The following is a 144,179-nucleotide window of genomic DNA, read 5'->3' on the forward strand; positions in this document are numbered from 1 at the left end:
ATGAAGAGAGAATGTGGAGGGGTCAGCAGAGCGGGGTCGATGACGTCGGCCAGAGCTGGACGACACGCGAGGAGAATTCAAAAGGAGGAGGCGGAATGGCATAACAAGTTGGGTGAATGCGCATGTGCCAGTCCAAACAGGGGGAAGAATATCAAGTAATTTTAATGTACTGCACATCCACCAAATATCAGCACGCGGAGTGGACTGTGTCAACAGGAAAAGTGATAATGTAGAATTAAATGAGGTGGAGTTAACCTGGAAAGTCTGGGAACAGAAGGAAGAAGGGATATGACCAACATTAGTACCTCGGAAGGGGGAACTATAATTACTAGAGAAGCAGGTATAATTGCCTTCATGAGACTGGAACATCGGGGGAGTCATTTGAGGAGTGGGGGGGGGGGGGGAAGAAGAGAGAAAGTGTAATGCAGTTACAGTCTTTTGGTGTGGATGGAGAGGTAAAAAGGGCAAGGAGACAAGGAAGACCAACAGGGTCAGAAATATTAGAAAGAGGGAAAGGGACAGTAGCCAAATGTGGCCTGGCCGTAGCACAGGCGTAGCAATCAGATTCATTTACTTACTTAGCCAAATATAATACCCACTGCAACCAACGATTCTGATCGCCATAGCCAGTTTCAATTGAAAAAGTGGATGAGAGGGTGGAAATATTCATAATCTTAACAGAAGAAAAGTCTGGACCAGAAGTTGGGGTGACAGGTGTGTGTGCAGGAGAATGAGAGGTGTTAGTAACAGGGTTGTCAATCTTAATTAGAAATCTCCCTAAAGGGTCTGTTCCAGATACATATGCCCCTAATATATAGGTTCCTGAGTCATGTAATGAGGGGTTCTTCAAAGTGAAAATCAAGGGGTTACAATGGTTGTCAACACATTCATGAGAAGCATGTCCTTTTATGATAGAAAATCTATTTTTCAAACTGTATTTTTGGGCCTCAAAAGGTTGAGAACCCCAGTCCTCAGTTCCAGTGTTAGCAAAAACCCATTGCCAGGTGTCGCAGTTACCCCCCTAATAATACTTCGAAACAGTCATACACACGTATTTGTCAGATCAGGTCCACTGGGCTTGTCGACCAGTCCCACAGTTGATAATAGAGCAGAAATCAACCTGCACTGATGTGGTGATTCCTAACGGGAAAGTCAAGGTGACCAGGGCAGTAGACAAGGGAAAAGAAAGCATAGTAGCACAGCAATCAAGGGTGCCATCTCTTGCAATGTGAGGCGTGAATCCAGGCGGGCAATCCTTCCATTTTCACTGCATGTGGTGTGGATAGAAGAACTAGGAACGGTCCTCTCCACCTCGGCTGATGCCAATGTTTCCTCCGAGTGTCACGGACGAGGATCCAAGTGCCTAAGGGAATCGGCGTGTCTTTAGATGGAAGATTAGTCCTTCAGGCCTGGTTAACCTGCTCGTGGACTTCTTTCAGAGAAGCTCGGAGACCTGTAAGACAAGAGAGAAGATCATTGTCCACAGTATGCAGGTTAACATTTCGCATAACCATGCCCACAGGCATGGGTGTCCGGTCAGAATTTCAAACGGCGACAGTCCTAATTGCCGGTGTGTTCTTGCCCTCAATCTCATTAAGGCCAGAGGCAAAGTGTCTGGCCAGGATAAATTTGTCTGCTCACAGATTTTTTTGCTAATTTAGATTTTAGGGTGCCATTATCAGTTTGCAATTTCTGTGGTATGCCCCACCTAGGAATAATTTCTTTGATTAAAGCTTTGGCTACAGTTTTAGCATCAGCGTGTTTAGAAGGAAAAAGTTCTACCCATCAGGAGAACACATCAACAATTACTAGACAATAACGGTAACCTTTAGACGGAGTTAGTTCAATGAAATCCATTTGGAGGTGTTCAAACGGACCCATTGGATTAGGTGTAACGGCAGGACTTACCTGGACTTACCTGGGTGCCCTTTTCTTACATTAGACTTTTGACATAATGCACAGCATCTGCAGAACTGCTCTGCATATGTAGAAAAGCCTGCAGCTTCCCAGTGTTTTTCAACATCCTGAATCATGGCGTCCCTTCCAGCATGGTCTAAGTCATGAGCGATTTTTGCCATACCTGGGAAAGAAGCCTTTGGGAGGAAAGGTCTGTTAGTTTGCCTATGGGTCCAGACTCCATCAGAGAGGGACCCTTCTTTGGACCATTTTTTTTTTCTCTGTCCGTGGCTGCACTCTGTAAAGAAACAAGTTGATTATCAGGGTCCTGGTTATTTCTCTGTTGGAATAAAGAAATTGGTGTGTTATTATATGCAGCCTGTTTAGCAAAGTGATCAGCTAATTCGTTTCCTTTGCTGACAGGATCTTGTTTTCCTATGTGAGCTTGACATTTAACAATCGCTAACTTTGATGGTTTAGTTATAGCTTCTAAGAGGGATTCAATCAGTTTTTGGTGTTGGATCAGTTTGCCAGCGCTGGTCTTAAATCCTCTTAATTTCCATAAGGCTCCATGATCATGGCAGACTCCAAAAGCATATCTGGAATCCGTATAAATTGTTATAATTTTCCCTTCGGACAACTGACATGCTCGGGTGATAGCTATCAATTCAGCTGCCTGCGCGCTTAAATTTGATGAAATTCGGTTTGCTTCCAGCAGGTGGCCACCTTTCACTACTGCATAGCTGGTCAAGGGTGTTCCATTTTCCAATCGCAAAGAACATCCGTCCACAAAAATTAATTCTCCATTATCTAACGGTGTTTCGTGTAGGTCTGGTCTAGGCTTTACAACTTTAGCTATTCCATCATGACAGTCATGTGGCTCTCCGTCTTCTTCAGTTGGAAGAAGAGTGGCTGGATTTAAGGTAGAGCATCTTTCAACAGTGACATTGGACAAAGTATAGAGTACATTTTGATAGTGTATTGCTCTTGCAGTTGTAAGATGTGAGGTTTTAGCCTGTACTAAAATAGAATGAACGGCGTGAGGTACCTTTACTGTTAGGGGGCTCATGAGCACTTTGTTTGTCTGTATGTGGTTGCGTTAAAACTGCATTCATTAATCCCCCCTTTTTCGTCCACGAACACAGTGAATGGACAAGAATATAGTCAGTGAGAGTAATGCATTTTTATTATTATTTATTTATTTATTTATTTTTTTAATCACATAGAGCCTTGTCAGCCTGCTATATCACTGCATGCAGCCAGATCGCAGTGTTAGCTAGATTTTGTAAAGGCTGTGCTCCTCCTGAAAAACTTACAAGCAAACAACTTCTCAGGCCACAAGCTGGTACTACTTTTAAATTAGGAATTCATCTCACCGTGGTGCCATACATGCTAGCCTCCAGATCATGGAAAAGTCCGAGGCGGAAAAGGGTCAGCGACAACAAGGAAACACTAATTTCCGTGGCGACCCAAATGCCAACTGCAAACAAAAATAATCCATTTCGGGAAACACACAGCACAACTCCACAACAAGAAAACATTCCCACCAAAAGCTATGCAGCCACAGAGAAATATGCTGACTTAACCTGTTGTTTTGTGACCGGTCTTGGAAGGTTTTGAATGATGGTTAAACGGCCGCTAGAGAGAGCTCTTGTATCGCATGAAATGTCATGACCTAAATGTTTAACTGCAGTTTTTTCTTTTTTCTCTTTTCTGTTTTTTTTTTTTTGACACTTTTTTTTATGGCCATTTTCACCTAGAAAGAATAGCAATTTTTCTGGGTGTCATGTGCACTTGTTATTTATTTATTTTTCTTTTCTTTTTTTTTTTCTTATCTATATACTGTATCAATTTATTATCTTTTTTCGGCCAAAACCATAAACACAAGGGGCTTCAGTATATCCCTGAGGCATGACGGTCCAGGTCCATCGGCGGTTTTGAAAGGTAAAAGCAAACCAGGATTGAGAATCAGGGTGCACGGGAAATGGAAAAGAAAGCGTTAGCAAGGTCAATAACAGAGAAGTACCGGGTGGATGGGGGTATCGTGGAAAGAATAGTGGATGGATTAGGAACAATAGGTGTTCTAGGAAAAAAACCGCAGAGTTAACTTGTCATAGGACTGGAACAAAACGCCAGGACCCGTCAGCCTTTTTTACAGGAAAAAATGGGGGAGTTGACTGGAGAGTATGTAATTGGAATAATCGCTCGTCGCCTCACGAGATCAGAATGTACGGCGGCGATGCCAGCCTCTGCCTCTGGAGACAGAGGATCCTGGACACGGTACAGGCGGAAGGAAGATTTTGAGAAAATCACCAGTGGCTCAGTGTGCTATCCTTCCATAATCAATTTTTCCCTTGGGACCACAGTGCTAAGGAAACATGGGGAACCGAATCTCCTAAATAGAAAACGCTTTGTGAATATGTGAGGTGCACTGAAGCAACTGCTTTAGTAGACAACAAAAATACATGGAATGTGCAAAGTTTCAGGGCATGTGCTGGAGGAAAGAAAAGATTCTAACCAAGGTGTGTCCACTTCAGTAGGGAAATACTGGGCAGTACAAGGCAGGGTGTCCAGGACTTGTAAGTGAGGAAAATAGGCATTAGGGGAAAGAATGAAGGGCTTTCAAGAGGAAGGTGTGCGGGGAGATGTTCAGGGTCCCGGCTGTAAAAGAGGGCTTTGGGTGTGAAGTGTGGCACAGGAGCTTAGGAATGGAGCAGCAAAAATCCTTTGTCAGGTAAACAAAATTGAGACTGACAATTAAAGTCATAAGATCCCATCCCAGCAGTTTCACAGGGCACAAGTGATTTAACAGAAACGAGTCAATAATGAAACTGTTAATGCTGAGCTGTAATTGCACAGGAACCTCCTTCAGCGCATGGCTCCTGTGTCCATTTCAAAGGCAGTTTCTTTGCCATTAAAGTCAATAAAAGATCAGTTTCAGCATGACGAGTAAGCAAAGGAAACTGGAAAAAGTGGCTGGGGTCCCTGATAATTCTTAGGACCAAGGAATGTCATTAGGCTCAGGGAGAGGGGGTGACGGAGGCGCTTGTGTGGGCAGTTGCGTCTGAAATGTTCAAGTTCACCGCAGCAGCGGCAGGCATATGACGCTGGCGTCTGCTCCGAAGGGTTAGGCATCTGAGCAAAAGGATTATTAGGGTTTGATAAATGGAACCCGCGTCCTCTTCCGTGCCCTCGCCCTCGACCTCCAAAGAATTTTCCGCGTCCTCTCCCCCTAGCCAGGTCAGTTCTTCCAGTATAGTAATTTATTTGTGCAGCCAAAAGTTTGGTCTGTGTCTCTGACTCTTTTAATTTAGTCTGTCTGTCAGCATGCTCTGCATGACGCTTATCTTCCTCGAACGTTGCGGTCTTCCAGCCTTTTTGCAGGACGTGCAGACTTTGCTTTGAATGTCACTTCTCAGTCCCGAGATGAAAGGAGGCACTGCAGCATGAGTTCTATCGTTTATATTGTCTAGCCCAGAGTGATTAGCCATCAGATCTTGCAATCGGTGAGCCGGCTGAAATTAGTGACCAGTTTGTGCCCTTTTTTATATTTTTTCTGCCAGGGCTCCTTTCAAAGGCTCTCACTGGGCGAGGAAAGGACCTTCATTCCAACGCCAAGGGACACTGTTATGATCACCGTGATTTACAGTTGCCCATGCGGTGCTCAGCTGTCGACAGAGCACCTGTGTCCACTGTGCAGCATTTGTTTCATACATGTTATCCAGCTGCTGTAACGGCTCCACAAATTGCAGTCCACCGACTGCTCGTGCGCTGGGAGACAGATGACTCTTTTAATTTCTGCCATTACAATCCAGTAGCACCTTGTGAATGATCTGAATTATCTTCCTCAGGGTCAATATGTGAGGATGGGTCATAATGATATTGTTCATCGTAAAAACCTGCTCCAGACGGTTCGTCTGTTAACAGGGGTGTTGTTGGAGAAGAGGGTGCAGGAGGTGGAAGCGGGGGAGTTTTGGTAAGGAAGGGGTGGACAGATTACGGGGTATAGGGGGTCTTTCTTTTCGGTCTGCTTTCTGTTACTTTCAGGCTTGAGCGCTGTCTCTATCTTCATTTTCTGCAACGCTAGCAATAATTCTTCCTTGTCTTTTTTGTGTTTTGACTTCAGCAGCCAGCAGGTTGTTACGCCTCTGCTTATTCCACTTCTTACATGCCTTTTTAAATCCAACCCAGTCTGCTTCTCTATTAACTGTTTAGGGGACCCGCCTATCAATCCCGATGGTGTACTAGGAGCCTGGTGATTCTCTGAAAATAATCCTTCTAACATTAGGTTTTGAGGACCCTGGGGGACCTGTTTGACTGGCGTGCCATTATAATTTCCCATAGTAAGCGGCAGGCCTTCAACAGAGAGCAACTCAATCCCCGATTATTTCTCGTCCCACTTGTCGTCCCCGGAATCAACCAGTCGACAAGTGGAAAATCAACCTCCCCTCTTCTAAATTTCACACGTACTCTAACTGCCCCTTTCACCCCTATTCCTCTTAATATAGGAACGTGCCACTCGGTCCTTTCTACTCGAATTCTTAAGGGATGACTTACTAGCATTCACACTGTGCCGTCACTCTCTATGAATCCCTAAAACCCTTCTAGGTCGATACGGTATGATTCTCTATTCTTTCAGCATGCTTTTATTTTTTATTCTCTTTTATTATTATTTTCTTTTTTCTTTTCCCCGTATACTTCTATTTCTTCCAGCACACCAGTCAAACCAACGGGAATCCCCCGAATCTACTCACCGCGACTCCTTCTGCCTGCCTGGAAAAATCCCATCCAGTTGCTTTTCGTTTCGGTCAGGAGGAGGTCAGCGACTCCCCACGCAGGAAAACGCCCGAGGTTGGCCAGTCCTAACTTTTACCGGAGCTGGTCCTCGATCCGCGGAAATCGGTCCACTTGGATGAACCCGCCCAGGGAGTCGTCTACCCGTCTCCTGTCCCACGTTCGGGTGCCAAAAACTGTGGACGATAAAGGCACACTGGAAAGCAGACAGATAATATTTTCTCAATTCACTTTATTTATTCATTCGGAGTCGCAGTAAGTAGAGATTCAAAAGAGTATAACTTATTGCCGCAAAGCTCAATTGAACCCTGATCAAAAGCCAGGAGGGGTTTTTTATACTTCAGCATCTCATGATTACTAAGACAGAAAGAACATCCTTATCAAAACAGTAAAGTTAAACAATATGTCTGTTGAGCTAAGCATTATCTGTGTTTTGGAAGCTAAGCACAGGAGAGACGCCTTTGCATAAACTACATGTACAGTTCTGCAGCCTTGTGACCTTGTCCCTGAAACATTCACTCTGAGAAAGGGAAAAACAAGAAACAGCTTACATTTTATTCATCTGGACACTATTTCTCCTGAACCCTGGAATAACATATTTTTGTTAGTTCATAAGCCAAAGCATCTCTCACTGGCAAGTTACAAAATAGTTATAGTAAAAATTCTAATTTACTAAACACAAAGAAATACACGGTGCTGAGGAGAACATTCTTCTTCTATAGCCCCTACAACGCTCAAACTAACTAATATCATAATATGTGGTATTTTAATTTTATTGCCTAAGGTATTGAAGAGCCCTAATACTTCTAAATGCCATTTGAGTGCTTAAATGTTTTATGCGCTAGCCAGAGAGCTTGCCTGTCACTCACACAGGCAAAGGTCCTACACGCAGTTTGTTTGGTCTTCTATCAGCGCTTGCATTCTTAAAACAAAATATGCCTGTTTGCCTCGTTAAAGAACATGATGACCTTGGCTCACAGCTTGATTCACAGAAACTCAAAACAAAGCAAGTAAGAAGGGCAAGCGGCCTCTCTAACAAAAATGAATGGTGTCTTTTTAAAGTTGCTCCAGGCCTAGGCTTTTCATAACTAAAATCACTTAAACTAATAATAAAGCATGTTGATCCTTAATCCAAATTCTCAGCACTCTCACATACCTTTGTTTTTTATAGTGAAACTAGTTGTAGGGTGTTTTCCAGAGTTTGGGAGCTTACAAATGAGATTAGAAGCTTCTGTTATAAAGACCATGTACAGTATAGTCAGGGCAAAGACAAACATCTAACACATATGGCTAACAAGGTCTGCTTCTTCACTAAAAAACAGGGGATGTTGAGCAGAAATATTGACTTGTTTGAGAACCTGCTATTATTCATACCTGTTATCATGTCAAATTTAAAGTTTAAAGAAAATGTTATTTGCTTTTGCATCTTTTCATTAGATTTAACAACATCAAACTGTTTCTACTTAATGTGTTGCCAGGTACACATGCCTAAGTCAAATGTAGATACAGTAATCCCTCGCTATGTCGCGTTTCGACTTTCGCGGCTTCACTCTATCGTGGATTTTATATGTAAGCATATTTAAATATATATTGCGGATTTTTTGCTGGTTCACGGATTTCTGCGGACAATGGGTCTTTTAATTTCTGGTACATGCTTCCTCAGTTGGTTTGCCCAGTTGATTTCATGCAAGGGACGCTATTGGCAGATGGCTGAGAAGCTACCCAACCAGAGCGCGTATTAAATAAAACTCCTCAAATATATTGTGAGCACGGGGGCTATTTGCACCCCTAGAGGATACGGCCGCCCCTCAAAAAACGCTGAAAGATTACCTTCACATTGCTCTCTTCCTTGCTGGGCTTACATATGGCTGCTTTGTCAAGCGATATGCTTCCCGCACTGTGCTTCGCATTCTTAAAAGATCAAACAACACGTATTGATTTTTGATTGTTTGCTTTTCTTTCTCTCTCTCTCTCTCTCTCTCTTGCTCTGACATTCTCTGCTCCTGACGGAGGGGTTGTGAGCAGGGGGGCTGTTCGCACCCCTAGACGATACAGACACTCGTCTAAAAATGCTGAAAGATTATCTTCACATTGCTCCCTTCCGTGCAGCTGCTTTGTCAAGCGACATGCTTCCCGCACGGTGCTTCGCATACTTAAAAGCTCGACAGGCACGTATTGATTTTTGATTGTTTGTTTTTCTCTGTCTCTCTCACTCTCTCTGACATTCTCTGCTCCTGACGGAGGGGGTGTGAGCAGAGGGGCTTTTCGCACACTGGCCTAGAGGATACAGACGCTCCTCTAAAAAATGCTGAAAGACTACATTGCTCCCTTCCTTGCAGCTGCTTTGTTGGGCAGTGCTTCGCATACTTAAAAGCCAAACAACCCTATTGATTTTTGATTGTTTGCTTTTTTCTCTCTCTCTCTCTGACATTCTCTGCTCCTGACACGCACTCCTTTGAAGAGGAAGATATGTTTGCATTCTTTTAATTGTGAGACGGAACTGTCATCTCTGTGTTGTCATGGAGCACAGTTTAAACTTTTGAAAAAGAGACAAATGTTTTTTGCAATGTTTGAATAAAGTTCCTGTCTCTCTACAACCTCCTGTGTTTCTGTGCAAATCTGTGACCCAAGCATGACAATATAAAAATAACCATATAAACATATGGTTTCTACTTCGCAGATTTTCACCTTTCGCGGGGGGTTCTGGAATGCAACCCCCGCGATCGAGGAGGGATTACTGTATATACTGTATATATATAATTTTTTTTATAAATGTAATTTAGATTTGGTTGTTCTCTTGCCATCTTTATGTATAAGGCTTTTAATAAGAAAACAACCTGAACCTGTTTCTGATAAGAGTGAAAGTTTGTTTAACAATGCCCAAGTTGTTTTTAGTACACTTACATCTATTACAAACTGTCATAATATTAATTATATCCAAATAACTATGGTATATCTTTATTGTTTTTGTTGATTAATCTGTGGAAAGCACTTTGAGTTACATGCTAATTATGATAATGCGTCATATACTGTAAATAATAATCATCATCATCATCATCATTATTCATTAAAATAAGTCAAGTGAAAGAAATCGCTGAAATACCTTTTCTCACAGAGCACACTTATCTCTAAAAATGCATTTTTGAAAACACAGTTCAGTGTCTGGGTCAGAAATAATTTTGGTGCACCAGCTGATTTTAGTTCTGCTGAGGAGGTGGGAGTTCAGAGAGATTACAACAGACTCCAACCTTGGTCTGTTGTTCACATCACAGACACACAGTAAATTCTGTCTTGGTGTTAAAATGAGAATATTCTCATGGGACAGGGGGCCTTGAGCTTTTTCTTTCTTCTATTTACTTCATCATTTTTGTGTGAGGTAGACTTCGTTGTTATACCTCACTGAAAAAATTCCAATCCAAACTGAGCATTGAGAGTTAATTGAGAGTGGCTGTAACATTGCTACCATACCTCACTTTGAAAAGTGAAGGTGATAGGAATAGGCCCACTGCAGCAACCGATTACTGTTGTAAAACTTCATGTCACTGTTAAAGTTTAAAGAAAATTTGTAAATAATCATATGGCAAATTTTCTCCATTGTTTGAATGCAATGTCGCCAAATGTAGTCAAACACTGAAAATGCAGTGATGTAGTTATGAAAGCTTCAAGCGCATTCACTGAACCCTGCATGATTACTGGTTCACTTTACAGAATTCACTTCACTTTTCACAAAAGTAACACACTGAAAACACAATTTGCAAAATATTCTGTTAATTGATTTTTTAGTTTTTGTATCAAGACTAAATGATTATTGGTGCTAATGAATGATTAAATGTACTGCATTTGAAAAGATGTTTGTTTTTTCTTTTTGTTGTCTGTAGTCAGCAGTTATTGGAAAATTATTTTCTTTTTAAAATACCATTATGTAATTTTATCAACTATATGAAGAATTATGTGAATACAATTACATTTCTAGAAGGATTTGCTGTTTGGCAAATGGAAACACAGTTTTGTTGTTTGTGTCAGTTGTTCTCAGAACATGCACTATTGTTTCTAAAATGCATTTTAACAATGGAGAAAAGCTGTAACATGATTCTTATTAATGTGGTCAAGGTTTTAGATGTTCTTTAATTATTTAATACAAGAAGCATTTATAAGTACTGGCAAAATAAATATACATTAAACAAGAATGGATTCCTGAATTGTTTTCAGTTGTCAAGGTGGAGAGTGATGGAGGCCTGTTTGAAAAAATTTTGGGGAATCTCTGATCTATGTAGAATATCATTTCATCAAATACTAATGCTGCTAATGCTAGTTATCACACTTATCAATTGCCAGACAGTGTTCAATAGCGTTTAAGAAGGTTAATGGAATGTTAGGTTATATAGCACAATGTGTAGAGTAGAAGTACAAGGAGGTTATGCTCAAGCTTTATAACACCCTTGTGAGGCCTCATCTAGAGTACTCTGTATAGTTTTGGTTTCTAGATTACAAAAATTGACATAACAGTGCTGGGAAAAGTCCAGTGAAGAGCAACTAGGCTGATACCAGGGCTACAGGGGATGAATTATTAGGGAAGATTAAAAGAGCTGAGCCTATACAGTTTAAGCAAAAGAAGATTAAGACGAAACATGACTGAAGTGTTTAAATTATGAAGGGAATTAGTAGAGTGGATTGAGACTGTTATTTTAAAACTAGCTGTGTAAGCCCATGCTGTAAAAAGCCAGGGGTCCTAGAAACTATTGAAATCGTCAGAAAAAAATTGAAATGTAGAGATGTCATGTAATTGAAAGGAACTACTCTGGGCATCTCTCTCCTGAGAGGTTTCATTTTGCTGACATGCTTGCCTCGCTTGTGTATTAGTAGCTAAGTGAGTTTCTCTTTCCTTGGAGGTGGAGTCCGTACCCCGACTCCACCTCTCACTTCCGGGCTGGACAGACAGACACACACACTTCTACACGTAGATGTTTATATACAAGAATACAGGGACACCGCTGGAAACGTGTTAAAGGTAAATTTTACACAGAGAACCATAAGTCAAAAATGTGTATTTCTTTGAAAATTTTGTATTTTTTATTTTCTTTTGTAAATATATCATCCTTGACTAATTAAATATTAATTTAGCATGTGTAAATCACAGCAATCAAAGTACTAGATACTAATGTTCTTCAGGGTTATTTTCAAACACATGAAACCACTGACACTGAATCTAGTATACTGTACTTACAAATAAACTCAAAAGAGACATTTCACTCAGGGCTTAAAACAAATAATGTTCATTCAGGGGACTGAGCATTACATGATATCTCTTAATTAATACAGTGTACATCAATGTGTCCAGACATGGACTATCCTATTGGATTGTATCATGCTTTCATCCTATTGCTGTCAAAACTGGGTTCAGGACCCTGCTACTCTGTCCTAGACTATAGAGGTTAAGACTATGCTTCGATAGATACATAGATTGTTGGAGACTACGTACACCATAAAAAAGTTATAAAGTACCTTAATTAGTTTCAAAATTCACTATGTATTTACAGAATGTGTAAAGCACAGTTCAACTTATTATTTTGTTTTTATTATATACTCTTCATGAGACTTTGGATGTAAATCCTACAAAGTTACTTAAAATACTAAACAACACAAACATTTAGAAATATCCCAGAATTTTTTTTAATGAAATTACATAAACAGGGATAAAGAAAAATAAACCTATTACATTCCCTGGGTCTCCAGCATCATTGCAAAATGATATAATAAGAAACATGTGTGAATAATTTAGATTTTAATATCACAAAAAACACCAAAATCTTGATTGAAGTTGTTCCATACTAGTGTCAATCTGTGATGATCATTCTTCACTTCATTGTCACGCTCTGTCAGTTGGTTTGAGGAAGGCATTTAGTCTTACGCAGGAATAATTCCAAGAAGACTTAAAACAGTTGAAAAAATTGTCAGTGACCACTTTCAGCTTGAGTAGACAAAATCATTTGGTGGAGTAGAGAAATATTATCCTTGATTTAGCTTTCAAATGAAGGTGTTTCTTGTCTAATGTCCACCTACAACAAAGATGTAGTTGTACTGTATTTACTAAGCTATTAGAGAATTTTCTTTTTACCATTTCTTACATATCATAAAATAACAAGGTTAAACATTTTTTATGAGATCTTCATATGAATTTGTAATACTGCACATTGTCTTTAAATTGTGTATATTCTCAATAAGAAATAGGTAACTGAACACTTACTGGAGTTTAAAACTTCTGCTAGCTCCACTGTCAATGTGTATTGCACTTGGCTAGTCCCTGCTGAAACTTCCCTGCCATTCTTAACCTCTCTGTGCTCAAGTGTGTACAGAAGACTACTCTGAAACTCCGCACTAGTAATGTGAGATGTGTAATAGGAAGGTACTGTTTTTAGGGACATGGTTGGAGTTGCTTCAAGAGATAAGCATGAATAAATGAGCATTGGAATGAGAATTCAAACATAAACATGAAGTTGGGAACATGAATAATGACTCATTCAACATTTTTAGCAACATGGTTTTTAAAATGATTGATTTCAAAATGTGCAACTAGCAAAATTCACCTGTTGAAAGGAAAGAAAAAAAAAATGCAATTCCTTTCCCTAGCCCTATTATGTCTGAGGTGAGCTCCCCTAAATGGCAGTTATGTTAGAAACATTTAAAACAAAATGGAATCTAAAGATGCTGAACTAAAAAATCGAAGGAAATATAATAATGTAAATGTTGTGATATTACAAGCTGAGTACCATAATTTATTTTTGTTTAAATTTTTAAAAAGGTCTTAGTTACATTATAAAAAAGTAAAAATATGGTAAAAAGTACGGAAGCAATGAGTGCCAAGCAAAAACCTTAAAATGACAATAATAGACAAAAACATAATACTCCTAAAATCATAGTAATTTGAATTATGTCATTAAGTGGCAAAAGACTGTTAATTCACAAATTCTCCTTGTATTCACAAGATAAATGTCTGTTAAAAAATATGTTTTTCACATATTAAGAAGTTTTACATATTTCAAATCAGTATTGAAATCCTTAAAGAATACAGATCTTTCATAAATATATCAATATATTAACACATCTATGTTAAAATAAAAAATACATTTATATTTACGGAGCTAATTTATAATTATACATATTTATTAAGATAAAAAGATGTTTTAAACATGAAATATTACTACCAAAACGTTTTAAAATGTTTTAGAATGCTGTTTATTTTTTTTATCCATCCATGTTCTAAATCTACTTACCCTGAGCAGGAAACCTGGAGCCTATCCCAGCATGCATCATGTACAAGGTAGAGCACCCAGGGGAAACCCACACGGACATGCAAAATCTGTGCAGGAAACACCAAGTCTCCGTGGTGTAAGGCAGCACTACCGCTGCACTACTGTGCCACCTTATTTTTTCTTATTTGAAATGCTTATATCTTATGTTAAATTAGACGAAAAACAAGATTTAATGTATTGCATATTATGTTTATTACTTTTTTCAAGCCAAATTCTAAACATTCTTCATTGAACAAAATAAGATAGAGGTCATTGAAATTGATACATGGTCATTTAAAACGTTTTTCTTTTACTGTATGATTAAAGTGATACACAACTTTACAAAATGTGCCAGTCTTACATTTCCCACTGCTGGAGCTTTTGAAATGTCTTCTAATCATTGATATTGAATCATGTGGGACTGGCTTAGAATTAACTGAGGTGAGGACAAATTTGAAACTTAAAATGGCAATTCTGTAAGCACAAACTCACTAGTAAAAAAGAGCCTTTTCTACTCTCTATGATATAGTAAAAGTGTTCAACTGGGTAATGAGGAGATCACTTAAGCACTGATCTCAAGCATTTAAAACCTTTTAATAAGGTAAATCTCTGTAAAAACATGTTTTTCACATGAGAATACAAGATGTAACTGTGAATTAACAGTCTTTTGCCACTTAATGATATAACAGAACTTGTGATTTTAGGGGTACTTTTTTCAAGTACAGAAAATGATTGTCATTTAAGATTTTTGGTTGGTACCCATTGCTGCCATATTATTTACTGTAGTTTTAGAATTTGTTTTAACAGTGTATAATTTTATTTACTTTTTGAATAGTGTTATTTTCTGTAATACTACTTGAATTGACAAATAAAACTAAATTTACAGTTGTATAATTGATATGAGGGAGGCACGGTGGCGCACTGGGTGGCGCTGCTGCCTTGCAGTAAGGAGACCTGGGTTGCATTCCCGGGTCCTCCCTATGTGGAGTTTGCATGTTCTCCCCATGTCTGCGTGGGTTTCCTCCAGGTACTCCGGTTTTCTCCCACAGTCCAAAGACATGTAGGTTAAGTACATTGGTGATCCTAAATTGTCCCTAGTGTGTGTTTGGTGTGAGTGTGTGTGTACCCTGCGGTGGGCTGGCGCCCTGCCCATGGATTTGTTCCTGTCTTGCGCCCTGTGCTGGCTGGGATTGGCTCCAGCAGACCCCCATGACCCTGTAGTTAGGATATAGTGGGTTGGAGGAAGGATGGGTAATTGATATGATTTCCTTTAAAAAAAAGTGTATATCTTTGTATTTTACAGTGACAGACAAAATGTATTAAATAACAAAGAAGGTTAAATTGCACTTCAATACTGTTTTTATATGAGATATCAGTTATTTTGAATAACATGAAAATACTGTAACATTTCTGTTTCTGTAAATATAGTGGAACCTCGGTTCACGACCATAATTCATTCCAAAACTCTGGTCGTAAGCCGAGTTGGTCATGAACCGAAGCAATTTTTCCCATAGGATTGTACGTAAATACAATTAATCCGTTCCAGACCATACGAACTGTATGTATATTATATATATATATATATATATATATATATATATATATATATATATATATATATATGTATATATATATATATATATATATACATATATTAGTTTTTAAGCACAGATATAGTTAAATATACCATAGATGCACAGCGTAATGGTAAACTAAATGTAAAAACATTGAATAACACTGAGAAAACCTTGAACAACAGAGAAAACTAACACTGCAATTGCTTGCGCTATAGTGCTAGGAACCGCTCGCTAAAAACACTTTTTTTAATGAGTTTTAAGCACAGGGGGAAAAAAGAACATTTGAAAAATCCGTAATTTAATAAACCACCAAGAAAAGTAACATTGCAACAATGCAGGCTACGAACAGATCACTGTAAATAGAACTGAAAACAAAAACAAGCCTTCTCTACCTTATGCGTCCCTCGCACCTGTGTGTGTGTGTGTGCGTCTCTCTTTTGCGAGCCTGTAGCGCCTGTGTGTGTGTGTCTCTCTAGCGCGCTCCTGTGTGTGTGCGCCTCTCTCTCCCGCGCCTGTGTGTGTGTGTGCCTGCGTCTCTCTTTTGCGAGCCTGGAGCGCCTGTGTGTGTGTCTCTCTAGCGTGCTCCTGTGTGTGTGCGCGCCTATCTCTCCCGCGCCTGTGTGTGTGCGTGCGTCTCTCTTTTGCAAGCCTGAAGCACCTGTGTGTGTGTCTCTCTAGAGCACTCCTGTGTGTTTGCGCGCCTCTCTCGCGCGTGCTCCTGTGTGTGTGTGTGTGTGTGTGTGTGCGCGCGGTTCTCTGTCTCTCGTGCTGCCTCTCTCTCGTGCTGCCTCTGTGTGTATGTGTGTGTGTGTGTGTGTGTGTGTGTGTGTGTGCCGTGCTCTCCCGCTCTCTCTCTTGCTCGCTGCACAGGAAATGCACAGGGAGAGACTGAACATGTACAAACCGAAAGGGAACATGGCTTGTACGTATACCGAGTGTGTGGTCGTGAACCGAGGCAAAAGTTTGGCGAACTTTTTGGTCGTAAACTGAGTTGTATGTGTACCGAGACGTTCGTGAACCGAGGTTCCACTGTGTACTGTATATATCAGTGATCTTTATCAAGGTAAAACTGCATGATAATTAACTAAAGCCCCATGTGCCTGGCAGGCAGCAGGAAATAAAGAATCTTTGTAGAAAGTGAGACGGTCTCACAATGCATGTGATTAAAGCAATGGAGGCATTCCTGACCAGAACAATATTTCTTACTAGCCAACCCGCGGCGTAACATACGCCGCATAATTATGTATTAATGGGTGAACACTTGCTGAACGACACAGTTGTCCAAATGGGGTGGGTTTGTGGATACCACTGTGAATGAATGAAAAGATGGACCTCTGGAGAGAGCAACATTCAATTGTCCGTGACTGAAAGCGGGATCGTCTGTGACGATGGAGGCCATGCTGGTGAAGGTTACTTCGTCGGTAGGGATAAGTTTCAGCACTTGTTCATTAAGGTGTAGCGAGTTTTCGTTGTTGACGCTTAATATAGCTTGCGTACTGAGTTGTTCCGGAGTCACAGTTGAGAAACACTTTTTTAATGTCTTTTAAGCACAGGGAAGAAAATTAACATTTGAAAAATCCGGAGGAGAGGGGAAGGACGCCCATTACACCCCATCCGTCATGCTAGTCTGCTGATTTCTCGTTCAGTAACCTGTGAGTAGTGATGGGCGAGGTGAAGCCTCGCGAAGCATCAACACGTTTGAAGCAATTGTGTCGGAAATCGTATCGAAGCTTCGAAGCATTTGACACTCACCTCTCTCGTGACACCTCCTGGCCATTTTCATTAACGTTACAGAAACTTATGATCCACTTCAATTACGTCTGTTAAAAGTCGTATTGCTTTTATTTTTTCGTAGCTACAGACTGACAACGAAGAGAAGGGTTCGTCAGCAGCTTCTAGTGTCTGATGTCTAAAAAATATAAATATAACTAACGCCGACAGGCAGAATGCACTATACGATAGCAAGAGTTAAACAAAATAAGACGCCTCACCTCATGCTTTCCCGGCTCTTTCAATTAGTATTTACTTTTGCACTGTATCATTATAATCGCTCCTGTTATTAGTATTATAATTAACCCTGATCTTTTCTTGAGATCACATTTAATAGCCTTAAATGTTTTCTTTGGTCGGTCTTAATTAAAATGGAGTAGACAGAAAAAAAAGGTTTATCCCTGTACTTTGCCATGATATAGGTAAGCACATTTGAGAAAGAAAATGTGAAATCCTTAAATCACAGATGTCATTATTCGATCAAGTATTAAAATCTGCAGTGCTTCGAAAGCTCGACACAGTGTCGAAACCTTAGTATCGAGCGGCCCATCACTACCTGTGAGTCACGTAGAGTTTTCATTGTTGTTTGCGATTCTGGCCGCTTTTCGCGTACTGAGTTGTTCGGGAGTCACAGTTGAGAAACAGTTTTTTAATGTCTTTTAAGCACAGGGGAAAAAATGAACAAGTGGCCCGGCGCATTCTTTAACTGCCTTGTGGCGCTGTAGTAGTACGGCTGCTTTGCAGTAAGGAGACAGTGGAAGATTGTGGGTTCGCTTCCCGGTTCGTCCCTGTGTAGATAGCAAATTATCCGCGACAAACAAACTGTTTTACACGCTGCAAACCAATCCGCGCCGCTTTTTCAATGTTTTTTAAGCAGAGGGAAAAAAATGAACATTTGGAAAATCCGTAACGCTGCTTTCAGTAAGTACAATGCACGCGCGTTTAATTTGTCAGCAACTTTTTGCCAGCTGTCTTTTCTGGTTTGGGCCGCTTTTGCAGTGTTACCTCTTGTGTATATTATATCTTGAAATCCTTCGAGTTGCTAAATAACTAACTAACACCCACCCACTCAGCTTGTGTGAAAAAAATGCGCCCGTTCTTGCATCATTTTGTTGCAGCCTATCAAAGATTTGCTGATCATGTTTTGTAGACTCAATATATATTGGCTTTTCACTCAGCGCGAGGGCGTGCATTCATCTCGGATTATTACATCTTGCTAGACTAATCTGCTACACGGCTGCGTTTGAAAAACCGACTTATCCCGGATGAGTTTCACCGGCATTAATGATTAGGAATCTGGTTGGAACAAAACCCTGCAGCCACAGGGGTTCACCAGGACCGAGTTTGGCAAACACTGCTGAACAGAGACGAAACCGACTCAGGTGAGGAGTGGGGGCGGGCAAAGTAGTTGAAGCTATTGATTATTCAGTGTTGTTTGCCTGGGTGTCTGATCTGCTCAACAGGATTATAAATAAAAGGAAAACAATGTGAAGGCAATGTCACAGGTGATCCTGTGGCATAGCGGGTCCACAGCTCCCCTTCAAAAGCCCATTTTTAAATAAATAATCATCGCACTCACAGTGTAGCAAGGGGCGTGGAAGTGTGGCTGAAACGGTTTCAGGGTAGACTCGTGCTTCGGGCATTTCTCCCCTGTGCAGTGTGTGAGCGAGTGAGGAGAGAGAGAGAAAGCCGGTACGTTAGAGTGAGCGAGAGCAGGCTCAAAGGCAATGTGTTCCTGTGGTATAGCGGGTCCATAGCTCACCTTCAAAAGGCCATTTTTAATCAGGCGACTGACAGTAGTGGAGTCAGGCACAGAGAAGGTCAGCTGCTGAGGGAGCGTCTCGACTGTTGCAGGGCCTGAAGCAGGTGAGACGCTAATGAAAAAGAGGCACAGGGCTTATTGGTTTTTAAAGATTGCTTCCTTCATTGTGTTTTAACTTCAGTTTTAAAGGATTGCGCGGCTCTCTCTTGCGCTGTCTGTGTGTGCCTCTGTCTCTCTGTGGCACTGCCTCTGTGTGTGTGCGTGGCTCTCTCTCGCGCGAGCGCTGCCTGTGTGTGCGCTTGTCTCTCTCTCTGGCGTTGCCTCTGTGTGTGTGCGCGTCTCTCTCTCTCTCGCGCTGCCTGTGTATGCCTCTGTCTCTCTCTGGTGTTGCCACTGTGTGTGTGTGTGTGTGTGTGTGTGTGTGTGTGTGTGTGTGTGTGTGTGTGTGTGCCTCTGTCTCTCTGGCGCTGCCTCTGTGTGTGCCTCTGTCGCTGCCTGTGTGTGCGCGCGGCTCTCTCTCTCACGCTGCCTCTGTGTGAACCAAGATTCCACTGAGGTTGACTAATGAAAAGTCAACGTGGCTCAGAGCTGCAAGTGGACTGTGGCACAGACAAACAGAAATGAAGGCATGTTTTTCGAGGCGTTGCGTCCGAGTTGGTGGGCGTGACTGTGATTTTTTCGTCGTATCCAATGGTCTAAGAGTTGGTGGGCGTGGCTCCTTCCTGCGTGCGCCATTGGCGTCTTACTTGTCGGCGGTTTAGTGAATCCACGCCCCTTCCGGCGTGCTTTCCATGGTTGGCTACTTGTCTCCTGGCTTAGTGAATTATATATATAGATACTCAGTGTACCTTTTGCTATATATTTGTGTTCAGCAGTAGACCTTTGAGAAATTTAGGTCATAATATGTACAGTGCGAAACTGTGATATTAGTATATGTTGAAAATAATTACTGAGGGAGCATTTACCATAAACCAGTATACAAAGTGGCCTGAAGGAAAAATGAGCAGACACAGTAATTGCTAGAAGAGTTCAGAACCATTAGTATTGTGGAAAAAGCATGTTTTGTTAAATGCTTACATTTTTAATAAACTTTGTGTACACTGAAAATGTTATTAACAAAACTCCAGGTTCAGTTTCCTTGGTTTTTCTCCTGTTAATGTTGTTGGCAGATTCATAATGTGCACAATAAAAATTACGGAAACAGTACATTGTGTATTTCTTAGAAGGAAACAATTATTATATTTATATGTGCTTTAACTTCTCAAAACAATCTTACATTTGATACTATTATTGATAACTTGAGTTCACATTGATTATCTCCAAGGCTAATAACTTAGCAATCATTTATATAATAATACAAGATACAAATTTTATAAATAAAAGTCTCAAAGTGATGCAAAAGAAAAAATGTTTAATGATTTTTTTATCACCATTTCATTTATTTTATTAGTTTTTAAGGCTTCATTAATCATTTTTTATAATATTATGTTTATATGCATTTGTGAAAAAGTACATACCATGCTTTCATATACATGTTCTGCATTCATTTTAGAACCTGAAGAAATAGTATTTTAAAACAGGTTAAATTTTTCTTTACCTAACATATCATATTACTTTCTTTTTTTTATACATATAATATTATTGTAAATTACAGGTGTTTTATTATGCTGTAGAGTATGTGGAACACAGATGGGTGTTGACTTCCAAATCCATCCATGACAAGGTAAAATGAGATGTGCATTTTATATGTTTCTTGCCCAGTCTATGAGAAGCTGCCAAGTAGAAAAATGTAACATGGGACAAAGAACCTAGAAACCCTCTAGTAAAAAAAAACAGTATTTGCTGACATTATCAATACTGTATATGTCATCAGTCAGAAAACAGCCACCCTTGAATCTGTGATCATTTTGAATGAGACTGCTATGTGAGCACACTACAGGTACTTTATACAGTATAATAGTATTTCGAAACATTAAACTATTCAGTTTGCCTTAAAAATATAAAAACTCTCTTCTTTCAGGTAAGGCTACTTTCAAGAACTGGTGAACACATGTTCCTTACACTAAATACCGAAAGCAAGTTTGAGATTTTGAGATATATTAAATAGAAATGATACAGTAACTGTTTTCTACTGTTTCTTTAACAGACTGTACTATTCTTTGTGAATGCTGAGTAGTATAAGAGGAGCCCCCTGCCCTCAATGTCAGCCATCTTGGAATAATGCCAGATCAAGGAATTACCAAGAAGGAAACAGAGCCTGTTTTTTTATTTGTTCAGTTCCACTTTTTTTCCTTTTCCAAGGTACAACAAACAACTTTTTTCATCTCCTGTTTGCTTACTGTATCTTTTTGGCTTCAGACCTCTCTTTTCTCACTACTGAAACTTTTCTCACATTTCATCCTACATCTCTGAGCTGGTTAACAATTAAGAGCCTTGCTTTTAAGTCATATATTAACACCAAAACCAAAAATCACTTTTAAGATTTCTGTAAAGCAGAAGAAGCATGATCTCAAAGTGACATCTAGCAGCTAATCTGCAAACTACATGCTTTACCCCTAAGAGGCCTTTGTTGGTTTATGCTACCCATCCACTTGCCCTTCATGTCCTACCTTTCCATTAGTAGCGCTGGTTGGATTGACTGTCGGCGAGCAACCTGATGGCTTCTTTTCCCTTTCACCTTACAATCACAGTTTAATTCCCTTATGTCATCTCAATCTATTTTACAGTTTCAAGAATTTAGTTAGCTTTACTCCTCTCTAGTACAACCCACCTCCTTCCAATAATTGCTTAGTGATAATTATTTTTCTAATCTTGAACATTACATTTTTTTAAAAAGTTCCTCCACACTTCAAGTTTGTCTAAAATACACAGTAAATCTAAATATCTCATGCAGCATCTCTTAACTTACCTTTTTTAGGATGAAAATGCCTCAGGAGAGCCAAACTTAATAGTATAAGTAAAACAATTGCAGCTCCAGCTCCTGCTGCTAGGAAAATGACTAGTTTCTGTGGAGAATCATCTGATAAGTTCAAAAAAGAAAATTAGTATTTTGTTTATTACTGCATCATTTGTGTCATGAAATTACAATAGAATTGAACAGTTCATAACGTATAGTTCAGTTATGCAATCACGCAGATTATCTGGAGATGCCAGAGGCTGGGAAATACAGGAACCCTAAAGGTGTATTAATTTTAATTATTAAAAATACTTGAATCTACGTACTGACTAAAGAAGCAGGGTGTTTATCATGTTAGCCATTATGGATGTAATTAGTAGTTATCTTGCCTGAAGAAGGGGCCTGAGCTGCCTTGAAAGCTTGCATGTTGTCATTTTTTAATTAAGTCAATGAAAGTTGCCATTTTGCTTGACTTTTCTATACTGACTGAAAGAATTCTCTTCTTTAAAGTAATGAAACCAACAATATGTGATTAAAATCACAGAATTGTAGTTCTTCTAATTAGAAAAGATGTTAAACTATTTTAGGGTGACACTGTGATGCAGTAGTGAGTTTTCTTTGTGTAGTCTGACCTTCTTCCCATGTCTGAGTGGTTTTACCCAAGAATAGTGTGTCCTGTGATGGACTGGAATCCCATAACAGGTAAATTCTTTCCTTGTATTTGATGATTGCTTGTAACAGCTAACACCTTCCACATAATGTGTATTAGTATGATGTTTGATCATCTCATATCAAAATGAAAACTTTGGATGAAACTTATTGTAGATTTAAAAGATTAATCAGTTTTTCAGAAAACTATGTTAGGGCTTGCCATTTTTATTGAATTTACTAACTTCATATTATTGATAGTTTTTCCTTGCTGAGTGTGAGAATATTATAAAAACTACTCTGTCTTTTTGTATGTGATTCTGTATTTCTCAAGCTTTATTTAACTAAAGACAATACATCTAAAACAGTTAACTTTTTAGATGCATGAACTTACATACTGTGAAGGCTTCATGTGACTTTAATAAGTCATATTAGATATGCACATTTCAGTTATAATGTTAATGGACTTTACATTTTCAGGTTTTGTCTATGTTGGGGATGCACAAACCAGTGTGTTTCTTTGTGCCGGTCCCAAGCCCTGATAAATAAGGAGGGTTACGTCAGGAAGGGTATCCGGTGTAAAATTTTGCCAAACCAATATGCGGACAAAGATGGTCTGCTGTGGCAACCCCTAACGGGAGCAGCCGAAAGAAGAAGAAGAAGAAGAGTCTATGTTAATCAAAGTGAAATTTATTGCAAGCTCAGTGTAGTTTATGTGTTCATGTATGCAAATATTTCATGGTTTAGCAATTTGCTATTGATACATTTTAGTTGTGGATATGTTCATGCAGTTTGTGAGCATGAACACAAAAAATTGAATTGTATTCAAATGAGTTGATTGTTATCTGGTGTATTAGCCATTGTGAAAAAAAAAAAACTTTCAAGAATGGTTTGATTCTATAAAAATGTTTCTTAGCTGCAGCACATAAGCTATACACACTTAATCCTATTAATTTGCAAGTGTATTGCAAATTATTTTCCTCCAAGCTAAATAATTTTGAAGATGATATGTATCTTACAAGTAAATAGTGTGACCACTTTATTTTTCCATGTGCACATTTTAGCTGTAGTTTTAAATGTTTTTGGATAGCATAGTTTTTAGTGATGCAGTTTCACGCATCCAGCAATCTGGGTTTAAATCCTTTGTGCTGGACATTGTCTGTGTGAAGTTCTTCCTATATCCGTGTTGGTTTCCATTCAGCTACACTGTTTTTTTATTCCACAACTCTAAAGAGGTATCAGTTAAAATTACAAATTGGCTTTTGAGTGAGCGCTGTGATGGACTGATGCCTGCCTGGATGTGTTTCCTGAAAAGGCTTTCGCTCCCTGTGATCTTGATTTAGATTAATCACTTGTGAAAATGTTAGGTTATTTAGAAAAAAAAAAATCTGTCAGATACTTTTGTTGGATTTACTCACTTAGGAGTGGCAGCTCTGAGCATGGTGACCCTGAGGCTAGGGATCTGTGCCAGGAATTGGAAGGTTGCTGGTTCGAATCCTGTAAATGCCAGAGGTGACCCTACTCTGTTGAGCCCTGGAGCAAAGCCCTTAACCTGCAATTGCTTTGTGCTGGGTATGATGGTAATATTGGCATCCAGCCCTACAAACATGTCTTCCATTTTACAGGGAATACTTGGGAGTTGGTGGCAGGATTAGCATTCCAGCCACCATAAAAAACCTCACACTGTTCCAGTATGGTGCTGGGGTGTCACCTGCTGCACTCAGGTCCCAATCCAGTTGGTCTGTCATGTGCTGGGTGTGACAAAGCACTATTAGTGCATGCTCTCAACACCCCTCTGTCTATTCACTTATTTTGTACACATTTCACTCTTGTTTTGTTTTTCTTATTTTAAATACGCATTGGTTAATAAGATGAAAACACTAAGGCATATGTGTGCTGGCTAGTGTTGATCAACGAAATATGGCAAAGCATTTTTGAGGGCTGCTTAAGCAAACATTTTTTTTTCCCCAGTGTCCCGTGATGCTTTGCAAAGACCCCTGAGTATATAATATTTATTCTACTAGTAGACTAAAAATTAGGTTTAGGTTTAGATTTATTTGTCATATATAAGTTAACACAGCGTTAACATACAATGAAATGTGTATGACGAGAAAAACAAGTCACTCAGCCTAGATCTAATAAAGCTAAAAAAATAATATAAAAAAATTACAAGTTAAAAATAGACAAGCCATATAAAATAAAATATGTATGTTTTAAAAGAAGTTATAGAGCAATATGAGTTGAATGAGCAGCAAGTACAAATGACAGTTATTGCACAGATAATGTTTTATGAGTACAGATGCATATTCCATAAAGTGCAGATGCATGTTCCAGTCAGTATTCAGTGTGTGCAGGTACAGTTTGTGTGTGAGTATTGCAATGTAGATGTAATGCAATGTAGGTGTAATGTAAGTGTATGTAAGTGTTCAGGTGTTGCTGTTGAGGAGTTGAATGGCCCGGTGGTAAAAACTGTTCTTAAGTCTTGTAGTCTGAGCAGCCAGACTCCTGTATCGTCTTCCAGATGGTAACAAGGAGAACAGCTGGCGTGCTGGATGGCTGTGGTCCTTTATGATGCTGCTTGTCTTGCGCAACCACAGATGGAGGTAAATGTCTTCAATGGCAGGAAGACTCTTGCCCGTGATGTGCTCTGCTGCCTTCACCACTCTCTGTAGTGATTTCCGGCTGCTGGCAGAGCAGCTCCCATACCAGATGGTAATGCAACCCGTCAGCAGACTCTTAACCACACTCCTGTAAAAGTTTGAGGTGATGTTGGCATTCATGCCAAACTTCCTCAGCCTCCTCAGGAAGTAGAGCCGCTGGCGAGCTTTCTTAACCACAGTGTCTATGTGAAGGGTCCATGAGAGATCCTCGGTGATGTTTACTCCGAGGAACTTGAAGCTGTTAACCCTTTCAACTTCTATGCCGCTGATGTAGATGGCCTGGTGTTCTCTGCCTTGCTGTTTCCGATAGTCCACGATCATCTCCTTGGTTTTGCTGACGTTAAGAGACAAGTTGTTATCCAGGCACCAATTACTCAATGCCAGCACCTCCTCTCTGTAGGCCGTCTCATCGTTGTCAGTGATAAGGCCTATGATGGTTGTGTCGTCTGCAAACTTGATGATGGTGTTTGTGCCGTGTTTTGCAACACAGTCATGGGTGAACAAGGAATACAAGAGGGGGCTAAGCACACAGCCCTGCGGTGCTCCTGTGTTTAAAATGAGTGATGAGGACGTGTGTTTGCCGACTCTCACCACCTGGGGCCTGTTTGTGAGGAAAGAGAAAATCCATCTGCAGATGGTCGTCCCCAACCCAAGGTCATCAAGCTTCAAGACGAGTTTTGAGGGGATGATGGTGTTGAATGCCGAGCTGAAATCTATGAACAGCATTCTTACATATGTATTTCCTCTTTCCAGGTGGGTGAGGGCAGTGTTTATTGTTAGCACAATGGCATCCTCTGTAGATCTGTTTGCTCTGTAAGCAAATTGGAGAGGATCCAGCGTGTTGGGGAGGGAGGACCAGATGTAACCTTTGACCAGTTGCTCGAAGCACTTCATAATGACCAATGTCAGTGCAACCGGGCGATAGTCATTCAGACAGGAGACCACCGGTTTCTTTGGGACAGGAATGATGGTGGATGCCTTGAAGGAATTGGGGACCACTGACTGCCTCAGGAAGAGATTGAAGATGTTGGTGAACACACCTGCTAGCTGGTCAGCACACGCCCTGAAGGCACGGCCTGGGATGCCATCTGGTCCCGGAGCTTTGCGAGGATTGACCTTTTTGAAGGACCTTCTCACGTCAGATGTTTCAAGGATCAGAGTGACAGACTCACTGCCCCCTTGGGGATATAGCACCTGTTCTTTGTTGGCTGCATCAAAACGAGCATAGAAAGTGTTGAGCTCGTCTGCAAGACATGCAGTGGGCTGAACACTGAGTGTGTTTTTCTTTTTATAGTCAGTGATGCAGCACAGTCCATTCCACAGGCGCTTGGTGTCAGAGCTTGACTCCACTTTGTCCCTGTAGTCCCGTTTGGCCTTCTTGATGGACCTCCGGAGGTCGTATCTGGCTGCTTTGTGTGCACCAGAGTCCCCTGAGCCAAAGGCAGAGGTCCGCGCCTTGAGCTTAACCCGAATTTCCCAATTTACCCAGGGTTTCTGGTTAGGATATATGCAAATGGAGGTTTTAGTGACAACATCGTCAATGCACTTGCTGATATAACCTGTGACAGAGTCTGTGAATTCATTGATGTTGCCATCAGCTGCATCCTCAAACATCTGCCAATCAGTTGTTTCAAAGCAGTCCTGTAAGACCCCCTCAGCTTCACTGTCCCATTTGTGGATGTCCCTGTAAACCGATTTTTCCTGTTTAAGTCTTTGTTTATATGCAGGCAGCAGCAATATAGAGCAATGGTCTGCTTTTCCAAAAGCTGGTCGAGGGAGGGATTTGTAGGAGTCCTTGAATAAGGTGTAACAATGATCAAGTGTCTGATCACCTCTTGTGGGGGGAGAGATGTGCTGATAGTATTTAGGGAGAACTTTCTTCATGTTTGCTCTGTTAAAGTCTCCCAACACAATAAATGCTGCTTCTGTGTTAGCGTTCTCTAGTCCACTGATAACATCATACAGTTCATCCATAGCCGAAGCTTTATCAGCTTGTGGCGGGATGTAAACAACTGAAAGGAGAACTGAACTGAACTCCCTCGGGAGGTTAAAGGGTCTAACTTTAATGGTCAGCAGCTTGAGAACTGGTGAGCAGTGCATGAGGAAAGAGATGAAAAAAAGAAAAGAAGTTTCTAGATGGATAGTGCATGTATTTAGAAATTACATTAGGAGTGGTTATGTTGTCGACCAGATTAAGTTATAGTTGAGATAAGGGAGGTTTGATTATTTTATTTATGGACTTCAGCCAGAAGTTTATTTAGTAAGCAGCCTTTTTCAACATGAATCTGACTTGTTTGATAGTACACAATGGAGTGTTGCGGCTGTTTCCAAGAACTGTGCTGATTGAGCCAACCTGGAAAACTGTCTAAATGCTGTCTCTGGACAAACTGGGACTTCAGTGAAAGTTGGAATTCAGAGGTGTGTTGAGCTGAATGTCAACCAGTACTAAACATATTTTTAACACAATGTTGGCCATAAGGATAATTTTTGCTACTATTTTCATGTTAGTTTTCATTTTGCTGGTATTGAAAAAGAAGGATTTATTTATTTGTTTAATTGTGTTTTAAAATAAGGTAATTTTTCTCATGTAATATACATAAAGAACATTGGGGTCAAGTTTAAACTACTTCAAAAATGTAATATTTCCATTTGTGAATGTGTTATTAATGCATACAGTATATATATAGTGATGCATGAGTAACTAACTGTCTTACACCCAAGAGAATACGCTTAGTGTAAAGGCTTCAAGTAAACCAACTTTATTCCACTCAAAACAGGGACAATCAGGGTATTTATTCAAATGGGAGCTACCACTTCAATACACACAGACACAACAAACTAACAGTGACGGGGCCAGGTCTTTGGCCAGATTAGAAAGTCCCATGCATCAACCATTGGAGGCACCTCAAACCTGTAGTTGTCATGGAGATGGACAAGCAATTCTTGAGAGATGCTTCAACCATGTTTCATCATGCAGCACAGTTGGGGAGGGTTGGGAGATTGGGGATTCATTTGAATATACACACACACACATATGTATATGTATATACCAGTAACGGCGCACTGCACAATAACGTGCAGCGAATACACTTGACTTGAGCATTCATAGTTTTCATGCTCTTTCTCTATACATTTAGCAATCGTTTGCTCAGAGGTTTATGTGCTTGCTGGTTCCTGAGCAGCTCTTCTTTTCTCCACTCTAGCGACACGCTTCTTCTCTTCTTTCGTCTGCATCTTTTCTCATTAAAACTGATAAAGTCATTGTTTGTGTTGCAATCACATAGTATGTTTTCTTTAATTTTTCACTTAAGCTGGCCTCAAGAATGACTTAAGATATGAAGAGGGTGGGGAAGTGATGGTGAAGATGGTAGGGAATGAGAACGGCCCCATACGCAAGTGCCACATGGCTGCCCTGCTGGCCACTGCCAAGAATTGATTGTACAATAAAATAAAATAAAAATAATAAGAGGAATAACCTTGGAGGTCAATCATCACCCCGAAAGTGTATAACAGATGTCACATAGTATATGTGTGCCAAATTTCAGGTCAATAGATCAAACGGTTTGTGAGCTACAGGTGGTTTAAAGTCCTGGACAGACAAATGGACAGGGCTGTATTATATATAAAGGTTTTATTATATATATATATATATATATATATATATATATATATATATATATATATATATATATAGTCACACACATGTGAATAGGAGACAGTTAAAGGGCTTGAGTAGTGATAATACCGTATCAGACCAGGGGGAGGCAGGGTGTGCTCACTGTCTTTCTCAGTTCCTTGCAGATCATTCCCAGGAAATCCCACCAGGTTCCGACGCCTTGGATTACGTCACTTCTGGTTCCAGCGCCTTGGATGATGTCATTTCCTCTCCGGTCCATTAAAACCACCATCTTACCTCCAGTCTGGCAGTTCTGTTTTGGACTCAGTCTTGTGAATATCTCTGTTCAATTATTTTTGAACTTTTGCAGCCAGGATATAATATATGCTGGCTGCCTCAAACCTTTATAATATCTGAAGAGTATTTCTTATCACTATACGTATGTATATCACTATATATATACATAGTGGCGGACAGCTGGGTCCCATGACCAGCCGGGACGCCCCTTTGACCTATGTTCCAGGGGAGCAACCATGGGCTGCTCAATACCTCCCCCGGGACGCTTGGTGGCAGTCTCCCTTGCTGACGGTGGTGCCTCAGCTTCCAGCAGGACTCCATGGGAAATGGAGTTCTCCACAGCCCTGTTGGGATCTGGAGTGGCCACCAGGGGGTGCTGCATGGGTCCCTGAGCCCGGCTGGATGAGTCTTCAGCCCCACCTGGAAATGCAACCAGAAACAGGTGATCAAGCACCTGGAGCACTTCCAGGTGGGATATAAAAGGGGCCAGCAACCACCACTCCGTGGCCAGAGTCAGGAGGAGAAGGACAAAGCTAGATGGGTGGAGTGGTGGTGCCAGAAGGGAGTGTTTTGTGCTTATACTCGTGCTATTTTCGACTGTGTTGTGGCTGGGGGACACAAGGAAGACATGCCCTCCAGCTGAAGAAAATAAAGTTTTTTGTTTTATTTTTACACGTGCCTTCGTGTGAGTCTGTGCCGGGTCGGATGCAATATAGCGCCTATATTACAATATGGACAGCGCCTTACAATGCACCTTACAATGGGTATGTAATTCTTAGAACTGGACCATGTTGCAATTAAAAAATTGGCCTGGTCTGATCACATTTTCTTTCAGATTATGTGCAAGCCTGGGTGTGTGTGTACCATTAACCTGGGTAAGAAATAGCAAAAGGATGCACTGAGAAAAAAGCAGGCCAGCAAAGGCATTGTAATGCTCTGTGTAATGTTCTGCTAGATACGCCTAGGTCCTGGCATTCATGTGGATGTTAATTTGATATATACCTCCTATCTTAAGATTGTTTCAGACCTCATACACCCTCTTATGGCAATAGTATTCCCTGATGGCAGTGGCCTCTTTCAGCAGGATAATGCACCCTGAAACACTGCAAAAATTGTTCAGGAATGGTTTAAGGAAGATGAAGAAGCGTTCAAGGTATTGATTTGACCTCCAAATTCCTCACATCTCAACCTGATTGTCATCATCTGATTTCAATATTTTACAAGTTTTTGGCATGTTTTTTTTTTTGCTTTTGCTATAATGTACAAAAGTACATAAAAAAAGGACAAAACCATCAGGCTACAAGTTGGGGTTTTTAGTTTCCAGTTAAAGGTTTAGGTAAAACCTTAAAAATTTTAGAAGTTCACCTAACACAGTTAAGCATGACCTTGTTTTACAATAACAATCAAACATGAAAATGCAGGTCATTAGCTGGCTTTTAACGAGATACTTAGAGTTATAATATATCTTAATCTTTATGGGTGATGTCTGATGCTGTGTCGGGTTACGTGTCAAATAATGACGGAAAAATTTTCCTTGCATTTGAGAGCACTTTTCTTTACAACTTAACTCATTGTCTGTTTTCACTGTATTTTTTGGTCTTTCCCATCTTGCTCTGAGGATTAGGCTCCTTGATATGTCCTTTGCAACAACATAATGAATAGTATGACTTTTTCTGCTAAAAGGTTGGTGCTTAAGATGCCTTCTTGAAGTAAAGTTTCTTCTCAGTCTTTCCAGACTGAGCTCAAACGCTGGCATAGAGTTTGACTAGGAATAGTGTATCTCAAAGTTAGTGGGCAAACACAGAAAGAATTCTAGAGTATCCAACTCTAAGAAGAGTTCTAAGAAGAATAGGTTTCTTGTCCAAATATACAGTGGGTATAGAAAAGAATCACCCCCTTTGAAATATCCCAATTTTTTTGCTTTACAGCCTTAATTGAAAACAAACAAACCATTATTTTTCCAGCTTTACTTACTCAATGCAATCTATAACATCCAACTGAAAGATATCACAACTACAGTTCAGAAGAATTAAAAAAAATAAAAAAAACAATAAATACTGAGATTAATAAAGGATCACCCTCCTCCTAAACAATATTTGTAAACTCAATCAGATGTACGTAACCACCATTTGCATTGCAGACCATGGTTACTGGCTTCCACCTGTGATCAATTGTAATCAGTGTGATTAGTGAATCATAAAAACAGCTGTTCCTGGAGCATTCCTTTGCTTCGTAGTGCAACTGACAGCAAAGCGCTGACTATGCGTGGCAAGCCACGTTAAAAAGATCTCAGGGATAGAGTTGTGGACAGACATAAGGCAGGAGATGGATACAAAAAAAATCTCAAAGGCTTTTTCAATCCCAAGGAGCACAGTAAAGTCCATAATAAAGAAATGGCAAGTGTTTGGTACTACTGTATTAGGACCCTCCTTGGATCCAGTCGGCTGTCTCGCCAAACTGGATGGAAACTGGCAAGAGAGGCTACCAAGAGGTCAATGGTCACTTTGAATGAGTTACAGGATTTTATGACAAAGAGTGGTCATTGTGTGCATGTGACTACAATTTCACAAGCGCTCCACAATTGTGGCTAGTTCGGGAGTGTTGCAAGGAAAAAGCCACTTCTCAAGAAAGGTCACATTAAGGCTCGTTTGAGCTTTGCCAGAATGCACCTTGAAGATTCTGATGCCAAGTGGAAAAAGGTCTTATGGTCAGATGAGACCAAAATCAAACTATTTGGCCTCAATACCAAACGGTACACTTGGCGGAAATCCAATTCAGCTCACCATCCACAACACACCATTGGACAGTAAAGCATGGAGGTGGCAGCATCCTGTTGTGGGGGTGTTTCTCTGCGGCAGGGCCTGGGGCTCTTGTTAGGGTAGAAGGAAAAATGGATGGGGAAAAATACTGTCAAATTCTTGAGGAAAACCTGCTGCCCTCTGCCAGAAAGTTGAAGATGGGCAGAATGTTCACCTTTCAACACCACAACGACCTGAAGCACACAGCAAAATTGACCACACAGTGGCTGAAGGAGAAAAAAGTGAATGACCTCATGTGGCCCAGTCAGAGCCCAGACCTAAATCCCATTGAAAATCTGTGGAAATATTTGAAGATAGCAGTCCACCAACTCTCACCATCCAATTTGACAGAACTTGAACAGTTCTGTAAAGAAGAGTGGGCAAATATTGCTCAATCTAGATGTGCAAAGCTGATAGAGAAGTATCCCAACAGACTCAATGCTGTCATTTGAACTGTAGCTGTGATATCTTTCACTTGGATGTTATAGGTTGCATTGAGTAACTAAAGCTGGGAAGAAATGTTTTTTGTTTGTGTTTTCATTCAAGGCTGTAAAGCAAAAAAATGGGAATATTTCGAAAGGGGTGATTCTTTTCTATACCCACTGTACGTGTTGCATTCAGTTTCTGAGTGTGAAAAGATGAGTTAACTTCTGAGAGTGTGGTTTAGGTTTCTGGTTCTATATAGGATGGATGGATGGATGGATGGATTTCATGGCTCATGATGAAAGTGTTTAAGTTTCCTGACTAAAAAGAGAATGAAGAAATGAATGCTCCAAGTTTTAAGGAAAAGTGTAGCCTCCGCTGATTGGATCAGAGTGTATTTCTCAATGCAGGTTGGTACCTAGTCTTAACTGCTCGATTGTGTTGTGTCTATCAGAAGAAGTAAGAGTTCATCTTGAGGTTACAAGCATAATATGAATGTCCTTTTAGACACCTCTTTGAGCCTAAAGGAACAATGTCATCTTAGATAAACACCTTTTGTGATTACATGATACTCATCTCATAATCATACTGATTCTCATTCCACTACATCATTATCCTATCCTGCAGTTTTAAATCAATCTTCAGATTAAGTCAATAGGCCACTATGTTACATTTGTCCTCCCACACACTAGTGAATGACCTGTATCCATAAATGTCTACTCCCTGCTTAATGGGAAGTTACTCAGGATTTCTCAAAAAGAGGTGAGGTATAGTTGTGTGCCATGGCATTTCTTAAAGGTGGTAACTACTGAGAATATACAGATACAGATATTATAAATATTTATTTTAAATGTACCACATATGATTGTCAATAACCACCTATACAATGACAATGCCTGAATGAATAGGTGGTGAGCCTGGGAATATTAGTTGGAAGGTAGAGGAATCGATCATACAGTGGAAGTGTCTCCAATTAATTTAACATCATGTGTTTGGACTATGAAATAAATTTGGAGCTCCCAAGAGAACACGAGACACAAACAGCAAGTAAAAGCAAACACCATAAAGAAGGCACTCCAGCCACTAAGGTAGCAGCAATACTTGCTATGCTACTCTGATTCATTTGAATAGCATTTGTCCAACGCCAGAAAAAATACTCACATTTTTCATTTGTATCTTCAGGTGAAGCTGGGCTGGGAGAAACCTGTGAAACTGAAATAATACAAATATTAGTAGTTACAAATGTTATACTGTACTTCAAATCTGCAGAATTTAATAAAACATTAATCATTTATTTCTTAATATTTCATACTTTTAAAATGTAGTAAAATTAAATAGAGGGGGATCCATTGTTTTAGTAATTCAAGAATAATCTTTTCACCCATTTATTGTGACACCACTTGATCACTTTCATGGCAGCACTGGGCAAGGGCTAGCCCTGCATGGATCATCAGTCTATTACAGGTTCCATTCACTCGTGCACTCACTCAAATTTTGTGTCACTAGTTGAACAAACTCACACATTTTTGGTATATGGAAGGAATAATGAAATACCCTAAGAAACACCTTCATTGACAATGGGATTACTTGGAAACTCCACACTGGTAACATATGGCAGTGGGTTCAGCCACAAGACATTGGATGCATAAGATAGTAGCACTGAATACGGCACCCAACAACAAAATCTAATACATAACATAACGATTTCCTACTAAGCAGAAAAAGGCACATATCTGAACTGCATGTTTTTAAATAAATAAACATATCTACTATTAATTTCTTTTGTGCTCAGAATAGTATAAAATATAGATCATAATGGACAGTAGTTCTGCTTCTGGCTTGACAGCAGTCTGTGTAAAGTTTTTACATTCTTCTTATGTGTGTGGCTGTGTATGAGTGTCCATTGTTGAGGGCTGGTTTCTGTTTTGTAACTGATACTAATGGAGCAAACAACAACTCCTTGAGAACTTTATCGAGTCAAAAGAATTGGAAAATGAATGAATGAAAGCACTAAAAAATCGTAATGCTGTTCCTTTAAAGGTTAAATGAAGAGCAATATAATCAAACTACCCAATTTCTAAAGACATTCATGTCACTATTTTTTACTAAGAAAGCTAGTCTTTCCTGACAACAGACACAAGTTAAGAATCAGCACTGCACAGGATGCCATTTCATTACAGGGTACACTTCTCACACATGAACATACTGTATATGTGCTTATCAAATATAGAATTACCAGTCAACCTAACCTGGATGATTTTGGACCTGGGAAGGACACCAGAATAGAGTACATGGAGGGAATATTAATGAGTTCACAGGTGGAGATATAAGCTCCAGGAAGATTGTATCCAGTCTGAGAATTAAGCCTAGACCCCTGGAGGCTTTGTGGTAGCAGCACTATGTAATCCATCCATTTTCCATCCCACTGAATCCAAACACAGGGTCACAGGGGTCTGCTGGAGCCAATCCCAGCCAAAACAGGGCACAAGGCAGGAACCAATCCCAGGCAGGGCAGGGCACCAACAGGTCAATTTAGAATTGCCAATGCACTTCACCTGCATGTCTTTGGACTGTGGGAGGAAACCCACACATGCACAGGGAGAACATGCAAACTCCACACAGGGAGGACCTGGGAAGCGAACCCAGGTCTCCTTACTGCGAGGCAGCAGCGCTACCCAGTGTGCCACCCATATCAGTTATACACCTGTAAATGTAGTTTTATTTGTCAATTCAGTAGTATTACAGAAAATAACACTATTCAAAAACTAAATAAAATTATACACTGTTAAAACAAATTCTAAAACTACAGTAAATAATATGGCAGCAATGTGTACCAACCAAAAATCTTAAATGACAATCATTTTCTGTACTTAAAAAAGTACCCCTAAAATCACAGCAAGTTCTGTGATATCATTAAGTGGCAAGAATGCCTTCTTCTTGAAGGCAGTTAAATAATAAAAAAAAATAAGCAGCTATTGTTGATTTCATAAATTCTCACATAACTAATTGTTTTACTTTTTTTTACCTTAAATTGAATAGTAATTATGTTAACATTAATATGATTATTTCCAACTCAGTTATATTAGCTGTTACCTACCAGATAGTTCAGTTCATTTGTATATAGTGCTCTGAGTGCAGTTTCTTTTAGTTATGTTTCCAGCTATAATTTACTTACAGAAATAGCTCAAACTTGCATGCATCCACAAATTATGTTAAACACACAGTACAATAGGGCAATTTTATTTGGTTTGCCCTAAACGAGTGATGTCCAAACTATGGCCCATGGGCCAGTTATGGTCCCATTTATATTTTTATACAGCCCACAGTGCAGTTTGTAAATTACATTGTAAAATGGCCGTTGTGGGACACACATAGAGCAGATTTCAATTATTTGATTGCCAGCTGGTGGCACCCTTGTAATTTTATATAGTTCCATACTGCTTTTTCCCTCTTGTAAGTTCTGTCGCCAATCATCTTATTTGCAGCACATTGTTTATTTGGGAAACAACTGAATGAACACAATGTTTTACATTTCCCTTGCCTATGAGAGATATCAAATCATCATTTAAATGCAGTTGCAGCTAGAAGAGAATAACACATGAAAGTAATTACATCACTAATAACAGAGTTTGAAAGCTGTTTTAATCACTACACACATATTAAGGAGATTAAAATGTTCTCAAGGTCCTTTCACAGTCTACGTGAACAGAGTTCCTTCATTGAAAAACAGCTGGAACTGATTGACATGCCGTATGATGACATGCTTTGTAGCAGTCATCAGGAGCTCTCTCTTCCCGAATTCTACTGAAGCTTACACAATGCTAAATTCTCTCTTTTAAGAATTCATGCAAAGAGAATGATCTGTCTTTTTGGCTACACATATATTTGTGAGCAGGCATTTTTTGTAATGACCCTTAACAAGAACAAACTGAGAACCACTTTGACTGATTCTCCCCTTTGTAATATTTTACAAGTGTCAAGAACAAGCCTTGCATCTCACTGTAATGAAATGCCTGGCTTCAAATCATAGCTTCACTGTCCCCAATAGATGAGCAATGCTCACTATTTTGATATAACCTTTAGAGTGATAATCATTCTTTCAAATCAGCATTAGAATTTCACACAAATATACATTATTAATTAAATGATATTCAGACATATTCAAATATACATATGTTAAGATAATTTATATTGAGCAGTTTTTAGATCAGTTTTTGTGTGTTCTGTTCACCTCATTCAAATACAGTAACATGATGGATGCAGTTACTGTGTAGCATAAAGTACTAATAAAACAATAAAAATAATGATTTCACATACATACTTAACATTTTGATATTTTATAAACATAATATGGGATGTAGGTATATTACAAGGATTTCTTGATATCTGACCCCTAGAAACATTTAAACATTCACATGTAGACTATTGAAAAAAAATGTGGACACCCCTGCCTTAAACAAATCATGACAATATTAGTCAATTAACATTATAATTGCAATATAGCCAGGTAACAATGGTGGAGCGTAAAATAAATACTCAATAGCATTTCTAGAGAAAGAAACCCTCTGGGAGAATCCACAGTTGGTTTTAATAGAAAACATCTTGGTCAAAGTCAGACAATGTTACAATTCTGGTGTCCAAGTCCATCTGGATACCCATACCCTCTTGGGCATTCTACATTGCTATACAATAATAAGGATTCTACAATAGCACATGCTATTCTCTCAGTGAGTATGATATGTATGTTATTTTCTGTGTTGAATATATTAAAACGGTCAGCATATGCACCAACACTGTAAACATTTTATTTAAAAATTATTAGTTTTTGCAAAATAAATTTATCCTCTAGAAATGTACTTTCCAGCTACATTAAAATGTGGAATTAATAGTAAGTTAAAGTTCATGATTATTGTTATTTTTAGTATCAATGCTTAAAAATGCTGAAATCATGCACAAATCAAATCTATGAACTCCAAAAGAGCTGATTACAAAGAAGGCTGAATCTAGAGCTCTCTGTGTTTCAGATGAAAGTGACTCTGATAGCCAGTAAATAGTTGGGTGTTGGGTGTTTTATGGTAGGCCACCTAAATCTAATGTATACATCATTTAAAGGGTCAACATACTTAAATTGGATGATGGAAAAAGAGGAGGCTCCATGTCCAATTAGCTGGGAAACTGAAGTGCAAAGAATAAAGGAATCTGGAACACTTGCGAAACTTTCAAGCACTGGAGTGGCTGTTTCTACTTCAAGGTATATTTATTTTCAGATTCTTTCAGCTGAAAATTTAAAGTGGAAACATGAAACCGAGTTTACATTTTCTGTTGTATGTATTCATGTGCAAACCAGAAAACACCTGTAAGCTGATATACAGAATGTAGGCAATTGTTTTTTTTAAAGTTGATAAAACTGAATTGAGTGTAATGGAAAATAACTAACTTCCTGAAAATAAAGTAAAAAATCTATATCACAAATGTTTGCATTTTCTAAATGTAATACTGCAAAATTAATATAAGTGTGTAATAATGATTGGCTGTTTCATAGCATCTAGCTAAATATCAGGTTAATCCATCTTGAATCTTTAGAGTAACTTGAAACTGCATACACATTTCGTGTCCTGTGATCCTTGCTTCTGATTGCACAACCTTCCCACTGACAAATTTTCATTTCATTTCAGGAGTCTGGACCTCATGACCAGCCCTGGTTCTGAAGATCTAAATAGACTGAAGGTTTGGCTCCAGCCAAATTCTTAATTATCTTGCAATTGATTTGGTTTACGAAACAATCTATTTTGCAGTTCCTGCACCTGCTATCATTCTGCTATGTAATAAAATATATCTGGCCTCCGTTTTACTTTCTTGTGAAAATATAGAAAATGAACTGGAAAAGTTCAAACTTCTCAAATCTTCAACTTATTTTTTTCTTTTTAAATGTTTTTATTAAGGCACAAACTTAATGATAGACACAAAATAGATGAAAATGCTAAAAAAAAAAACAAAGAAATAAATATTTTGACAAGCAAGTGAATTAAAAATAACCAAAACAAAAAAAATAAGGCTTCTCTGAAGTAAAAGCAATTTCTGCAGCAAGCCATTTTTAAAATGCAAAAGCAAGCCAAAGTCACAAGCTAAAGCAAGTTTTGACATTAAATTAGGGATAGGGTTAGTATTAGGGATAGGTGTTAGGTTAGTACATAATAAAAGCTGTGATTTTCTCTTTCAATGTTCTGTGCACTACAGACTTTTCTGGGTCATGTTCTGTTTGAGAGCCACTGCATTTCTTGAAGAGGTCCTGACATACATAAGAATTTTATTTTATGACATTAGTCAAACAGACCATTGCAAATCTGACACAGGTATAACTTTTATTGTCTAGCTATAAACAGTCCAAGCTGTGTAGTTGTTTCTGGAACAATACAGTTTAATTTGTATTTGTTCTTTGCAATTCAACATTAAATGTCTCTTCAACTAATCCTGAAAATGTTTACTCATTTCCTTCTTCTGGTTCCACTCATTTGTCACAATGACTTTTATATCTTTCTTCTCCCAGGTTAACTCCTTGTGGTTTTGATACCGATTTCCCAGATTGACAGCAAACACAGCATGGTTCTTAGTATCATCCGTTTTTCCTTTTTAGATGGTTTTAGTGGTCTGCAGTGGATGCACATTGATGTTCCAAGTTACCTGTATAGAGTACTGGTAGTCTCTATTTCTATCTGTCTAAGAGGCACTAAATATCTAGAGAAAACCTGATTAATGTGGGTATCATTGATTTTCCTCCTTCTTTCTAGCCTTCTTTAATAAAAAAGGAGCCTAAGAAATACTGGTGTGAATAAATGTGAAAAGGGGAAAACTGTCTCTTCATGGCTGTTCCTCTATATTTTCTTTCACTTTATTTGCTTAGTAACATGAATTTGAATACAGTGTGTCCAGAAAATGCAATACTAAATATATTTCTTTTCGTTACCTCATTGTCTTCTTTTTCTTGCCACTTTGCATTTACTGGTAAACATTCACCGTTTCCACAGTTGTTGGCTCAAGAAAATAATCACAATGGAATTTGTATATTTATTTTATGATTAAATAATTAACAAACAATGCACATGCAAATCCCTCCCAATTTACCCTGACGACGATAATAATTTACCTAACACAAATACTAACAAAACCTAACAAAACACTGAACACAAAATGATCAACGATAAACACTCAGGACAAAAGTCCAAACACAGGCCAGTATAATAAATGCAGATGATGATAGTGAGTAGAACGAAAACCCCTGTGAATAACTTTCTGAATGAAATGTAATGTTTTGTCTTATCAGGTTCCAGTTCTTGCATGAAGATTTGAAGTGATGGGGATCACTCCCCAGATGAAAGCCACAAGCAAACAATCCAGCACAGGACAAAAATATATATCCAGAAAAACTGTAATTCTATTCTACTGGTCTTCAGCTGTTTTTTAAAGGTAGTCCCTAATTATGTTTCTTCCCAGCAACCCCGATGAAATCCCAAACTGCTCAATGGCATAGTACCCCTGAGTTTGATGGGAATTTAAGTAGCACTGCTACAAGTCTTCATATATCATTACTGTATATATTATGTTTTCTGTTAAGTTTTGAAAATAGTTTTTTTCATTATTTTTATGTATGTATTTTCATTTTTGTGTTTGCTCAGTTAGGTGCACTGTCCCTGTGGCAGACGGCCAGGGCCCTTTTGTGGTCTGCCTCCATAGTGGAAGGACTGGGGTGAGAGGATATACACAAGGTATTATCTTACCTGGAGCACTAGATGGCAGCCCCCCTGGATTACAGCAGTGACTTGGATTTCCACAGGGTGCCATTATAGTTGGAATTCAGCACAGCCCTGTTGAGTTTTGTGGGTGCCACCAGGAGGTGCTGCGGGGACTGCAGAGCCCTACTTTGTCAGGCTTCCGCCTCACTGGAAGTGCTTCCGGACAATGCTAACAGGCCACCGGAAGTACTCCCAGGTGCAGGATTAAAAAAAGTCCACTGTCACTGCTCCAGGAGCCAGAGTTGGGAGGAGGAGGAGGATGAAGCTTGCTGGAGAAGGAGTGGAGGTGGAAGACAGAGAGAGAGAGCAAGAAAGAAGAGAAGTCAAAGACAAAGTGCTTGGTGCTTTATTATTATGCTTATTTATGTTTTGGACTATGTACTGTGCTGTGCAGGTGGGAAGCGGTTGAAAAGCATTTCCCCCAAGAAAATAAAATAAACTTGTGTTACCTGTGTCTGTCTGTGTTGGATTTGGGGAGAAGAGTGCCCCCTGCAGGCCACACCCCTTTATACAGAGTTTCAAATGGTGGAGCCACTATGATGCTAAGCCAAAGAATATCCCTCTGCCTATTTATTTTCTGGGTGCACATTTGGACTTGTTTTCTATGGATAGACTTTTAGGCATGCCTTTTTTTACTTATTTTTTGCTTTTTCATGTCTTTGTTTCATTTGTCATGATTTTTCAATAAAACCTTTATTTATAAAGATTCTTCATTAGCTTTTTTCTTTTCAAATCAAGGGTTTGTGGTTTTCCTCTGTTTTGAAAGGCATTTTAGTGTATTTGGAACACTTAAAAGGTATTTTTGAACATTTAATGTCTTTGCCACAGTTTGGGCCTATATATGCTTAGTGGCCTGCCTTTTGACCTCTAAACCAGGTGCCTCATTTATAAAACCTTGCTTCAATTCCATACTAAAATTTTTAAAAGGAAACAATGGCATATTCACAAAGAAAATCAATTTACAATTACATGCCTGTGCACATGCTTTTAGCCACTCCCTGTCACTGCCTTTCAGTAAAAGTGTACGGCTTAAAAAACACCTTTTTTTCATATTCATTATCTAATCACCATATAAATTAAACCATGTTCCCGAATGATGTATTTACTACAAACCATGGAAGAACAGGGGAAAAAAGGAAGAAAATTAAACTTAGGTGAATGTGATCTATAGGCATTACTGACTTAAGTGGATTATTTTTGATGGTATGGTACCTCAGCAGGAGTCACAAATAAAGGAATAAACTAAGTGTGGAAGCAAGTGACAATAGCTGAGTGCAGAGAGCAATAGCAATGTACCATCATGCATTGCCTAGACCAGTGTTTCCCAACCAGCTTCTGTTTTTAATTGGACTCCTGGGCTAATTAAGTGATGTGTTATTTCCCAAGTTCTGTATTTTGGGAACAATATAGAAATTAGGGCTAGAAAACTAAGTCTGGTAAAATATATATATATATATATATATATATATATATATATATATATATATATATATATATATATATATACAGTAATCCCTCCTCCATTGCGGGGGTTGCGTTCCAGAGCCACCCGCGAAATAAGAAAATCCGCAAAGTAGAAACCATATGTTTATATGGTTATTTTTATATTGTCATGCTTGGGTCACAGATTTGCGCAGAAACACAGGAGGTTGTAGAGAGACAGGAACGTTATTCAAACACTGCAAACAAACATTTGTCTCTTTTTCAAAAGTTTAAACTGTGCTCTATGACAAGACAGAGATGACAGTTCTGTCTCACAAACAAACATGCAAAAATCAATACGTGCCCTTCGAGCTTTTAAGTATGCGAAGCACCGTGCAGCATGTCGCTTCACGAAGCAGCTGCACAGAAGGTAGCAACGTGAAGATAATCTTTCAGCATTTTTAAACGAACGTCTGTATCGTCTAGGTGTGCGAACAGCACCCCTGCTCACACCCCCTACGTCAGGATCAGAGAAAGCGCAAGAGAGAGAAAGAGAAAAGTAAGTTGGGTAGCTTCTCAGCCATCTGCCAATAGCATCCCTTGTATGAAATCAACTGGGCAAACCAATTGAGGAAGCATGTACCAGAAATTAAAAGACCCATTGTCCTCAGAAATCCGCGAACCAGCAAAAAATCCGCGATATATATTTAAATATGCTTACATATAAAATCCGCGATAGAGTGAGGCCGCGAAAGGCGAAGCGCGATATAGCGAGGGATCACTGTATATATATATATATATATATATAAAATGTACCAAGCAGTTATATGGAAGTAATGTAATTTTTTCTTTTTAACAATATTTTCATCTTGATTTTCATTCTACTTTTCTAGGTGTTCTAATTGTTTAATTAGTCCATTATTTACTAATTAGTGGGTCTGATGCTAAAGTAGTTGCAGCCTTTGATTATTCAGTGTTGTATGCCAGCCAGCGTGTCTGCTCTGCTTATTTTTAATTGTCATTAATAAGATACAACAAAGAGGAAAAACTGCACAGAGAAAGGGCAAAATATAATGAAATCAACAAAAGAGAGTTAAGCATTTAAATCTGTAGCAAAAGCAGAAATATTTCTAAATGTCTTATAAATGTAAAAATCATGCTGCTGTGCTTTTCTGAATGTAGAATGAAAGAAAAATAATACCAGCTAATTAAATGAGTTCAGTGTTATCAGGTGTTGTCACTGATTAGGACTCAGGTAGGAACAAAAAACCTGCAGCCACAGTGTGACCCCAGGACAGAGGTTGGGAAACACTGGCCTAGACAGCTGCCAATACACAGCATGAATTCAGGCAGGTTGCATATGCAGAACTGTGAGGCAGTCAAAACATTCTTATTGAATTCATTTAAAAAAAATCCAAGTAAAAATCAAAGTTGCAATATATACAAGTCTCTTTACATTTGATGTACAACATCCAAATATCTTTAAATTGCAATTGCATTGATGTCCTATGTAGCTATCATGTACAGTACAGCACAAGCCATCACAATGCAGCTAACCTCTGCGGGGTTTTACAGTAGTGTGCCAACCGCCAAATCCAAATACGTCTACCTTTAAATTATAATAATACATTTTATTTATATAGCGCCTTTCCCATGCTCAAGGCACTTACAGAATATAATAAAGAACGGCAGCGTATATAGTATATAGCATTGTACAAACCAGATAAATAAATAAAGAAGATTAAGACAGTGAATTCTGGAAAAAAATAAATAAATAAATAAATAAAGCTAAACTATATTTTTTTTACTATTTATTTATTTAGCAGATACGTTACTCCAAAGTTACAGTGGACCACCAGGGCATGTACAGCCACCCTAACCCAGCACAGACAGGCAGAGACACAAGTGCACCACATAACACACGTTTATTTCATTAGGGAAGCATTTTTCCCTTGCTCCCCACAGCAGAACAGTACAAATAAGCAGAGAACTAAAAAACATTTTTCACAGTCCCCTGTGAATAAAGTGAACACAATTCCTTCATCTTTGTCTCCTTGTCATCTGCCTCCACTCCTCCTCTTGGCAAGTTTTGTGCCTCTTCCTCCTGACTCTAGCTCCTTGATTGGAGTGTGGTGGCCCCTTTAATGTTGCCCCTGGGAGGTGGCTCATTAGGAATCACTCCCAGATATGATGGAAATTCAAGGTAAGGCTCTGCAGCTCCTCCTGGCTACCTCCACGCACCCCAATAGGACTGCACCAAACTCCAATTCCCAGCATGCCCTACAGGAAGCCGTGGTGCCACAGCCACCCAGGAGGGCTGGTGTCTAGCATCCCAGGGGACGCATTGCCTCACAGATTCTCTCTCCCCCGGTCCTTTCATCCAGCTGGCATCCTGGCTAGGTAATGGCCTTGGCCACCCATCACATTATTTAAAAAGCAAATTATAATTTATAACTTATATAATATATTTTAGCACACCTGGGTCTGGACCTGAGAGGGACACATCCCCGAAACACAACAAATGTAAAGACATTTAAAGAATCAGTACATAAATATTCTTAAACCCAACAAAAACAATAATATATTAAACATATTCAGTAATGATAAATTAACAGAACAATAATAATAACAGAAATAATCACAAAAAATAATCCAAACTGAAAATAACCAAAGAAGACAAGTAAAAGAAATATAAGCATAAGCCAGGGAAAGAACCCTGGCTAAAACATAATACACACAAGGAGGAGTGATACAGCTGAGCTTAATTTTTAACAGCTTAAAAAAATACTCATTGATATTGTTCCCTGCACAGACTCAAGGCATCCCATACCAGTCAAAGCAAAACAGCCCCAAAACAAAACTAAATCTCTTCCATGTTTCACAGTAGGTATGGTGTTCTTTTCTTTGAAAGCCTCATTTTTTCTGTGGACATAGAGCTGATGTGACTTGCCACAAAGCTCCAGTTTTATCTCATCTGTCCAAAGGACCTTCTCCCAGAAGCACTGTGGCCTGTCATTTTAGCAAATTTCAGTCTGGCTTTTTAAATTTTGTTTTTCTTTCAACAGAGGAGTCTTCCTGGGTCATCTTCCAATGAGCCCACTGTCACTCAAAAAGATGGTGTGATCAGACACTGATGGACCTTGACCTTGTAGTTCAGCCTGTATCTCTTTGCAAGTTGTCCTTGTCTTTTTGCTTACCATTCTCACTATTCTTCTGTCCATTCTGTGGTCGATTTTCCTCTTGTGGCTGCATCCAGGGAAGTCAGCTAAAGTCCCATGGACCTTAAACTTCTTAACAATATTTGCAGCTGTTGTCACAGGAACATCAAGCTGCTTGGAGATGGCCTTGCACCCTTTGCCTTTAACATGTGTGTCTATAACTTTCTTTCTGATCTCCTCATACAACTGTTTTCTTTGCGTTCTCTAGTTTAAGTTCAATGTGGAACACACAATAATACCAAAAAGCAAAGTGACTACGTTTCTCTAATTTAAGTAAACTGAATGAGTGATTGCATAATTGGAGACATGTTTGATACTAATTAAAGAAATTAGTATCAATTAAAGAAATTAAAGAAAACAGCTTATTTGAAAAATCACTCTGAATTAATTGTTTATTAGCTTTTCTAGAGGTACCAACAAATGTATCCAGACCATTTTAGAGAATCTGTGCAGAGTAAGCAATCTCCTTTCACACTTGCTTTGCATTACTTGATGACATATCAAATGCATATAGGTATGCGTAAAAAATAGTTTTTCATTTAATTACTTTTCAGGAGGCATACAGCACTTTTTCAATAACCTGTAAGGGTAACAACAAATTCATCTACATCTGTAACTGGAACACCCACAGACTATAGACAGTTTTATAATTACAGTAGTTCATCATGCTGTTTGCCCTTTACCTACGGTTACATTTCTGCATGTATGCTTCCAAAGTAATGTACTTTTGCATAAGTGTGTTCATGTCTCTTTGGTTCCCAGGTGCATCTGCTGGTTAAAGTAGTGCAAGTTCATTGAAATAACAGAAAAAGAGTTGTGTCTTTAATACCACAGATATGGCAATATCGACCACACTAGAAATTAACACATCAAATAACTGGTACTGTAGTATTCCAGAATCTGGAACTTATTATGATAAAAATGCACCCACATGACACCCACACTAGGTTCATTGACCTCAACTTCATATTGAAAAGCAAATATCTGGATGTCTTAAGGGGAGGTAGAAGTTAACATATCTTTAAATGTTTCTAAAGAATTCTGTGGTTCCTGTGTTTAAGCAAATTCTTATTTTTTTTCTTTCAAGTAACCACGCTGATATTTTTGATAAACCACCTGTAATAGTAGGCAAACATTGAACTTGTTTACAATTTTGTGGAGCTTTCCAATTTAAAATGGCTGCAACCTTTGATTTGTCAATGTCAAATCTGGACTGCAGAATTTTGTATCCTAAAAATATCACTGAGATCCAATGGAAATCGCACTTCTCTGATATAACAAATAAACTTGCTTTACATGCTGTTGTAAGGTGGCTCATTAGCACACTTCCCTTGCTCAATAAATCATTTACCAAAACAAATGTTTAAACTGCCTTATAGATTATACATTGGCTAGCTTTTAGCAGCATCAGTTAATAAGAACAGTTTTGAAATATTACACATGTAAAATGAGTATGCTGTCTCCAGCATTATTATGAAAAACTGTTTTAGTGGATTGAACTGGTTTAATAATGGATGACAAAACAGAAAAAAATTAAATAAATTACTAGCAGCAAGTTTGCGAATGTCATGTTGCAAATTGGTGTAAGGAAGTCTGTTAATTTTGACTAATATGAAACTAAACTTTGTTTACTGTAAGCAATGCAGTCAGAAAGGGCATATTTTAAGAGCTTCATGAAGATGGGTGAAATGAGCAGTTCCTTTGTAAATATCTTATTTGTGCCTTCACTTCAAAGGGTTAACTTGAGACCAGCATTGGAGATCTGGGGGAGTTAGCCATTGACTAGATATTTGTCAAATGTGAAGACATTTACTGGAAAAATTATGTCTTTTTAAAGAAAGAAAACATCAGCTTTTTTGGATTTGAATGAAAAAAAAATGTTTATGCATTTTATGTAAGATTCTTCTTGAAAGCACCAGGAAAGAACATCCTAGCAATCCTTTGTTTACTTTTTGAAAGTATTATTACCTATAATGTAACATTTTCCACAGGGAGCAGCAAAGCTAGTACATTAATCAATCATTTGTGGATGTTGAGAAAACTGGATGGCAAATTGTATCCTTAGCAGGTTTTAAACAATTACTAATTGGATAAATAGCTGTATAAATCTGCTGCAATCAGTTTCTCAACTATTTCTGTCCACAGCAGAAATCATAAACCAGCTAACACCCATGATACTTTTTTAAACATGTAATGAATGAGCAGAATGTCATTGTGCTCATCTAAACAGCTCTGTGCTTCTATCAGTCTTTTGGATGATGTATCCATGTTATAACTTTACCTGTAATTACAATCACCCCTCTTTTATCAACTCTTGCTTTCTCCATTACCAGTATTCTGGATGCAAATCTCCCTGATATAGTTTCTTTAGTCCGTTCAAGAAGGCATGTGACAGGGAAATGCACCACTCTCACCATAAAGGAGAACAGGAAATCCACACTAGAAATAGGGAGCACACCTACATGCTGTTAGGACTGCTACAGTACCTCAGTCCTTTTTTGTTTCTATTTTTTGTTGTTTTTTCCCCACTCTCTTTTTTGTGCCTTTTTTTTTTTGTATTTTTAATTTATCCTTGATCCCTAACCCTTTATGTTCCTTGTTAGGTGAGTTTTAAGTTGAATTAATTCCCTCAGGTGTCGTGGCCACTAGTGCTGCAGTTACCTGAGAGCTGTTTAAAAACAACTGTTGTCACTGCCACTTTGTTGTGGCACTAGTTATTTGCAACAGTGTTCTTTGGCTCCCTGTTGAGTTGGCCCTTCATTTTTGCAAGTTTAGTGCTGTTTTACCATTTATGTTTAGTGATATTTCTGGTTGTTGAATTTTGCATTTAGAATTCTGGATATGAGGAATTTGTCCTTTTGGTACAGTTGCTACTAATTAATTTTAGTTTTTTTATTTATTTTTTTTTAATTTAGAATGTGGTATTTTGATTTAGACATTTTGTGAATTTTATTTCTATAATACATCCCGCTTTTTGGTTTAGGCCTTCTTTGGATTATACCAGGTTTGTAGACATGCAACATGTATGTCTGTTAACATGATCATTCAACCTCATAATTTATCCATCTCCTGCCATTATATTTTAGTATTTGCTTGTGTCATTTTGATTACTGTCACACGTCATAGTGCACATTTCATTGAGTTTCTCCTCACCCTGAAATTCCTGTGCTGAATTTATGGTTACAATAAATATTTAATTGTTCCTTTATTATTGCTGAATGAGACCAGCTTTGTTATATGGGTTGGAGATGGTGGGTTAAAGATGCTTAGATTTGCATTGGGTGTGACAAGGATGGATAGGATTTAGAAATTAGTACATTAGAGGGTCAGCTCAAGTTGGACGGTTGGGAGACAAAGTCAGAGATGCGAGATTGCGTTGGTCTGGACTTGTGCAGAGGAGAGATGCTGAGTATATTGGGAGAAGGAGCCATGAACAATCAATGGGGATTAAGGAGGATCTTAAATTCAAAAGAATGTTTTCATTTGAATCCTAGGAATTAATGAGAAGATTTTCTAAAAGTGGTTTATTTAAGGATATTTGACCCAAAATGCAAGTGTTTGGCACTTTGTGAGCATACAACTGGATATCTGACATATGGCTTATTATTATTTTTGGGTTGAGAACTCCTTTAATGTACATAGACAATTAATCAACATATTTAAGGAACATTTTTGGATGCTTATTATATTGGAATGTAATGAAAACAATGTCCTATTTTTTCTATTAAAAAAAACCATTAATAGATACTGTATACAGGCAATATATATTGTCACACAAGCATGGCTTAGGACTACTTTGCCACCTCTAATCAATTATGCGGTACCACTCCAAGGCGAGAGGGGGTGCTGCCACTAACATTTCTGTCACTTTCCTTCACAGTTTAGAGAAGAGGCCCCAGGAGGTGGATTGATCCCCATTGCCCCCAAAATATGTAAAAGAGGCTGTCCTTGGAATGAAGTGTCTCACTTGTAACATGAACCTTCAACAGGACAAAGCTCCTACTCAGACTGCTTATTGTGGAAATGGTGCTTAACATCTAATTGCTTTCTAGTGTCCCCACGTGCCTGTTTATTTCTTTAAATGTTATTGACTTTTAAACAGGATGGCATTGTAACTTTTTTTGTGACTCTGCAAGTCACTCTGTTCTACAGTATAGATTAATTGAATAAACATCTGAGGTCCTAAATTATTGTGGATGATTTTAAATTTCTACAAAGCAGAAAAGCTACACGCCCAGTTGAATTTTATTTAAAAAAAAAAAAAAATCTGATAAATAAGGAGATTAATGACAGCTATGCTCATGGAATCTAGAGAAGAAAACTTCTATTAATTATTAATAATATAATTCCGCATTAAACAAAATTCTCAAAACAAACCATAAAGATCCCTGTAAGAATCATAACATATGAGACCCTGTTAGATAAAAATAAAAAAAGATTTATTACTATTTCTGTATTCTTGATGGAAGAAAAAAATGTGAACCATCTGCACAGAAAGATCTGAAACATCTTTCTGTCTCCATGAAGCATGAGTTCCAAAAAAATGCTGCATAGCATTGGTGCTTAGTGCTATAAAGACTGAAACTCTGAGTGCAATGCTATAAACTGCTAGTTTGTGGCCATTTATTGGTTGCAGTATCAGTACAGGAAGAAATACAGACGTGTGACTGCTACCTCTGTAGCTCCCCAACCATTTCTACTGTATATCTGCAGTCCTATTAGCATGAGCATGTGGTCGCAGGCTGAGTTTTGCTGGCTCACGGAGCTGGGGAAAAGTGTGGCAGATCAAGTTGCCATTAAACCCAGGTGAGCAATGTGAAGTAGAGAACGGTAAGACTGCACAGGCAAAAGATGAAGCAGATTGCAATAATGTTACAGAGCAGCAATGGAGGGAGAGTTTCAGAGCTGTAATCTGGCCCTGGAACACTATTTACAGCATCAGTTCAGTGAAGGAAGATGGTCAGGAAACCAATACATCTGCAGCTCACCACAACAACTTTTTCATAAATCTTGAAGTAAAATGAAAAAAGTGAAAGCACTCAATTTGCGATACTAAGTAAATTTGGTGCATTTTTATTTTATCATAATATGTGAAGTTTTCAAATTGTGTGCTTCTTATTCCTTATAATACCTACCATCCTCCAGTCATGCTTGCTTAAAAGCAAAATCTACACTTTTGCCTACCTTTTCTAAATTAATATATTCAGGCTCTGTATTGTTTTGTTCCCTTTTATTTGGTAAAGTTTCATTATTGTTGGAGGAAGTTGAAGGTACAGAAACATTAGATTCAGATGTATGCTCAGTGATTGTCAAACAGTGCTACTGGTTCTCCGTAAGGAGACTCTTCCCCATTATCATGACTTGAATCAAGTTCATTTTGTAAATTATCTTTCAAACATCCTTCAGTAGCTACAGGCAGGGCTATGGAGTTGGAGTTAGAAACAATTATTGGGTTAATGGAGTTGGAATCAGTAAATATGTACAGACTCCAATAAAATGTAAATTGTAATATAATGTGTTAAACTTTCCAATTTCATATATACTAATTTGATTAAACTATTTTTTCTTCTAGCTTTTGATAAAACTATAGCTTTTTTAATTTTGTAAGTTTTGTCTTATGTTTAAAGGTACTCAGCATTTATAGTTTTTATTTTAAAAAGCCAGAACAGCATCATTACAACCTTTAAACCCAACTTTAACATGTTAGGGTGCTAAAGATTCACGTTACCAGTGATGAAATGCCTTGTTTCTTGTGTGTGTTCAATCAATACAGCAAATATATTAGTCTAATTAGAAATGGGAGAGTAGGAGTCTCAATTATTATAAATTGAGGAGTCTGAGTTGATGGTTTCGTGTACCATCTCCAAAGACCCTTTCATGAGCAACATTCTCAGTCTGTCTAGCAATAGGAGAAAATCATTCTTTAAAATTCGTTTAAAGAACTTGAGGGAAAAAAAGACTATTTTCTCTGCCTATTTTCAAGACAAGCCAATGCTTTCTATATTTTTCCTCAGAATTTTATTGAAAGTAGTACATTCTTATATTTTCACTATACACACCCTATGTCTACCTGATTCAGAGTCTTACAATTTAGTTTTTGCAGCCATTCTCTCTGATTTACACACAGATCACCACCAGAGTCCAATAAAGCAAGTACTTCTTAATTCAATAATCTGACCCGTATGCAAAAATTATTTTGATAAATTTCACTCAGGTTTTAGACCAAATCACGGTAAAGTCAATGCTGACACAGGCAACTTATCTACTCTTGTTCTTTCAGACCTGACCTTTGACACCACAGACCAGAGTATTCTCATAAGCTGTTTTAGCCAATGGGTGGGTTTCTCTGGTAGTGTCATATACTGGTTTATATATGGGATAATGCAAGGATTTATTCTGGGCCTACTGTTATTTTTAATTTATATGTTTCTTGTTGGGACAGATTATCTTGAAACACAAGATGACCTACAACAGTTATGCAAATAAAACTTATTTACTTACTGTATATATAAAACACTGGATAACCCTAAAGCTCTGGGCCTTTTGATCCACTGTCTTAGTTGTATTTGAGAATGGATGTGTAGTTATTTCCTCAAGCTAACAAAGGAAAAAAAAACAATCTTTGTTGTTGGCAAATATGTGAGTATTTTAGAAATAACCTGAACTCATAGCATTAAAAGTCAAGGTGAAAGCAAAGAATGTAGGGATTATCATGGACTCTGACCTAAAATTTAAATTACATATTTACCATATTACACTTAGGAGCTTTGCAAAAGTCACACCTGTCATAACAACAACAATAATAATATCAGAAAATGCTGAGAAATTAATTCACTCTTTTGTTTTTAGTCAAGTAGATTATAGTAATGAGCGTCTATTTGGACTAGGAAAGACATTATTTGATTGCAGTTAGTTCAGAATGCAGAAGCAATAATTTTAACCAAGAAAAGAAAATCTGAGTACATCTCACCAGTTTTAATATCATTCATTATATTGATTACCTGTGTCTTTTAGAACAGATTTTGTAATGCTATTGATGTTATATAAGGCTTTAAATAATCTTGCTCCTTCTTATATTTTGAGTGCCTATCCTCTTTCATTTCCAGTCACAACCTTAGATCTTCTAAAACTGGTTTGCTATTATTCCAAGAACTAAATATACAAGAAGGGGTGAGGTGGAAAATTTTTAAAAAACAAAACCCTAAAACAACACTTTTTTAAATTTAACTTTTTCATTTTAGTTCTACTTCTAATAGATTATATATGCATAGAAATATAATAAACTTCACTGACCAACATGGCGGAATTCCATGAGGAAGCAACAAAAGGTATGATCAAAGTGGAACATATGATATTATTTATCTTGCCTTTCAAAAAGAATTTGATAAGGTGCCACACAAGAGGTTGGGCATCAAACTAAAAGAAGTGGGAGTTTAGGATGATGTTTGCAGATGGGTGCAAAATTTTTTCAGACACAAGAAGCAGAGGGTTATGGAACCTTATCAGAACTGGCTGATTTTTAAGAGTGGCGTTCCACAGGGGTCAATGCTTGGGTTGATGCTATTTTTAATATAAATAAATGATTTGGATAGTAACGAAATGGTTGGTGGATTGGCAAATAATCTAGAATCTGATGAATCATTACAGAGGGATGTGGATAGCATACAGGCATGAACAGATTTGTGGCAGATAAAATTTAATGTCAGTAAATTTATGGTACTACATGTAAGAAATAAACATTTAGGTTTGAATACACAATGGGAGGTCTGAAAATTGAAAGTACACCTTATCAGAGGGATTTAGGAGTCAGGGTGAACTCTACACTATCAACTTCCAGACAGTGTTCAGAAGCCATTAAGAAGGCTAAGAGAATGTTAGGTTATATATCATGATATGTAGAATATAAGTTCAAGCTTTATAACACACTGGTGAGTCCTCACCTGGAGTACTGTGTGCAGGGTTGGCCTGCAAGTTTGAAAAATGGACAAGCAGCACTATAAAAAGTCTAGAGAAGAGTGACTAGGCCAATTCCAGGGCTACACGGGATCAATTTTAGTTTAAGCAAAATAAGATTAAGAGGAGATAGATAGATAGATAGATAGATAGATAGATAGATAGATAGATAGATAGATAGATAGATAGATAGATAGATAGATAGATAGATAGATAGATAGATAGATAGATAGATAGATAGATAGATACTTTATTAATCCCAAGGGGAAATTCACATACTCCAGCAGCAGCATACTGATACAAAAACAAACAAACAAAAAAAAACAATATTAAATTAAAGAGTAATAAAAAAATGTAGGTAAAAACAGACAATAACTTTGAATAATGTTAATGTTTACCCCCCCGGGTGGAATTGAAGAGTTGCATAGTTTGGGGGAGGAACGATCTCCTCAGTTTGTCAGTGGAGAAGGACAGTGACAGCAGTCTGTCGCTGAAGCTGCTCCTCTGTCTGGAGATGACACTGTTTAGTGGATGCAGTGGATTCTCCATAATTGATAGGAGCCTGCTGAGCGCCCGTCACTCTGCCACGGATGTCAAACTGTCCAGCTCCATGCCTACAATAGAGCCTGCCTTCCTCACCAGTTTATTCAGGCGTGAGGCATCCTTCTTCTTTATGCTGCCTCCCCAGCACATCACTGCGTAGAAGAGGGCACTCGCCACAACCAACTGGTAGAACATCTGCAGCATCTTATTGCAGATGTTGAAGGACGCCAGTCTTCTAAGGAAGTATAGCCAGCTCTGTCCTCTCTTGCACAGAGAATCAGTATTGGCAGTCCAGTCAATGACTGAAGCGTTTAAAATTATGAGGGAATGAGTATAGTGAATTTACACTGTTATTTTAAAATGAGTTAATCAAGAACATGGGGACACAGTTGGAAACTTGTTAAGGGTAAATTTCGTACAAACATTAGGAGGTTTTTCTTTACACAGAGAACCATAGACACACTGAATAAGTTACCAAGTATTGTGTTAGACAGTAGGACTTCAGGGGCTTTCAAAACTAGACTGATGTTTTTTTTAGAGGAATTAAATGGAATGCACTGGTGACCTTTATTGAGCTGAATGGCCTGTTCTCGTTTAGATTAACGAATTTGCAATCATTATAAATCATATATTTTGTAATCATATATTTTTCTCTTCTTTCTTTTTCATTTTTTCTATAGTGGCATTTTGCACAACTACCCAATCAAAGTACTGCGCAAACACCTATGGTGTTGAAAAGAAAGTGGATACTCCAAACATCAACAAGACCCACTGTATTGAATCTTCTAGGGTGAAGCATAAAAAAAAGGAACTACTTAGGCATATTTATATTACTGTATGTGGAATGTCTTGTGGGGGCTGGGTGATCTTTTGGCCTTGGCACCCTTGAAGATTTTTTTTTAATTTAAACATAATACACACACTAACGTTCTAAAGTTTGGAATTTTGGATGCAGTCTGAAATTTTAATATTTTTGGTAGAAATTGTTTCTTTTGTTAATCAAAATACCAATAACTTCATTTAAAAATATGGTGTGCACATGGCTAGTGATGCAAATGGCTATTACTGCTTGAATTAAATGATTTATCATTTATTATTGCCATATATTGCAAAGCCCCTTTATTAGCAGCCACTACTCCTGTGTTATAAAGGTGATCTCTTTTAGGTCATCCATAATTGGTTATGTATAAATGCTAATTAGAACTGGAATGCTGTTTTTGAATTTTATGGATGCCAGTACCTTGTAACCCAAGAAAAGACTATTGATGTACTTTTTTGAATAGAATTATATGTTTTGGCAGTGTCATATTCAAAGTTTTCCTTAATAACCAAGTAGCAATATGTATATTTATTATTAATTATTTATTTGTGTACTTCTCTGTGTTAAACTGCCTTTTCTGAGGGTTTGGCAAGTTCTGAAACTTGTCCAACTCTTTCTAATTGTTTTTGTTGCCTCCTTAGTGTCTTCTGTCACTCCAATTTAAGTATCATATGCAAAAGTAACAGGTTTACTAACTACAATAGACTACAATACAATACAACTATAATAACTACAGTATTTCATTAATATAAATTAGAAAAAGCAGTGACCCAAAACTGTACTAATGACATCATCCAACATGTAGCATTCTGCTCTCCTCTGCTTGTCTGCTGCTGGTTAACTAATTTGACATCTGGTTTTGTAGATTAACATGATGCAAACAAATTCTAGTTTCTAAATTAATCTTTGCTGTGGTAACATCAAAAGCTTTTTGAAATTCTAAGTAAATTATGTTGTGTGCTTTGTTTTTGCCAGATATTCTTGTGGCCTACTCAAAAAGTCTTGATCAGCATGATATGATCTTCCTCTCATAAATACAAGCTACCTTTAATTTAGTATGTTACTTTAATACAGGTACTTTTCTACTTTATTTTAATTATGGTCAGAATGGATGGTGAACATTGGTGGTAGTTAAAATGACTCCCCATTGTCTCTGCAAAGCACTTTAAGTAGTTAGAAAAGTACTATAAACATTTAGTTAATTATCAGTGTTCAGTATTCCTTTAAATTAGAATTATTTGGCTTTTTTCACAGTGATGCTTTCAGTTTTATTTGTATTTATCCAATCTGGAATTTTCTTTTGTATTTTTATTATATTGTTTTTTGGAATGTTCTTGTTTTGGGCCTGGATCAGACTTTTTGAAGTGATACCACCCATCACACTGTGGTCTAAACACACACCAGAAGGACTGAAAAGGAAGAACATTTTAAGAAGAAAGAAAACACAAAGTCTGATTTGGCTGTCACAGTCCCAGTGATGCATTATGTCGGCGTACTACTGGAGGTATAAAGGTGCCCCTGAATAATTTTTTGGCTAAAAGTCCTTAGTGTTAGTGTTTTTAAGAGAGGATGTGCAGTATTTTTCATAATGGCACTCAATTTTGTTTTAGTTACCTCCTTTGCTACTATCTCAAGAGACAAGAATTCCAGCACACCTTTCGGTCTATGCTGTGGGATACTGTCCTTCCAGAGGTGATGCGCCCTCCATCGGATGCTTTAAGCAAAGCGAATGTAGCAAACCGAGAAGTGCCGTTAGCGCACCTTCGCGTAAAAGTAACCGATCGGTAAAACTGGATCACGGCAGCAATAAATCCAGTGTACATACAGCTTTAAGTCGAGTCTCTGTTTCCCTTCAAGACTCACAATCAGCTATAGTAAGTGAGGAAAGGAAACGTGCTGAAATGGAGGAGATTATGCGGCACATAGAGGAGGACAAGCGAGCCGACGAGTTATGCATCCAGCTTGATAACCAAGCACGTGACGCGCTTCGCCAAAGAGAAAGCTTAATGCAAAGGCTTTCTAGACAGCAGCGTCTTAGACAAGCTGAAATGGACTTGCCGGAGGCTTGTTCATATCGGCCTTTCTTAAACAGAAAGAGGACGAAGAATGTTTATCTTTGCTTGCTTGTCAGTCTATTGACTCTTTTCTAGGAGTAAATGTGGACTCTCAAGTGGAAGTATATTATCCACCAGAATCTGACCATTGTAATGCAAGTGAAATAATTACTGATTCAGAACTGACACCTCCTAATATTCCCCCAAAATGATGCTGGTGTAAAACTGCAGGGTGATTGCACATCACAGATTCCTACTGCCACTACAGCAAAGTTTATTCAGAGAACGCCATAAACTGCACATACGGACAGTAAGGATTTAAACTACTATATGCCCTTAAGTGACAAGGTGCAGCAGCAGCCTCTGAATGGAGCAACATCAGCTTTGAACCCGATTGCACCCCCTTATGGGACGGCTCACTTCCCAGATGTCAAACTAAATAGACCTGATTCAGACAGTAAGAGGCCTTATTGTCAACAGCCAGATTTGCAGCAGAACACCACATCTTCACTGTTTCATCATCCAGTGCACACAGCACCAAGTACAGCATCTATGTATTTTCCTGCAGAAAATATGATGGAAATATTAATTGCCTCATAACATGGTATTCCAAAGCCAACCCCGTCTTACTTTGAGAGTGGTAAGGAAAATGACTTTACTCATCTTATGATGGCACTTGACAGTCTTGTTAATAACCATGCACACCTTACTGAACAGTATAAGTGTCAAGTGTTACTTGGACAGCTTAAACTACCAAGCGCCTACAAATTAGCCAAAACATGCATGCATGACGCAAACCCATACACAACAGCATTAAGAGCTTTAAAGGATAAGTATGGACAGTCTCGTCAACTTGTCCAGAGTGAAATTGGAGCGCTAACGAATACACATGCATTTGATGCATTTGCTCTCTCAGTCTACTCACTTGTTGGAATGTTGAAAACGCTTGAAAGAGAAAATGGGTATGAGCTGAAATGTGGCTCACATGTTGATCGTCTTCTCTGCAAACTACCTCCAAGTTTTCAAGATGGATTTGTGAAGTACTGCATAACACAAGGCATATGACCGGAAATGCTGACACAACTTATACGCTGCAGGACCTCTCCATATACTGTAGTTACAGACCAAGTCATGAGTGAAGCGAATCTCAGAGCGAGCTGTTCTTCTTTATTAAGGTGAAGTCATGAAGTCAGTGAGAAGAACACTACCCTCTTATATCAAGAAGAAAGAAAACCCTACCTCAGAGCATTATTGTGCTGAAGCAGGACCAGCTGAAACAGCAACATGCCCCACACAGACAAAGGGTAAATTAAAAGCTATGCCATACTGTCCGTACTGTGATAGTAAAGAACATTACCTTAATAGCTGTGAAGAATTTAAGAAGTTAAGCACTGATCAGGTTATAAAATGGATTAAAGACAATGGCTGCTGAAGTCTGCAACCTAAAGAAGCCCTGCAGCTCTTGCAAGGAGCTTCACCTGACCATACTGCATGAGACAATTACTAACTCAAAGCAGAGTGTCCTAATGACGGTTGCTGAGCCGGAAATGATATATTTTGATCAGCAACCAAGACTACATAAAGTCATGGTAAAGACTGTAAAGGTGCTACTTCACAATGCTGGACAATGCATTGAGACCTTTGCTATACTAGACGATGGTTCAGATAGAACAGTTATCTTGCCTTCAGCTATACAGAGTCTTAAGTTGGAGCAGAGAGCAGAGTCACTGACTCTTTGAATAGTAAGACAGGACCTTTTACAGGTGAATGTTGCGTCAGTCACTTTTGATATCTCTTCAATAGCAGAGCCCTATAAGAAATACAAGATCACACAGGCATTCACTACAAACTGTCTGGGGTTCTCAGAGTATTCCTACCCAATTTCCCAGCTTCAGAAGCATTACCACCACACCTACAGGGCCTTCCATTGCCAGAAATCAATAAGGTCCACCCCATGCTTCTCATTGGTTCAGACTTTCCACATCTGAGTGTGCCAAGCCACCCAGTGATACAGGGACCATGAAGCACACCATTTGCCATACATACTAATTTAGGCTGGACTTTACAAGGTCTCACAGGTCTGCAGAAATTGCAAATAAATGACCACTGCTTATTGACATCCATTAGCGTACCAGTATTTATGCTTATGAGTAATATAGAGTGTCAATGTCTGATGGACATACTTCCCTACAGGAATGAGAAACATAGTACTCAATCAAAATTGGAAATATCAGCCGTAGAGCTGTTGCAAGCAAAACCCATGAAAGTGAGTAGCGAAGAAGTGCAACGCTATGCAACCCCATTACTGCGTAAGAATGACGGAACCCATTTTAAAGCCACAAAAGAGGCAGTACTACCTAGCCTACAAAGCACTGAACATCATTTTCCTAGGAACCAAGAACTAGCTAATATTTATATCCAGCAGATGATGGCTTCTGGGAATGTAAAAGTTCTAACTCAAGCAGAAATTGAAGCCACTCAGGTTCATAAGGTCTCTCCTATACCTGGAACATTGTCCACATCAGTATCTACATATTTAACCGCTCACCAAATCGACCCACAACCACAGACTGAAGCTTTGGACCCAATGCACATATCACTGTCCTTAAGCTCTAATCAGCCACCAACATCCTCACCACTTCCTACTGCATTACAGGCAAAGGTGGTTGAGGTTGTTCCCAACAAAACATTCCACAACTGTGGAATTAATGTCCACATTTCAGTCCCATTCCAGTCAATGCAGACAATGTTGAAGATGAATGCCCTTATGCCTCCAGCCAATGAGACAGAAGCACTGAAACAGTCCATTCAGTACCGAAGCAGTTACAACCAGAGTTTTCCCAGCCAGACAGATCACCAGGTGGAATATCCAGAACTACAGCAGAAACAGTTGCAGTCAGTGATCAACACCTTCCACACCCAGGATCAATCTATCCCAGCAGCAGGCAGTCATCAGCAGCTTTCCCATCTGCTATTGTCTGACCTTATTCTACATATTAGTCAAGTATACCTATGGAGTGATCCCATGACTGTACTTAACTGGACAATTGGGAAAGTCACTTAAACCTTTGATGGGGTCTAAAGTTTGGACAGCCTGTCTTCAGATGAATGGCCGTTGTTATAAATGTAAAGAGTCAAGACTGATACAGCTTCCTAATTTAAATGATGCCTAAGGTTGTGAGAATAGTTTCAACTTTCTTTTTGTTTTCAAATATGTTGATAGGAAACAAAACTGATGATGAAAATTGGCCTCTGTTTCCTAGAAATCAAGATAAGTCAAATGGTATATCATATGCAGGGATTTTCTTGTACTGGTGAGTTTGGAAGCAACAAACAAAAAACTGAAGTGATTTCAAAGTCTTCATAAGTAATTCTTATAACATGAAAATAAGAAATGAAAAAGACTGATAGAGTTCATTAAGCATTCTGGTGATCTTCCTTCATTAATGTTAGAAAAACTGTACAAAACAAGCTGGAATGAAATTTGTGAATAAATAACAAATTGCATTAATAGCAATAAAGAGGGCACGCTATATTCACAGGACCCAAGTTTGAGACCAATGCGGCCATAATATCAGTTACTTCCGTCTGTGTCAAGTCAATGAGCTCCAATGAAATTAGCATTTCCTCAGTCAGGCTTTGTCATTTCCTATCATTTTTTATTTAAAATTCCCTTTATTAGGTTATAGTGTCAGTTGTACACACTGCATGTTGGAAAGAAAAATACAATGAATTGATAGATTGTATTGCTAGTAACATTGTAGCTACGAAGGGCTGCAGGTACACACTGTTACATTCTTTTTAATTAGTTGCCATTTTTGCATTTAGAGTTAAGTGCTAAACAAAATCCACAATTTATTGCGGACTGAGATGTACAGTATCTACATAGTCATGCTCAGACTTACAGATGAATTTGGGAACAGTTATTTGGCAATATGTTGGCCACAAACTGCACAGTTCATTGCAAATGAGGCTCTGTGGGTCTGGGGTGCGTCACTGGTATCCATACTTTAACTGCTTTACACAGTAACATAAACAGATCTTCAAGTTTTGGCAGCCACATACCAAGTCAGCATAAGGAAAGACATGTAACGTATAAGAATTAGCCACATGGAGCAGTGTTGACCAAAACAAACCATAAAGGGCTCTCTAAGAATCAGATAACATATGAGACCCTGTTAAATAATAATAACAAAAGATTTGTTACTACTGTATTTCAATTTTCTTGACGGAAGAAAAAAATGTGAACCACCTGCACAGAAAGATGTGAAACAAAAAACACATGCCATCTTCATGAAGCATGAGATCCAAGAAAATGCTGTGTAGCATTTGTACTTAGTGCTATAAAGACATACTCTGTGAGTGCAATGCTATAAACTGCTAGTTTGTGGCCATTTATTGGTTGCAGCATCAGTACAGGAAGAAAGACGGACATGTGACTGCTACCTCTGTAGCTCTTCAACCATTTCTACTGTATATCTGCTAAGTCCTATTAGCATGAGCATGTGGTCACAGGCTGAGTTTTGCTGGCTCACAGAGCTGGGGAAAAGTGTGGCAGATCAAGTTGCCATTAAACCCAGGTGAGCAATGTGAAGTAGGGCGTGGTAAGACTGCACAGGCAAAAGATGAAGCAGATTGCAATGATGTTACAGAGCAGCAATGGAGGGACAGTTTCAGAGCTGTGATCTGGCCCTGGAACAATATTTACAGCATCAGTTCAGTGAAGGAAGACGGTCAGGAAACCAATACATTTGCAGCTCACCACAACAACATTTCATGATTCTTGAAGTAAAATGCTTACCATGATCAGTTAAAATTTCAAAAGGCTTGCCCATGTGAGTAATGTCTTTGCGATACTAAGTAAATTTGGTGCATTTTTATTTTATCATAAAATGTGAAGTTTTCAAATTGTGTGCTTCTTATTCCTTCTAGCCATCTTCCAGTCATGCTTGCTTAAATGCAAAATCTACACTTTTGCCTGCCTTTTCTAAATTAATATTTTCAGGCTCTGTATTATTTTGTTCCCTTTTATTTGGTAAAGTTTCATTATTTTTGGAAGAAGTTTTAGGTACAGAAACATTAGATTCATATGTATGCCCAGTGATTGTCGAACAGTGCTACTGGTTCTCCGTAAGAAGACTCTTCCCCATTATCATGACTTGAATCAAGTTCAGTTTGTAAATTATCTTTCAAACATCCTTCGGTAGCTACAGGCAGGGCTATGGAGTTGAAGTTAGAAACAATTATTGGGTTAGTGGAGTTGGAATCACTAAAAATGTACCGACTCCAATAAAATGTAAATTGTAATATAATGTGTTAAACTTTCCAATTTCATATATACTAATTTGATTAAACTATTTTTTCTTCTAGCTTTTGATAAAACTATAGCTTTTTTAATTTTGTAAGTTTTGTCTTATGTTTAATGGTACTCAGCATTTATAGTGTTTGTTTTAAAAAGTTAGAACAGCATCATTACAGCCTTTAAACCCAACTTTAACATGTTAGGGTGCTAAAGATTCACGTTACCAGTGATGAAATGCCTTGTTTCTTATGTGTGTTCAATCAATACAGCAAATATATTAGTCTAATTAGAAATGGGAGAGTAGGAGTCTCAATTATTATAAATTGAGGAGTCTGAGTTGAAGGTTTTGTGTACCATCTCCAAAGTCCTGGATAAAAGACCCTTTCATGAGCAATATTCTCAGTCTGTCTAGGAGCAGGAGAAAATCATTCTTTAAAATTCTTTAAAAGAATTTGAGGGAAAAAAACACTATTGAGGGGAAGTAAAAGACTATTTTCTCTGCCTATTTTCAAGACAAGCCAATGCTTTCTATGTTTTTCTTCAGAATTTTATTGAAAGTAGTACATTTTTATATTTTCAATATACACACCCTATGTCTACCTGTTCCAGAGTCTTACAATTTAGTTTTTGCAGCCATTCTCTCTGATTTACACACAGATCACCACCAGAGTCCAATAAAGCAAGTACTTCTTAACTCGATAATCTGACCCATGTGCAAAAATGATTTTGAAAAATTTCAGTCAGGTTTTAGACCAAATCACGGTGTAACGGCCGACCCCTTACCCGGCCGGCAGCTACACCTCCAAGACCTGTGGCCTGGATAAACTACTGAGCTGAATCTAAATAACAAGCCGTACCTCCAACAAATGAAAATTTTCCCCACAATCAACAGTTTAATCAAGCATGCCAAAAACAAATATGTAAAAATAGGTGATTAATTATATTAAATGAAACAACAAGAAAAATAGCAAAATAAATATATATATCCCTCCACCAAAGCAACAACGTGACAACACCATATATATATATATATATATATATATATATATATATATATATATACACACACAATAAACCCTCCCTTGCCCTTGTAACATATAACAAACAACACGAATAACAAAAATGAATGGGATATGGAAATGAATGGTCGTGAACTTGAGTCCGAGTAACAATTGTCCTGAATGCAGATGACTCATTAACCGATATGTGGAGTGTTTTTATTTCTCACAACAAAATGGAACAGCCTCACCGTGAACCCTCGGTGCGTGGTGGATGATGAAGTCTGACCCCGGGGTCTCTCGTGATGAGGGTATTGAAGTAAGTCCGGCAGAATGAAAAACAAACTGGATGCAAAATGCGTGATGTGGAATACAGCAGGTACAGATGGTTCATGTTCGTGTTTGCGTTTGTGGTCGTGGTCGCGAAAATGAAAGTCTCCGTCTCTCTCCTCCCTTTTCTGTTCCCTCCTGATTGTTTATATAATCCTGTGCCAGATGTAATTGATTATTATACACAGGTGCCTTCCATAATTAAGGGGCTGTGGACTCCCTCCATCATCCATCCCTTTTATTTACGGGGACGACATTCACTGATGCACACATTAAACAGCAAACGGGACGATGGAAACACAATACTAACATTGACAACACTATTACTATGTAGCGCCGCTACATCCCCCCCCCCCCCCACAACCTTGGACAAGGGAGGGCTGAAGTATTGATAGCTTGATATTCGCCACATGAATAGTGGCAGGCTTGGAGTTAGTGCCGATACCCCTTTGAATTTGGAAATTAACTGGACATTCACAAACATAGGAGGCAATCATGTGCTTCAGGGTCCAGTTCACTCGTTCAGTCATGTTAGCCTTAGGATGGTATGCTGTAGTAAGATTTTTCTTCACTCCCCAGGCTGTACAGAGATCATCAAGGACTGAACTCGTGAACTGGGGACTCCTGTCCGAAATTATGTTCTTCGGGACCCCCCAGAGGGTGAATATCTCATTCTTCAGGGTGGAGCTCACCTTGCTGGCACGGGCATCTGTCAGTGCAAATAGCTCCACCTACTTAGAGAAATAATCCACTACCACCATCAGGACAGTCTTTCGTGAGCTGGTCATCGGGAATGGCCCCATCAGATCAACCCCCAAAGTCTCTCCCGGTCCAACTGCGATAGTCGATTGCAACATCCCTAATGGTTTAACAGGCGGGTTCTTCAGCTGTTGAAACGTGTGGCAGTTCTTCACGTGGCGGCAAACATCTGTCCGGACCGATGGCCACCACGCCACCCCCAGAATCTTCAGGAGGGTCTTCGTCCGGCCAAGATGACCACCTAAAGGGCTGTCATGAATAAAGTTCAAAAACTCAGGGATGAGCCCCTCCGGGACCACAAGTTGTTGTTGCAGGCCCCCCAAGGATGATGGAACAGATCTATAAAGAACTCCCTGGAGGTCCACAAAGTGTACCCGGTCGGTGCGCTGGTTATCCAGCTCCTTCCGAATATTTTGGCAGAAAGGGCTGGAAGCTTGTGCTTTGGCCAGATCATAGAGAGTACTATGTAGTTATGGAAATACCTTCTTTGCTTCTATCAAGCACACCATCCCTGAGGATTCTGATGCCCTAGACAGAGCGTCAGGCACGATGTTGCTACAGCCCTTCCGGTACGTCATTTTGAAGGCAAAATTCTGGAGGCGCAGCACCCACCTGGTCAATCGGGAAGATGTCTTTGGGTGATTAAACACCCAGGTCAGAGCATGATGGTCTGTGTACACTTCAAACTCAACCCCTTCAAGAAAATGCTTCCATTTTACCACGGCCCACACTACCGCCAGGCACTCCTTTTCTGCTGTTGAGTAATTGAGCTTGGCGCCGTGCAGCGCTCATGAAGCATATGCGATGACGCGCTCTTCCTTGTCCTTTTTTTGGATGAGCACGGCCCCGAGCCCCAGGTTGCTGGCGTCAGTATGTACTTGAAAAGTGATTCGTGGATCAGGCTGGGCCAGGACAGGTGGCTTCTGTACATGTTCTTTCAGCTGCTCGACGGCGTCCTGGCATTCTTTAGTCCATTCCCATGGGACATCCTTCTTTCTTAGCTGGTTTAAGGGAGCCGCTATGTCAGCCAACCGAGGGATGTATTTATTGTACTACCCCACCAACCCGAAGAAACGCTGTAAAGATTTTAAGCCTGTGGGTGTGGGGTAGTCTCAGATGGCCGAAATCTTTTCTTGGTCTACAGCGACCCCCTCGGCAGACACAATATGCCTGAGGAAATGGATTTGGGGCTGAATGAAGGTACACTTTTTTGTGTTCAGGGTGAGGTGTGCTTGCTGGAGACGATGAAAGATGGTATCCAAGTCCAGGAGATGCTGTTCTATTGAAGGGGAGTAAATAATAACTCAATGTACACAAAGCAGATTTTCCCTATTAACCCCCTCAGCACTTGTTCCATGAGTCGTTGGAAAGTGGCACCAGCGTTCTTTAGGCCAAATGGCATGGTTTTAAATTGGAACAAGCCCTCAGGGGTAATTACAGCTGTCTTCTTTTTACTCCCCTCATCCATCGGCACCTACCAACAGCCACTGTGGAGGTCCAATGTACTAAAAACAGCCGCTCCATGCAGTGACTCGAGTATTTCATGAACCAGGGGCATGGGATATGCGTCCAGGTTTGTCTTCGCATTCACACCCCTGTAGTCCATGCAGAAACGAAAGGTGTCATCTGTTTTCTTCACTAGGACTACAGGGGATGCCCAGGAGGAGAAAGATGGTTCAATTATTCCCTCGGCGAGCATTTTGTCTAGATGTTGTTTAATAATATCCCTCTTCCGTGGAGAAACCCGATACGCCCGGTGTCTCACAGGGACTTTGTCGGAGGTATGAATCACGTGGGTAACCCCCCATGCGACTCCTAATTTCTCTGTCCATACCCCCAACCACTTCTTCAGGACCGGCCTGACCTATTCAGGTTGTTCCTCCACTGGGGCAGCCACCGAGGTTTGATTTTCACTCCTCACTGCTGCGTAGAAATTGATTCGCTTCAGACTTAAGTCTTCCCTAGGCTTATGTACAAAATCGCATACCCCTTCCCCTGGTACCGTATACCCCCTGGGACAGAAATGAATAGTCATATTCATAGCTGTTAAAGAATCCAGCCCAAGGAGTAACGGGATGTCATCCAGGACATAGGTCTCCATTTCCCAAGTGGTGGACAGTACGCTGTACCACAGGGGGACTCTGCCCAAAGCCTTGTGTTCACTCCCATCTGTCAACAAGTATCGGACAGATGGGGCAGGTGTTATTTTATCTGACGGTCAGCAAATCTTCCTCCAAACGTTATGTCGTATGAGGGTATGATGGCTTCCTGTGTCAACCACTGCATTCACCAGCCACCCCCGCAGCAACACTGGGATGACCAGGAGGGACATACTTGCTTGCATGATGGCGAGATTGGCTTCCGACCGGCTAGGTTTGGCTTGCTGGGGTTTCTCGTGTACTGGCTTGAACTTTGTTCCAGTACATTTTTGAGTTTCCCCAGTCCCGTTCCACTTGCGAGCCCACCTTCACCAGGTCCTCCACCAACCCCACAACCCCCCGAGACCCCCAGCTAACCGCGGGTTACAGGCATTAAGGATGCGCCGGACCACCTCTTCTTCAGACATAGCCGGCCGCCACTTCAAATACAAAGCCCGATATTCATAGGCAAAGTCCCGGATGGATTGTGCTGGAGGTTGCACCATGGATCGCAGCTTGTCTTCAAGTTCGGTCTCATAATCTTCAGGAAGAAAAGCTGCGAGGAAAGCTTGTCGAAAGCACCCCCAAAAGTTCTTCAGCTGTCAAAGAAGTGACAGCCAAATACGCCTCCCCTTCTTCTGTAGTATATTGAACCCCCAGCTTGGGGAAGGCCAGGCGTACCTCAGGGGTGGGAGGACGGGTAACATATATAGCGCCTTGAGACCCCCGAGGCGTAGATTGGATAGGTAACTGACGGTCTGTCTGGAGACTCCTTCTGACTTCCCCCTGAAGAGATTCTTGCCAGCGTCGCTCTCACCTCTGGAGGCACAGCACAATCTCTTGCCCCAGGAGTTTAAGTTGTTCATTTATATAATCTATCATCTCCTCCTGGGAGCTGCTGATGCAGGTCCATAAGGCATCCTCGAGTTCTAATGCGCTTTCGGCTACCTCACAGACCCTCTCATTCACTCCTCCCTTTTCTGTTCCCTCCTGATTGTTTATATAGTCCTGTGCCGGATGTAATTGATTATTATACATAGGTGCCTTCCATAATTAAGGGGCTGTGGTCTCCCTCCATCATCCATCCCCGCTTTTATTTACGGGGGCGACATTCGCTGATGCACACATGAAACAGCAAACGGGACGATGGAAACAAAACGCACACAATACTAACATTGACAACACTATTACTATGTAGCCCCGCTACAACGGTGAAGTCAATGCTGACACAGGCAACTTATCTGCTCTTGTTCTTTCAGACCTGACCTTTGACACCATAGACCAGAGTATTCTCATAACCTGTCTTAGCCAATGGGTGGGTTTCTCTGGTAGTGTCATATACTGGTTTATATATGGGATAACGCAAGGATTTATTCTGGGCCTACTGTTATTTTTAAGTTACATGTTTCTTGTTGGGACAGATTATCTTGAAACACAAGATGACCTACCACAATTATGCAAATAAAACAGATTTACTTAATGTAAATATAAAACATTGGATAACCCTAAAGCTCTGGGCCTTTTGATCCACTGTCTTACTTGTATTTGAGAATGGATGTGTAGTTATTTCCTCAAGCTAACAAGGGAAAAAAACAAAAATCTTTGTTGTTGGCAAATATGTGACTATTTTAGAAATAATCTGAACTCTTAGCATTAAAAGTCAAGGTGAAAGCAAAGAATGTAGGGATTATCATGGACTCTGACCTAAAATTTAAATTACATATTAACCATATTACACTTTTAAGGAGCATTACAAAAGTCAGACCTGTTATAACAATAACAATAATAATATCAGAAGATGCTGAGAAATTAATTCACTCTTTTGTTTTTAGTCAAGTAGATTATAGTAATAAGCGTCTATTTGGACTAGGAAAGACATTATTTGATTGCAGTTAGTTCAGAATGCAGAAGCAATCATTTTAACCAAGAAAAGAAAATCTGAGTACATCTCACCAGTTTTAATACCATTCATTATATTGATTACCTGTGTCCTTTAGAACTGATTGTGTAATGCTATTGATGTTATATTAGGCTTTAAATAATCTTGCTCCTTCTTATATTTTGAGTGCCTATCCTCTTTCATTTCCAGTCACAACTTTAGATCTTCTAAAACTGGTTTGCTTATTATTCCAAGAGCTAAATATAAAAGAAGGTATTGGGGTGGAACATTAAAAAAATACAAAACTCTAAAACAACACTTTTTAAAATTTAACTTTCTCATTTTAGTTCTACTTCTAATAGATTATATATGCATAGAAATAAAATATACTTCATTGATCAACTTGCTGGAATTCCATGAGGAAGCAACAAAAGGTATGATCAAAGTGGAACATATGATATTATTTATCTTGCATTTCAAAAAGAATTTGATAAGATGCCACATGAGAGATTGGGCATCAAACTAAAAGAATTGGGAGTTCAGGATGATGTTTGCAGATGGGTGCAAAATTTGTTCAGACACAGAAAGCAGAGGGTTATGGAACCTTATCAGAACTGGCTGATTTTTAAGAGTGGCATTCCACAGTGGTCAGTGCTTGGGTTGATGCTATTTTTAATATAAATAAATGATTTGGAAAGTAACAAGATGGTTGGTGGATTGGCAAATAATCTAGAATCTGTTGAATCATTACAGAGGGATGTGGATAGCATACAGGCATGAACAGATTTGTGGCAGATAAAATTTAATGTCAGTAAATGTATGGTATTACATGTAAGAAATAAACATTTAGGTTTGAATACACAATGGGAGATCTGAAAATTGAAAGTACACCTTATCAGAGGGATTTAGGAGTCAGAGTGAACTCTACACTATCAACTTCCAGACAGTGTTCAGAAGCCATTAAGAAGGCTAAGAGAATGTTATGTTATATATCATGATATGTAGAATATAAGTTCAAGGAGGTTATGCTCAAGCTTTAAAACGCACTGGTGAGGCCTCACCTGGAGTACTGTGTACAGGGTGGTCCAGATCTAACTATACATTTGATGTAATGCAATGCAAAAATTGCATAATTAGATCTGGACCACCCTGTACAGGTTTGGTCAGCAAGTTTGAAAAATGGACAAGCAGCACTATAAAAAGTCTAGAGAAGAGTGACTAGGCTGATTCCAGGGCTACACGGGATCAATTTCAGTTTAAGCAAAAGAAGATTAAGAGGAGACATGACTGATGTGTTTAAAATTATGAAGGGAATTAGTATAGAGAATCCACAATGTTATTTTAAAATGAGTTCATCATGAACATGGGTACACAGTTGGAAACTTGTTAAAGGTAAATTTCGCACCAAACATTAGGAAGTTTTTCTTTACACAGAGAACCACAGACACATTGAATAAGTTACCAAGTATTGTGGTAGACAGTAGGACTTTAGGGGCTTTCACAACTAGACTTGATGTTTTTTTAGAAGAATTAAAGTTTTATTGAGCTGAATAGCCTGTTCTCGTTTAGATTGCTGTAATGAATTTGCAATCATTTTAAATCATATCTCTCTATTATTATTATTATAATAAAAAAATCTTGGGTCGAGACATGATTTTAACATCCCGTGAGACAAAGAAGTGAGACAAAAGTACAGCTGCTGCACATGCTTTTAAATGTTCGATGCGCTGCGCGACATGCAGATCAAGCAGCACGGCACAAGCAGCAGCAGCATCAGCAGCAGCAAGCCAGCTGATCGAGCATAGAGGAGGTAAAAAATGTATTTTGTTTCCCATGGTATCACCGTTTAAGAGGGGGTTTCAGAGGAGCCACCACAACTCCTCTTCACGACGTGAGAGGCAGAAACGTGATGTGGCTGGTGAGTAGCACGCCTGGGAGTGGGGAGGGGGAATAACTCTTTCACTACAGCTTTATTCCTGCCAAATATCAAAAAATAAAAAATGAATGAAAATAAATGAAATGAAAATAAGAATCTCTTTAAATTGTATATCCGGTTAACCAAACCGGGGTGGGCGAGCAAAGCGAGCAGGAGGCGGAGCCCCCTAGTATTTTATAATCATATATTTTTCTCTGCTTTCTTTTTCATTTTTTCTATAGTGGCATTTTGCACAACTACCCAATCAAAGTACTGCGCAAACGCCTTTGGTGCTGGAATGAAAGTGGATACTCCAAACGTCAACAAGACCAACTGTATTGAACCTTCTAGGGTCAAGCATAAAAAAAATAAAAAAGGAACTACTTAGGCATATTTATATTATGTGGAATGTCCAGTGGGGGCTGGGTGGTCTTTTGGCCTTGGCACCCTTGAAGATTTTTTTTTTTTTAATGTAGACATACATACAGACACTAGCATTCTAAAGTTTGGAATTTTGGATGCAGCCTGAAATTTTAATATTTTTGATAGAAATTGTTTCTTTTGTTAATCAAAATACCAATAACTTCATTTAAAAATATGGTCTGCACATGGCTAGTGATGCAAATGGCTATTACTGCTTGAATTAAATGATTTATAATTTATTATTGCCATATGTTACAAAGCCCCATTATCAGCAGCCACTACTCCTGTGTTATAAAGGTGATCTCTTTTAGGTCATCCATAATTGGTTATGTTTAAATGCTAATTAGAACTGGAATGCTGTTTTTGAATTTTACAAACGCCAATACCTTGTAACCAGAGAAAAGACTATTGATTTACTTTTTTGAATAGAATTATATGTTTTGACTGTGTCATATTCAAAATTTTCTTTAATAACCAAGTAGCTGTGACGATGCGGGTTCTGCTCCATGCTCCCATCTTCTTCTGTTTGGGAGCCCTTGAACCCTACACCGTCGAAAATGTTACTGAGATGAGCTAGACAGTGAGGCAACATAGCAAAGGGGATGGTACAAAGTGCAAAAAATGCTTTTATTTAAAATCCAACAATCAAAACAAGTGTTCAAATAAAGTGCAGTGTATTTCAAAGTTCAATAAACAAATAATCCATAAAAACAAACGTGGAGGCTTAAAACAACAGAAAAAACAATCCTTTAAAAGCTGAGGTTTAAACCTCGCTGGAAGCAGTCCTTTAAAACAATTAAGCCCGGTGCTTCTTTTACATTAGCGTCTCACCTGCTTCTCCCGTTAGGGCCCTGCAGCAGGCGAGACACTCTCTCTGCAGCTGACCTTCTTCTCACTCACTCCAGTCTGGAGGCCTCCCAATCCTTGCTTCGGTCTCGCTTTCATCCCAGACCGGGACTTAGCTTCTCTCCAGTGGCCAGGACTCCCATGCTGGAGATTAAAAACCTAAGTCTCCTGACTCCTGCTGTTTTCTACAGCGAGTCACCATCCTTACTAGTCACTCCCGCTCTTCTCCAAATGCTCAGCGGGAGCGACTACAATCAACTGCCATCGGTGTTAACTACACACCTCGCTAGGGCCTACAGTCCAGCTGCAATCGAGCTCGAGCCCTTTCTCTCTCTCTCTCTCTCTCTCTCTCTCTCTGTCTCTCTCTCTCCGTGCACTCCAGCAACCTCAGTCTTTCTTTCCTTTCCTCATTTTCTTTTTCCATCCTGCCGACTATCGCTTTTATATATGCCGAGATGTCATACTGTAGCAGCTGCAGCACATTAGCAGAACAATCACGGATGTGGGCAGTCTCTCACCTGTGCACTTAGGTGAGAAACTCCCACACCGCAGATCGTCCTGAGACCCGCTTTAGCCACAACTACCACACCCCCTCGCTAAGCCGCGAGCACGGTGATTATTTATTTAAAACGGCCTTTGCTAAGAGAGCTGTTGACCTGCTATACCACAGTAGCATTTAAGAATTTGTGTACTTTTCTATGTTAAACTGCCTTTTCCAGGTGTTTAGCAAGTTCTGAAAATTGTCCAAGTCTTTTTAATTTTTTTTGCTGTCTCCTTAGTGTCTTCCATCACTCCAATTTAAGTATTATCTGCAAAATTAACAGGTTTACTAACTACAATAGAATCTACAGTATTTCCATCCATCCATCCATTATCCAACCCGCTATATCCTAACACAGGGTCACGGGGGTCTGCTGGAGCCAATCCCAGCCAACACAGGGCACAAGGCAGGAACAAATCCCGGGCAGAGTGCCAGCCCAGCACAGTCTACAGTATTTCATTAATATAAATTAGAAAAAGTAGTAACCCAATGCTGTACTGATGACATCATCCAACATGTAGCATTTTGCTCTCCTCTGCTTGTCTGCTGCTGGTTAACCAATTTGACATCTGGTTTTGTAGATTAACGTGATGCAAATAAATTCTAGTTTCTAAATTAATCTTTGCCGTGGTAACACCAAAATCTTTTGAAATTCTAAGTAAATTATGTTGTGTGCTTTGTTTTTGCCAAATATTCTTGTGGCCTACTCAAAAAGTCTTGATCAGCATGACATGATCTTCCTCTCATAAATACAATCTACGTTTAATTTAGTATATTACTTTCATACAGGTACTTTTCTACTTTATTTTTATTATGGTCAAAGTGGATGGTGAACATTGGTGGTAGTTGAAATGACTCCCCATTGTCTCTGCAAAGCACTTTAAGTAGTTAGAAAAGTACTATAAACATTTAATTAATCAATCAATCAATCAATCAATTAATTAATATTGTCCAGTATTCCTTTAAATTAGAATTATTTGGCTTTTTCACAGTGATGTTTTCAGTTTTATTTTTATTTATCCAATCTGGAATTTTCTTTTGTATTTTCTTTATATTGGTTTTTGGAATGTGCTTGTTTTGGGCCTGGATCAGACTTTCTACCACCCATCACACTGTGGTCTAAACACACACCAGAAGGACTGAAAAGGAAGAACATTTTAAGAAGAAAGAAAACACAAAGTCTGATTTGGCTGACACAGTGCCAGTGATGCATTATGCTGGCGTACTGCTGGAGGTATAAAGGTGCCCCAGTAGCTTCTCTTGACAAACATCTGTTGAATAATTTGTTGGGTAAAAGTCCTTAGTGTTAGTGTTTCTAAGATAAAATGTGCAGAATTGTTCATAATGGCACTCAGTTTTGTTTTAATTCTTTCCTTTGCTACGATCTCCAGTGGTTCCAGAGCGTGTCTATTAACTGAGTCTACTCTTTTTAATTAGCTTCTTGATTCAGTGGGCCTCTTTTGAAGTGTTTTGACCTGTCCAGCACACCACAGCATAGAAAATTACACTGGCCATTACAGATCTGTCCAACCTGTTATTGATGTGGACCTCCAAGTACTTGTAGTTGTGCACCACCTCCACATCCACCCCCTGAACAGTGACTGGACATAGAGGCTCCTGGGTGCAGCAAAAGTCTATAACCAGTTCCTTGATCCTGCTTATGTTAAGGTTCAGACAATTCTCTTTGCACCAAGAAGCCAAATTTTCCACCTGATCCCTATACTCTGTCTCATTACCCTTATCAATATACCCCATTAGTGTAGAATATCTGAGAATTTCTGCAAGTGACATGACCTGATGTATTTATTGTTAGAGGTGTACAGAGTGAAAAGAAAAGGAGATAGGACTGATCCTTGTGGTGCTCCAGTTTTGCTCACATCTGTATCAGAAACACTGTCCTTTAGTCTAACAGACTGCAGTCTGTCTAGCAGATAGTCCATTATCCAGAACACCATAGGCTCATCCATCTGCATATCTCTGAGTTTTCCCCTCAACAGGGATGGATGGATAGTACTGAAAAAAACATTATCCACACAGTGCTACCAGCTTTGTATCAAGTGTGAATAAGATTTGTAAAGTAGATTGTCTCCTCCAGTCCAGTTTTTGCCTGATAGGCAAACTGCAGGGGATTATGGTGGTCTACCACAAGAAGACTCATATAGTCCAGGACGAATCTCTCCAATGTCTTCATTTGAGATGCAAGTACCACTGGTCTGCAGTCATTAGGTGAAGACACTCCTGCCTTCTTTGGAACAGGAACAACACAGGGTGTTTTCCAAAGCACTGGCACTTTCTAAAGCCTTAGGGACAGACTGAACAGTTGGCAGAGGACACCCAAAGTTGGTCAGCATAGACCTTAAGAACCCAAGCCTGACTGAAATCTGGTCCCACAGCTTTTCCTGTGTGTAGCTTTCTCAGTTGTCACCTTACTTGGTCTCCAGTTATGGACAGCTCATTCTAATGATCACAGGTGAACTTGTCACTGGTCACTCTAGTTGATGTGGTAGGAGTTGTTGATGTAATAACAATGATGTGGAGAAACTGGTTATTGGGAGAAGGTGTCAGTGGGAGGGAAGTTTATTTAAAATTTATTCAGGGCATTGGTTTTGTCTACATCTCCTTCTAGCACCTCACGCCTGGATTGCTTGAGTCCAGTAATCATGCCCAGTCCATTCCAGACATCTTTCATGTTATTCTGAGTGGGTTTGTTTTCTATTTTAGCTTTGTAAGCGTCCTTTCCTTCACTCACATTTTTCTTTAGCAGTTGCTGTGCATCCTTCAGAGCCTCTTTGTCACTGGATTTGAAAGCTCCTTAGTTTTCCAGGGTTTGTCGTTTGGAAAGTAACACACTGTCTTTGGGTACCACAGTGTTGATACAAAAGTTAATAAAGTCTGAGATGCAGTGATTGAGTGGGTTAATATCATCCCTAGGAGAATTACACATCATTTCCCAGTCTGTCATTTGGAAGCAGTCATTCAGCGCCATAGTTGCTGAGTTATTACTTTCCAGTTTTTTATTTTCTAAATAATTCCTCATCTCCATAAAGTCACTTTTGTACAAAGTTTAAGCCTTTATGTTTGTGTATATTTTCTTTTGTAACTTGTGTCACAAAATGCATATTTGAGACCCTACAATAAGTGGTAATACTTTAAAAATGTGACTGTAGTATACAGTGTTTCTTCAGAGTGTAATTGAACGCAGTTGCGGCATGTCATTTGCCACATACAGTATCTAATAAAATAAGCACTGTAAAAAAGTTTAATGAAGTCACCCCCTCAGTCGGAAGTGGTTGCCCGTTCATGACAGACTTTTCTTTCGGCCATATTGGTTTATCTACAACATGTTTGTTTGTTTATTGTTTCAGTTGTTTTTTACGTTAAATAAATATTAAACACTGGAATTCAATAGTCTCATATCTCCAGTCACCTGACCGTGACTCTTGCACTTGGCTTTCTGTTAGCTAAACCCTGAAAATTAACATATTTCCAGAGGTCCCTGCACCCCTCATTTACAAGCACACTATTAATTTTCAAACATAAATTTAAGAATTTAAAAAATAATACAAAGAGGAAATGTTCTTAATTCACTTAGCACATCAAGGTCAGTTTAGAAAAAAAAATGTGCTTCTCTTTGTTTGTGTAAGTTTTGGAAATTCCAATAAATTAAGCACACTGTTAATACTCACACTATTTTGATCACTTTTTTAAAATTATATAAACATTATTAAGCAAGTCACAGAAATTTCCCAAAGATGTGTGTCTTCAGGCACCTAAACACACAATGTGTGTATCTGTGTATGAAAGCATGTAAATGCTGATACTGAAATTTCTAATTTTATTTAGTTGTTAACTAATGTCACAATATATAAAATACAAAAAATATACATAGGGTTTGATGGTTTTTTGCTCAAGGAGATTGGTTCCAGAGTCCAAGCTGTGTGTCGAGGTGAGTCCGACTATATCTAGCCGGAACCTCTCAACTTCGCGCACAAGCTCAGGCTCCTTCCCCTTCAGAGAGGTGACATTCCACGTCCCAAGAGCCAGCTTCTGTAGCCGAGGATCGGACCACCAAGGTCCCCGCCTTCGGCCACCACCCAACTCACACTGCACCCGACCTCCTTGGCCCCTCCCATAGGTGGTGAGCCCATGGGAAGTGGGACCCACGTTGCCTCTTCGGGCTGTGCCCGGCCGAGCCCCATGGGTGCAGGCCCGGCCACCAGGCGCTCGCCATCGAGCCCCACCTCCAGGCCTGGCTCCAGAGTGGGGCCCCGGTGACCCGCGTCCGGGCAAGGGAAAACGCCGTCCAAAATTGTTTTCCATCATAGGAGGTTTGTTTAACTCTGGAGTTGCCCCCGGTGAGAGGCGCCGAGCGGGTGTGGGTATACTTATTGCCCCCCGACTTGGAGCCTGTACATTGGGGTTTACCCCGGTGGACGAGAGGGTAGCCTCCCTTCGCCTTCGGGTGGGGGGACGGGTCCTAACTGTTGTTTGTGCGTATGCACCAAACAGCAGTTCGGAGTACCCACCCTTTTTGAAGTCCCTGGAGGGGTTGCTAGAGGGCATACCTTCTGGGGACTCCCTCGTTCTGCTGGGAGACTTCAATGCTCACGTGGGCAATGACAGTGAGACCTGGAAGGGCGTGATTGGGAGGAATGGCCCCCCTGATCTGAACCCGAGCTGTGTTTTGTTTTTGGACTTCTGTGCTCGTCACGGATTGTCCATAACGAACACCATGTTCAAGCATAGGGGTGTTCATATGTGCACTTGGCACCAGGACATCCTAGGCCTCAGTTCGATGATCGACTTTGTGGTCGTGTTGTCGGACTTGCGGCCACATGTCTTGGACACTCGGGTGAAGAGAGGGGCGGAGCTGTCAACTGATCACCACCTGGTGGTGAGTTGGCTTCGATGGTGGGGGAGGATGCCGGTCAGGCGTGGTAGGCCCAAACGTGTTGTGAGGATCTGCTGGGAACGTCTGGCAGTGCCCCCTGTCAGAAGTAGCTTCAACTCCCACCTCCGGCAGAGCTTCGACCACATCCCGAGGGAGGTGGGGGACATTGAGTCCGAATGTGCCATGTTCCGTGCCTCTATTGTTGAGGCAGCTGACCGGAGCTGTGGCCGTAAGGTAGTCGGTGCCTGTCGTGGCGGCAATCCCCGAACCCGTTGGTGGACACCGGCAGTGAAGGATGCCGTCAAGCTGAAGAAGGAGTCCTACAGGACCCTTTTGTCCTGTGGGACCCTGGAGACAGCTGATAGGTACCGGCAGGCCAAGCGGAATGCGGCTTTGGTGGTTGCTGAGGCAAAAACTCGGGCGTGGGAGGAGTTTGGGGAGGCCATGGAGAACGACTTTCGGACGGCTTCGAGGAGATTCTGGTCCACCATCCGGCGTCTCAGGAAGGGGAAGCAGTGCAGTGTCAACACTGTATATGGTGGGGATGGTGCGCTGCTGACCTCGACTCGGGACGTTGTGGGTCGGTGGGGGGAGTACTTCGAAGACCTCCTCAATCCCATTAACATGCCTTCCAATGAGGAAGCAGAGCCTGGGGACTCAGAGGTGGGCTCCCCCATCTCTGGGACTGAGGTCACCGAGGTGGTCAAAAAACTCCTTGGTGGCAGGGCCCCGGGGGTGGATGAGATACGCCCGGAGTTCCTCAAGGCTCTGGATGTTGTAGGACTGTCTTGGTTGACACGCCTCTGCAATATCGCATGGACATCAGGGACAGTGCCTCTGGATTGGCAGACCGGGGTGGTGGTCCCCTTCTTTAAGAAGGGGGATCGGAGGGTGTGTTCCAACTACAGAGGGATCACACTCCTCAGCCTCCCTGGAAAAGTCTATTCAGGGGTCCTGGAGAGGAGGGTCCGTCGGATAGTTGAGCCTCGGATTCAGGAGGAACAGTGTGGTTTTCGTCCTGGTCGCGGAACAGTGGACCAGCTCTATACCCTTAGCAGGGTCCTGGAGGGTGCATGGGAGTTTGCCCAACCAGTCTACATGTGTTTTTGTGGACTTGGAAAAGGCATTCGACCGTGTCCCTCGGGGAATCCTGTGGGGGGTACTCCGAGAGTATGGGGTACCGGCCCCCCTGATAAGGGCTGTTCGGTCCCTGTACGATCGGTGCCAGAGCTTGGTCCGCATTGCCGGCAGTAAGTCGAACCCATTTCCAGTGAGAGTTGGACTCCGCCAGGACCGATTCTGTTCATAACTTTTATGGACAGAATTTCTAGGCGCAGCCAGGGCGTTGAGGGGGTCCGGTTTGGTGGGCTCAGAATTGGGTCACTGCTTTTTGCAGATGATGTTGTCCTGTTTGCTTCATCAGGCCATGATCTTCAGCTCTCTCTGGATCAGTTCGCAGCCGAGTGTGAAGCGGCTGGGATGAGAATCAGCACCTCCAAATCCGAGACCATGGTCCTCAGCCGGAAAAGGGTGGAGTGCTCTCTCAGGGTTGGTAGCGAGATCCTGCCCCAAGTGGAGGAGTTCAAGTATCTCGGGGTCTTGTTCACGAGTGAGGGAAGAATGGAGTGTGAGATCGACAGGCGGATCGGTGCGGCATCCGCAGTAATGCGGGCGCTGCATCGGTCTGTCGTGGTGAAAAAGGAGCTGAGCCGCAAGGCGAAGCTCTCAATTTACCAGTCGATCTATGTTCCTACCCTCTCCTATGGTCATGAGCTGTGGGTAGTGACCGAAAGAACGAGATCGCGAATACAAGCGGCTGAAATGAGTTTCCTCCGCAGGGTGTCTGGGCTTTCCCTTAAAGATAGGGTGAGAAGCTCAGTCATCCGGGAGGGGCTCAGAGTAGAGCTGCTGCTCCTCCGCATCGAGAGGAGTCAGATGAGGTGGCTCGGGCATCTGATCAGGATGCTTCCTGGACGCCTCCCTGGTGAGGTGTTCCGGGCACATCTAACCGGGAGGAGGCCCCGGGGAAGACCCAGGACACGCTGGAGGGACTATGTCTCTCGACTGGCCTGGGAACGCCTTGGGATTCTCCCGGAAGAGCTAGAAGAAGTGGCCGGGGAGAGGGAAGTCTGGGCATCTCTGCTCAAGCTGCTGCCCCCGCGACCCGACCTCGGATAAGCGGGAGACAATGGATGGATGGATGGATGGTTTTTTTGCTAATACACCATAAAGACAGTTAAAGTGTAGTAAAATCATCTTTAATATTAGTTTTCTGCATTTTAAGGAGATGTAAAAGAAAACTAATGACTCATTTTAGTTTCAATTAAGTTTTATCATTAACGCTTAGCTTATGTGTTACAGTACTAGGGTGTTGTACTGTGTTAGCCATTATGAATGTAGAGAAAAGCCAAGCAAAATGACACCTTTTATTGGCTAACTAAAAAGATTTCAATATGCAAGCTTTCGAGGCAACTCAGGCCCCTTCTTCAGGCAAGATGTAAATCATTTTTTACATCATGATTTACATCTTGCCTGAAGAAGGGGCCTGAGTTGCCTCGAAAGCTTGCATATTGTAATCTTTTTAGTTAGCCAATAAAAGGTGTCATATTGCTTGGCTTTTCTTATGTGTTACAGATTCCCAAAATGCATTTAAAAAGAATTGGATAAAATAAACTTCAGTATATATTCAGGAACTGTCACATGTAATGTATAAATCCAGAAAAGTCTAAAGCTTTGGCATTTTTTTCTTTCCATTAGTTTTAAGATAATTTTACTAAGGTTTAGTACTTACCATTCACAAGAAGTTGAACTGCAGCACTGCGTTTCAGGATGGTAAGAAAACTTTTGTTTACTCCAAGTCCACAAATGTAGCTTCCAGTGTGGCTAAGGCTCAAGTTTAACAAAGGAAATGAGACTGCTGGGAGACTTGAAGAAAATGGCCGTGAATCAACTGCAATAGTGTTCTGGAAAAGATAGAAGTTCAGGTTCTTCTGTTTTTCCAGCTCCTGTTTATAATTACGTAGCATGCATTTAAATTCCACTTTTGCCAATAATGGTGCAATCGGAGTGTCCAGATTCAGACTTATGGAATACTCAGAATCTGAAAGAAAACATTAAAGTGTATATTGAAATAAAAGATTAAAGTATATTGAATGATGCTTATTAAATGGGTTAAAAATGAGCTTATGAAACATTTTATGCCACATGATTTTATGTATAAAGAAGCAATACCAGTTAACAACTAACAATTTTTAAAAATGTAACTCAGATTACTTTTTTCACATGTAAAGCAGAACTCAGAATGACTTCAGATTCTTTGCATTTGGCTATGATAACTAACTTATTGTAAAAAAAAAAGCCTTGTTTTGGATTATCCTCATTTTGCCACTGGGTGTTTTGCACCTACAGTACATATTACTGTTAGTTACAACACTTGCCATTACTATGTGACCAGATGTTGATGTGAAATCATTGTACTGCCATTATAAAAGATAATAATAATTCTTTACATTTATAGGAGCACTCAAAGTGCTTTACACAGTGAATGGGTAGCAACTTCAGCAAACATTAATGTGCAGCATCCACGTGGATAATATAACAATAGGCATTTTGCTCCAGTACACTCACCACACATTAGTTGTTAGGTGATCAAGTTCTGAGAGACAGTTAGCCAATTAGATACAGGAAATGACAGGGGGCCAGAACGACTAGGCCATGGTGGACAATTTAGCCAGGGCATTGGGATACACCCTACTCTTTACAAAGGATATCCTGGGATCTTTAATGACCACAGAGAGTCAAGACCTTGATTTTACGTCTCATCCGAAGGATAGCACCATTTTTACAGCATGGTGTCCCTGTTATTGCACTGGGGCATAGGGATCCATATTCAGACCTAGGGTAAGCGCCCCCTTGTGGCTTCACCAACACCTCTTTTAGCAGCAACCCAAGCTTTTCCTGGTTGGTCTTCCATCCAAGTACTGGCCAGGCCCAAACATTCTTAGCTTCAGGTGGATGACCTGTTCTGAAGTGCATGTGGTATAGCTACTGCCATAAAATATCTTATAAAAGATGACATTGTACAGAACATCATGTCCAGATTTTTGGAACATTAGAGTCCTTTGTGACAAGAACAGGACTTTCAGCCCTTTAAGCTTTCCTATTCACCTTGATTTAGTAATTTCAAAAGCACTAACAGCTGACAAAAGGCAGGTCATGGATATTGGTATATCTGAGCATTTCTGCATTTTACTTCATGTATAATTACTGGCAATTAGAACTAAAGAGTAGTATATTTGTTAAAAACATTATTTTCATATCACAGTAGCCTCTAGGTTCACTAATATTTTGAATCATTAGTCTGTCCAAACACAGCCAGCAATGTTACCTATAAGGGTAAAAATCGTAACGCTAAGGTGAAAGGTGAAGGTAACATAGAGATCCCAAGAAAAATTGTTAAGAAATCCTCCAGCACAACATTACTGTGGAGGACTCATAAAGTGTCCGAACTTAAGCGAAAATGTTGCAAAGCTGAGTATAAATGGAAAAAACTAAATTAAAATTTCACTATGAAATGTTGAAGACACAGGTAACTGAATATATTATTCTGGAAATCCAAGTGTTTTATTTTCAACTACTGATCGTCTTTAATTGCTGAATCAATGGAATGCCTCCTGAAAACTTCAATTGAAACATGCAAGGCTTTTGAAGCATATATGACTCTTCAATTTCAGATGTAATAAAATATAATCCTGCAAAATTAATCCTGTCGAACCTCAGTGTACTCTTTGTACTGAATTAAATTCCATCACTGAAATAGGTTTACCTGAACTCTATAAAGTAGTTTCTCAATTTAAACCTTCCCTTTGTGTCATTGAATGAGCTCCAACAGGCTTTTTCAAAGTTTTTGTTTTTTCGTTACATTTCTTTTGTTTTTGCAGTTCAGGCACAGGCAGGTGAACCCATAGGATTTGAACCCATAACTCCAAAGATTTAACCATTATAACACACTGCCTGTTAATAAAATTATCTCTTGTTTTTAAAACAAAACAAACAAAAAACTATAAATACTGAATACAGAAAATCACTTACACTCACGGGCCACTTCTTTTTTTTAACATGAAAGCCTGGATTTAACCTGCAATGTATCAATGGTTCAGGCTAGTGATGGTGGTGTAATGGTGTGGGAGATATTTTCTTGACACACTTTGGGCTCCTTAGTACCAATTGAGCATCATTTAAATGCCACAGCTTACCTGAGTATTGATGCTGACCATGTCAATCCCTTTATGACCACAGTGTACCCATCTTTGGATGGCTACTTCCAGCAGGAAAACACACCATGTCCCAAAGCTCAAATCATCTCAAACTGGTTTCTTGAACATGACAATGATTTCACTATGGTCAAATGGCCTCCACAGCCACCAAATCTCAATCCAAAACAACACCTTTTGGATGTGGTAGAATGGGAAATTTGCATCATGGATGAGCAGCCAACAAATCTGCAATAACCGTGGAATGTTATTATGTCAGTATGGACCAAAATTCATTAGAAATGATTCCGGCACCCTGTTGAATATATGCCGCTAAGAATTATTGATGTTCTTATGGCAAAAGGGGGTTCAACTTGTTACTAACATGGTGTATCTAATAAAGTGGCCGGTGAGTTTAGTTAGTTAAATAGTAATTCTGTTATATCTGATTAACTGATGGCACTTTAACTGATGGGCAATGTCTTATGAAATTTTCCTGGCAAAGCTGGGTAACCAGCTATTTGTTCATAAGTTGCAAATACTTATGCAACAGATAAGAGCTTCTCTATCTTGAAATGCGTTATACATTGGATCCCGATTTAAAGTAATAATTGGATGAATGTGTTCCCAGTAAACTAACAACAGTTAATGCTGACCGGATCAATAAGCAGGACATAGAAAGTAGATTATTTGAAACAAGCTTTTTTCCATTGCAAAACAAGATATTTATTCAAAAATTTCTCACAAACAATTCCTAAAATCTTGTTGTGCATATATTTGCTACACAGTAGTAAAAATTAAAAGTTAGGTAATGCCATGTCACATTCTGCTTTAGATATTTGTATAGTCATCTTTTGGATGTGTGGCTATTTCAAATGTCAGAATAATGATGTTATGATTGAGTCTAACTTCTTAAAGAAAGATTTCTTGATTGTATATAAGGATCTTCTGAACTAGATATAGCAACTTAGGAAGAATGTTCATTTTGACAGTATTAATTCTTCCTGCTAAGGTAAGATGAAGGATAGACCATCTGTTAACATCTTTCTTGATTTTTTCCAGTAGTACCTCCAAAATTGTATTGTGAAATATCTTTATATTTAATTGTCATGGTTATTTTCAGATATTTAAATTTTTTTGATAGTATGAATAAAAAGGAATTCCATCTGGTATGGTGTGCTAGAGAATTCACTGGTTTGCAGCATTTTCTGACAGGAAAACTTACAAAATGCATTTCAGGAATTTGTCTCTTAAGGAACAGCACCCCCATAAATGCAACAGTATCATCTCTACTCCCTCTCTTCCATCCATTTCTCTTCCCAAGTCTCTTCTGTCCTCCCCCATCCTTACCATTTCTAATCATTTGATATTAATGATGAAAGTGGCATTGTGTTCTGAAATCTATTTTCAATACCTTGAACTGTCTATTCTCTGTCATACAAGCCTGCATGCAAAAGAAAAATTGCTCTCTGATGTTCTATGTAGCTTATAAACCAGGAGGAAGTCAAAGGCCCAGGCTGATCAATATCTGTCATAAATATCTGTTATCATTCTGTTCTGCCACTACTGGCACTAACGTAAGTTTCTTCTGGCTTCTACCTCTCCTATCAACCACCACCACCACAAACACTTCCAACCTCCTTGACTGTTGATGATTTTATTTTATTTTATTTCATGAAAAGGATGCTGTCATCAATGACTAATTCTCAGCACCCCTGCTAATTAGTGTGTTCCGTCCCATGCACAGCACAACATTCTTTACTTTTTCACCACTCTCTACCACTGATATCTCCAACTTCCTTTATAGTGGACTCACTACCTGTTCATTTGACTACATCACTTTGAACATACATTCACACATCCAGACTATCTCTCCCTCACTCATTTCTGCAGTCACACATATCTTTAACACCTTAATCAATACTGGTACTTTTCCTATTGCATTTCAAAAGGCTATAAGAACTCTAAATCACTAAAAGCTCATATCAAACCATATCAAGTAGACAATTACAGGCCAGTGTTTTTTCTGTTATTTGTATCCAGAATTCTTGAAAATTCAGTCTTAGACCAAATTTCCTCTTTACTCCTAGAGAACAGATTGCTTCATCCTTACATGCCCGGCTTGAGGAGTAGCTACTTCACTGAGGTGGCTGTGCTGATTGTGTCTGACAAATTACAGCTGGCTAGAGCTACTAGCATATCACCTGTTCTCATCCTTCTTGATCTTTCTTATGCCTTTGACACAGATTACTATTAGATCCTCATTGCTATCATCTCTGATCCAGGCATCACTAAGATTGCTCTCAGATTGTTTAAATCCTCCCTCTCAGGCAGATCTAACTGTGCTTCCTAGAGGGTGGAGAGATGTCAAATTTGCATCAGACAAGCACAAATGCCCCAACAATTAGTGCTACGTCCTCTCCTCTTTTCCTTATACAACACCTCTCTAGGCCCTATAATCCAGTTCCTAGTATTCTCAAATCACCTCTATGCCAAGGATATTCAGCTGTACCTTTGGCTCTTTCAAAAGGACCACAAGGTCTCAGCTAGAATCCCTGCTTGTATGACTAAAATTTCAACCTGAATAACAGAACACCACCTCTAGCACACTCTGTCAAAGGCTGAACTTCTTTGTTTCTCAAACAGTCTGTCTATTCAAGACTCTATCTCTGTAACACTCAACTCATTAACATTAACACCTACTGTACCAAGTCCATGCATAAAACTGAGGTGATGATCAAAAACAAGCTTCACTGACCACATTGCAACTATCACTTTTCATGTAGATTAACTCTGTATAACTCCCACAAGATCACACCATATCTAACAGAGTATGCAGCACAGCTTCCAGCCATTGGTCTTGACACACAAAACTCCTTACTAAAGTGGTTTCTACAAGTGATGCCATCTTTGCTATCTGGCATCTTTTCATGTGTAGCTCCTAGCTGGCAGAACGAGCTGTCTACCTCCATCTGAACCACTGAATGTGTTTAAGAAGTGTATGAAGATTTTATTCTTCTGTGAATATCTTTTTAATTTATAACAGATATGATGTGAAAGTCAATGTACAGTATTTATAGAACACAATTAAAACAACATCAGTAATGCTGTAGCCAAAGTGCTTTACATTAAAACATACAATAAACATAAATAAAATACATTAAAACACAATACAACCAGTAGTAAATTGAAGCAAACAAATGACTAAGAGGAGGGAAATATCAGTATCACTGAAAGTTATGGAAAGCTAGAGTAGATATGTGTCTTCAATATAGTTTTAAACAGCTGACTTCTTAATGTAATTACAGTAGTTAAAGAATTCTACAGATGAGGTGCAGCAGCTGCAAAAGCTCCCCCTTTGTTTTACACTTAGTACAATGAGTAACAACAAACAACTGACTTGTAGATCTAAGCTCCCTGGATGGTGGGGTATAACCTACACTTCAGATAAATAGGCAGGAACATACCCATGTAGTCATTTAAAAACAAGCCGCAAAATTTTAAAAATACTTCTACGGCTAACTAGCAACCAGTGCAAAGAGGCTAAAATTGGAGATACAGAAGCAAACCTTTTTGCCCTAATCAAAAAAAGGCAGCAGCATTCTGAAAAAAAAGTAAACTGTGTATCAGAGATTTATTGATCCCAGAATACAATGAGTTACAGTTAATCAAGCCGAGAAAAGATAAAAGCATGAGCAACTTTCTCAAGATCACTAGGAGATAAATAAAGGCTTAACCTTGGCTAAAAGTAGAAGCTGGAAAATGCAAGTTTTGACCACAGAATTAATCTGTTTCTCATAAGATAGGTTACTGTCAAAATTACCCTAAAATTCCCAACTTGAGGTTTGCAAAAGATCTGGGTTGTTTACAGCTAAGAAAATTGCAACTAGTCTTGTGTTTTCCTGCTTGGTTTAGAGCTCTTCCCTTGCAATGGTCAATTTTGTTATTGTGTCCTGTAACACTTTTTTTCAAAACAGTCCAAACTGATGCTTAATTATTATGTTGGCCACTTTTGTTTGTCACTTTTGTTTGTCACAAAAGTGTCTGCTAAATAAGCAAATGTAAATGAAATTGTGATCCAGTTCATTAAATGATAATATGTTCTTTCAATACTCAGATACCCCTCTTGTAATTGCTTATTTAGAACATGGTTGCAGAGTGTAGTGTATATATGAGAAGAACCCTAGACAGGAAGCCCTTCTGAATGCAGGATGTACTTACACGCACACACACACACACGCACCCACACACACACACACACACATTCATACTGGGCTATTTTTCAGTTGCCAATCAGCCTAATCTTCATGTCTTTTAGGGATTCAATGAGTTTCTTTTATTGAAAAGTTATTTTGTTTTCTTTACATAGTTTGTTCCCTGTTACCCTGTTCAAGATAAACCAGGTTTGGAAAATAGATGGATTAATGGATATTCTTCATAATTGTTTTCCAGAAAAAAACTTGTGAAGTCTGTTGATTTTTATTCAAGCAAAAATGATAGCAAAAAAACAACAGTTCATTACTGTTCAGAAGTGAGATAATGCAAAAACACTTCTTTATAATAGCTAAATTAGGAGTTATTTTTTTTTACATCATGTAATAAATTCAACTTGCACATTACAAATATATTAGATATTTATTTGATATTGTCTGTATTTCAGAACGTGCTCAGTAAACTGGAATTTAATGTCAGCCCTTTCAAATTCCACACGAGGCAGGAATATTAGTGTGTAAATAATGTTATGAATTTTAAAATATTAATCTGCTTAATATTTAATTTTGTTTGGCAGGCATCTTTAATATACGTTATTTACACAATAATGATACATGTAACACATAAAGTAATAAAACACAACAGATTATATATTATGTATTTCTGCTCATACATCTAATTTGTATGAGTGTGGGGTGGGTAGTATTGTGATACTGTGGTTAGTACTGGCTTCAAGGACCACATTTTACTCCTAATAGGATCACAACCTCTGTGGGGTTTGAATTTGTTCTCTTTGTCTCTTTGGTTTTCCAAAGGTTGCCCAGCTGTAGTAAAAAATAATGTGTGTTAGGTTAATGGGAGTTGCTAAACTGAACATGCCTGAGTTAGTAGGGTATGTGAGTTAAGTGTGCACTGGAATGAAACTAATTTATTCAGAGTTATTTTACCTTACATTGATTACTGAAAGATATGTTGCCATGACATTGATAATGATAAAGAGAATTCAGAAAGCAAACATGTTGTGGAAGAGATGTGAAAAAGAGAGTGCAGGCAGGGTGGAATGGAAGGAGAAGAGTGTCAGGAGTCATTTGTGACAGACAGGTATCAGCAAGAGTGAAAGGAAAGGTCTACAGGACGGTAGTGAGACCAGCTATGTTATATGGTCTGGAGATGGTGGCACTGACCAGAAAGCAGGAGACAGGGCTGGAGGTAGCAGAACTAAAGATGCTAAGATTTGCACTGAGTGTGACAAGGATGGATAAGATTAGAAATGAGTACATTAGAGGGTCAGCTCAGGTTGGAAGGTTGGGGGACAGAGTCAGAGAGGCGAGATTGCATTGGTTTGGACATGTGCAGAGGAGAGATGCTGAGTATATTGGGAAAAGGATGCTAAGGATAGAGCTGCCAGGGAAGAGGAAAAGAGGAAGGCGTAAGTGAAGGTTTATTGATGTGGTGAGAAAGGACATGCAGGTGATGGGTGTAATGACGGGCGCTCAGCAGGCTCCTATCAATTATGGAAAATCCACTGCATCTACTAAACAGTGTCATCTCCAGACAGAGGAGCAACTTCAGCGACAGACTTGGGGGTAAACATTAACATTATTCAAAGTTGTTGTTTGTTTTTACCTACATTTTTATTATTCTTTAATATTGGTTTGTTTTTGTATCAGTATGCTGCTGCTGGAGTATGTGAATTTCCCCTTTGAATTAATAAAGTATCTATCTATCTATCTATCTATCTATCTATCTATCTATCTATCTATCTATCTATCTATCTATCTATCTATCTATCTATCTATCTATCTATCTATCTATCTATCTATCTATCTATCTATCTATCTATCTATCTATCTATCTATAACAAGATGCAGATAGAAAGATATGGAAGAAGATGATCTGCTGTTGGAACCCCTAATGGGAGCAGCCGAAAGAAGAACAAGAAGTGTGTTTAAAAGAACAAGATTTACATTAAAACATTTGCCAGTCAATAACTGAACATTTGTCAGTCAATAACTCTTCAACAGTTGACCATATCAAAAATCCATTCCTTGTTTTCTGACTGCTCATTTTATGATAGATAAATGGTCATTTTCAATTCTTCTGTAGAGCTAATTAGAAGTGAGCATATGACCAATTTGTGATGAGATCTGTACTTAAACTGGAGTCACAAAAGTCTTTTAAGCTGTCAGGAGTGAGCGGTGGGGGCATTTTGTGTTAGACTGGAAAGAAGAGGGAATCTATTTTTCCGATTGATTGAGTTGGGCATTGCAACTGTGATTAAGTGCTCCCTATATTTCTAAATGTTACACTTAATTTCACAGTAAAATTTTGCAATGTTCATCTCTTAGTAAAGAATAGCTTAATAGGCTCAGAAGTGCTAGATGCTAAATAGTAAAAAAAAAAAACCATGTATTTCTGCAATGATGAGGAGATCATAAGTGTCAGATATGATTTGTATTTATTTTATACATGTACCATACATTTTATCACTCTTCTGGTCAAAGTCATTTAGAACAGATAGTGATAAATAAAACTTGAAAGACACACAATTGTGCTGTGACATTGCCTTTGCTCACACCATGGACTCAAGCCTCAATATGACACAGGCTGTGTTGGATTTCAGAGAAAGATAAAGGTGTCATTAAGTTTTATTAAACCCTAACATTGCATTGACCTGACTTATGTAAGCTTTTTCACCATTCATGTTTATTCTGAGTTTGGAATTAAGCATGAAACTTCAAGCATAAAGGTATCTCAAATTAAGTCTTTTCAGCACCATAGAACCCTCTATAGTGATAAAAAAAATGTACATATAAAGTATGTAAAAATAACTTCTGCTACGGTTAAATTTGGAACTGACACTAAATCCAGATGACTGGGTGACACTTCAAGCCAGAAAAAGCACCTAGTACAAAGTCCTTCTTTATAAACAGAGACTGTCTGGGTAAAGGGAGAAAAGACAGGTTACAAGGCATACAAAAGTGGATTTCCTTCCACAAATACTATGTATATAGCACATGTGTATACTATACTATATATAATATATGTTGTGATAAAGATGCTATATAGCTCCCAACCTGACACAGACTCACACTGAGGCATGTGTAAAAACAAAAAAAGATTTTATTGTTCTTCAGCTGGAGGGCATGTCTTCCCCATGAACCCCCCAGCCACAACACAGTCCAAGTAAAGCACTAAGGAAATTACCACAAATACGCCCTTCTGGCAAAACCACTCCTCCCTTGAAGCTTCCTCCTCTCCTGGCTTCTCGAGTGGTGGCTGCTGGCCCCTTTTATAGTTCACCCAGAAGTGCTCCAGGTGCTTGATTGTCATGTTCCGGCTGCACTTCCAGGTGTGGTGCATACGTGGCCCACAGGGGTGCAGGAGTCCCAGCTGCAGCACCCCCTGGAGGTGCCTGCGGGACCCAACAGGGCTGCACCCAACTCCAACTCCCATGGAGCCCTGCGGGAACCCGAGGCACCTCTCCAACCCAGGGGGTTGGCCATCTAGCATCCAGGGGGAGATATTGCACTGTCCAGGGCTGCTCCCCCTTAAGATACAGTGCAGGGACGTTCCGGCTGGGCATGGACGCCAACTGCCTGCCACAATGTATATGTATAGTAGATATAGTATATGTGTATACTATACTATACAACAACTTATTGTTGTTTGTGTGTTATTAATAAATGATGGCAGATTTTTTAAAAAAGATCTCTACATTAGTTAATGAAGTTATAGCTGCTAGCTGTTTCTAAGCTGTTTGGATCACCACCTCCTGCACACTCCTTTGGTCTAGGTCAGGGGTCGGCAACCCGCGGCTCTGGAGCCACATGCGGCTCTTCAGCCTCCTTGTAGTGGCTCTCTTTGGCCTTGACAAAAAAATAAAAACCATGAAAATGAATAATGGCAATTTCTTAATTTAACTTGTATTTATATATATATATGTGTGTTTATTTACTACTACTACTACTGTTATACATTTTAACATCTAATTTAGAGAGTTTAATTCTGCGTGGACAGAAGCATTTGCCTTCACCGCCAACGACGCTGGCTTACCGGTGTGCTTAATATGTGGCGATAAATTATCAAACAACAAAAAATGTAACGTTGAAAGACATTTTCAAAACAAGCCCTCAGCATTCACTGAAAAATACCCAAGTGAAGATAAGCGAAAGAGAGCAATTTCAGAACTGCAACGGAAAGCTGAACAGAGCAAACATACTTTCAAAAAGTGGATCACTTCTACACAGTCAACTACAGCCGCTAGTTTTGTGGCAGCTCAAGAGATCGTAAGGAGGGGTAAGCCGTTCACAGACGGAGAATACATGAAAGAATCGTTCATAAAAATATCAGAGCATCTATTCTCCGACTTTAAAAACAAACGGGAAATTGTTCAGAAAATGCAAGCTGCATTTAGAGAAAGATTCAGTGAGTTCAGAAAGGAAAAACACACACTCTCTCCTTCCCTGTCACACCCCTGGACATCGACCCATCCCTGCTGAACACATCCGCATTCACAGGAGTAAGCCCGATCTAGAAATTGAACTGGACGACATAGCAGATAAAGATTAATGGGTGTCCAAGTTCAAATGCCTGACAGCGGATCTTGAAGAAGTCACCCGTCAGAAGGCTACTCTCACTAAAGAGCACAAATGGAGTGATATTTAAAACCTCCCCAAACCCGACAAATTTGTTTTCGACACATGGAGTGCCATTCCCGAAACGTATATGAACATGAAAAAATATGCATTTGGAGTCCTGTCCATCTTTGGCTCAACATACTTAAGTGAGCAAGTTTTCTCAAGCATGAACTTCATAAAGTCCAAATATCGCTCCCGCCTCACACATGAGAGCCTGCAGTCCTGTGTGAAGGTCAAAGTCACATTGTACAGCCCCGACATAGAGATGATCAGCAGCGAACTTCAGAAACAGAAGTCACTTTAAACAGGTGACAACAATAGCATTTAATAAGCTATTATTTTTCAGAAAAACAAAACACATTCATTTCGGACCCGGAGCTGATGTAGGTTTTTTTGTATGTTCAGGTGCTTCAGTTGATTCAGCACACTGAAATGGAATTTAATGTTTACTTTTTTAAAGCTGCTAAGCTACAGCTAAATGTTTTATTTATATTAAAGTGGGCTAGTTTTTATTTTAATTTTACACAGGTATAGGAAGGACCCAAATAGGCCTGCATAGTTCAGTTTAATTTATTTCAAAGTAGCCCTACACATGCACACTGCACTTCTGTTTGTTGTATTCCGTGGTTGTAACATGTAAAATCTTAAAAAAGATTAAAACTTTTAAAAGTTTATCAGCTGTGTTATGTTTTGCGGCTCCAGACTATTTTTCTTTGGAGGAAGAGGGGGCAAAATGGCTCTTTTCATAGTGAAGGTTGCAGACCCCTGGTCTAGGTAATTATTTACAAAATAAAATAGATGTCAGCTATTATTATAAAATTAGCTTTTTAACATGAACATGGTATTTAGATGAAAACTGAATAATTTTTAATTTTCAGAAATTTTAGGTATATGTCTTCACACAGAGAATTTTATAAACATGGAATATTGTAATAAATTACCAGATACTGTAGTAAATTTTGAAGTAAATTTAGAGCTCTTTGTAGACTTTCAGATAATGTCTTTTTTAAAATTCCTAATTCTAGCATCCGTTTAGTCTTTTGTCCAAAACTGTGTTGTGACAACTGGCTCAGAATACCTTCACAGGCTGCCACATTCCTGTTCCTGAAGACTGGAACAAGCTCAGAATAGGCTAAGTGAAAAACTGGCCTAGCAAGTGTGGTGAAGATTGCGGAATTGCTTAAATGAAATTAAGATGGAGTTCTGAGGTCTGAGACCCTCTATATACAGTATACAGTAAAAGTATCCTGGAACTCATTTCACCAGAAACAGGAAGACCCACCTAAAAGGGTCAGCAACTGTCAATTATGCATCTTCCACATTCTATTTCAATGGGTGGGTGTTTCTAGACAATGAACAATTCACAATTCTGTAGACAGGCACACTGACAGAAACAGTTGAACAGACAGATACAAATAAAAAAAATTAATGTAGCCCCATTACAATGTTTTTTCCCAGTTACAGGATAATGGGATGCCAAAGTCTATAAATCATCCATGGATGGCATGCCAGTCTATTACAAAGTCAACACACCTCCCTTAATATAATTTGCTAATAAAAATATTTTATTCTATATATTTATGCATCTTAATAAAAGGACACATGTGTGTGTGGGTGTGTATGGCTGTGCGTGCGTGGGTGTGTGTGTGTATCTCTGTGTCTGTCCAGTTGCTATTCCTCTGATATTTGGTGTTAGATTCGTAAAATCAGTGCTAATGATTTTGATGCACCATCTGTTGGAATGAAAAGTGAGTGCTGGAACTGCAAACTTCAGAATCAGAAGAAGCATGGTTAGTTCTGTCTGACTTGTTCAACTTTTTATTGGGGTCATGAGAGTCTTGGGAGTTTGACAATCCTATCTTGATGTATTTTATAGATTGTATATGCCCTATGGAAAGTGCTACAAAGAATAAGCTTCCTAGGCCACTACTGATTGCTGTTCCATCCTTATATTTTCAGAGCAAGAGCTGTGTATTTATTGTGGAGGTGGGTCTCTTTTTTGTGGACACTGAGTTCTACCAAGAATCTATATTGTTTCTTCTGTATTTTATACTGTCAAAGAATTGAACAGCACCCAATTTGGGTTTTTCTAAAGCCATAGGTTCTCTCCCAGAAAAGAGAATACCGGTTCCTACAGGTAAAGGGTGAGCAGAGCTCGCAAGTGTTCAATTAGCATGGGACTTTGTCCAAAAGGAAAAGGATGAGTATCTTGAATTGTGCACAGCACAGATTCATGGTGCTTCGAACAATGCAATTGAAACTTAGACTATTGTTGCTCAATTGTGTAAATTCTGCTTTGCTGAAACACCTTGACTTTGCCTTTTTGCTAAGTGTTCTTGTTGTCGTTGTTGTTGTTTCTTTTTTTTTAATTATTTTTTTTTTTATCTTTGCTGTTCGGGCTTATTGGTGATTCTTTAACTCCTCTCTTCTTTTCTTTGGTGTCTGGGTTTTCCCACCTTATTTACCCCTTAGCTCAGGCTGGGACAATGTGGGATTAAGTATGATACAGAGGGTTGGGTTCTTTTCTCTTTTGTGGTTGTTCATTGTTTATCTACTGTCATGTAGTCCTTATTTAATAAAGAAAAACCTTAATCACAAAAAAAAAGGAAAATTATGAGTGAAATGATAATAGGTTTGCAGAAGCTACACATAGCCACAGGAGAAGAGAAAGCTCAACACTCGGACAAAGCTTTTAATCCACCAATCAGTGTATATCTCAGTCCTTACTTATGGTCATAAGCTCTGTTTAGTAATCAAAACAATAAAATAGCAAGTACAATTAGCTGAAAAAAGGTTTCTGTTCAAAGATGCTGAGCTTATTTTATATGACTGTGAGAGGTATCAAACACAAAAAGAAAAACATAATATGGAATCTGCTTCATTTTGATTAGGATGGTCTAGTTAAGATGGCAAATAGTTAGGGACCCAGTCCCCCTGCATCAAGTGGTCATACTAGTATTGGTCCTCAGAGAGATGATCCAGGTGCAGACACACCACACACAAAGATTCTGGCCTAAGAGCACCTAGGAAGCATCTATCTTTTGCTAAGAATAGAATGTTCTGGTGTACTTATTTGCTATCAGAGCTTCATCTAGGAGAAACAGAAAAACAAAGTTACTAGATTCAACCAAAGCAAACTTGAAGTTAAAAATGTATTTCCATAGCCACTAAAAACAATGTTCTTTTAAATGTTTTTTTACACTCTCTAAAAAATAAAGGTGCCCGAGCGATGCCACAGGGGAACCAATTTTGGTCCCCAAAAGACCCAACTATATGAAGGCTTCAGAAAGAACCTTTTATTTATTTAGATCTGTAACAGTACAGTAAATAACCAAAAATAGGTGGTATGCAATTTGTAAATGAACCATGATTTTAAAGGGACTCTTTGCTGTATAAAATAATACAGTCCCGGTCCAAGTTTTCTTAACCTGTTAGAGTCCTGCTAGGTAGCCTACCATACAACAAATATATCAGGTAGCTTCTACATATTAGGAAGTTTTTTAAAGCACACAGAACCAACCTTGTATGCAAATAACCATTCCCAGAATGTGCTTTGCAAAGCAAAACCCAGTAAATTACCATTAAAGAACCATTATTTTGAAGAGACTAGGATGCTTTGTTTATAAATCTGTCCCACTTTCATGTGCCACATATGTAATTTTTCACATACTGTGGCTAAAATCTTAATAATCACAAGCTATGCTTCAAGCATCTTTTTTCTTCTCCAAATTCTTATCATATGAATATTACAGGAGTATATCTGCAGTTGTAAATTAGTTTATACTATTTGATCCAAGAAACATTCTTTGTATAATATATGTGAAATAATTGAACATTAGTACATGATCTGTATTCCCTGCTGAAATGCTGGAAACCAATTTTTTCTTTTTTTTCTTTTTTTAATCAAAGTCAGCTGATAACATTCACACCCATCTTCTCTGATTCACAAATTATGTAAATATCTTTTTAATTTAAGTCACGCAGTACTCTAAATGAGCTGGCTGCTTTGGGATTATTATTTTACTCATAGACTAGGGTGTTGTACCGTGTTAGCTGTTATGATGTCGTGAGAAGTCAAGAAAAATTATACCTTTTATTGGCTAACTAAAAAGATTACAATATGCAAGATTTCGAGGCAACTCAGGCCCCTTCTTCAGGCAAGATGACTTTTTGCAAGTGTAATATGATTTCTCAGAGATACAAAGGACGTTCAAACATTTCTACACTTTTTTCTAACTCTATTTATTAAGAACTTCAAAAACAAATTACATCACTTTTCTACATAGTCACCTTTGTTTGTGATGCAATTTTTCCAGCATTGTACCAACTTTTTAATGCCCAATTACTACTCTTCCCGCCTTCACCATTTCCAATGACAATATAAAAGTGAGGAAACTTTTTAAATGTCCCTCATATCTTGTATATAATTTCTACAACAAGGCTGTAGTTTAGGCAACAGGTTACTGAAATACATGCAGAAACTCACAACTATATACCTGAAAGTGAGGAATGGCAGTAGTATAATGTCTTGTACATGTCAGTATCTTCCATAAATAAAAGTAAATGTCCAGGATAGGAGAAATTAATTTCTGGTCAATCCAGCTAAGTAATGTTGCTCCTTATTTACCTGCCCAGAATGCTTGAAAATGGTTAATGATAATGCTGCACTTTTAGAACACTTATTTAATGATAACTTTCATAGGTTCAAGAGACTGTGTCTGAATCCAGAGACATTGTCTGTACAGATTTAAAAATGTTCTCCCCATGCAAATGATAGTTTTCTTTGGGTATGTTGTTTTTTCTTCCTGCATTCCAAAGATGGGGCAGCACAGTACCTCGCAGTAAGGAGACCAGGGTTTGCATCCTTGGTCCTCCCTACATGTAGTTTGGGTGTTCTCCCTCTGTCTGTGTGGATTTCTTTCAGGTTCTCTGGTTCTCGCAACTGTCCAAAGACATGCAAGTTAGGTGAATTGGGATCACTATATTGACCCTAGCGTGTGTGTGTTTGCCTCTGCATTATTCCCTATGCTAGCTTGGATAGGCTACTTTGATTCTGGTCTGAATTAAGTGGGTTAGAAAATGATATGTTATTCCTAAATTGTGAGTGTTAAATAAATTGATGTCTCTAAATTGACTTATTCTGAGTAATGGAATGGTATTCTGCATGAGTCAGTTTTGATTTGACACTGGATCCTCCCTGGATCCACATCTTGGATCCTCATCATTGTTAGGTACCTCATCCAAGATAAGTTCCTGCTTTATGCCCAATGCCAATGTAGTAGGCCCTGGTCCTTTGCAACCTTGGATAAGAATAAGTGGGTACATAAAATATATATTCTACTACATGTTCGGAAAATGAACAAAGTAATCTTTATCCCTAAAAAATGAAACAGACCAAGTACCAGTGCTAAGAAAATGTCAGCTGACAAGAAAGCACAGACAATGGTAGTTGTCACATAATTATCAAATACAGTAGCAGTCTCCAAAACTGTAAAACTCTTCCTTCTGTACACCTCTGTACCTGTAATTGGTATGATCCTTCGGTGCCTAGTCTAAAACATGAGCAGTAACAATGGAGTGACATCCCCAAAAGCAGTGGAGACTCCATAAGCCATCTTTTATGAATACAGACTAAGTTAATCCAGTGTACCTAGCCCTTGAAATAATGGCCTTGGAATCAAACATGAATTCTGTTAAGACTTTCACTAATCACTATTATATTTTGAGCATTGTCATTTTGAGGATGATCAGTAGGATATGGATGCCTGTCCCTGAGAAGGTTCAACAAATATGTAGAAGGAGGAAGCAAATAAACTTTCAATGATGTGGGATAAGAACTGACATGGATTTGGTGGCAAGATGAACTTTGGAAGAAGTGTTGAAAAGCAAATTGCTTAATTTATTGCAGTGTTTGGCTCTTTAAGACTTAATTAGATCTTCTTAACATATTTTGGCATTTTTGATTGTCTTTATTTATTTTATTTTAATCATGCTACCTTTGTGAAATATTTTGAAATGTATTATTATTGTAAACACTGCATCGACTGTCACTATTTATTTATTTTTATTATTTTAGGTTTGTGGAATTATGATGCTGCTAATCCTTGATACCTAAAAATAAAATTTTATTATTGTGTGTTTTCATCTGGTGTGATTTCTTTAGAGCACTCTCATGCAGCAATTCAGATTCACATGCTGTGAAGCTAAACATTGCTAAATACATTGCAGGATTACAGTTTTCAAGATTGTGATTTTTTCTTTAAAGAACAAGTCGTCACACTATTAAAGTCAGCGATATCAAACAGTCAGGAGATTGAATGAATTACATTTGATCCAGTATATACTGTATTAGATGGTTGCTGCTTTTGTATTCCTTTCGCTTTTTCTCATTAAACTCTATTTTAACATTATATAACATATAACAGTATATATTTTAAAATACGGCATCACTTTCTTACCTTTTACTGTCAGTTTTACACGTTCACTTTCGACGCGTCTCTCTCCTTTGTTATCGTTTGACGTATTGTAAATGCACGTATAAAAACCGGAATCTGCTTTCTGAATAAACTCGATGGCAAATACGGGTGTGGCTCCCCTATGTTCTGTCTTGGACTGGAGTACAATTCCATCCTTGCTTAACCAGAACGTAGTCGTCATCTTCTGGTGACTTTGGCTGAATGCTGCGAGTATCGCGCATTTGAATTCCACACTCTCTCCTTCCCTCGGCTCCAGTTTGTTAACCATCAGAATTAATGACAAACTGTTATCTAATAAACCGAAACAGAAATTAACAGCTTCATACACAATTACAGTTTTGGGTAATGTTAGAAATAATCATATCAATATGTTCAAGTAGAATATCTGAACATATAAGAATGCAAAACTTTCATATAATAAAAAATGATATTGCTCCACGTGAAATTTCTTTTCAGAGATAGTATTATAACATAAAAGTGAGCTAAAACACATTTGCATCCTCTCTAAGAAATCATAAAACGTGCATTTTATTCTTCTACACACAGTGTAATTGGCTTCTGTAAAATTCATGTTTTAAGCAATTAACGTGTAACACCACAACGAAAGGGTTACAACACAAAACAACATTTACGTATTATTGTAGATTATCATCGTTTCATATAATAAACACACATTTTAAGTGGCTCAAATTATTCAATTTTTTTCCGGAAGATTTTTTTGCAGTTTTACAGCAGAAGAGTTTGCTGGACAAAATGTTGTATGCGTATTATATGAAAACGGTGCACAGTACTTAAACTAAGAAAATGTTTTGAAACCTACCTTTAAATTCTGGTAATACGACATCAGACTCTGGAAATGCAACTTTGATAACTAGAAGAAACCGTAATTACTTATTAATTATACATTAGAGCACCAAAGAAGAAACGCTGCAAAAATTAACTCATCCTAATATTTGCATATATACACTTACCTAGTAAAGATAACGTTGCTAAATAATACATTTGTGGGCTACCAGCTAACACATAACGAACTGAGACTGTACAAGAAATGAAGTCATCGAGTGGCAATTACAATGCTTTTATGTTCAGCACGCGAGAGTATTTTTAACTCAAAGTTGTTTTTTTGTTTCTTTTTTTTTTTTGTGTGGTAGGCAGTCCTGTGATATGACGAGGAAAATATAAGAGAAGTTAAAAGAAACGCGGCCGGGTTGTGCGTTGCTGATTAAAGCGTCGCTTTGCAGGGGATTATTTTTGCTCACACGATAAATATTAAGTCGAAAGTAAATTACTTGATTGCTTTTTTTTTATCTTGGTGGAGAATAAAACTAAGTATTTAAGCTTCAGTACAGTAATATTTTATCTTTTTGGTAAAAGAATGGGTGAACATTAAGGACTCATTTATAAAGTCATTGTTCTTTGAAATCTACAGCCTTATAAAAGTCGATGCTTAAACTGAAACGTACAGTACATACAGATTATGTTTCTTTATATAGTCGTATACTTTTGTGTATTACATTTATTTGCTTTGCGTATAACCTTATAAGTGGCAGTCCTAGCCGTAGCAGTTTACACCCAGAACAAAAAGATGCAATAAAATGTATCTTTATCAAAAATGGTCGATGTTGGGATACTAAAAAAGAGAACAGAAATTATGAAAAAAAAGAACAGAAAAAGCTGCGTTTCCTCTATGAGCATACCTAAATGACTAGCTCTTAAGTGGGAAGGCACAGAGAATTATATCACAATCAGAATGAGAAAAACGTTATTAATCCCGATGGAAATTATTTACCTTTACTTATAAGTAATGGGCCATGGATGACAAAATATAGCAGTTGCTGGTATTTGGACATCTGCCGAGAACCCTGGATATCAATTGAAAAAATGAAATCCAAAGGCCATGTTTTATTTTTTGTTCTGTTTTATTATTATTATTATTATTATTATTATTATTATTATTGACCATTTTACGATATGGTTCAAAGATGAATGATGGTCACCGGCAACCTACACCCCAGCTACTCTGCTCCAGACCAGATGCTGACAGCCAACAACATGTTTTGGCCGGGTAACAACCAAGACCTCTCCGACTATGCTCCTGATCAGGCATGTCGGTCTACGGCACCGTTTCTCAACCTTTAAGTATTTGCGACCCGAGTTTTCATAAGTTTTAATCGCCCCCCCCCCCCCAACGTTTTTTTAAAAGGAGCCCACTAATACCAATTTGTTCTTTTTTTAATTAATGATATATCATAGATGCATATTTTATTTTACCTACTTAACTTTTATCGACATTTATCTAACTATATTTTTCTAGTATCAGAATGTAGTTTAAGTTAATTTGTTTTGGTTTCAATAGATGTATTTTCCATATTTTTGATTCTTGTTTTCCTTTTTTCATATCTTCCCGCCCCCCTTTTTGTTACTTTGCGCCCCCCTAGGGGGGCCTTCCCCAAAGATTAAGAACAACTGGTCTACGGTACACATGGTACCCACCAATTGTCTGCTTTGGCCTGACGATATAGTCCCCAGCTCTGGGTACTGTGTTCCTAAAAGCTCACCTCCAGACCAGCCGTCTTGGCCGGACCTTCTTATGTCTTCAACTGACCAGATCTATTGGTCTGAGCCTCAGTTACCTGCCCTGATGATATGTATTGGTCAGACAGTCTCCTGGAGAACCGTACAGTACCTGACATTTTTGTACCTGCAGCTAATGATGTTCCAGGGAGCCTAATAGGGGCCGAAGAGATTCAGGCTATGCGGCAAGAAGAGGCAGTGGATGAACTAGTAGAGGCTCTGGCCACTTGGAAAATATAACCCAAAGAGGCTGGACCTTGAACAAACTGACAGATCCCTGGGTGAAACATTTCGAAAGGCTCTGAAACTGATCAAGAGTTTGATTGAGGCTCTGCTGGATATAATAGTTGATTGGGACCTAAAAAGTACCTGTCAGGGGTGTTTAATAGACCACCCCAGCCAGACGCAGCATACATGCCTGTTTGAGCCTGACTCTGTTTACCAAGTTGGCCACTTTCAAGAGGTTCTGGCTGTTTTCCACAAACTGTGGCTCAGGAGTCTAGTCATAAAGACTCTGGGTTGCTTCAACATCATTCTGCCTTTTCATAAGATTCACACATGTGTACAAAATGCTGTTGACGACCTGAAAAATGAACATTCTATCAATGAGGCTATTGTACAATCATTTCATAACATGGATGATGACTCTTACTCAAAAATACTTGAAATAGCTGATGCCTTCTCTAAACGCATTTTTTCTGTACCTGATATGTCTGATGTACCTTTGGGGTTTTACGGGGGAATAAGACATGGAAAACTCAGATGATGTGTCTGAACTGAATGTACCTGTGATATAACATGTTTTTGTCTGCTTTTAATCATGCTGTTCTGAAATATTATGTTTTAAAATGATCGGTAAAGCATCTCTGAATTTTCCTAGAAATTTGATTCTGTTCATCTGGACAAAGTTTTTAAGTGGGAGAAATATTTCAAGACTTATCCAAGTCTCTTCCTCAGTCTCAATTGACTGCAGGTTTCCCCAACCTTATAAACAGTACCTTTGCTTAATCACAGAGACTAGCACCATTGACAAAGGGCCAGTTGATCAGTGATATGCAAATTGTCCACTGATTAGTAGACGTGTGAACCATTCATAGAGGGTTGAGGAATGGCTGCAATCACAGCATTGTAAGATGGCGACAGATGTACCCTTAGGCCCCCTCCTCTGTTCAGAGATGGTCGTTCCTTCTTCACGTAAATGGCCTCCTTGATTCCTCTCTCAAACCAGCGCTCCTCCCTGTCTAGGATGTGCACCTCTTCATCTTTAAAGGAGTGACCACTATCCTGTAGATGTAAATAGACTGCGGAGTCCTGGCCTGACGAGGAAACTCTTCTGTGTTGTGACATGCGCTTAGCCAGTGGCTGCTTGGTTTCCCCGATGTACAATTCACGGCACTCCTCCTGGCACTTAACTGCGTAAACTATGTTACTCTGTTTGTGCCGTGGGACCCGATCCTTGGGATGGACCAATCTTTGGCGTAGCGTGTTTTGGGGTTTGAAAGCCACTGAGACCTGGTGTTTCGAGAAAATGCGCCTCAGCTGTTCCGATACTCCTGACACATACTAAGGGTTTTCGCTTAGGCAGTGGATGTCCTTCCTCTCCTTCCTCTGTTTATAAGGTTGGGGAAACCTGCAGTCAATTGAGACTGAGGAAGAGACTTGGATAAGTCTCGAAATATTTCTCCCACTTAAAAACTTTGTCCAGATGAACAGAATCAAATTTCTAGGATTTCCTTACCTGGATTATTGAGCATGCATCGAGACATCTCTGAATTTTATTATTCTTTTGAAAATTACCAATAAAGCACCATTTGATTTTTAAACAATTGAAATTTTTCTTTCATGGAAGGTTACATGAAAAAAGTTTTTTATAGCCCGGTAAATCCTGGCAGCCTTGGGGGAAAAGACTCTTTGAAAACAGAAGAACAAAATGGTTAAAGAAGTGACAAGAGCCTTCCAAGATAGTCTGAGCACCGGTAGAACTCCAAAGAAGCTCCAGACTGAAAAGGGGAAAGAGTTTTTCAACTGAGATTTTCAAAAGCTGATAAAGAAGATTGGAATAAAACATTTCACCACAGGAAATGAATTAAAAGCATCCGTGGTGGAGAGATTTAACCACACACTAAAATCTAAAATGTGGAAATATTTTAGTCCGTATAATATGAGAATCTACATCGATAAATTGTCGGATCTAGTATACTCTTACAACAAAAGTTATCATCGATGCATAAAAATGGCTCCTTCTGATGTAAGCACATTACATTCCTGAAAAGTTTTCAAAAACTTATATGACATTGCCAACTTCCCGGGTCCATCGTTGTTTAAGTTCAAAGTAGGAGATACAGTTAGGGTGTCTAAAAGCAGACATCCTTTTGCGAAAGATTATGAACAAACATTTTCAAATGAAATCTTTACCGTATCTGAGCTTCTACCTAGGGCACCGGCTGTGTACAAACTGAAAGATTACGATGGTGAAGAGATCATAGGATCTTTTTATGACCCTGAATTGCAAAAAATTAAAGTCGATTCCACAGATGTTTACAGGATCGAAAAAAATACTGGCTAGGAAAGTTAAGAATAAAAAATTACTCATTTTAGTCAAATGGCTCAGGTGGCCAGAAAAATTTAATAGCTGGATACCGGAGAGCCAAGCCCAAGATGTTCAATAAAATCCGGAATGCTCCTAATCGGCTCATCATTCTCTAACGGCACACGATGGAGCGCAAAAGTTTTTGCTTGCTAAACCCATAAAATTAAAAGGTTCTTGGGAAGTCGGTCTAGCAGAAATACAGTACCCACACACGTGGAATACCATAGACAAACTGGATAACAAAACATGTCCCTTTTGAGGTGCGTTCATATAGAGTATCAAGCAAATAAAATTACTACCATCACATACGACAAACCTCATTATGCCCCAGTCAGCAAGAATCATTTCGAAACAGTGACTATTGAAATAAAGACGGACCAGAAAAAAAAGTGCCATTTCAGTTTGATAAGGTGATAGTGAAGTTGCATTTCAGACCCGTCAAGCATTGTATACACGACTGAAACAATGAGGTCTTACCAGAACCCGATACCTTACATCCAGTATTACCAGACCCAAGCAGGTAGCAGATTACCGGGATTCTCTGTATCCCCTGTAATGTATGGTGGGGGTATTGGAGGTATATTTCCAGGGTTGTTCAGAAGAGCTTTACCTCTCCTGAAAAAAGGCTTTGACATTGCAAAACCACGTATCAAATCCGCTGCTAAAAATATTGTAAAAGATGTGGTCACCTGGGTTATATCAAGTGCGGCTGGTGGAGTCCGAGAAAAGCAGGATGGAGCAGGCTTGATGGTAATGAGAAAGACAAAACGCAAGAGACCACCGGGGTCACATGAGGGCCCACCAGTTAAAAAGGCAAGGCACACTATTTTTACAGAATTTTCTAAACACTGTCAGAAGAAGAGCAAGACTAAACCAAGCAAAAAGAAGAAGAGAGACATTTTTAAGAGAAGATGAATGTCCGAAGAGTGTGTCAAATCTGAACTGGATCTGTTTACTGTGCTTTTCACTCAAACGAATGTAGATAAAAGTATATACGTTGAAGTCCCACCTCTCTCAGCTCTCTCTGAAGTAGCACTTCTAGAATTTCTCATAGCTGGAAATGGGGAAGATTACCTTGACTTGAATAACACTCTTCTACATCTAAGGGGCACTGACGGGACTAACATAGCTGTTAGTTTGTTTTCGCAAGTCGATGTTACCCTGGGGGACTGCCTAATATCGCAGAGTTCAAATTATTATCCTTACAGAGCTGTCTTAGAAGGCCTGCTAAATTACAGCCAGGAGACTCTTCATTCTCATTTTGCTACAGGCCTTTTTTACAAAGATACACTTAACAAATTGGAAGAGACAGATCCTGATAAAGAAAACATCGGTTTTAATAAAAGAAGCGCCTATACGGCTAGGAGCAGGACTGTTGAATTTCTGGGGCACAAACATACCATTTTCATGTTTCCAGGAATAATTAATATTGAACGGCATAGACGTGAAGATTAAAATGGTATGAAACAAAAATGAATTCTGCTTAATGTTTGGTGATGCCGAACATTACAAAGTAAACATAACGTCAGCCTCCTTGTTTGTAAAAAAAAGTAAAAGTTTCACTGGCCGTGAAATTAGGGCACACTTATGCCCTTACATCAGCTAATGCTAAATACCCTGAGGAAATGGTGAATATGAAAGTATTCAGTATGCCTGCAGGTATCCGAGTATGCAATCACGAAAACCTGTTTCTGGGTGAACTACGAAAGTATGTGGTGATTGGTATGGTGGATAATGAGGCTTTTTCAGGTTCTAATACAAGGAATCTATTCAATTTCAAACATAACAATGTAGAGTTCCTGGCTCTGTGCGTGGACAGTGAACAGATTCCTGCCAAACCTTTTCAACCAGACTTTGCAAGTGACAACAATGCCAGAGAATACTATAACCTGGTATTGGCATTGGTAAGCATTTGAAGGATCAAGCTCTGTCTATCACCCGTTCAGAGTTTTCCAAAGGATATAATCTTTTCGCTTTTGACCTAACCCCCGATCAAGGATGCGGTGATAATTTTTCATAAGTTAAAACTGGAAATATGAGATATGAATTACGCTTCCGCGTCCCTCTCCCTCGGACCGTCAATCTAATAGTATACGCAGTCTTTGACAACATCATCGAACTCAACCAGAGACGTAATGTGCTGTATGACTACTAATAAACACCATCCATCCATCCATCCAGCTATATCCTAACTACAGGGTCACGGGAGTCTGTTGGAGCCAATCCCAGCTAACACAGGGTGAAAGGCAGGAAACAAACCCCGGGCAGGGCGTCAACCCACTGCAGGGCACACACATACACACCAAGCACACACTAGGGACAATTTAGGATCACCAATGCACCTAACCTGCATGTCTTTGGACTGTGGGAGGAAACTGGGGTACCCGGAGGAAATCCACGCAGACACGGGGAGAACATGCAAACTCCACTCAGGGAGGACCTGGGAAACGAACCCGGGTCTCCTAACTGCGAGGCAGCAGCGCTACCCACTGCACCACTGTGCCACCCTAATAAACACCTTGAATACAAAACAATTAACAGAACTGCTGTCCCAAGATCCCTACACCGAAAGGTATTTCCGTGCAGTGCTGGCGTGTGATCAATTTCCGGAAAAAAGAATGTGTGTGCCAGCTATGTTTGTAGTGAGTACTCACCGTCAAACCCAACCTGGAGAACACTGGCTGGGGATTTACCTCACTGAAGACGGCCATGAAGAGTTTTTTTATTCCTACGGAAATTCGCCAGACTTTATCTACTTCCCGAATGACATTTACCGTTTCTTAAGCAAAAACTGTAAACAAATCATTTACAACAACAGGCAGCTTCAACGTTGGTTCTCGGACAAATGCTGTCAACAATGCCTCTTCTTTCTGCATCAGAGAGGAAAAGGACTCCCGTACGCCTCTGTAATAAAAAAGTATTCTGATGATGTGAACAATAATGATGCTATGGTCTCTAAATTTGTTATTTCCTGGCTTCTTTCACCGGGACATTGTTTTTATCAGTACCCTTGCATGCAGAGATCAGAGACCTATAAATATTTCAGTAGACAGTTAAAGGATAATGACACTCTGTAATGACATAAAATTGTATTTAATAAACAAACAATTTTACAAATTAATAAGTAATCTAAGTAATCTAATTCAGTCTTTTTTTCTCAGTTTCCATGGGTAGGGGCTGACTTCAGGATAATGAGTAGGGAGGGGGGTGGCGGGAAGCTTAAAATTTTCAAGGAGTTCTCTTGTTTCATCATTAGGCACAACAGAAAAGGGAATGTTCAAACCAGCCATGGCATTTACAAATTCTTTCCAACCACGCGGTCTCCTATGCTCAGGTATTAAATGAGATGCTGTCAGATTACGTACCAAATCCACCATGTTGGATTCGACCAAAGGTTTGCCTTCTAACAGCAGCTCTCCATGGTTATTCTAAAATGTGTGATTGGGATTGACAGACATTTTATGCAAAACAAATTCAACATTTTTCTTTGCTTTTACAGACACACTTCTCAAAACCTCTTGCCAAACCCAGTCCTCATACACGTTGACTGTTCTAACGTTCCCCTCGACATTTTCTTCTTTTGGTAACATAAGTGTCAGACTGTTAGTTTCTTTATCGGCCATTTTAACTAACGTTAGATATCTCTGCAAGATAGAGGTGTAAAGCTTCACCTTCTTGTCAGCCCCTATATCACAGCCTAACAGAACGTTTCTCATTTCCTTGTCCAGTTCACTTTCAGTGGTGCTCAAGAGATCGTTCAGATTAGCGCTCTTTTGCTGAAAGAGAGACATTTGTTGCTGTGGTACCAAATACATTTTCTGAGCATATTCCATATTTATGCTCTACAGTAGAAGCTAATAAAATGGATATGAAGGGCACTGCTACACTTAAAAGAGCCCCCAAAAATGCCTCCTTTCTGGTTCAAAATAGCTTTCTTCTTTTTTAAGGTTAATTTTCTGTTACTTATTTTTCGGACGAATGTTTTATGCTTCTTGAGTTGATTAAACTGTTTGGGTGGAAGAGGTATATTGCCTTTTAAAGTATTACAGGCTATTTCGGACAAGGCATTAATTAAATTGTCAGAAGATGCATTTACAAGAATTTTACGACGACGACAAGAGCAATGGAGTAAGGCCTGGAGAGGCTGTAGGTTTCTACTTATTCTGACCGACATGCTGACAGAATATGGAACTTTGAATCAGAACAGCTTCTTTTATCTTTTCATGGTGTACACGACCGGCCAATTGGGCGGAAACAGACTGATTCTTAATCGCAGATCATTGGGGATCTGTGCTTTCAGATCCACTAAGAGATAGCCGTAAGATATTTTTGTAGCATCTTTGAAAGCTTCCAAAAAGAACTTGACACGCTCCAAATACATTTGACGGGCCAAGGTAGTAATTTGCAATTTGTCCCTGGGGTTTTTAAAAAGAGTAATATAATTGGCATTAAGATTAATCGTTCGGCTTTTCTTTCCTTGAAAGAAATAATTTTGAACCAAGTAAATGATAGACAGATTCTGGTGAGGAGTATATTTTGTGAAAGCTTTTTCTATTTCCTGGCTTTTGCTAGCTGATTCCATCAGATCATCTATAATGACCAAATTTATTTTCTCAGGAGGGAGAAGTTCATCATCACATAAAGACTTCGGGATCCCCTCAATAAATTTTAACTGCTGAAATTTAGCCAATAGCTCGTCATACATTTTCTACTAGCAACTATAAAACCAAACTATATTCTGAAAAGGCTGAGACACAACAAGATTCGAATGTTCCAGTAATCTTTTTACATAATAGGATAATTTTAGCAAAGGGATGTTGAAGGCATGTCTCAAAATCTCTTTCAGTATCCATACGGCCTTGTGGTGTAATCTTTTAGGAGAACCCTCTTGTTATACACCACTCTGAATTTCTTCCTGAGTGGTCTGTTTTCTAAAGTGAAGCATTTTTTGTTTCTACGGACCTGATTATCGTGAACCAGTAACTCTTGAGGAGGAGCTTCATGAGATGTCACAAAATTCTGAACTAGATTGGTTAGTGTTTCGAGGTTTACAATTTTACCGGTTTCATGTTTAATGGTAATGCCTTTTACCTTCATACATGTTTTGCCTTGTGCTGTTTAATACCTGTACATCTTTGGAACACCTGATGCAAATTCTGTAATTTAATCACCAGAATTTAACTCACTGGTGAGCTCTCCTAAATAGTCACCCAGAGGAGCATTGTACTGACCAGGTTGAGAAGTAAAAATAACGAGTCGGTGTTGTGGTACAACACCCTTTCTCCCAGACTGTCCAGTAAATTGTACAACTCTAACCGGGCATAGGCACTTGTGAAAGCAGCAATAACAACATTAACGCTACCAGGTAGGGCGTACTTCCACTGTATTTGAACAATCTCATCGCTGATAAATTCAAAATAAGAAACATTATACTGTTTGGAGAAAATATATTGCAAGAATTCCATGCCAGGCGTGAGGCGTCTTTCTTCTTAATGCTGCTTCCCCAGCACACCACTGCGTAGAAGAGGGCGCTCGCCACAACCGTCTCATAGAACATCTGCAGCATCTTATTGCAGATGTTGAAGGACGCCAGCCATCTAAGGAAGTATAACCGGCTCTGTCCTTTCTTACACAGAGCATCAGTATTGGCAGTCCAGTCTAATTTATCATCCAGCTGCACTCCCAGGTATTTATAGGTCTGCACCATCTGCACACAGTCACCTGGCTAGTAGTGAGATGGAGAGGTTTCTGCCCAAATTTTCCCCAAAGAGAATTTAAAAACAAAAAAATCTGTCTTTTAACTGGATTTATGGTGATGTTATTCCAATCCATTTGTACACCTTCCTTCTGATAATATTATAAAATATACTATTGTTGGGAAGCATCATCCATACACCAGGTACGATAACCTTTAAAATGAAGCTTGATATAGTGAACTTTTGATACTATATAACCTTTGTCTATGGCTTTCACTATTTCCACACTACACCAAGTCCCGGTTAAAGCTCTATCATCCTCTGCGTGACATCAGTCCACAGTCTGAAATTCTGCTTCTGTGCAGGTGTGACAGAGGGTGAACATTAATTTCCTGAACAAAAGCCTGAGAGGCAGGACTGGAAAATTGAGACCACGTGGAGGCTGGACGACGGCTTTACTTAAACCAAAATACTGGCTGAGATCCCCAAATTGTTGAAAAATGATGGTGGGATAACTGATCGGGTACATTTTTGTTTTATTCACAAAGGGGTATAAACTAGTAAAATCATAATAGTGAATCTGTTCACCACCGCTGGCCTTGTGGTACAATTTTATGGCGTTGGTACGGCCACCGAACAACAAATCCCTCGGATTTATACGTTGAGGGAAATCGCAATGTTTTAAGAAAGTTTGTAGCCTGAGGTCGTGTTTTTTCATCGTCTCCCAATCGGGCTCCCAGATCACACACACATCGACATTAAATCTGGTCCGTATTTCCAATTTTTGCATAAACTTTTGGTGCATAACTGCACAAGCCAGGCCAGTTAAAGGATGGGTACTGTTTAAATCATAGAATTCTGGACAGCCATGGTAAAAGCAGCCAGCAACTTCAAAGGCGGTCGGAATACCTTTAACTCTGGCATAGCCGTCAAGAAAAAAGGAGCCCTTCTTTACTTCCCCAAGGTTTAGAGCATGCCAAATATTCAACTTTTCTGTTTCACAGAGATACAATAACCATCGAATAGATGCATTTGAATACTTTTTCTGACTGCTAATGTAATGGTCAAAAGGAATTATACCCATAGATTTTGGTGGCATGCAGTTTTGCCTGTATATGGCCAAACATTGAGAGGCTAGGGTCATACAGTACATTGAAATGGGTCAATATTGCCAATTTTGATGACCTCGTCTCTAAACTTGATGCATGCAGTTCTAAGAATTTCAGCATCATTTTTACAATAAAAAGCCATGTCCCCTTTAAAATTAAAAACACCATGTTTGACACTCTCATAGCAGATAAAAATTTCTTCTGTTTCTTTTGTCATCATGCTCTGGACACCATAGCATTCAGGCTCATGATAGGGTCCGATATATTCCTAGTTTTCAGCCATATTGAAGAACTGGGGGAAATACAATTTTTTGGCTTCAAACCCCATGGCTTTAGGCATGACACTCAATTTCATTGTTAAAAAATTCAAAGAATCTATAAAACGTAATTGATAACCCTCATCTGTGAAACACATCAACTTATTTTCTTGAGTGCTAACCTGAGGGTTCACTCCGTTTTCAATCAAATACTTCATTAAAAAGTATCCATTGTAACCTTTTGAATTGTGAGCTATGAAAGTATAGCCTTGATACTCGGTATCTGGCAAAGAACTGGTGTACACAATCTTCACCCACCCAGAACCAGGATTCCCCACACAAGGACTTACAGTATGCATAATCTGGAATGTGCACACCAGTTTCTTGTCGACTTTCAAAATCATAAAACACATATTTGTAACACAACTCTCCAGAGTTCAAGGTTTCTATAAATCATTGATGGTTTTCTGCATCATTTTCAATTTTTGATTTACAAACAAAGCATTCCTTAGGACGACATTTATGGGTTTTTGAGGTGGCATTTACTGTGTAAGTTTTGTAACACAGGAGACACATTTTTGCAGTGTCTCTGGCTGCTTCCATGTCATTGGTCTTGTCATTAAATTTAGGGAACGTATGCTGAATAAAATAAAATTGGGACCGGCAGTAATGGTTGCAATCAACACTTGATAAGCTCTTCAGGGATCGGTCTGCAATCAGAGGAGAAACAGACATTACAGTGGCCTTCACAGCGATGGCTAAGGTTTGAGTGGTAGCTTGTGTAACAGTAGTCACACAAGTATTTCCATCCATCCATCCATTTTCCAACCCGCTGAATCCGAACACAGGGTCACGGGGGTCTGCTGGAGCCAATCCCAACCAACACAGGGCACAAGGCAGGAACCAATCCCGGGCAGGGTGCCAACCCACCGCAGGACACAAGTATTTCACACCCGGAAAACCCTTTAAATTCAGTAATAATGGTTGTCATGCAAAAACATAAAATATGTTTTAAGGTTTCTTCCGCTGGAGCTTTCAAATTTAAAAAATTTTTCATTTCTTGGGCATCTGTACCAGACAACAATTTTAACATCTAGCAAGTTTTCAAATTTATGAACGTCCGCAAAGTACACTTTTTCATACTCAGATAATCCAGCCCTGCTCTGAAGGCTGTACTGTTCACGCATGCATAATTGTGGATTTTGCCTGTACATTCTTCCATTAGGGTAAGCAGACAAAAGGCAAAACAGAGCTGATTCCCATAATTCCCCTTACCAAGATTATATAGAGGGGATGTGATTTATAGCAGATTGCATTCCCTTCACTGCTGGCTAGAAACCTGGTGAGCAAACAAAAGCATAGCGTTTGTGAACAATTGGGATGATTTTTGGGAAAGGCCTGGATTTTTCAGAAGAGATGGTCTTCATCCTAACTGGAGGGGATCTTATGTATTATCCCAAAATATGGCAGCAAAACTGCCTGGTTGACTGATTAGAGCACCATCCAGGCCGCAGTCATGTGATCTTAAATCACAGGCTGTTGTTTATCCCACCTGTTACTTTCCTTAAGCTGTTACCCATAATCCTTGTCTTGGGGCATCCAGTAAATTTAGTCTTGATACAAACCTTAAATTAATTGATAACCAAAAAATAAGGTGTATAATTAGACCAAGGGATAAAACCAGACCCTCCACCAGGGGCATCTGTAATAGAAATTTAATACAAATTAAAACAAAAAGTATATCACCAATTCAGAAAGAAGCATACAGTTTTAAATGCTGCTTATTGAACATTCGCTCTCTTGGCACTAAAGCTGTTTTGGTAAATGATATTATATTAAGTACAAAATCTGATCTGTGTCTTCTCACTGAAACCTGGCTTAGTAAATGTGACACTGTCCCCCTAGCTGAGGCGTCACCAGATGGATACTCGTTCCTTCATAAGTCTAGAGATTCAGGTCGAGGAGGGGGCCTTGGAATAATTCATTGTAACAAAATGCAAATCACTTCTAAAAATTTAGGCAACTTTACATCCTTTGAAGCATTCATTTTAAATATTAAAACAGATTCCAACACAATTATAGTGCTAGTCTATAGACCACCAGGGCCGTATTCATTGTTCATGTCTGAATTTAGCAACCTTTTATCTGACTTGGCTATAAATTATGATCACGTAGTACTGATGGGAGATTTTAATGTACACATTGATGTGGAAACTGACACTTTTAGCAAATGTTTTACTTATTTGTTAAATTCAGTAGGATTTTGTCAGAATGTCAAAGGTCCAACTCATAATCATAACCACACATTAGATTTAATTATAACTTACAAAGTTGAAATTCAAAATTTAATTATTACTCCATTAAATGAAGTTATTTCTGATCACTACTTAATTACATTTGATTTAGTCCTGCCCTTGCCAACACACTCCCAGATTAAAACAAAGACAGTGCGACATCTAGATTGTAATTCTGCTTCAAAATTTATAGATACTTTGAGTAAGTCGAGTGTAATTGTGGAAAACCATTTAGATCAGTTAACATCAAATGTAAACACGGAAAACAATTTAGATGAGCTAACATCACATTATAATGTGACCTTGAGAGATGCTCTGGACACAGTGGCTCCCCTTAAAACAAAAGTGTTCAAAGCACATAGAAACTCTCCCTGGTTTAATGAAAACACTCGAGCTCTTAAATTAGAGTGTCGAAAACTGGAGCGCAGATGGAGAACAACAAAGCTACATGTCTTTCAAATTACATGGACAGAGAGTGTTAATAAATATAAAAAAGCCCTCTTTAAAGCTTGGTCAGAATATTATTCTACATTAATAGATAGCAATAATAAAAATCCTTGTGTACTGTTTAGAACAGTGGCTAAATTAACAAATGGAAATTCAGATCAACAGTGCAAAATACCAACAGACATTAGCAGTACAGACTTTATGAACTTCTTCAATGAGAAAATTAAAAACATAAGATCCCAGATCTCTGCATCACAGTACAAACCAAATACTAGCTTAGCAGACCCTGTCTCACATTGCACTCAGCACTTTAGTAATTTTAATCCTGTAACTGAGCAGGAAGTCTTAAGTTTAATTTCTAAAATGAAGCCCACTACTTGTTCCCTAGATCCAGTGCCAACAAAACTAGTAAAAAGTGCAATGGATGTTCTTGCAGCGCCTATCCTAAACATTATCAATAGTTCATTATTGCATGGCACAGTACCTGATGCACTAAAAGTGTCAGTCATTAAACCATTACTTAAAAAGTCAGACCTTGACCCACATATACTAAATAATTATAGGCCTATTTCAAATTTACCGTTTCTCTCTAAAATACTAGAAAAAGTAGTCGCCAGTCAGCTTCAGACACACCTTACGCATTACAATTTATTTGAGAAATTCCAGTCTGGTTTTCGCACTGGTCATAGTACAGAAACGGCACTAACACGGGTTGTAAATGACATTCTGATATCCTCTGATGAAGGAAACTCCACTGTAATTATGTTGTTGGACTTAAGTGCAGCATTTGACACCATCGACCATTCTATTTTACTGCACAGGCTAGAAAATGATGTTGGGCTTACAGGCACCGTGCTCGCTTGGTTTAGTTCTTACTTATCAAATCGATTCCAATATGTACAGAAATGTGCTGACAGTACTCCATCACTATACACAGAAGTTCAATATGGTGTCCCGCAGGGCTCAGTACTGGGACCTTTACTGTTTTCACTGTACATGCTTCCACTGGGATCTCTCATTAGGAAACATAATGTTAATTTTCACTCGTATGCAGATGACACCCAGTTATACCTTTCATTTAAATCAAATGAAGTTTCTCCAATGTTGTCTTTAATTAGTTGTGTTAGTGAATTAAAGGAGTGGATGAATAAGAACTACTTGTCTTTAAATACAGATAAAACAGAGATGTTAATTGTTGGAGGGAATGATGCTGATCACAACAATATTTTGTCATCATTTAACTCAGTGGGAATCCCAGTCAATTTTACTGAATCAGCCCGCAATCTAGGAGTTATCTTTGACTCTAGCATGTCATTTAAAGCGCATATTACAAAGTTGTCCGAGACATGTTTCTTCCATCTTAAAAATGTTAGGAAATTACGGCGCTTTTTAAATAAACAGGATTCTGAGAAACTAATTCATGCATTTATCTCTAGTAGGATTGACTACTGCAATGCGGTGTTCACTGGATGTTCAAACTGTTCTTTATACAGCCTCCAGTTAATCCAAAATGCGGCTGCAAGAATTATTACAAGAACAAGAAAATACGAACACATAACTCCAGTTCTTAAATCCTTACACTGGCTCCCGGTTAAGTTTAGGGCATATTTCAAAATCCTTCTTTTAACATATAAAGCATTAAATGGTCGAGGTCCGGCTTACTTGTCTGAACTTATCATGACTTACAAACCAGAGCGCACATTAAGATCTCAAGATGCCGGTCTGCTTATGATTCCAAGGATTAATAAAATAACAGTGGGAGGTCGAGCTTTTAGTTACAGGTCCCCTAAACTGGAATGGTCTGCCTGCTACTATAAGAGATGCCCCTTCGGTCTCAGCTTTTAAATCCCAGCTGAAGACTCACTACTTCAGTTTAGCATATCCTGACTAGAAACTGCTGATTAACTGTACAGACTGCATCTCTGTTGTTAGTCATTAGCACTTAAACATAAGTAACATGACAGTTATAATTGTATACTAACCCTCACTTATTCTGTTTTTCTTCTCAGTACTCAAATGTGGCACTTGGTGCCATGGCCCACCTGCCAAGTTGTTTTGCCTGCCTAAGGAAAAGTCATCTCTGATGGAGGATCGCAGGAATCGTGGGAAAGAGGGGTCCTTTCATCGGATTGGCTGGCCCAGCACTGTTTCAGCCGTGGAATGGCCAAATGGGGGAGGCAGCTTGAAGGATGAGGTCTCCAGGACTCTACACAAATCCAAATCTTATTATGGGATATATCATCTACTGTTAAATTCTGCTCTGTACTTCTAAAATTTATATTTTTTATTTCTTACTATATTGAGAAATTGTTCTGTTCTGTGTACTGTATTGTATTGTATTGACCCCCTTCTTTTGACACCCACTGCACGCCCAACCTACCTGGAAAGGGGTCTCTCTTTGAACTGCCTTTCCCAAGGTTTCTTCTATTTTTCCCTACAAGGTTTTTTTGGGAGTTTTTCCTTGTCTTCTTAGAGAGTCAAGGCTGGGGGGCTGTCAAGAGGCAGGGCCTGTTAAAGCCCATTGCGGCACTTCCTGTGTGATTTTGGGCTATACAAAAATAAACTGTATTGTATTGTATTGTATTGTATAAGTATAAGAAATAATTAAATGTCTCATTTTCTCTCTGACTATTTCGTGAATGAGTAGAGTGGATACCTTGCGAGCACCATTAACCCCCTCGCTAAGTGACCGAACAATCTGTATGACTAGCATCAGAGACTCATCTGCTAATACACTTGTGTGACTCTGAAGACATTTCTCTATCTGTTGAAGAAACTCGTCTACATTAATATTAGTTCCAGTCATCTGTATAAAAATACTAATAGGTAAGGAATCAGCACGTAATTCTAACTGTACAACACCTTGTGGATTTAAAGTACCCGAAAAACTAACAAGAAATCTTTGCAGCATCGTCATAAATACTGTTAAACACCTCCTCGTAAGACTCTAGTTCATAGGCAGCAGCGAAATTTAAGGGGTGTCTTATTTTTGTATTATTAAACGATGGTCTGTCGATCTGATGAAAAATGCTCTGATTGGCAGTACTAGAGACATTAGAGGGACTGGCTATAACTGTTATGCCTAAAGTAGAAGTGGTTGAGGGTTTAGACACAACAGAACCACTGTACATAAATGGCACGACTGAGGAGGTTGAAGCTGCAGGGACTGAAGCCGAGGGGACAGAGGTGTTAGCTACAGAGACTGAAGCAGAGGGGACAGAGGTGTTAGCTTCAGGGACTGAAGCAGAGGGTCCAAAGGGGTTAGCTACAGACGGCAAGACTAGAGCAGATGATGCAGTGACTGAAATAGAGGAAGAGACAGAAGTAGAGAGTACAAAAGGTATAACTAAAATAGATGTAACCAAAGGGGTAGCTGAAACTGGTGTAACCATACTCTGAGAGACAGTAGCGTTCTGGATGGTTGGGACAAAAGGCTGAGCATTTGCAGAACCCATGGTGTTTGTTAAGCTGTGACCCATTTGAGCATTCACATTTTTGGTCAAAGACCGCTGAACCCTTTCTAATAAATTATTTAATGTTAGCATTTCATCTGATGTAGCTACAGAATGCAGGGTTTCTAAAAGGCAGTCAAGCTGGTCAAAGTCAATGGAAATGGTAACAGGTGATGGAATTCTCATGGCAGCTACTATATTATTCATTTGGGTCATGTTTTGATTTTGCCAATTAATATATTCCAATTCATTAAAATATCGGGGGGGAGGAGTAAGCATTTTTGGGGGTCGAATAGAGTAACTAAGTTCATATCATTCAATAACCCAACATTATGAGAACTGCTCCCAGTATCCAAGTCCTCACTTGAACTCCTTTTCCTGCTTTTACCATTGCATGCCAATATTTCAGTAACATGTTTTCTAAAATAGCGTACAATAAAATAACCTTTTTACATAAATCTGGAGAAAGGGTTAAAGCTTTTTGAAATTCCTGCAGAACTCAATCGAATTCAGCCTTCAACTCGTCAGCCTTAGCCCTGGCATCAGTTCTTTCAGATTAGCTGACAATATGGGTGAGAAATCCGGATGATTATACAAACTGCGGTGAATCCTGGAGTATCTGTGTCAGTAATCCTGGTGACGGAGGTTCTGAAAAAAACAAACAAGACTAAGTTTTCTTTAAAACAAACATTTGCCACGCACTTGCACAATTAGTTCAACTTACCAGGCTGCGTGAAAGAGATGTTCAATAATAGACTGTCCAAGGGTCTTTGTGCCGATACTAGAGGCTGACTGGAACCTTTGGTAGAATAACCACTCTTCGGAAACGTTGAGGTTTCTGTTAAAAATTATATATTCAACTCACAACACCTTATTTTTCATACATCCAAACCCTCATTTGAAAGTAGTACTTACGGGGCTCTGGGGACGCTTTAGCTTTAGCTTAGAGACAATCTGTGGTAGAGATTAGTTCCTGCAACTGCATGCTTGTTAGATGTAAAGAAGAATAAAATGTGGCGTCCGATTCTTCTACAATTAAAATATATAGTAATAAGTTTGAACATAATTAAAGATATTACCATTACAAGTAACAAGTCTGAATGTACATTTAAAGAAATTCCCATTCAAAATTTAATGTCTGAACGTGCTTATAAAGTAATATGTTTGTACATTTCCATTAAAAAGTAAGACGTTTGTACATACTTAAAGACATCTTCATTAAAAGTAATAAGTCTGAATGTACTTTTAAAAGTATTAAATCTGCATGGTCTTATAAACAACATTTCAATTTAAAAGTATTAGAATTATCTCCCTTTTTGAGCAACCAATGGGCCAGAAACTGCAACCTTCTGAAATAAGAAAAATACCTCATTTGTAAAATCTGAATGTCACAAATACTTAGTTTTTTCATTTAAAAATCAAAAAACCCACCTCTGAGTGAGAAGATTCCTGGAGATTACTCTTTGTTGCTGGAACTATCTGATTTGAAAGTGGAATTATATAAACAACCATTTCAACAGTTTGAAGAGAGACGATCGTTAGCAACACATATTTCGTTAATCTACACTTACCAACAAACACAAAAGTATTTTTTTCCATTGTTTTCCATTGTGGAAGAAAAAAGTGAAATTGCCTTCCTTTTGGAAAGATCACAGAGGCACTTGTATGTTGAAAAAAGTTAACGTATCGATAGCCCACTAAAGCAGAGCTCTTTATGCAGCCCGTCTTGATGTCCCAACTTTGGCAGGGACACTTTTGGATTAAAGCTCATAGGGGCTAAGTTGCTGATGTCCAGCCTCCTTGGTGCAGAGGCACTCTGTAGCGGCAAAGATTCCTCATTCAGACGTTACCAGATCTAAGGTTATGATCCAGGGACTTTGTACAACAATCTTTTTCTGGGTGTGTATCACCTTTTGTCAATAGGCTAAAGTCCTTGTTTTATTTCGACTCTTTTTTCAAGAATATTTGCTTCATTTGTTTGACTGGGAGTTCAAAGTAAATGCAAGTCATCACAAATGAATGCGAGGTATGAACATCAGCTGCCTGCATGTGAGCAACAGACATTTTATGTGTGAAACCATTTCTTAGACTGATACCTGTTGTGATGGACGCTAGATGGCATCTTCCCTGCAGCATGGAGGTGCCCCGGATTCCCGCAGGGCACCATGGGAGATGGAGTTCGGCTTCACAGCCCTGCTGGGTGCCATGGGTGCCATTGTGTGACGCTGCAGGGAGACGCTGGGATTTTTATTTTCCCTACAGCCTGGAAGTACTCCCAAGTCATGGGGATGGAAGAACAGAAGTACTTCCGGGCTGAAGAAAAATGCAAGTCTTCATTTGACCCATGCTATTAAATCACATGGACAGAAGGACAGGGGCACTTCCGGGTCAAGGACAATATAAAGGACTATGGGAGACCCAGCAAGCACAGCCGGAATTGGGAGGTTGGGTGAAGAAGCTGCTGGGAGAGGAGAATTGTATTATTGAGAATTATTAATTGTTGATTTATTGTTTATAGGGGTGATTGTGGTGTCTTTGACAGTTCTGTCTAGTATTACTACTCATTTAAATGATTGTCTCCTAATCACGGATGAGCATTCTTTGTCTATTTTGATATAATCAAGAGGACCCGATTGTCTACTAATCATGATGGGATTAAGATCATCAATCTCTAAATGGTTGATTGATGATGTCAAGACCTGTCCCAAAAGAAACTGTCCAATGAATGATTGTTAATCTAGTAATACTAGACAGAAACTGTCAAATGGATGATTGATGATGCCAAGCCCCGCCCCAAAAGAAACCGTCCAATGAATTATTGTTAATCTTAAATCCCACGCCCAAAAGAATGAATGATTGTTAATCTTTAATTCCACCCGCAAAAGAATGAATGATTGTTAATCTTAAATCCTGCCCCCAAAAGAATGAATGATTGTTAATCTTAAATCCTGCCCCCAAAAAAATGGATGATTGATGATCTTAATCCCAATGTGATTAGTAGACAATCAGGTCCTCTTGATTATATCAAAATAGACAAAGAATCCTCATCCATGATTAGGAGACAATCTTTTAAATGTTAAAGAATGTAAATATCATAAATTTAATATCCAAGGAAGACTCTGTTTTACAATCAGCTGTTTTAAAACTACCTTGAACATATACCCCATTTAAATCAAAACTAGCAGAAGCCTTAACATCTTTTAAAAAAAGCACTGTAATTAAAATATAAACCAAAATTTACAGATTTTGCACACTACAACAGGAACCTAGGCAGCTCATTCAAACTTAAAAAAACATAAATTCTGAATTTAAATGAATCTTTTTCCAGCTGAGACTTTTAGCTAAGGAAAAGGCTTTTCTTTTTTTAGTGATCTTGGAATGGCCACCAAAACTTTTAGAACTTCTTGTTATACTATTGAAATTGTTTATAGTTAGGTGTTGATCAGGTCTTGTTATGACACCAACAACTAGTCCACAACTTTGCTGCTCACTTATTGAAGGGTCTTGTAAGCATGGCCATATTTCACCAATACTGACCTTGCTGCATTGGCTTCCGGTCTGCTTCAGAATTGATTTTAAACTTCTATTACTTGTTTTCAAATGTTTGAATGGAACAGCCTCATCTTGCCTCTTGGAACATCTTAATGTGTATGTGCCAAAAAAAGCACTACAGTCTACTAGTCAGATGTTCTTCACTGTCATGAGGTGGAGTTTGAACCAAAGGGGATATTGGGGCTTAGGCAGTGACTCCTTCTTTTCTTTGTAAAGGCTTGCCTTATTATATTAGGTTTCCTCCAACACAGGGCATTTTTAATTCATCATTAAAGTCTCATTTCTTCTCGTTGGCCTTTGACCCTGCAAGAGGTTGACATTATGTTTGTATATTTTGGCTCATGTACATTCATGATTATAAATGTTCTATGTATGTATGGGGGTGGGTATTTTGAGTTTATCTTTTATGTAATGGTTGGTTATGCTTACAGTTTTGTGATGTGTATTGTGGCGGATGGCTGGGACCCATGCCCGGCCAGGATGCCCCTTCAACACTGGGGAGCAGCCATGGGATGCACGCTACATTCCCAGGAACACTTGGTGGGGGCCCCCCTGGGTTGAATCGAGGTCTGTTTTATGGAACACCAGAGCTCATCCTGGTTGGGCTCCATGGCCACCGCCAGGGGGAGCTGCAAGGCTTCCTGAGCCCGTGTGGCCGGCGATGCAGCCACACCTAGAAGTGCAGCCTAATTTAGGTTGATTATCTCCTGAAGTACTTCCAGCTGCCCTGGGAGGAGTGGAAGAAGAGAAGAGTGTGATTTAGGGTGTGATTTACTTTTGATTATTTTGGGACTTTGTTAGGGACATGGGGAAGACGTGTCCCACGGCTGAAGAAGAAAATGAAGACATTTTATTTGTTTTGCCTGTGCCTCTGGTGTCAGTCTGTGTTGGGGCGGTGCCAATAAAGCACCTTTATCACACTGGCGTAGTCAGCAGGATTCCGGTCCATCTTTTGGGGCCAGGACCTGTACATTATTTGTGTGGTGACCCAGCACAGCAGAGCGAGGCACGCACACTGCACAGGAGTGCACCCCGAGATAGCGTACTGAAGTGCACACATGCGGCAGGAAGGCCGCGACACTGTAGAGCTCCATAACCCTGTCAGAGCCGGTATGGGGAGGAAGAAAGCCAGGTGGACTCTAAGGTCGGCAGCCAGACTCTTGCCTGTCGTCAGAGAAAAAGCCACGGTTGGCGTGGCCCGAAGAGAGGCCACACGGAAAAGAGGTCGTCCAGAATACAAGATCCTTGTAAGTGCCAATGGCCTGGAGGCGCTGATTGATGGCGCGACAGCGGAGTGAGCTTGAATGCGAGCGAGGTAGGTCCGGTCTCTGTTTTCTCTGCAGGACAACAGGTGGAGGATAACTGCCCGGAAGTTCTCCCCGACGCGGCTTTCCCTGAGGTGAAGGGGTGGTGGTGGAGCGAAGCCCCTTCCTTGTGGCAGGTAGGGGGGTGGAGGATGTGTGTCGTCTTCCCGCAAGAAAAGGAGTACAAGGGAGAGCGACAAACCTCCGCCCCAAACCTGATGGAAACCCGAGGGCACTGGTGAGAAAGGAGCAGGAGTTGCAGGACTCGCGGTCGGCAAGGTGGAACGATGTAAGCCCAAGTCCACTGCCAGCCAATGAAACTAACCTTTGTTTGGCTGTACGGGAGCTGGAGTAGCTTCTCCAACCTGTGCATTCTTTATTTCAGGCTCTGGGACTGCTTCAGGAGATGCTCGAGCGGCTGGAGAGGATGGTCGGTGAGCCCCTAAGGGCTATAACACAAAGGCTGAGGAGACGGGACACTGGATTCTCTGGTCGCACTGGCGTGCTGGTACAGGTGAGTTATGCCTGTACCGTAGAGCAAAGAATAGGAGGGCCGCGCGAAACTGCAGCGGTATGTGTCAGTTCCGTGTGCCAAGTACCCACACATCCTACAAGAGACGCAGCTGTGGTGACTGATTGCACGGCAAAAGTGCGTATGAGGAGGCGGCTAGTGAATGCTGGCTGCCAAACAGCCTTGCCCCACCTCCCAGCCTCGGTCTCACAGGTGCCTACCGGGGCCTAGACCATTGGTGTGCCCCAGAGCAAGAGGAGGACCCGGAAAAGGAAGACGGGGACACCAAACACTGCACAGCGTAAGCCCATCTGCTTGCAGACAGTGGAAGGCTGCACTGCACAGGGGCGGAACCACCAGCCACCCTCAGCCGGGTGGATGTCGGGGCAGGACTTCCTGTCCTGTTTCCGATCCCACAGGGATCGCACCAGAGGGGAGTGGCGTTGCTTTGAGTGCAACCGCTGTGGCCATGGCTGGAGGTGTTGTCCATGAAGGATGCTCAGAATACACGGGCGTCTGTGATTTTTGTGGTGTTTTCATTGCAGGACAGAGCCGTGGACAGGAGGATGCCGTCTCTCCATCCTGAAGGAGACCAGTACTCGCGGGATGAGCCGCTGTGCCCCACAGGGCTCAGCTGACAGAGAGGGCACTGTGGCGGGCGGCCCCTTCAACACTGGATCCGGGGGAGCAGCCATGGGATGCATGCTATGTTCCTGGGTTGCATCGGGGCCTGTTTTATGGAACACCAGAGCTCATCCTAGTTGGGCTCCGTGGCCACCGCCAGGGGGAGCTGCAAGGCTTCCTGAGCCTGTGTGGGCGGCAACACAGCCAAACCCGGAAATGCAGCCTAATTTAGGTTGATTACCACCTGAAGCACTTCCGGGTGGGCTATAAAGGGAGCATGCAGCCACTACTCAGGGCGCCAGAGTCGGGATGAGGAAGAAACATAGTACTGTGTTCATGCAGGTTTCAGATCTTTTCTTTTAGAAGAAACATCAGCCTCCTTTCTCCAACATCCAGCACAGGGCAATAATGAGCAGGTACAGACATATCATTTTATAAATTTCCATAAGAAAGATAAAATACATTTTGTTGACGCTGGCTTACAATGTCTATTGTATAGTGAATAAAATTTATAAAAAGACTTTTAATGCTTGTCTGAGATAACAACAACAAAAACAGCATTTATTTATATACCACATTTTCATACAAATGATATAGCTCAAAGTGCTTTACATGATGAAGAAAGAGAAAAAAAAGACAAAATAAATAAGAAAATAGAATTAGGTAACACTAATTAACATAGAATAAAAGTAAGGTCCAATGGCCAGGGAGGACAGAAAAAAAAAGCTCCAGACGGATGGAAAAATCTGCAGGGGTTCCAATGCCACGAGACTGCCCAGCCCCCTCTAGGCATTCTACCTAACATAAATGACCTCAATCAGTCCTCATGGTATTCAGGGTTCACATGGAAGAACTTGATGATGATGGTCATGTGGACTTCTGGCCTTTAATCCATCAATGTAGGGACGTCACTGTGCTTTGATCAAGTTGTGGTGACGCAGATCACCACCACAGAAAACCGGAAAAAGAACAGAAAAGAAAGTATGGGTTAGTACAGATTATGGAGCCACCAGGAATGATATTGATAATTAAAAGCATATACAGACTGTTGTGATGTGAAATTTTGCATACAAGTTGATAAATATTTTATATGTCTTTATTTGTAACTTAGACAAAGCAATGTAATATTAGTGTTACATTATTGATAATAACAGCAATGGTTTGATGGTTTAAGAACCCCTTCCCCCATTTTTGGGTAATTTTACAACAGGGTTGGGGGGAAGTGCCTCAAACAAGTTTGGTAAGTGTTTCCCTGCTAAGGTGTCTCTCTCAACCCCCACAGGAAAGCCAGGCCGCCTAACTGCCAAGCTTTACCTTAACACATGGTTTGGAGCGCTGGTGTGAAGGTGTTCTATTCCTCCATTGGTCTGAAGTATTGCTGTTTGAAACTGGCTTGTATCAAAATCTCTATTGGCTCTAGGGGTTGGACAGAAAACCTGTAAATTTGTTTGCTTTACCTCACCCTCGCTCTCTCTTACCAAACTGATGAAAGACCATCACACATCATGAACTGAAAAGGACAACACATTGAAGAGCACAGCTTGGCAGCCATATTGAGAGAGGCATGTGGACTGTTCTGAAGAAAGTTGACCACAAATGATGCTTCAACTAGAGAAATTTTAAATAACTAACAAGTCTGTGTGCCGCCGGAAACTACACGTCAACATTTATCAGGTTGTATGATTGCCAATATTCAAATGTACTTAGCAATAATATTATCAATAATATATATTGTTTAAATTGTAATTTAACTCCTGCTTGTCTTTTAATAAACCTAATTTCCTGATTTTATAAATGTAGAACGGAAAGTGGGGAGAGGTTATATTGTACAATCTATACTAATAAAAGGCAAAGCCCTCACTGACTGACTGACTCACTGACTGACTGACTCACTCATCACTAATTGTCCAACTTCCCGTGTAGGTAGAAGGCTGAAATTTGGCGTCATCACGTATTACGCCTCCTACGTAATCACGTGAAGTGAAAACAAGGAAGAGATTTACAGCATGAGTCAAACGCGGGAACGAAGGTAAATGACGTTAATTGTTGAGTGTCTTTTAATACTGTGTAATTGTTGAGTGTCTTTTAATACTTTGTAAGCATACATATTAACAGATGTGCAATTAAATGTGTGCATTTACGAGGTGATTTCTCAGGCTTAAAGCTCAAAGTGATCACTCGAGTAAAGGCAGCTTCACAAAAAAAACAGATCCTTAACAACTTGTTATTGGTATATTTTCCCTCAATTTTAAAAGGTTTTCTTTTCTTCTTAATAAAAATTTAAAAGCAGAACTTCGCCGGTGCGAACCGCAGGGATTTGAGCGACTGACGCATACAGACATATTCATGAGTGCAGCTCCTTCGGAAAGAAAGCACCGTGTAAACCTAAAGTTTAAATTAAGTTCATAGACCTACAAAAGGTTGCCATTGATTTCAGGCAAGATTGCTTTTCTCCTGTACAACTATACGTTGCATTCTCAAGAGTGTGCTTGCACACCTTGGTCATATTACAACCAGAGTGCTGAACTGACAACGTGATATACAAACAGAACAATCGTAAAAACAGGATTAACTAAAAAGGCTGCTTCCGTTGGCAAAGCAACGAAAGAAGAAGACCTTATATGACGTTCGTTTATAAAACAGCGGAGAGGCTGTGCGAAGTCAACTTCACAAAAAAACAGATCGTTAACAAATTGTTATTGGTATATTTTCACTCAATTTAAAAAGGTTTTCTTCTTAATAAAAATTTAAAAGCAGTACTTCGCCGCTGCAAAGCACGGGGATGTATATATATAGATAGATAGATAGAGATATATATGTATATAGATAGATAGACAGATATATATATATATATATATATAGATAGATAGATAGATAGATAGATAGATACAGATATATATATAGATAGATATATGTGTATGTATGTAGATATGTATATATGTGTATATATATGTAGATATGTAAATATGTATATGTATATATATGTGTCTGTATGTGTATATATATATATATATATATATATATATATATATATATATATATATATATATATGTGTATGTGTGTGTGTGTGTGTATATGTATGTGTATATATATGTTGATATATGTATATATATGTGGATGTGTATATGTATATATATATATATGTATATATGTAGATATGTGAATATGTAGATATGTATATATAAGTATATATGTTTATGTATATATATGTTAACATAACCTCTTTAACACACTACTTCTCCGCTGCGAAGCGCGGGTATTTTGCTATATCTATATATATAAAAATGGAATGGGTGGGTCGTCGGGTGGGCCTTTTTTTCATTCCGTCGTTTTTTCGACGTTTTGAAAATGTAGAATGATTATTTGATTTTTTTGTTTTTATTTGATCGTGTCTATGTAGCCGCCGTCGTAATAAAGTATCGCTAAAATCGTCATTTATCGTAATTTATTTTTGACGTATAACGTCGCCGTCGTCGAGGTCAGTGATACCAGTGCAAAAAATCTGCTTACGGTTGAAAGACACGCCCTACTCACTGGACAGTTAAAAACACCAATCAAACTAACGATGACATCAAGTATTACCCAATCAAAAGTAGGAAAGGAGGCATCTTCATAAAATGCGTGTGGGATGATTTGCATGAGACGCTGCTTTAAAAAAAAAATGATAAAAAAAATACGGGATAAATCCCGTCCAGTATTGATTCAAAACGGGACGCGCAATTTCATTCTCAAACGCGGCACGATTCCGTATTTTAAAGGACGGGTGGCAACCCTACAGTGCCAGGTAACCACCCATACAATCACATTGTGATTCAGACTAGGAATGCAATGAATGTAATTACCCTGATCTACATACAAGGCGAAAGTCTTGCAACATTCAAAGATGATGGTTTGGGATAAGTACACCATACAACATAAAAGAGCTTATGAAGCCTTGAACTGAAAAAAGCAACATCTCAGAGATCGTAAAAAAAAAAATAGGAGCTAATGTCGTTTTACTCGCTGTAGATTTTAGTCAAACATTACCAGTTATTTCACGAGGGAGACCAGCACATCAACTCAACGCGTGTTTAAAATCCATGCTTCTCCCACGCTCGGTTATATGTCGCGTGTTCTCGGGTAGGTGCACCAAAAAATGTATACATTTAAGCATGTAATGGGCAAACAAAAAATGAGGTATACCCGAAGGCACAGCAGTAGTACTTAATGTAACTTTACTTCTTAAATGTTAATGTTTTACTGTTTAATAATTTATACGCTTCTTATATGTTGTTCAAATTCTTTTATCAAAATAACACTCACAGCGCAATGCACGATAACATCGAGTGAATACACCATACGCATCCGCCCACGGCTGCCCTGCTGTGCGCAGATAGGACTTGATTGTACAATAAAATAAAATAAAGATAAAAAGACTAAAACAATCATCACCCATAAAGCGGATAGTAGACGTGACGTACTATATGTGTACCACATTTCAAGTGTATAGGTGCAACGGTTTGCGAGCTACAGGTCATTTAAAATCCTGGACAGACACACAAATTGCCACGGTAGCAAATTACAGAAGAAGATTTTACTGTTTAATAATTTATATTTATATGAAACGAGCTGTATATACCCGGCGTTGCCCGGGGCAGAAGTAACCTAATCGGTCAAACACTTACATATATACCAAAGTAAACCTAATCGGTCAAACAGTTACATATATAAAAAAAACGAACCTAATCGGATAAACAGCTTCATATATACAGAAGCGAACCTAATCGGACAAACAGCTAATCTATATACATAAGCAAACCTAATTGGTCAAACAGTTACATAAATACAAAAGCAAACCTAATCGATGAAACAGCTTCATATATACAGAAGCGAACCTAATTGGTCAAACGGTTATGCATGTGCAGAATAATTTTACAAAGATTATGCGTGTTAACAATCATTAAAAAGAAAAGATTGAGGAACTCTTCTTCTATATGTGATGAAGCTGGATGAAGCTGACTTGACGAAGACATAGGTGGCATACATTGGTTTTTCTAAAACAGAACAAAAAAATGAGTATCTATTATTATTTTAAATTAGAATGAAAATGAGAACCTTGATTAGAGATAGATTATCCGTATTAAAATATGTGCATGAATAAACTTTTGCTAACTCTCTAGCAAAAGTTTATTCATACAAATTGGCATGGGATGGCTTTGTGAAAAAGTAAAAATTAGATAAAAATAAATTGAGAATGCGTACTTCGATTTGACTGAGATTATCTGTAATGATGAAAAAAAAGTTTAGTATGTTTTTTTTTCCATACGGGAAGCATGTAAAACCTTACATAGGCACCCTTCAGCCCGTACTGAAGGGTAGTGTCAGATTCTTACTGACTAAAAAACACCCTTTTTATTCCACAGCTACCCCAAAAACCACTATTAGGCATTACTTTGGGGTGGCAGTAGTTTACTTATGAAACAGCTGGGTCCTGAAAAAAATCTGTCTTATTAGTGGCTTCATCACATATAGAAGAACAGTTCCTCAATCTTTTCTTTTTAATGATTGTTAACACGCATAATGTTTGTAAAATCATTCTGCACATGCATAACTGTTTGACCAATTAGGTTCGCTTCTGTATATATGAAGCTGTTTGATCGATTAGGTTTGCTTTTGTATTTATGTAACTGTTTGACCAATTAGGTTTGCTTATGTATATAGATTAGCTGTTTGTCCGATTAGGTTCGCTTCTGTATATATGAAGCTGTTTGTCCGATTAGGTTCGGTTTTTTTATATATGTAACTGTTTGACCGATTAGGTTTACTTTGGTATATATGTAAGTGTTTGACCGATTAGGTTACTTCTGCCCCGGGCAACGCCGGGTATATACACCTCGTATATATATATATATGTGAATGTATGTATGTATGTATATATGAATGTCTATATTTATATATATATATATATATATATATATATATATATATGTGCATATGTATATTATGAGGGGCCGTTCAGGAAAAAAAGATTGGTTAGTAAATATATACATTGGTTCAGATGTATATATCGGTTCGGATACATTGGTTTGAATATATACATTGGTTTTAATACATCCGTTCAGATATATATATCGGTTCACATATATACATTGGTTGGGATACATTGGTTCAGATATATACATCGGTTTGAATACATCCGTTCAAATATATACATTGGTTGAGATATATATATTGGTTGATATACATTGGTTTCGATATATATATTGGTTTAAATAGATTGGTTTAAATATATACATCGGTTCAGATACATCCGTTCATATATATATATTGGTTCAGATAGATCCGTTCAAATATATACATTGGTTGGGATTTACGGGCAGGCACAACGTGGCCACCCATGTTTAGCATCTCCCTTTCACTTCATCATTGCTTCAACACTGTTGTAATTATTGTGCATATTTTATGCAAGTAGCATATGCCTGTCTGTCGCGTTTTGTTTCGTAAGCCCTCTTGGTTGGGGGTCCTCGATTTCAAACAACTTTTTTTCCTTTCATTATTTAAAACACTTGCACAGATACCCGCCTCTTCACCCCGCTCCGCCCCGCCCCGGCTCATTGTACCCGCCTCACTCGCTCCCTCTTGTCCCTCCCATGACAGATTCTTCTCAAAAGCCGAGTTACCGGAAAGCATTGATCGCAACCGCAGTATGTCCCATTTTTTCACCTCATGAGAGGCTGGTTTATCAGTGACCGAAAGCCGCACGGTGATATCTGTTATTCCGCATTGGCAGCATTTCATTAAAGGGCGATATGCTTCAGCAAGGAACTCAGTCCCATTTGCTGAAAGGATGTTATGGAGGAAAACACTGGAGTTGCTTTGTTTCTTTAAAATGTTGATCAGGGAACCAAATTAAACCAGAATATTCCTGCTTCACAAATAACTGACGTTTAACTGTGTTTATAGTAAAACTGACAAAACGACACACGTGCACACACACGCACGTACACGCACGCGCACACACTTAAACTCACAAATCGTGGGTCCCACATACTACTGATTAAGTGTATGTGTCAGAGGCAATCATCAAGTGACACTGGTTTATCATTAACCGAAAGCCGCCTGGTGATTTCTGTTATTCCGCATTGGCAGCATTTCATTAAAGGGCGATATGCTTCAGCAAGGAACTCAGTCCCATTTGCTGAAAGGATGTTATGGAGGAAAACACTGGAGTTGCTTTGTTTCTTTAAAATGTTGATCAGGGAACCAAATTAAACCAGAATATTCCTGCTTCACAAATAACTGACGTTTAACTGTGTTTATAGTAAAACTGACAAAACGACACACGTGCACACACACGCACGTACACGCACGCGCACACACTTAAACTCACAAATCGTGGGTCCCACATACTACTGATTAAGTGTATGTGTCAGGGGCAATCATCAAGTGACACTGGTTTATCATTAACCGAAAGCCGCCTGGTGATTTCTGTTATTCCGTATTGGCAGCATTTCATTAAAGGGCGATCTGTTTCAACAGGGACATTAGTCCTGTTTGCTGAAAGGATGTTATGGAGGAAAACACTGCAATAGCGCTGTTTCTTCTGAATGTTTATCAGTGATCAAGGATCAGAATGATCAGAATATTCCTGCTTCACAAATAACTGATGTCTGTTTTTATTGTAAAACTGACAAAACCACACACGCACGTACATACACACAACACACGCACACTCAAAGTCATAAATCGCAGGTTGCACACACTACTGATTAAGTGTATCTGTCACGGGCGATCATTTTTTTCACCCCATAAAACGTTAGTTCGTCAAAGATAGAAAGCAGCGCGGTGATTTCTATTATTCCTTATTGGCAGCATTTCATTTAATATAATGATATAAAAAATCATACAAAATGGTATAGAATCTGCGTCGTAGACTTATTTTTTGTCATATTTCTTCAAAGAAGTCTTTAATTAGTTTGCTTAAAAAAATCTTACGCCACACCTGTGAACCGTTGAAAATCGCTGATCTTAATCAATCAATATATATTTGAACCGGTGCTCTAAAATATCTGTGCCTCGTAGAATTCAGTGTCCCTTCTCTTAGGTGCACTGAGATGTGATTGCTGCGGAACTCCTCTTGTTTGCGTGCCTTTGCGCGCCGCTTGTCTTTTGTTTTAACGCATGCTCTGTGCAAAATGCTGTAATATCTTGTTATTAAACATGCACGCGCAGCGATGTCCTGATGTCTGCGTTCTAAGGCTGCAAGTATATTAAACGCTATTGACGTTTTACCAAGGTGCTCTGTGATTGAGGGCAGACAGTAAACTTTGTTAAAATGATATCGAAAAATACCAGTCGTCAGTTGTATTTTCTGTCGTATTGGCGTGTTTACTGTTCTGTTACCAAAAAATTCTTCAACGGGGCTCATCAACAAAGAAACATGCATAGTAAGATTTAGTAAAATATCAGTAATAATAATACATTGCTCGACACCCAGTAACACTTTACAGACATTTAAAAGACTGCTCGTTAAAATAAATGTAGCAATCCATTGTCATGCTATAAGTGATAGCTTGCTCTTAAACATTTGCACAGGTGGTTTTTCCTGGGGATAAAAAAGGAAAAAAAAAATCCATGGGAAAGGCTTTGTTGTTGAACTCAAATTTCACCTCCGCCATGTGAGTCATTAAAACTATTGGAATGAAAACGCTTGTCTCATCCACATGGTCGGGACGCTCATTTCCATGGCTGCTGCAGAGCCGTAAAATGTGTGTCCTCTGACTGCTGATTAAAAAATGAACACTAGAGAGTTAAAATTATGCAAAATTGATTTTAAAAGGTCGTAGGTATAGTTTTATATATAATCTTCTCCACTATGTGTCTGTATCCTATCCCCTACAGGGAACACTCATTTCCATGGCTGGAGCAGATCCGCTTGTGTGCACCCTATCTGCTGCTTTCAAAATGAACCCTGGATAAGTAATATTATCTGAAATCCATGGTAAAAGATTGATGAAAGTCTTCTACATCACTTTCAAGTCTACTATGTCCCATTGTCCTCTCCACTCAAAGGGACACTCACTTCTACAGCTGAGCTTTTGCCTCAGAGTTGTGAGCCCCAACTGTTGCTTGCAGAATGAACATTAGACAGCTCAAATTGTTATTGGATTGGCTATTTTTTTCATTATATATTAATTTATTTATTCATTCAGCCTCTGTTAAAAAAAGCACATTTTCCCTTAGAGGACAAATAGAATTATATCTATCTATCTATCTATCTATCTATCTATCTATCTATCTATCTATCTATCTATCTATCTATCTATCTATCTATCTATCTATGAGATTATGAAACATTCATATTATTTGTCAAATGAGGTACCAAATATCCACTGATACACATTTGTATGACAAGTCAATTAAAGAGTCCGACAAACAGCAACTGAGATATTGAAACATTTTATTGAATCTATTCTGACAGTTATAGTCTTTTAATTAAAATAATGATTATAATTATCAGAAAACGTAGCCATTTTAATGTCAGCATAAAACCAGGCCAGTAACATCTTTGTGAAATAATATCAGCAGTTTTATAAATTCCAGAATGTACACCGATAGCACTGGCATGAACTTCCTTACAAGTATCCTTTGTCTCCTAAACTCAACAAATAACTTTCATATTCCTCCTGTTGCCCTGCTAGTCTTTTTGACAATAGTAAAGGTCATCCCCTTGAAAAAATTATATTCACGCACCAATTAATAATATGGTTATAATGTAAAACACTTCAAACAAACCTGTTGTCACGCACGCGCGATTAGGGAGCCGCGGAACGACCTAAACTGTTGCGCGAAAACATATACCAGACGGGAATGGCGGAGTACTAACCTTTCTCTCTTTATCTCCAACAGAAAGAAAGACACAACACCGCCATGAACCTGCTGAACATGGATTTTCAACACGCCACTTCCGCCTTCCCTCTGTCGCACCCCAATAACGTCAGCAGTCCCATCATCCATCTCGGTTCCTTCCCAGCAGCGCTTCATCCATTTCCGGTCCCTCCCTCATAAATGTTCCCCCCGTCCGCCATGATGGCGAACGGTGTTATGACAGTTGTATTGATTAATCGCTTGATTGCACTTTTCCCACAGTATACGGGGCCGGAAAACCCCAAACCTTTTTCTGACTTATTGTGTCTTTTTTACAGTGGCGTAGTCGACAGGATAGAAAGATTGTCCGAACATGACAGAAGGACAAGACCTAAACGCAGTGCTGACCGGGATGGCTGCCCAAATCCAGAATCTCCGGATTGCACATGCAGAAACAACGCGGGAGCTTGAAGCAACCAAGGCAAGGCTGACAACGGCAGAAGCGGTAAGACCGGAGCCCTCCAGACCTCCGCCTCCTCCGATGGTACCGTTGTCCGAAGCAGACGATATAGAGTCGTACCTCGGCATATTTGAGAGGACCGCCTCTCGCAACAAGTGGCCGCGGGCGGAGTGGGCGTCCATTTTGGTTCCGTACCTGAAGGGTGCTGCGCAGCGGGCCTATTATGATCTCCCCGAGGAGGAGGCCGCAGATTACGACCTCCTAAAGCCAGAGATCCTAAGTCGCTACGGCATCACTACGGACCAGCAGGCGAGTGAATGGCGAACCTGGCAGTTCAACCCCGACCACCCTGCCTGAGCCCAGGCTTTCGAGTTCTGGAGCAAGATGGGGCGTTGGTTAAGACCAGAAGGTCCCCAGGCATGTAAAGTCGTAGAGCAGGTGGCTTGTGAGGGCTTAGTGAACGCTATGCCGGGATATCTCGCCCAGCAGGTCCGTAGACACCCCTACAAGGACATGAAAGGACTCTTGGAGGTCCTGGAGCGTCAACTTGCGGTACACCGAACCGGGGGATCGGAAAAGTCGGCTCGTGGCGCCCGACACGGACGGTCCAGTCACTCCGAGCCCACACGTCGCGCGGCGGAAGCACCGCCGAAAGCCAAGGACAGACCCGGCCCACCGTGCTGTTTCAAGTGCGGGGACCTCGGTCACCTGTTGTCTGCCTGTCCTTTGTATCAGCCACTCCAGGAGCCAATGGACTGTACTTGGGCCACCACCGAAAGGTACTGTGCTCTGTGAAACCCTCTGGCTATTCCAAATACAGGAGTGGTTTTAGTAAATGGTGATTCTGTGCTTGCATTGTTTGATTCCAGCAGTAACATTACCATTGTTGCTCGCCATTATGTTTTACCGCAACAATGGCGATACCAGTACGTTAGTGTAACTTGTGTACATGGGGAGACCAAGTCTTATAAGTCCGCAAAGTGTTTTTTATCATGGAATGGTGGCTTGTCTCGATTAACGGTCGCAGTTTTACCCGAGCCACCTTTTCCTGTCATTTTGGGACACGACTGGTCCGATAGCAACAGCGGGAAACAAATAACCACTCCTAGGGCTAAGTTGGGTCTTGTTATGGGTACGCGAAGCACCACCCCCGCGGCTCCCAGGCCGTGCACACGGGCGAATGCCGTAGACAACAGTGACCGGGGGGAAGAGTCTCTAGCGTCGGACCCCGACCCGGAAGAAGATCCGGGCGAGGGCACGAGCCAAAGAGTCTGCAGAGCTCCCGTACATGCGGACCCGATAGACTCTATGATCAATCAGTTCCGGTCTACCCCCGCATCATTTAAAAGGGAACAGTGGAATGATGATTCCCTAAAAAACGCCTGGAATGCAATTGTTTCAATAAATGACCATTTGTCTGATAATTCCTTGCCACCGGAGCCCTACTTTGTATTAGAACATGATCTGTTGTATCGAGTCGCGAGTCACGAAGGTGGAGCGCGGAAGTTATTGTTAGTGCCGCGAACCTTCCGGCGGGAGGTTTGCGAACTGGCACACTCCCACCTCCTAGGCGCCCATTTGGGAACCGAAAAAATGCTGGAGAGAATTAAACAGCGGTTTTATTGGCCAGGAATAAATGAGGAGGTCCGACGTTTCTGTCAGTCCTGCCCGGAGTGTCAGATCCGTCAGATTCCTAGGAGGGACCGCGCTCCTGTAGTTCCTATTCCCCTTATTGATGTTCCCTTTGAGAGGATCGGTATTGATCTTGTAGGTCCCCTAGAACCTTCGACCCGTGGCCAAAAGTACATTTTGGTCATGGTAGATTACGCAACTCGATACCCAGAAGCGGTGCCCTTACGGTCCGCTACTTCCAAGAATATCGCACGGGAATTAGTCAGGCTCTTTGCCCGAGTGGGAATACCTAAAGAAGTCCTCACGGATCAAGGTACTCCCTTTACTTCGGATACGTTCAGGGAGGTTGCTAAGTTACTTAAAATCAAACATCTGAGGACGTCTGTTTATCACCCGCAAACCGATGGTTTAGTGGAGCATTTCAATCAGACGCTTAAACAGATGTTACGTAAGGTAGTCAGCGCGGACGGTCGGAACTGGGACGAGCTTTTGCCCTTCGTGCTCTTTGCTTACCGGGAAGTCCCACAGGCCTCCACAGGTTTTTCCCCCTTTGAACTCTTATATGGACGTCAGCCCCGGGGGCTTTTAGATATATTAAAAGAAGGCTGGGAAGAGGAGGCTCTACCTGGCAGTAATGTTTTGGAGTACATCGCGCAAATGCGCGATAGAATGAACAAAATCCGACCCATCCTAAAAGATCACATGACCCGTGCTCAAGCAACGCAAGCCCGGTCCTATAATAAAAATACTGTCCTCCGGGAATTTCACCCCGGAGACCGCGTAATGGTGCTCGTACCCACATCCCACTCTAAATTACTGGCCCATTGGCAGGGTCCTTATGAGGTTAAGGAGTGGAAAGGGCTGGTGGATTATTTGGTGAAACAACCAAATCGTAGACCTGCCGAGAGAGTGTACCACGTGAACTTGTTAAAGCCGTGGAGAGATAGGGACGAGGCTCCACCCTCCGGTACCGCCCTCTCCCTTTGCGCAAGTAAACTCACACTTAACCTCGGACCAGACTTAACCCCATCACAACGGCTGGAGCTGGAACATGCTATCCATGCCGTCCCCGAAGTGGTTAGCGAGTTACCTGGTCGTACTTCGTTGACTGAGCACGATATTGTTACTGACCCAGGGGTGATAGTCAGGGAGAGACCCTATCGCCTCCCGGAAGCAAAGAGGACGGAAGTGGAATTGGAGATCCAAAGGATGCTGGATATGAATATTATTGAGGAAAGCTATAGTCCCTGGTCCAGTCCTATCGTCCTCGTATCTAAGCCAGACGGGTCCTGGAGGTTCTGCAATGACTTCAGGCGTCTGAACCAAGTCTCTAAGTTCGATGCCTACCCTATGCCCCGAGTGGACGATCTCTTGGAGCGCCTAGGGAGGGCACAATACTTGACTACCTTGGACATGACAAAAGGGTACTGGCAAATTCCCTTAACGGCATCCGCCAGAGAGAAAACAGCATTCAGTACCCCTAGTGGACATTGGCAGTATAAGGTCCTCCCATTCGGGTTGCACGGGGCACCTACAACGTTCCAGCGTCTGGTGGACAGAGTGCTACGGCCCCATCAATCCTACTGTGCCGCCTACTTGGATGACGTAGTCATTTATTCCGGCACCTGGGAGGAACATATACTGCAGGTGTATGCTGTTCTTGCCACACTAGCGAAAGCCGGCCTCCGCATTAATCCCCGTAAGTGTTACTTTGGCTTAAGGGAGGCCAAATATTTAGGCTACCTAGTGGGGCGGGGACAGGTGAAACCCCAATGCTCCAAAATAAAAGACATCTTGGAATGGCCCCGTCCGATAACCAAGAAACAGGTGCAGGCTTTCTTAGGGTTAGCGGGGTATTACCGCCGGTTTGTTCCCCGTTTCTCTGAAAAGGCGGCACCCTTGACTGATCTGACAAAGAAAGGGTCTCCTGTCTATGTGGTATGGAACCAGAAAGCGGAACTGGCATTCAGTGACTTGAAAAAGGCCCTGACGTCGGCACCTATATTACAGACCCCTAACTTCTCTTTACCTTTTCTTCTCCAGACCGACGCTTCGGACACAGGCCTGGGTGCAGTGTTGAGCCAAAGCGTCGACGGTGCCGAACACCCCGTGTTTTACCTGAGCCGGAAATTGTTGGACCGAGAGACCCGGTACGCGGCGGTTGAGAGGGAGGCCTTGGCCATTAAGTGGGCGGTGACTCATCTGCGGTACTACCTGCTGGGTCGTGAGTTCACTCTGGTAACGGACCATGCCGCCCTACAGTGGATGGCCCTGCACAAGGAATCGAACCCTTGTGTCACCAGGTGGTTTTTGGACCTGCAGCCATACAAGTTTACTGTTACTTATCGCCGGGGTCCCCTTCAGGCCAATGCAGATGCCCTCTCCCGGGTTCACGACCTCTCGGTTCGGTCCACCCGACCCGGTGGGTCTGGGCTGAGGGGGGGGTCATGTCACGCACGCGCGATTAGGGAGCCGCAGAACGACCTAAACTGTTGCGCGAAAACATATACCAGACGGGAATGGCGGAGTACTAACCTTTCTCTCTTTATCTCCAACAGAAAGAAAAACACAACACCGCCATGAACCTGCTGAACATGGATTTTCAACACGCCACTTCCGCCTTCCCTCTGTCGCACCCCAATGACGTCAGCAGTCCCATCATCCATCTCGGTTCCTTCCCAGCAGCGCTTCATCCATTTCCGGTCCCTCCCTCATAAATGTTCCCCCCGTCCGCCATGATGGCGAACGGTGTTATGACAGTTGTATTGATTAATCGCTTGATTGCACTTTTCCCACAGTATACTGGGCCGGAAAACCCAAAACCTTTTTCTGACTTATTGTGTCTTTTTTACACTGCAAAATGTACATTTTCTTTGTTTAAGTTGACTTCTTCAATGGATCTAACACTTACAACATGGGGCACCACAACACACATACACAAATATCTTTCAGTATTTTTAAAAATAGCCTTGAAAATTGTTAGTATCTGTTCTCTATCCAAGCCACCCATTTACAAAAGAGATTTACAGGCTTGGGCCAAAAGATAAAAAATTAGACGGAAAGAAATGCCAGTCTACTGCTTGCCACACTGACACTCGCTCATACTACTACAGTTTAAAAGTGCAACCAAACCTGATGCCAACTCTTTCAGATGGGTAGTGAAACCTGGAAAATGTATTAATTGGCACAGGAAAAAAGTTTAAAGACTTATTCTGACAGTGACCAAGTTGGGGATTGTTGATCTGTGAAGTGGCAGTAAAAATAAAAAAATATTTAAAAAATCTGATTACAAAATATATCAAGAAACATCAAAAGGTATATAATGATTAATTTATGAAAACTCCATAGAATAGTTTCTAATACATGTTTTTCTTTCAACAGTCTTGCTAATGTCAGAATTTGTGTGTTTTATTACCTATACTTTGTGCACATATTGAAGCTGTTTTATGGAAAACGCAAGCACATGAGTAAATAATTGTCAGCGGTTACAATTTAAATGTATATTTGCAGTATATACTGTATCATGAAATGCCAAATTAGAAATGAGAAGATGATGAAAAGTTATTTTTTGCTCAATATACTTTAAACAAACTGATCACAAAATTTCCTAATTAGTTTGACTTTGTTGGTACCCTAGAGTGGCACATATCTTTGAAGAAGTCCTATCAGGTTTATTTGAATTTTAAAAAACCTAAATAATAATAATAATAATATCTTACATTTATATAGCATTTCTCTGGCTACTCACAGTGATTTTCATAGACATACTTAAAAAAGACAGTGTAAGCGCTTGATTTTTTTTTTTTAATTAGTGGATGAGTGGATGAGTAAGGAACATAGTAGACAAAAAAGTGATATAGAAGACTTCCTTCAATCTTTTGAAATAAATTGTGGACAATTTTGTAATTCCAGTATTAATTTTGCAAGCAGAAGACAGGGGGCACACATTTCTATACCATAGACCAAGCTGTGGAAATGAGTGTCTCTTCTGCTAGAAGGGATTAAGAGACACACTCGATATGAAAGTGCTATAAAAGACTGTCTGATAGGCTTATTAAAGAAACTGTGCACAATTTTAACTGCCTGGCGTTCATTTTGTAATGGACCATGGCAGATGAGGAATGCCACAGACTGCTACAAGTTTTTAAAATACATTTGATGAGTTTTAATCTCCCATGAAAAACGGTGCACAGAACTCCTATGTGTTTTATAGGATAATTGCACCTGCTGTGAAAACAAGATTCCTCTCCAATGTACAGGGGTTAAAGGGTGGTTGTGATAGGAAATTTATTTATTTATTTATATAGAACTATATTTCATTCCAATAGTTTTAATGACTCACATGGCGGAAGTGAAATTTGAGTTCAACAACAAAGCCTTTCCCGTGGATTTTTTTTCCTTTTTTATCCCCAGGAAAAACCACCTGTGCAAATGTTTAAGAGCAAGCTATCACTTATAGCATAATGGATTGCTACATTTATTTTAACAAGCTGTCTTTTAAATGTCTTTGTAAAGTGTTACTGGGTGTCGAGTAATGTATTATTATTACTGATATTTTACTAAATCTTACTATTCACATTTCTTTGTTGATGAGCCCCGTTGAAGAATTTTTTGGTAACAGAACAGTAAACACGCCAAAACGACTGAAAATACAACTGACGACTGGTATTTTTTGATATCAGTTCGGATTCAGCGGGTTGGAAAATGGATCGATGGATGGATTTTAACAAAGTTTACTGTCCGCCCTCAATCACAGAGCATCTCAGTAAAATGTAAATAGCGTTTAATATACCTGCAGCCTTAGAATGCAGACATCAGGACATCGCTGCGCGTGCATGTTTCATAACAAGATATGACAGCATTTTGCACAGAGCATGCGTTAAAACAAATTGATTAAGATCAGCGATTTTCAACGGTTCACATGTGTGCCGTAAGATTTTTTAAAGCAAACTAATTAAAAACACAAATAAGTCTACGACGCAGATTCTATACCATTTTATATGATTTTTATATCATTATTTTAATAATATACTGTACATACACTATATGTAGACTATAAAGCAATACATGTATAATTTCGTGCATTTTAACCAGTTTACATCTCTCAACTTGTTAAAAATTTGTATATAATCAATTTATATGAACCTTTACTTCAATAATATACACATTATGTTTGTATTACGTGCGCACCTTACTGTGTAATTATTTCAATGAACTTGTGGTATTGTTGAGCGAATAGTGTCCCTATTTATACTCCACTACGCAGCGGCTGAATTTGATCACGCATTCACACGTATAATAATAATAATAATTCCTTACGTTTTATAGCGCCTTTCTTACTACTCAAAGCAATTTGTAAAAATAAATAAATAAATAAAATAACAGAAAGGAAGCCCCCCAGACACAAACCAGTGATCATTTAGCTGTGAGTTAGCATTTTACTCCTACCACCACCTTTTCATGTTAGATACACCGCATTATAATTTTGAGCACTATTTTTTTATTTTAAACTGTCATAAATAAATTATATCAAAAAGGTTTTTTAAAAAGCCAATTCAAAGCAAAGAGGGTAAGTAATAACTATTTTCTTTTGTAAGTCAATCAAAAATACTTAAGCCTAAAAGAACATCGTCCTGTCAAAATAAGAGACTCTTTCGCCTGGTTGACGTGAATCATCTTTAAATGAAATGCTGCCAATAAGTTATAATAGAAATCACCTTGCTGCTTTCTAACTTTGACGAACTAAAGTTTTATTAGGTGAAAAAAATGATCGCCCGTGACAGATACACTTAATCAGTTGTGTGTGCGACCTACGATTTGTAACTTTGAGTGTGTGTGTGTTGTGTGTGTGTACGTGCGTGTGTGGTTTTGCCAGTTTTACAATAAAAACAGACATCAGTTATTTGTGAAGCAGGAATATTCTGATCATTCTGATCCTTGATCACTGATAAACATTCAGAAGAAACAGCACTATTGCAGTGTTTTCCTCCATAACATCCTTTCAGCAAACAGGACTAATGTCCCTGCTGAAACAGATCGCCCTTTAATGAAATGCTGCCAATACGGTATAACAGAAATCACCGGGCGGCTTTCGGTTAATGATAAACCAGCGTCTCTTGATGATCGCCCCTGACACATACACTTAATCAGTAGTATGTGGGACCCACGATTTGTGAGTTTAAGTGTGTGCGCGTGCGTGTACGTGCGTGTGTGTGTGCACGTGTGTCGTTTTGTCAGTTTTACTATAAAAACAGTTAAACGTCAGCTATTTGTGAACCAGGAATATTCTGGTCATTTTGATCCGTGATCAACATTTTAAAGAAACAAAGCAACTCCATTGTTTTCCTCCATAACATCCTTTCAGCAAATGGGACTAAGTTCCTTGCTGAAGCATATCGCCCTTTAATGAAATGCTGCCAATGCGGAATAACAGATATCACCGTGCGGCTTTTGGTCACTGATAAACCAGCGTCTCATGAGGTGAAAAAATGGGACATACTGCGGTTGCGATCAATGCTTTCCGGTAACTCGGCTTTTGAGAAGAATCTGTCATGGGAGGGACAAGAGGGAGCGAGTGAGGCGGGTACAATGAGCCGGGGCGGGACGGAGCGGGGTGAAGAGGCGGGTATCTGTGCAAGTGTTTTAAAAAATGAAAGGAAAAACAGTTGTTTGAAATCGAGGACCCCCAACCAAGAGGGCTTACGAAACAAAACGCGACAGACAGGCATATGCTACTTGCATAAAATATGCACAATAATTACAACAGTGTTGAAGCAATGATGAAGTGAAAGGGCGATGCTAAACATGGGTGGCCACGTTGTGCCTGCCCGTAAATCCCAACCAATGTATATATTTGAACGGATCTATCTGAACCAATATATATATATGAACAGATGTATCTGAACCGATGTATATATTTAAACCAATCTATTTAAACCAATATATATATCGAAACCAATGTATATCAACCAATATATATATCTCAACCAATGTATATATTTGAATGGATGTATTCAAACCGATGTATATATCTGAACGGATGTATCTCAACCAATGTATATATATCAGAATGGATCTATGCAAACCAATTTATATATATCTCAACCAATGTATTTAAACCGATGTATATATCTGACCGGATGTATTCAAACCGATGTATATATCTGAACCAATGTATCCCAACCAATGTATATATGTGAACCGATATATATATCTGAACGGATGTATTAAAACCAATGTATATATTCAAACCAATGTATCCGAACCGATATATACATCTGAACCAATGTATATATTTACTAACCAATCTTTTTTTCCTGAACGGCCCCTCATAGTATATATATATATATATGTGTATATATATGTAGATATGTATATATTTACATGTATATATATGTACATATGTATATATATATATATATGTAGATGTGTAAATTTGTATATGTATATATATGTATATGTGGATGTGTATATGTATGTATATATGTATATGTAGATATGTGTATATGTAGATATGTATATATATGTATATGTATATATATGTTTACATAACCTCTTTAACACACTACTTCTCCGCTGCGAAGCGCGGGTATTTTGCTAGTACCTTATAAACAGTGGTAAGTCTGTGAGATTTGAGGCATTCTGACAAAGGCTACATATTAAAAATACAAAAGGGGAAAATAGAGGAATATATTTCTCTACCAAGACAAAACACAGAGTATCAGGATTAAACTAAAATGAAGTGCTCCACTGTATTAGCCTGGCAAATTTCTACTGGTAAGCTATTCCAGATTTTAGGTACATAACAGCAGAAGGCCACCTCACCACTTCTTTTAAGTTTAGCTCTTGGAATAATAAGCAGACACTTATTTGAAGATCTAAGGTTACGATTTGGAGTGTGAGGTGAAAGACATTCTGAAATATAGGATGGAGCAAGATTATTTAAGGATTTGTAATCCATAAGCAGCACTTTAAAGTCAATTCTAAATGACACAGTTAACCAATGTAGTGATATCAAAACTGGAGAGATGTGCTGATTTTCCTTTTCTAGTTAATATTCTAGCAGCTGCATTCTGAACTAGTTGCAATCGATTGATGTCTTTTTTGGGTAGTCCTGAGAGGAGTTCATTACAGTAATCTAGCTGACTGTTCACAAAAGTGTGAACTAGTTTCTCAGCATCTTGCAGTGTTATAAGAGGTCTAACTATTGCTATATTTCTTAAGTGAAAAAATGCTGTCCTAGTAATCTGGTTAATTTGTGATTTAAAATTCAGGTCAGAGTCAATAGTTATCCCTAAATTCTTTACCTCCGTCTTGACTTTTAATCCTAATGCATGAAGCTTATTTCTAATAACCTCATTATGTCAATTTTTGCCAAACACTAAAATTTCTGTTTTCTCCTTATTTAGTTTGAGAAAATTACTAACTCATCCATTCAGAAACACAAGTAAGACATTGTGTCAGTGAATAAAGAGTGTCGGGGTCTTCAGGCACAATTGAAAAATACAGCTGTGTGTCATCAGCATAGCTGTGGGAGATAATCTGGCCTAATGGAAGCATGTAAATCGAAAAGAGCAATGGACCCAGGATAGAGCCTTGTGGAACACCATATAAAATATCACGTATCTTTGAGGTATAATTACCACAAATAACAAAGAATTTTCTACCTGCCAGGTAGGACTCAAACCAATTTAAGACACTGCCAGAGAGGCCCACCTATTTAATAAGGCTATTTCTAAGAATATCGTGATCAATGGTATCAAATGCGGCACTCAGATCTTAGAGCATGATAACAGATAAATGGCATCTGTCTGCATTTACCCACAAGTCATTTACTACGTTAACGAGTGCAGTTTCTGTACTGTGATTTGTTCTGAAAGCTGACTGAAACTTATCGAGAATAGCATGTTTATTGTGGTGGTCATTTAGCTGCATAATGCCTGCCTTCTCTAGGATTTTACTTAAGAAAGGCAGGTAAGAAATAGGTCTAAAATTTTCAAAAGCAGAGGAGTCAAGATTATTTTTTTTGAGCAGGGGTTTAACTGCAGCAGTCTTAAGACAGTCCCAGAAGAACCCCGTATCTAATGACGAGTTTATTTCGTATTTCAAGAATACTATCAGTTATCACACCAGATATTTCTTGGAAAAAACTTGTTGGTATTGGGTCAAGGATTCAGTTGAGAAATTATTTTATATAAATCAGGTAAATCTATCCTGGTGAAAGAATTTAATTTGTTTATAATGGGGTACTGGGGTTTAAAAGTATCAGTATTGGGGAGATGTACTATATTATTTCTAATATTATTAATTTTTTGATTACAGCAAAAGCCTCACAAGTTTCACTGGAAGTTTTTTGGAGTGACCTGGATTTAGTAGACGATCAATTGTAGAGAATAAGACTCTTTTATTTATAATTCTAGAAAAATAACACTGCCTCTCAAAATGGACTATGTTGTTGTTTTCTGTTATTTTAACCTTCAATATCTCATAGTGGATAATCAGTTTAATTTTTTTCCATTTACGCTCAGCTCTCCTGCATGTTCTCTTTAGTTCAGACTCTCTTTGAGTCTTCTTTTTAACTGTCTTTTCAGATGTGACTATGTCAGCAGCAGCTCTCACTTTAGTATTAAAATTTTCCACCTTACTATTTACATTATCCTCGCTATTGTAGTAAGCACTACAAACAGACTGGTTGCTTAGAATGTTTGTAAACTTTGAAGCTGCTGATGAATCAAAGATGCGTTTTTTAACAATATCTTTCTCATGAATTTTTTCTATCATTATTTCTATATTAAACAGTAAGAGAAAATGGTCTGATAGACCAATATCAATGATCTGCTTCATATCAACTTTTAGTCCATTAGTAATTACTAAATCTAACGTATGACCTGCTTTGTGTGTAGGCTGACTAATGTGCTGGCTCGAATCAAAAGAGTCCAGGAACGAGCATCAAAGTTGTGGACTAGTTGTAGAAGTCATAAAAAGACCTGATCAACACCTACATACAAAGATGCATACTGTTAGTCGTTAACTAGTAGGAGTAGAAGCCCAAAGCCTATTTTATGTCTTCTGACACAGAAATACAACTCTTAAAAGCCTTAGAATTTATTTAATGCATTGTGTACTGTGTTAATAATAGTGTATTGTAAGAAATATTAAAGACTTGTAAAATCTGTGATCGAAAGCAGTAATGTTAAAAATGTATAACAAATTAGGGATATACTGTACATGATCTTTTCTCTTTCCTTTTTTAACATTCCTTGTAAATGTGCAGAAAAAGGCTACAAACTTTATTATGACCATTTAAAGAATTTTCTTTTTTTTCATAAAATATATTACAGCAACACAGAATACTTCAGATTCTTAAGGAGGCAGAAAAGTGGTGTGCTGAGAATAAATTTGTGTTCAGGAGACAAGTCTCACTCCCTTCATTACTGTCAATGGAGAAAGATACCATTGAGGAAGCCCTTCAGAAATTGTATTTGCTATTTGAATTTCCAGAAGAAGAGGAGAGGGAATATACCCTTAGACCATTCACCTTCATTTATTCATATATGGAAGACATGCATCTGTTTTTAGATAACGTGAGAGGAAAAAGAAAAATGACTGTGTTTTGTGAGAAAATGTAGCAAAAACATAAACATTCCTCACTGTTCTCTTACAACCTACAATTCTAGTTCTGTATTTTATATATTGTTCCATTATTTTGTAATAAATGTTGCAAACCAAATTCATCTTTTCAGTCCATTGTCACAGATCTGCACTACATAGTGTTATAACAGCCAAAATTGAACCAAAGTGCTGTACAAGAAAGGGTAAAAGCAGCAGTTAAAATATACAGTATGTGTAAGAGCCAATCTTAGAAAGTTAAAGTTTTGAGTTAACTTGTAGCGGGGCCACATAGTGTTTAAATGTCAGTTCTAAGTGTGTCTCGTTTCATTGTCCCGTTTACTGTTTGTGCATCAGTTTATGCCGTCCCCGTAAAAGGGGACGGATGATGGAA

The 144,179-nt window shown here is 39.4% G+C and overlaps 1 protein-coding gene across 1 annotated transcript; it reads right to left on the minus strand.

Moving 5' to 3' along the window:
- Positions 1-12,441: 12,441 nt before the first annotated feature.
- On the minus strand, positions 12,442-97,908 carry LOC114658023 (uncharacterized). Its single transcript, XM_028810045.2, has 8 exons — positions 97,800-97,908; positions 97,649-97,699; positions 96,811-97,119; positions 79,040-79,348; positions 33,588-33,638; positions 21,997-22,107; positions 20,606-20,643; positions 12,442-12,746 (listed from the first exon to the last, which is right to left on the minus strand). The coding sequence occupies exons 1-8, from the start codon at positions 97,828-97,830 to the stop codon at positions 12,708-12,710; spliced, it is 939 nt and encodes a 312-aa protein (XP_028665878.1). The 5' UTR covers positions 97,831-97,908; the 3' UTR covers positions 12,442-12,707.
- Between the last annotated feature and the right edge of the window lie 46,271 nt (positions 97,909-144,179).

This window comes from Erpetoichthys calabaricus, chromosome 9 (assembly GCF_900747795.2).
Source record: "Erpetoichthys calabaricus chromosome 9, fErpCal1.3, whole genome shotgun sequence".
NCBI lineage: Eukaryota > Metazoa > Chordata > Cladistia > Polypteriformes > Polypteridae > Erpetoichthys > Erpetoichthys calabaricus.

Coding starts and splice junctions, on each gene's coding strand:
- LOC114658023 (XM_028810045.2), bottom strand. CDS start 97,830: ATGTATTATTTAGCAACGTTATCTTTACTAG. Junction 97,120..97,648: donor CGTATTACCAGAATTTAAAG/GTAGGTTTCAAA, acceptor TCGGTTTATTAG/ATAACAGTTTGTCATTAATT. Junction 12,747..20,605: donor AACATGTATATGAAAGCATG/GTATGTACTTTT, acceptor TCTTTGTTGTAG/GTGGACATTAGACAAGAAAC.